Below are 111,764 nucleotides of genomic sequence, written 5' to 3' on the forward strand. Positions count from 1 at the left end.
ACTGATCAGAGAGGAAGCCGAGTGAAGGAGTGCTGCTGAGTGACAGGCCATGTGGGTCAGCACAGACAGGTGGGTGCCGAGCTGCACTTGTTTCTCGTGCTGGGATTGGTTCTCTCCTTGAGAGCACATAGATGCCCCAGTGGTACCCCGCCCTACCCACCGCACACCTCTCACATCCTCTCGGCGGACCAATGGGAGCGACCGAGAGCGCTCTCGGTCTGAGTTCCTGGTTTCCTGTCCCATCGCATCAGAGGAAGCTGAGAGGACTCAGAGGCGGAGGAGAGGCAGCCGCGCAGAGGGGCACTTTCTTCTAAGACATGGTGAGTGTTTCAGACTGTCACTCCTGGGCCAGGCCGCTCCCTCCCTGCTGTGAGACATCCCCACACTCTCATGGCTTCCCAGCATCTTTGTGCTCACTGCTGCGAGGAGTTCGTGTGAGACATCCTTGGTATCTGATGACTGTGAAAAATGTATGTGCTGCAAAGGGAGACTCTCCAGCACCAGTGGCGCAACGTAAAATGTTGGGGCACCCATGCTGAATGGGAAGAGGGGCCCTGAATCTCCCGTATCTCCCAGATATTCATTGGCCTTTGATTGAATGGGGCCACTCTCAAGGGTGGGAGGGCCCCTGAAGGGTTGGGCCCCTCTTGCGTCGCAGGGGCCCGTGTTCCACCCGTGTCCAGTTCTCTGAATTTCGTCAGACATATTCATGCTTTGATTACTGGGAGACAAACACCCCTCTAAGTGCGACATTCCATCTGCTGCGACGCTCCTGACTAAAGCCACTGCTCCAGGCGCTTCTGAGTTCTCACTGCGGTTCGATATCCCGGTCAGTGGTATCAGACTTTCTGCGGTTTCAATAGTTTGGGACATCCCTTTACTTCCCTCTGAAAATAGTGGGTAGACGGCTTGTACCTGCGTCTACCGTCGACTCGAGCCCTGCAATATAGCACTGTGGACTTTCTCGGACCTAAAAATATATTTGCTATAGTCTGGGCAACGTTTTCTTTTTTTGGTATTGTCCAAGTATCCAGTTGATGCTCCAACTATAAACCATGATACAACTCGAATTGACAATACCAAAAAGCTGGAAATCAAAGCCAGACCTATTGACTTTGCCAATGCCTGCTAGGCTCTGGCTCTAACAATGTAGCTAGATTAACAAGCATTGGCATAGCCAATAGGTCTCGCCTTTGGGACCTTATAAGTGTTTATTTATCCAGCACAATATCCTTGGTGCAACAACATCACCTGTTGCATGGGTAAACACTTATAAGGTCCCAAAGGCGAGACCTATTGGCTATGCGAGAGGGCAGAAATATAGACCTCACGTGAGTTCTAGTCAGAGTTTCGGGACAAGGTTAAATTTTAAACTTGTTTAATACATTTTACATCAGTTTTCTCTATACAAAGTTCCTCACTTCACCAGGTATCGCAACTTCAATCACAATTTTTCTCGATTTTAAACACATTTGATTTGGGAGTCCAACGAAAGGTGCAGTTTCATATGGAACTCTTTTGATAACACCCCAGCTGCGGCATTACCATGGATTGGTACTTTAGCTGTGAACATTACTTTGCTAACGAAGTCTCGCTGTGACACTGAACCGCACAGGGCCTATTCGGACGAATGTACACCGAACACGTGCCGTGCCTATTTCGTACAAACTAAAACATCACATTGTTGGGATGAAGTCAGAAGTAATGTGGAGACCGAAAATGAGCTATTTCTGTTTGCTAGATTAGTCTCCGAACTGCACCCAGAGGAAGAAGGAAGCAAACAGGTGCAGCAGGGCGCCGCAAATTATATTTCACCGACCATAAAATAGCCGACTTCACTATTCCGAATACATGGGGATTCCGCGGATTGCCTGCTGTTATTCATAGAAATAATTTGCCCAATTATACAACTACCCATATTCGTTCGTTTTTTTAAATTCTAAATTGTAGATTAAAATGAGCACGTCGGTCAGGTATTTCAATGACAAATGAGGTCCTAGGAATGAGAAGAGCTTGTATAAAGTCGGTCCCTGCAGCATTCTGAACCCCCTAGTGTGGACAGGCTCACAGCATCAATTGAATATTTCATAGAGCCCCCTTTAAGCAGATCAAATGATTTCAGTACAGAAGGTCAAAGCATTACTGTGCATGTGTAGATAGAATGTGTGTGTGTGTGTGTGTGTGTGTCCATATATCCTAGCTGCTGCGTGGAGGGAGGCCCAACACAATGCTGAAGCTTTGATCTTGCAGTCCTCGTGTGCGTGCTCTCTTCCTCCGAGGAGGTAGGGTGTTGTATGGGGACACAGACATAGACACACAGACACACACAGACACACAGACACACACACACACAGACACACACAGACACACACGCACACACACACAGACACACACACACGCACACACACACATACACACACACGCACGCGCGCGCAGTGGGAGGAGGGACGCGGGGAAACGTGGGAGGGTGAGCACAGGGGTTTAATAAAAAAGAAAATAAGACTTACCTGAAGTTGCCAGCCGCCATGCGCCTAGGTGTCCCTCTGCTTCCTGGTTTCCGCAGACATTGGGACAGCATCAGAGACTCCCAAAGCAATCCCCGCGCTGCTCTCATCGTGGGGATTAGCCTGAGCGGGTTGGTTTAGTGCTCGCTCAGGCACAGGGAGTCTGTGCTGTTTCTCCGGCTGTGCAATACAGCTGAGCTGGAGAAACCTAACTGCGCATGACTGTTTGACCGGTCTAAGAAGGCCGACCAAACAGACATAAGCACTTAGAAGTGCACATAACACTCCATTCCTTCTCCCTCCCATGGCCCAGCCTCTCCCCTTCCTACACACGCTGGCTCAGCCAGTAGCTGAAAAATAAAACAATAATAAAATATTGTTTTATATTTCAGCTGCTGGCTCAGAGCTAGTGGGGCACCGCCGCTGAAGGATGCTGTGGATGCAACGTGGTCAATGGGGGTCTCCCTTTAGGGATTCCTTGAACCACAAAGATGGTGAGGGGGTCCTGTATGCAAGGTCAATGTCCCACGAATCCCTCTCCTGTCTGGCCGAAGTCCAGTTGGCACTGGACTTCCAGTCACCCGTTTTAGTGGTCACAGGCCAATACTTCCTGGGTCAATAACTTCCCTTCTGAGGGTCCCGACAACTGTCCGAAACCACTGCTGGGCTCACCGAACACAGGCGCAACTTTGGTCTCACTGAACTTGGGTCTTGATCCTCAGTGCTGCACGGCGGCAGAGGTAGTGGTTTGAAGACTTTGGGTTACCAACTTGCCCCAGCAGGCTTCTACAGCTGTCCTTTGGAGTTCTCTTGGCTAGACTGGATTCTGGAGACAGCTGCTCCTTCAGCAGACCACAGCAGGCACAGTCCCCCTCTTCGCTAGCCACCAGGTGTCACAGGTACAGTCTTCGCCAGTGAAGCCTCTCTTTGCTGGTCCCTCGGTGCAGCAGGGCAGTCCTTCTTCAGGCCTTCTTCCAAGTTGATCGAGATCTGAGGTCCAGGTGCTAGGGGTGCCCTCTTTATGCTTGGAGAGTGCCTTAGGGCCGGATGTCGTTGGTAGCCCATGGGCTACCAGGTTCCCTCCCTCTGGTCACCACTTTTTGTGGAGTGTGGCATCCGGCTATCCCAGGATGCATCACTCTGCCCACTCGCAATATAGCGAGACCCCTCTCTTGGTGTTCAGACCTCACTAGCCCACCCCTGGGTGTGGCTACCCGAGGGCTACATGCTTCACGTGCCAGCCTGTCTACCTCAACAATGGGGCAGCCCTCTCTCCTAGTGTTACACATCTGCCCTTCAAAGGCAGGTTCACCTTTGGAACCCCGCCTTTTGGGTCTAACACCCAAGTGGGTTCCTGCAGGTGGGAGGTGACACCACCCTTGCCTGCAATCCCTCATGGTTCTCCTTCTTGAGAACCGTTGGCATGTCTCTCCAAGAGGGCAGAGAGCTGTCTTGTGCAGCAGGCTTCATGTGTGCCCTGGACGGCACAGGAGATTTAAAGGCAACAATGCGGCAGATTTGCTAAAGCAGCACACTGCAACAAGTTACATTAATATCAACTTGAAATACAATTTGGACTTAAACCAACACGTTATTTGATAGCTTGGAGTGCCTGCTTTGAACGTCAGAAGTTAGCACAGCAGAGGGGTCAGCGTGTAACCCTGTATTCACCAATTGGGCAACCAAGCCTTTCCACTGAAAAACAACAGTTTTGCATGTTTTACTGTCAGTACGTGCAAAGTACATGTCCTGCCTGTGTCAAATGTTCCACCATCCTGTCTTTAGGACTCTATAGGCCTGCTAGAGGGGCCACTTACACATGTCCAGTGGAAGGGGTGGCTTTGCCATCGCTCTCAATGGTAAAGTCAAGCTTGGAATGCACAACTGCTCAACCAGCCTGCAGTGGCAGACTGAGAGATGTTTTAAAATTGGGGGACCTCTAGGGTGGCACAATCAGTGCTGCGAGCCCTGGGCCAACCTTCTAACTTACTTACCCTGGGTATCAGGGTAGCCTTTACCAGGGACTTACAGGGAAATTAGCCATTTCCATTTGGGTACAGCCAATTCAACATACACACTTTAGGGTCGGAGCACTGGCACTGAGGACTGGTTAGCAGGCCTCAGTGCATTTTTAGAGTAAAAAAATCAGCAGAATCAGTCGAAAAACTTGAGTGACCATACAAAAAAAGGGGGCATTTCCTTACATCTGTCTTAAATACTGGATACAAAAATATTCTGCCATTAGGTGTAGATTTTCTATTATAAACTCCAGTGGAAATATATTTTAGTAAATTAAACTTAGGATTCAACATTTCTGTCTGACAATATTTTAGTTATGATATCCTGGTACCTTACTGCCTGAGTAAAACCCACCCATTCTCAGCTTCCAACACTATTGCTAATCTTCCAGGAATTGGCAGCAAATGGAGAATGTTGTAGATGTACAATCCACAAACCACCAGGACCAGTCAATACTGCTTTGACCTGTGGCACGTAGCTTTGTAGCCCACGAAAACTGAACAATGACTGAGAGATGCACTTTGGCCACTAGAGGAGGACAAAAACTTGAGCTATTATTTGGTGCATCATCTGTACCATGAGGAGGCCTGTACATCAGTACAGGAAAGGATATTCTACCTAGAACGTAGCCCTGCTGAGTTACTACGTTCGCTTCGGAGTGGACGAAGTATATAAATCCCATATGAAATTACTGCTGTGACTTGAGGAGAAAATGAGAGCTTATCTGCCTGCACTAGGATTGAGACTGTGCCTGTTAGGAGGAGCCAGCTTGATCTTGGGAATGCCTGCACATTTGCCAGCTGACTGGAGCATGTGCGTAGAAGACGTTCCAGTGGACTAAGGTCACTCAGTAGCCCAGCTGGCCAGGAGAAGATAAGAAAGAACTTTAATATATGGTTGCTGAGCTGAAATGTCACCTGCCTTCAACAAGTAGATAAGCCTGCTCCGTCCATGCACTATCTTGTAATTATAGTGGGCTATAGGAAGTGAGGAGGGATAAACACTGAGCCACAAGCACATGGGTTGTTACAATTCATTACACAATGGGACACATGAAAAACCTGACTTGGTTCTGCAAGTTACAAACAAACGTGACCAAAACTAATCTAAATGACCAGAAAGCAAAATGGCAAATGGACTTGGATAGGTACCTTGATGACAGAGAATTGGGACGCATATTACGATATACACACAAAGTATCAAGAAATGCTTGCTTTAAGTATAAATAATTTAATTTCCTACTTCATACGTACTTACCTTCCAAAAAACTATAAAGGAAAAGTGCAAAAATTCCCTTTACATGCTCTAGATGCTTATCGACACTGGGTTTTATCATATGGTATGGACCTGCCCTGAACGTAGACAATACTCAGAGGGCTTAACGGAATAGCTTGAGCCGTAAACAGGGATAGTGAACCTGGGCACACCTGTTCACTGCCTCCTGTGACCCACAGCTAAAAAACAGGCACCAGAGTTATAAAGCCGGCACTTCTATTTGGCAAACATTGCTGACCATGGCCTGGAAATCTTCCACAGAACTCCCTCCGAACCACTGGAGGTGATGGATGCAAAAACTGGCCAAAGTTGAAAGCGTGACACTGCGTAGGAAAGAAGTTCCAACCCTAAAGGAAAGAAACCAGTACACATCAGTGGGATGAAGTACCATTGGCATTCCACTCACAGCAGGATAGACCTGGAATCTTCTGCCACTAGCGATTAAAAACAGCACGCCACTCATTTCCTTTAGAAGATCATTAAAAACATGGCTATTCTCCAACTGACCGAGGAGACCTGCTAGCTAAGGCGTACCCGTTTTTACATATGTCCGGCCAAGTCCAGCGCCAAGACGCCCTCGGGCATTCGTTGCGCTATATAAATTGAAAAATCAAATCAAATCAAGCTTATGGGTACAAGCTGATACTGACTAAGATATGTCGGGTTATAAGTGCACAATATGAGGCGTGGGACAATCAAAGCAACACACTCAATTACCCTCCATAATGCAGACAGTCTGACCCAAAGGCATTAATAATGAAGGTAAAAGGCTGAAGCCTGTGCCCCTCAATTTCGTATGCTGAGGACTCCACAAATGGTGTATGACCCATGCTCCTATTGAAGTGCTTCACTACCGTGACCATGCACAACGTATCGGAGACAGTACATTTAAACAGATAAAGCGTACACGGTAATCGCCACATACGCTATAGAAGACGCACACAACGCTAGTGCAGAATGACCTAATAGTTCTGTAAGTTGATAAGTTGCAAATGTTATATGGCTGTGATCCCTAGCCTCATTCTTACCAGAGAAAAGTGTCACTCTTGATTTCTCAATAAAAAAAAAAAAAGACAAAGGTAAGATGACAACTGGAAATGCAGACGACCACTTTTGCATCAGTTTGCATCGAAATGGCTGAAGCCTGTGCCCCTCAATTTCGTATGCTGAGGACTCCACAAATGGTGTATGACCCATGCTCCTATTGAAGTGCTTCGCTACCGTGACCATGCACAATGTATTAGAGACATCAAATGTAAACAGATAAAGCGCACACGGTAATCGCCACATACGCTATAGAAGACGCACACAACGCTAGTGCAAAATGACCTAATAGTTCTGTAAGTTGATAAGTTGCAAAAGTTATATGGCTGTGATCCCTAACCTCATTCTTACCAGAGAAAAGCGGCACTCTTGATTTCTCAATTTAAAAAAAAAAAAAGACAAAGGTAAGATGATAACTGGAAATGCAGACGACCACTTTTGCATCAGTTTGCATCACTTTTGTGATGGAAACCAGAAGCAAAGTGTTGATTTTGGAATTTACTTTCCAGCGCAAAGCATGCTTTACGCTAGGAAAGTAGCCAAAAGTAACACAAAGCAGCCCATTGTACTACTTAGTGCCAGTTTGAGTCAATGGGGCACACAATGGGTGATACATGCATATTCCCATGCAGCCCATTGGTTTTGACGCAAACCCCTATCTATCCACATCAGCAGACAGGGATGAGCACCAAAAATATATGCCACCTCGAGGCAGACGTAACGTTACAGAAAAGTTTTCTCTCAAAACGTTTCTAAATGTGTCATGTATATGCTGTACTGCACTCATACAAAGTTGTAAAAGAGTTAAAGTACATCACAGCGTAGTGTTTTGTACTGGAAAGCTCCCATTCCATTACATATCTATGCTTGACATCACACAGACCCTTCATTCTGGTACAAGGGTATGTGAATTGGTGCAAGGCAGCCTACCATGAGCGCCAGTGTATGGAGACAGAAAAACAGTGGGATACCTTATTAGATGTGGTCCTGTACTGCGGTCTCCCTTTCACGAAAAGCAGGACAGTCATTTTTTTGATGCACTATGTTGAGGGCATTCTTTGTAAGTTTGACCTAGAGAGTTTTGAAATTACACAGCAAGTATGAGAAAGCTGTAGAAACGAATATGGGTTCAAGCTAAACAATTATAATAATTTGCGAAACAATTTTCATCGAATGACAACTTAAAATGCGTAATAAGGCGCTGTAATACAGCAACTTGTCAATAAAGTGGAGGTTAAAAAAGATATTATCTTCTTTGCAACCTTTTATGTTGATTACATATAGGATAGAGCATTCACTTTAAAATGTTTACTTACAGAAAGATACAGGTAATTGTCAAAAAATAGTAATCATTGCAGCTGCCAACCTAGTAATTCAAATAACAAGTGGGATTTCATCCTTCCTTTTGCGTTCTTTTTTAACGCGAATCATAAGGTTAGACGCATAGAGATTGTGCTGTCAGTTTCACAGCACACGTCCTTGACCTTTGCCACTGTGTCAACAGAATGCAAGGTTTCTGTGCTTTGGAAAATGGCAGGGGTTCAGCGTCACAACTAATTTTGCAGTTATTTTGCAGAATCGTGAAAAGGTGGATGGTTAAATGATACAGCACCAAGGGGCATAGTATCAAGCACGGCGTTAAAAGTATCACCGATTTAGCGTCAGAAAACTGCCGCTAAAGCGGCGATAATGGGCTTGATAATATGCCGCAGAGAATTCCCATAGAAGCCCATGTTGACACCAGAACATGGGCTTCGAAAGGAATTCTATAACGCATATTAGCAAGCCCATTATCGCCGCTTTTAGCGGCAGTTTCCTGGCGCTAAAGCGGCGATAATCTTAACGCCGTTTCTTGATAATATTCCCCCAAGGCTCTCTGACCCCTTTATGTGCATAACCCAGAGGTTAGTAGTAGTGATGGCGTTAATGTATGGCTCAAGGCCCTCGCTAGGGTTGGCCGACGGGACATTATGCACCAGGCCTCATGATTTTACGGCCCTGTAATACTACTGCAACTATTTGTAGATTTGTAGAGCAGTCCCGGACTGTTTATTAATGATGCTGAAGCTGCCATGTTTCTTCCTTCCCCAGGTATATACTCCCCAAGTATGCACCTTAATTTTATCTAATACTTAAAGGAATTGCCCAGAGGGGCCCCACTAGAGGTTTTTGACCCAGGTCCCTCAAATAGCATCTGAGACTCCTGGTCATGTGTGATGACTGGCGTGTGGGAGAGTTTGCCAAATTACAGCTGTGGGATAATTGCCTTTTTATTTGCACCTCGGAGTGGCGAGATTACCTACTGGTTTTACAAACCACATACTCTGTCATGACTGACCCCAAAGTAGTACTGCTGACTACCATCCCCAATCCAGGCCATGACAGGAGTAATGCGGCCTGGATATGAAGTGGTCGTCAGAAGTACCACTTTGGGCGAATCAGATTCTAAAAACGAGTGGGCTTATTTACAAGCCCCTTGTGCCACCCGTACTCACTTTTCCCATGTTAAAAATGACGCAAAAGTGGCGCAAGAGGCTTATAAATAACCCCAAGGAGAGCAACTACCTGGGGACTCGTCATATGAGCCTGGTTCACGGGATTGAGCAAAATGATGAAATGAGGAGCAGGATGGCCCTTGATGATCGCACCACGTACTGTTTCAACTAAACAGGCAGCTGAGAAAGTACATGGCGAGACATGCAGACAAAGGGCAGGGAGTTTCAACAAAGTACATCGACAGACATCTGATAAAAATACATCTGAGAACGAGACAATAGACTACACGGCTGCCAGGCTGTCTCTTGTCATAAGCAACACCGACAGGAAATGTACAAAGAATGAGAGAAGAGGAAACATAAGCGAGAAATTGACACCAATTAGGAAAGGAAAAGAAAGACCACAGAGAAAATAACTAGCAACAGGCAGCAAAAAAGTGCAAATTTAAAGGTGCAGGTAAAAAGGTACAAATTGAGAGACAGAGGGCACAGAAAGAAAGGGACTTCGCAGAGAAATGGTAGAAAGCAGAGAATGAACTTTGAAAATCTAAGACAGGAGAAAGAGGGGCAGCAGAGGAGCAATGAGAGGGACAGCGTAGGAAGGACAGAGACACCGCAGACAAAGTCATCAGAAAGGGAGCAGAGAGAGACAGCGTATTAAAGGCACGTACCACAGTTTACAAAGCAGACCGGCTCAAGGAAAGAGCATAAGGGCACAGGAAGTATGCAGAGCCAGGGGTCATAAAAGCAGCAGAGAAATTGTAGTTAGACAAAAAGAATCAGCATTCGGATAGCATTATAAAATTATTGGAACTGTGATGCTGCATGCAATGGGGAAAGGGGTCAGTGAACGTGGGGGCAGGGTCAAAGGTATGTCATAAAAAAAGAAGAAAGAAAAAAAGTATATATGTGTGTATTCTGTACTTTTTTGTGCGGACAGGTGGTTACCTTAGCTCGCCCTCCACGGTACTCTTTAGCGAGGCTGTGGAGGAGACATTTTTTCCTCTGGTCTCTGTTGTTAAGGATTTACCGAGTTAGCGGAGTCACCTTACCTTCTTTGACACAATGCTGTCGAATAGGAAAGTGCTTATTTTCTACGTATGTTCAAGCATTAGCGCTGGAAGGGATTCCGACAGTTTCCGCGCTGTTTCAACTAGCAAATCGCCTTTGACTCCTTGACAGCTCATTCTTGGCAGGTGAAACAAGGTCGCTACGCTGCTTTTGGGGGCCTTGGATCGCCAAAACAACGGGACTGCGAGGACCTTGGAGCATTGCGCTCCGCTAACTCTGCTCACCTACTCCTCTTCCCGCTGGCCTCTCCACCCACGCCACGCCTCGCGGCCCCCGCTGCGCGGGAGCCGCTCGCAGGCTCCTGCATTTAAAAACTTGGTTGGTGCACTTCACGCGGGGTTTCCTCATCGCTTTCTGTGCCCAGGTCGCTACGCTGCTTTTGGGGGCCTTGGATCGCCAAAACAACGGGACTGCGAGGACCTTGGAGCATTGCGCTCCGCTAACTCTGCTCACCTGCTCCTCTTCCTAAAGCCCCGCCCCCCTCATTATTTATTTCCGGTTACGTATTGCCGCAGCGCGGATCGCAGCGCGGGAGAAGCCCGGGACAAGGGCGGGACCGTTGTAGCCCGTTCGAGCCCGCAAGAGACCGGACCGGGCTACCTCCCTGTCATCCACGGACTTGTGTGTAGGTTCTAACTGGGCTCAATATTTATACTGATGCATTGTTTGCTGGTTGCCACAGTTTAGCGGGTACAGTGGGAGTTAGGCATTGCATGACACAGTTGTGGGTGCTCTAACGCTTTTTCTCCCTATATTCTGATTGTAGCGCAATGGCTACCAAAGTGGGCAGGAATCTTGCTCGTAATGACAACCTCACGGGCACCTTAGATAATTTCATAATCAGAGCTAACTCAGTGATAGATCAGGGCATAGTTCTTATGGAACGCAGAGTTTCGCAAGAACTTGCACAGGCCAGACGTTCTTCACTGGGTCCTTTAGCCTCTGTTTGTACCCCCCGAGCCATCGAGGGTACTCCCAACTGCCCAGGCGCCAAATCATCCATACTCCCATTGACCCAATTCATAGATGACACACCACAAAGTGACACTACGAGTTGTGATGAATTATTAACATCACCGAAAGCTAGATCCCCCCCCACCGCTGTGTTCAGGGCCCACCCTGCGAAATAAGAAGGATAAAACTTGCCTCCGAAAAACAAATCCAAAGCTCCTAGTGGGAAAAGAACCTATCCCGGGGGTACTAAAACTTCAAAGCGTCGGGATAATCCAACCACTGAAGCTCCCATTTTGTTAAGTGAAGATTCCGAGTCATGTACCCCGCACCTAGCTGCCCCTACTGTTACGGTTGATGCAAGTGTGTCTTCCAACATTTCGCTTCAAACTGAAGGGGTTGCAACAATGATGCAACTTAACTCATTGCTGCACACCCTACTCGATCCTATTATTAAAAGGTTAGATAGCATATCAACCCACTTGGCACAGCTTGAGACTCATATCAATGGTGCATTTGGAAACGTCCACAATACCACACATTTGCAATGCTCCTGCCAATGCACCCACAATAGTAGGACGGATGGGATAACACTAGCTGCACCTCCAAACCACACAAATACTCAGCTACTGTCTAACCACCCTGCAACAGATCAGGCAGCTTCTGACCATATTGCCAACCCAGCACCTTCCCTACTCGAAGACAGGCTCACTAACACCCAACTACCTGTTCCTACTATTCCAGCATCTGCTCTTGTGGCAAAAGGTAGTGATAGTGGAAGATCGTCAAGAAGGGGAGATTTGGGAGAGGTACTTGGGCCCACTTTGACAATTGATTTACCTCCCGAATCATGCCCCCTTGTGGTCGTTCTCACAGGCGTCCCTGAGATTAGTGAAGCTACCACAGAAGATTTTAATTCCCTAAAAAATAAGACGATGCAATGGTTGTGTATCCACAGGCCTTTGCCCCCCCACGCTAGCAGTGAGATTATTATGGTCAGAAGGGTGGGTTGGATAGGGCACACCCCTAAAACTATACAAGGTGACTGCGTCATAGTCAACTTTAGGGACCCCAGAACAGTGGAGTACATTTGCAGGTGGGGATCCTCCCACCCTGAAACCAAAATCGCAACCAAAATCGCAACCTGCCCACTTACCTTTTTTTACCCTAGTGAAGCTGCGATACGGCAAGAAACTGAATGGACCCTTGTACCCCATTCTCGATGGGGGCGTGTCGGGAAAACAAGGCGAGCAGCCCATACCTTGCCCCGCCCTTCTATCCCCCTCTACAACAGGTTCAGCCAGTTAGATCAGGTGGACTGACTGATTAGGCCGATAGATGGAACCCAGGTTTTCAATCAGATTGAGGTATCTTGCGAAGGCAATATGCTTCCCTGTATCAGGGAGGTTCCTTCTCCGCCTGGAGGGACCAGCTCTGGCCATCCCCTAGAGAGTATTGGCTGTAGCCTCAGTGAGCAACATCTCACAGAAAAATCAGCTAACGATAGTATTGCTCCCACGGACCCCATTGAATCTAATCCAACGGAGAGTTCATCCCACTCGCCTGTTCTCCTATCTTCACCCTTAAGCCACGTTCAGCACATGACTATAACATCCTGGAACGTGGCGGGAATAAGCACCAAACTCAAGTGCCCTGAATGGGGCACCTTTGTAGACACCTTCGATGTGATCCTATTTCAAGAGACTTGGGCCAGGGAGGGAGCCCACAGACTGGGGTTCGTGGCCTTTAACACCCTGGCGCGATGGGGAGGCATTGGGAGGCCGTCCGGTGGCCTGATCACGTGGGTTGGTATCCACCTGGGCTGCAAAGCAGAATCAATTCAGACCAACTCAGCTGACATCCTATGCGTCTTACTGACATGGCCATCCTCCTTCAAACTAGCACTAATCAATGTCTATTCCCGCCCTACAGCACTGGCAAGGGAATCCAACACCATCAGGGAACTTTCAGCTTTTCTCGATTCTTTGAATCGGGAAACTCAGTATATAATTGCAGGCGATTTCAACTGCCACTATGAGCCCTTATTAGGGATGAACGAGGGGGCCCTGATGGAAGAGGACGAGTTCTGGGGAATTCCTCCCTGCAACTCTGCTCCTGCTAAGGCTTGGTCTCCACTAGCCACACAGATTATGTCCCTTACCCTCCACAATTCAGTTAGGGCGGTTAATGGTAGGAAACCCTCGGACATCCCTTCTAGGTGCACGTACAATAAAAAAGATCACGAATCTCACCTAGACTATGTCATGGTCGAGACCAGGCTTTGGCCAAAGATCGTGGATCTGGAGGTACTGCCCAGGACTGACAGCGATCATAACGCTCTGGTGTTAAAGATGGTATCCCCCCCTGTTTCAAGGCGACTAACCGAAGTGCCAACTGACACTGGCCTTGTTTTATCCAATAATAGGCGGCGAGTCAAATGGGCGAAACTGCGAGAGAAGAGGGATGCACTCTCCAGTTTATATTCAACTATCCTCCCTTTCCTCACCATGGCAAGGGACATCCTGATCGCAGAAGAGCATCCTGTTCCTTCTGTGAACTTGCTTACTCTTCACCAGGATTTGGTGGACACGCTAGCCGATATTTTTAATCCAACTGTAACTACCAACAAACCCATGGTGCCCCGCCCTTCCTCCTGGTATAATGCTGCGTGCAGGAAGTCAAAAACCAAACTGGTAAATGCAATTAAGGATGGTACTGAGAGCTCAACTATTCGTGCTCTTAGACGCTCTTACAAGGAAGTAATGGAACAGGCAAAAATTGCCTGGGACTGGGAGCGCTGGCACAACCTTGCCTCTGCACTTACTAGTAAGGAATCGCGGAGATTCTGGGCAATTGTGAATAATGGGACTGCTGAACCCCGAAATGCAATAGAAGTAAATTTAGATCCTGGGGTTTGGGAATCCCACTTTAAGTCTCTCTATGCAGGATCCTCCGACCTAGACGTTCTGCATTCACATTCCTATATACCTGGAGACGATGAGGATGAGACCCTGGTTTTCACCCACGAGGATATCATCATTGCCCTGGGAAAACTGATGTGGGGCAAAGCGCCAGGCTTAGATAAACTTCCCGGTGACATGTTTAAGGATTAGCCCCTGATTTGGGCACCGTACCTGTGCGCTTTATTTAATACTATCCTGCGAGGCGCAGAAGTTCCAGGCTCATGGTTGGGAGCTGAAATTATTCCCATCTACAAAAAGGGATCACCCTTGCTCCCAGTAAATTACAGACCCATCAGTCTCATTGATGTCCCTCAAAAAATATTTGCGCGACTTATTCTAGATCGTTTGCAAGAGTGGATCAATGAGAATGAAATTCTGTCACCCTACCAGGCTGGCTTCAGGAGTAAAACATCCACTACGGATCAGTTATTCCGCCTAGCTATGTTGTACTGGAAGACTGTCACAATAGAGGGTGGCAGCCTCTATATGGTGTTTGTTGATCTCCGTTCAGCATTTGACACCGTGCCAAGGGGGAAATTGTGGGCTGTTCTCCGGGATTTGGGAGTACCCAATGCTCTGTTGAATATACTAGTGAGATTGCACACACAGAATTTTGCACAGGTCAGGTGTGCGAGGGGAGGAGTCTTGTCTGCGAGGTTCCCGGTAAACAAGGGAGTAAGGCAAGGGTGTGTCCTTGCCCCCACCTTGTTTTGCCTATACGTGAATGGGTTGATTTCCTGCCTGGATGCAGTACCAAACAACGACGCACCCAGGCTGGCAGGTAAGAAAATCGCGGCCATAATGTTTGCCGACGATACTCTGTTACTATCTAAGTCACCCATGGGGATACAGCGCATACTGGTTGGGTTCCATGAATTTTGTATTGCTCATGGTCTACAGATCAACGTAGACAAAACTAAATTCATGATTTTTAATCCCCCACGACGTACCAGACCCCCTCCTATCTTGGATACAGTCTCGCTTGAGAGAGTGCAGACCTTTCAATATCTAGGTGTCACACTGAGCGAAAACCTTTCCTGGGTGCCCCATCTCTTAAAATCTCAGCTCAAACTGACTCAAATAGCGGGCGGAATACTGAAAATGAATAATGCCTCAACATACAGGCCCATAAGCCCAGGGCTTGAAATCTATAAATCCAGGGCAAGAGCAGCGGCCTTGTATGGCGGGGAACTATGGGGGCACGTTGTGAGTCCTGAATTAACCAAAGCGGAGAATAGATTCTTGAGGCAGCTGCTAATGCTCCCACAAAGTACTCCCCTTATTCCTCTAAGGCTCGATCTGGGCTTATTCCCAATCCAGGAGGAATTATCTATAAAACCCCTTAGATTCTGGAGGAGATTATGGCTAACCCCTGAACTCATACAATATAGAACTGAACTGCAGGAAGTATTAAATTTGAGCAAAGCTGTGCACATTCCCTGGCTCTCCCATGTCAAACAGGAATTAATGTTAATAGGTCTTGCAGATATGTGGCACCAGCCAGCGATTGCCTGCAGTGAGATCTCAGGGAAACTGCTCACCCAGTCATATAGATCTAGATGCACTAGTGTATGGTTGCATGACTCATGTAATGGTCCTATGGTAAATTCATTCCTAGAGATAAAAACTGTATACTGTTTTGAGGACTATTTGAATGTAATTTACCCTGTACTGGCCAGAAAGTTATACATCCAATGGAGGTTTGGCTGCCTCCCTCTTGCATCCTTCACTAACAAGTGGTCTAGCACCGGGGTTTCCAAATGCCCAGGCTGTGGCACGGACATAGAGAATGATTGTCACATCCTTTTCTTCTGTCCCATGTACAGCAGAGCCCGGAAGTACTGGATTGTACCTGTATGCAGGAACCTGGGTTTCCGCAAATATGCAGATGCACTTAGAATCTTTAAATCGAACACAGCAGGTTATATTGTGTTTGCACTTTCTAAGTATCTTCATGCATTTTGGATAAAAAGGAGTTTTATAATTCAAAACAGTGCCTAGACAAACTTGGGTTGTTAGCTGTAAATTTTAGTATTGGTGTTTTTTACTGTGTATCTCAATGTACTGTGTTTTAAATGCTGCTTTTATGGCCGAAACTGGTCGAAATAAAGTATTATTGAATTGTACTTTTTTTGGTCTTTCACCATCAGGTTGCTACATGTACAATAATGCACAAGTGAAACGAAAAATAAAAGGCACTATAGTACATTATGAAACCTCTATTCGTTAATGCACTGCAGATGTCTGTGTGCTGTGTGTAACCAGAGAGCCACAGAATACAAATCTTGGTTGTTGCAGTGGAGAATAGTGACTTGTGTATTTTTGAGTGCTATGAGGGGACAGCCTGTGACAGAAAGCACTGTGAATATGTACGTCATTATTTTAAACTTCCATTACACACAGTATAAGATAAGTTGATACAAAATGCACAAAAAGGTTTATGATAAAATGGTGCCTCCAAAATTTAGATTTTTGTAATACCCAGACTGGACGTAATGCAATTTTCTTTTACATAACTGTCCCTTGAACGCCACCCGGCCTCTACAATACATTGTTGCTATCTCCACATCCCGAGGGTTGGGCACAGCCCAAGAGTATAAATATATGGAGGAGCGGACGCTCGCGGTCAGTCCTCGTAAGATAGTAATAGTACTAGTGTCTAAATTTCTTATACAGCCATTAGTAGTAAGGCCTGTTGTCACTGCGTGTCCCCCCAGCTTACATACCTGTCTGGGGTAGTAAGCGCTATATAAATACAATTAGAATTAAAAGCACATACTTCAGAGCTCAGTTGTTAACTCTGTGCACTACCACTCAAAAAGAATAAATCTTTGTCATCACCAAGCTTCCAGTGGTTCGATCAATTAAAGTCGTTATCGCGCCAAAGCTTCCTTTATATTTGAAGATTACCCTTTACATTTGCAGATTGATAAGTTTTGCACATTTGTATTTCTTCCAGGCAAACAGGCACCCTGTCAGGAAGGCTTGTTTATCTGTCTGCCCGACTTTGGTTTCACAGCACAGGAGACTCACTGAATGACACTTCAGCTGAAGCATTTAAACTATCGGAACTTACTGTCCTGGGACGGTTGTCTTTTTACAAATAGTAGGGTAACGATTTTTCATGAATCAAAAAAGTATGGGCACGCCGTGACCCTCTGATCCTGCCCACTTCAACCTCTTCCTGGAAATAGACAAGTGTGAAGACACAGAAAGGGACCGTTGGGGAAGGACAAAGTAAAGAAATTACAGAGGGTGCAGGGCCAGACTGGCCCTAGAGGGCATTGAGCATTTCCCCGGGAGGCTGGAAGGGTGGGGGCCGGTTTTGCAGTGGCGGTGGCCGGTTTTGTTACTGGGTGGAGGTTTTTCAATGGTGCTGCAAAATCGGCCCCCAGTTACAAAAGCAGCAGTGCTTCACTGCACCCACCCCTCCACTGGCCCCTGGGGGCTGGTCTGACAAAATTGTCAAGGCTGATTTGGGTTCCCAGTCTGGCCCTGAAAGGGAGCATGGACAAAATAGGAAAAGAGGAAGTAGAAAGATAGGGGGAAGAGCGAGTGGGGTATTTATGAGAGAGAAAATATAGAGAAAGGTAGTAGAGAGAAGGAGCTGAGAAATGGCTTATGGGGGCAAACTGGGAAGTGCAGAAAAGAAAGAAAGGAAAGAACAGGAGCTACAGAAAAGAAGACAGGAGGGTGTACAGGTAAAGCCCATTTTCATGCTGATTAAAAGTTATTCGGTCTTGGGTGCGTCTCTAGCCAACCACACTCTGAGTAACTATCTGATAAACCCAGACGGCCTCATTTATAAAAAGTGTTGCATCGCTGGGGAAAAACGGCGATGCAACTCTTTTCATTGCGCCATCCTTGCAATACCTTAGATGCACTGTATTTACACTACGGCGCTCCATGTCGCAAGGATTACACAGATACATCCGGAATCCGGACGTATCTGGGGGCGCAGTAATGACGCATTGGCGGAGTGCGTCGCTAATCTGACGTAACTCCAGCAATGTGTTATTACACATGGGCGAGGCCCATGTAAAATGCCCTGCGTCACTCCTTATGCCTGCTTGAAGCAGGCGTAAGGAATTTGATGGAGTTCTGTCGTTGGAGGGGCGCAGTGAAATCTCATAGATTTCACTGCGCCACTTCTACAAGGCTTGTTTACGTGGGAACGCCCATCCTGCATACATTATACCAGGTATAATATAGAGCGGGGCTTTACAAAGTGACGCATCTGCGTAGATGTGTCACTTTGTAAATAGGAAGCAGTGTGTCGCATTTGTATGCTGCTGTAGAATCACAAACAATTGATGCAACGGCGGCGCAAGCCCTCATGAATAAGGGGCCGAGTGTTTTGAAGAGTTAGTTCCAGACCCAAGCCTACCTCCTTGCATTGGGTGCCTTTATTAAGCAATTACAGGAGTGAAGAACAGCCAGAGCACAGTATTCCTTTTTAGTCTGGATTTGTCAAAATCATTAGATTTGACGAAAGTGACGTATATACTTACAGGGGCTTTCAGCTACCCCTCATCGGCCATTGGTTTGTTGTTTTTTCATTGACATTTTCTTCTGCTGACTACAGCACGGGGCAATGGGTCAGCCCACTTAGCAGCTGGATGTGAGTGACAGCATTTTGCTGGTTCAGAAGAACTAAATCCACTTCACTTCAATGCCAGGGATTAATGTAGCAGCAATGTGATTTTTTTTAAATTAAAAATATATTTGCTTTTAGCCACTTAGTATATTGGTGTAGGCCTGGCAGTTTCCCAAGAATATTTTATTGACAAAAGCAACAACAAAGCCAAACATTGCCCAGGCCAAGAGGCTGGCACCCAAAAGCCAGGCCCATTTGGCTTTACCAGTGCTTGTTTTCAAATCGGTATGCAACTCGGACGGCACAGAGGTCAAATGTGAAGGCTTGCGTTCCATCGAGCAGGCTTGTTCCTGACAAACAGGTTGTGTCATCCTCCGTCATTGGTGAGCTCTGAGCCTACAAATGAAAGATCCTTAAATCTCCCCTCCGAGGCTGAGATAAGAAAGCCCCTTTGTGGCCTTCACCTGGTTCCAGGGCTTGCCTCCCATTGCACAATCATCGGTTTCTGTCTTGTAATTAACCCATTAGTTAGGTAGTCAAACAGACTCGGTTTGCTACCCTGTCTGGTATCACAGGGTGTATTTCAGAGCATGAGATCCCATTGCTTCCAGTATTGAGTTGCTGTTTTCCTTGGGGTTAGTGTGTCCAAGTTGGATTTTGCTTGAGCGTGCATGCTGTGGCTGGAATGACCGTCATTTTAAGTCACTTCACGCCAGAATATTATTCTGCACAATTGGGAACTGGACTTTTAGGCTTTTAACATTCCTACGTCTGGGACAGATTTTATGGCCATATGGCTTTTGTGTAGCTAGACTATAGCGCCTGGATTTCGAAGTGGGACCATAAGTATTACCAATGCGCTAACTGTATGGGTGTTATTGATTTTGAATGTATAGCTTTGTTGTCACTACCCCGACCAATATGAGGTCCAAAGTTAGTGGTGATCACCTTTAAATTAGGGGTGGCCAAACGTTTGAACCCCATGAAAGCATATGGCGTTTCCAGACTTCGTGTGGTTTGCAGGTGTGAAGTTCTGCTCTCCGCTCCCTAAAAATCCCAAAGCAGCCCTCACCTTTCCACTTATTCATGGCAGGGTGCTGCAGGGAGGCACATAATATCGTATGATGAGTTCCTAATCCAGGATGTCAGGTGTTGGGACCTCCGGAGGCAGGGGTGGAACCATCAGCCTAGGGCCGGCTTTAGGGCAGTGCGACTGGTGCGACTGCACTGGGCACTAACCTGTGGATGGGGTCGCTGACCTCAGGGGGGCGCTGTGTTTAGTAATAACTTATGATTGGAGAGATGAGGGGGACTTTTCCCAGTGGTAGTGAGAGAATTCGAGGAGGCGGTCATGGGGTGTGTGGGACACCAAAAATGATTGTCGAATTGGCACCACCAGCACTAAAGCCGGACCGGCATCAGCCCGATTGTGTGGGAGGTGGATGGTTTTTGGGCCATCTAGACTTAGTAAAGAGACTTTGCCTTTGGTCAGTGGCAGTTAGACATGGGGTTCGCCAATTTTATGAAGTTTTTAAAAAAATCCTCGATTTTCAAGGGCACAATCTCAGCAACTTCCTATTTTGTACACTGCTTTGGATCAATTATGCTCCACATCTCAGATAACCTCTTCCCTTATAGTCTCTTTCTCTTTCCAGGACACCTATGTCGGATTCTCAACTCTTCCCAACCAGGTCCACCGCAAATCTGTCAAGAAAGGCTTCGACTTCACCCTCCTGGTCGCAGGTGAGATGGGGACAAGGGGAGTGGAGTCTGGGTCTGAGGACCTCAGGATGATAAAGCAGATATTTGGCGAGTAGGTCCACTGTCAGTGAGCCTATATGTCTATTGCTCAGGAGTAGATAACCTTTTCTCTTCACAGCTGGTAAATTAAGCCTTATGTTCAGTGTTAAAACAACCCTCCATGCAGGGCCATTACACCTCGCCTCCTGGACTCGATAAACTCTCCATAGGGGCCAATAAACCCCGACCTACAGAGCAGAGCAATCCCTCTGTGCAAAGCTCACACAATAGGGGCCTGATTACAAGTTTGGCGGACAGGTTACTTAATTCCAAACGTGATGGATATCCCGTCCGCCGTATTATGAGGTCCATTATATCCAATGGAACATAATGGAACTCATGATGTGGCAGACGGGATATCTGTAACGTTTGTGATGGAGTAACCCATCCACAAAACTCGTAATCAGACCCTAAGTTCAATTGTTTGCTGATAAAAACCCTTTCCCTAGAGTCGATATGTCACTCAGTCAAGAACAAATAACCCTCTCTGTATGGGCCAATGCATCCACAGTTCCAGATCTGCCAACCTCACTTGTCCAAAGCCAAAAGACGTCTCTGTCCTGAGCTGATTATGCTGTCCCCGAATGGTACGGCACGCCATCTGAAGTCAAAGATCCCATAATTGTGGTGCCAAAAAACCCACCTAGTTTTGCCCATGAAGCCCTTTGCCCGGGTCCAAATAACCCTTCCATTTCATGGTGTTTCAATTACTTCTGATCGTGCCATTTGATGTAACCCCTGGTTCAGGGATGGCTAAACCTCTCAGCATGAGGCCAATAATTCTTCTTGTATAGATTGAATACCCACCTGCCCTTCAGTTCAGGAAGGCAGTTCAATTGGGATTTCTAAGCAAATTCGATTCGAAAAGGTCAAGATATTCAGTCCAGATTTTCTTCTTCACACTAGGCCATTGGCCAGAGTTTGTTTCAGGAAGTCAAATTGAACATTCAGCCTAGATATTCCCTTAAACCCAAGTGTTCATTTTGGGGAGCAGAAACATTCAGCCCAGGTTCTACCCACTATCTAAATCCGCCAAAGTTCACTCCTTGGGAAGAGAAAACTACAGGTTTTGATCCTTCCTAAGACCTCCAACAACTGACGAAGAGCAAATAAACCTAGTTCTGCTTCTTACCTTTCCACAGACCTTCTACTGTAAATTCCAAACGAACACAGAATGCTGTCCATGTTTTTCAATATTTCTAAAAGGTCTAAGCAGTTCATCTGAAAGAAAACATGGAAATCCATTTTACAATCTGCATTCTTCCTCTTTTCACAAAGTCTCCAGAGTTCAATTCAAAATGCCAGGAAAATCAATGTAGGACAACTCTCTGCTCCAAACACATCCCCTTCCTTGTTCAGAGAATTCCAGTCCAGGTTCTTGAACTCCTCAATGATCCTTCAAGTTCAATCCAGGACCAGTGTTATTCAGTTGTAGTTCTTCACCTGTGCTCAGGGTCCCAGAAGACTTTCTGATAGGCTGAGAAAACCATTTCCAAAAGATGCTAAAGGTGATAATAATAATGAGGATGCCAATGATGTCCTCTTTCTACCTGTTACAGGAGAATCTGGCCTGGGGAAGTCCACTCTGGTGGACAGTCTCTTCCACACAGACCTGTACAAGGACCGGACCATACGTGATGCACAAGGTAAGTCTGGCTGTTTGTAGAAGAGGGCGGACAGGCCATCAGTGTACCCAGATGACAAATTGTAGGTTATTAGACTTGTCAACATGCTGGCACCTCAGGTTGTGCTTAGACAGGCAGTCACATGGCCGACAGTCGGCTTGTATCGCAACAGTGCCTCAAATGAAGCGAAACACCTTTGTGTGATCTTTTAGAAGCATCAGTCTGTTTGGAAAATATCGCAACTGCTCTATGATCTGCGGTAAAGAAAGTCAAAATTAGGGATCATCGCCTCGACCACTGCCTCAAAATGTGGAAAAACCTTGAAAACTCAATAAATCTGTACAATATTTAGTTAAGTTACAAATGGAATTGCACAAGCTTTGATTTTGCTAAATCATACATTTTTCAAATGACTTTTTGAAGAAGAATTCCAGCTTTTTAAACACTAAAATTATTTTTGTAAATTTCATCTAATAAGTTCTTCTAACTAAAATGTCCTAAAACTAGCATTTCCAAAATGTGTAAAGACTTGAAATAAGTGTTTTCATTTTGTTGTGAGAACTTAGTTTTTTAAAATCTATGATACAAAGTAAATCTTTTAACCAGTAAACACACAAGGTATTTTTCTGCGTTTTGGGGCAGTCTGAGGGTCTCACTCAGGGAGATTATGATCATGAACAAAGGGTGCCCAAGGGGCACATGGTTGAACTCTAAATTGAAATGAACAAGAAACTCCCTTTCAGCTCTAGACTTCCCCAAGCTAGTGCGGACGAGCAGTCTCAGTTTACTCTGGTTGGTAGGAGAATAGTTTAAAAACACAGAATGCAGTGTGACACAAACATAAATTAGTAAATTTCTTGTAAGCGCAATACTTTATTTTACACTTTAGTTGAAAGAAAAGTTCTTTAATAGCAGGTGAAAACAGAAGGTCCTTGTGTCTATCAATTGTCAATAGCACCTAAGCGTTACATAGGGGAATCTGGTTAGCGTAGAGCCCTGTGGCTAGTAATAACCAACTGGGTCAATCTTAGTGGGATTTTCTAAAGTTCAAAAGCTTTGATACTACAATTGATAGTCAATTAGCAGAGATGCCGACAGAAAAATACAATGCGTCAGAATTGTAACGTAAACATCGGACCTATGAGTCTACAGCTGAGATTACAGAAAATGGTTTCTTCTGAGGAGTCAGAAGAAGGCTAATAGTCCTCTCTACCCCAAAGCTCAGCTCAAAAAATATTAGGATCCCACACTTGAAAAGAGGCTTTCTGTGGGGGCTTCAAGGTCAATATTTTCTTTGTGTGGGATGACCCGGCGTTTGATCAGTGGAGGGTTACAAGTCCAATTTACTGGAGTCCAGAATATTGTCCTACGTGACTCTAAATGGGGGGGGGGGGGTTGGAGGGGTCTAGTGGGCCGGTATCCACGAGGTGGCTTTTACGTTGGTGGTTGGGATGGTAGCCCTGTATTCTGAAGTTTTGGACAAAGGGTTGTGGTTGCAGGAGCGGTGGGGTGGCTATTAGCCTATGAGCTGCTTGTTAACACAAGGGGACTTAACTTCAGTATAGCTGGCAGTATCTCTGTAACTGGAGCAGCTATGAAGCTCGTTCCAACCATTACAGAATCAGGGTGACTTCCTTCTACTGATGATATGGGACTTCAGACCCGGGTTTCAAATTCCACATTTCTTCAAACTTCAGAGGGTGGCAGAAGAAGTAGATGTGGGCATTCTATGGATGTGGCTAAAATCCCGGTCAAGGACCGAACAGTTCCCCCTCTCAATGTCTGGAAGTAATAGAGCAGCTCCCCAACTCACATGTCATTGCATTGTTTCTGAGAGGCAGTGATGAAGGCAACGGCGAAGAAAACAACTTTGTTTTGAGTGGTGCCAGGATTCCCATAATCCCAGATATCAGCCATGTGAATGATGTTCGGACAGGACCAGCAATAGGTCTTGCCTTTATAATGTGAGTGTCAAGCTGTCAGTTTTGCACATGTCTGTAAAGTATTGTTTCAAAGAAATTGGAAATACTTGAGGAAACACAAACACATATTTAATGGTTTATTTTTCAAATAGTTTTCACTCAGGAAACTGAATAGAATGTAGACTAAGACAGTGTCAGAATGTAAAGGAAAATGCTTTTCAATGCTAATTTACTTTCCGCAGGATTCAGCTATTTGCTCTTCTGAGGTACCTGTGGGTGAGGATTTAGGCGCCTCTAGGAGAAGCGTCATGCTAAGTATACTTTCAGCCCCAGGTGCCAGCTGAGTCAGTGCAGCAGATGGACCTTCCCCGGGCACACTAACAGCCTTTTTTCGTGAAAGATTGGAATGCAGGGGATAAAACTAAAACAATTCTTGATGTCTGCTCTTCAGTCAAACCCCCCAAAAAATATCCCTGTTGCTGTGCTTTTAAACACAAGCTGGAAGGGATGGGAATAAACACAGCATGTGCGGTATGGTTTGAGGGATGAAGCAGCGTACACGTGAGAGAGCTAGAAATCACATCCACTCTCTTGGGGTGCTGATTGAAATAGAAAATAGCAGTTCCTTAAATGCGAGCAGAGGAGAGATACAAGTCAGCCAATCAAAGGGATCGTATGTAGAGGCCATGCTCCAGGGGAGGGACATGCACCAGAGAGGAAGGCGAGTCATAGAATAAAAAGCAAGCAAAAGAGAGTGACACTAAAATCAAGCAATTGTAGGCAATGGGTGGGCTGTAAGCCCACTGTAAGCTCACAATAGGTCTTTTGCAACCAGACTGCTTGCTCTGTCTGCTAGGTTTGACATGAAAAGAGCTAGTCTCCCAAGAAGCGGGTGCTCCTCTGTGGTTTCTGGCCACATTAATCCAGAGGTGACAGAGGAACACCAAATTGCCAGACAGAAGAACAGACATCAATAAGAGGGTGGGGGGATCTTGACTGAAGAGCAAAGGGACTAGTTGGTGTACAATATCATTTGGAGATGAGACCTCGCTTGATTTTGGATTCCACAGATTGGTCGGAGAGGGATTACATTTTGAAGAGAGATATCGCGTGATGATATAACAGAGGTTGATGTTATGGTATTGAATTGATTTGAAATGTTTGTTGGGACTCGTTTCCTTCTCTCTTACCCCAATCCTTTTTCCCTTTCCCTTTTCACTGTTTTTCGACATTTCCACAGTGGCGTCACGCGGTGAAGGCTGCATCACCTGAGAATATATACACAATATCAGTTTAGCATGTGCTTCGCACGGAGGGTTTGGGGTGCAAGCTATACTGTGCCGATGCCTTTTTACCTCACTTACTGTGTTTACTGCTGTGGCTGCTAATCGAGAACCTTTCAATAAAAAGTTTTAAACCATAAAAACACTCTAAAATCATTGCAACCTTTTTCATTAATAACATAAACGTCTTGAATATTCCTTAACTTAGTTTCAAACTTCTAAACTAACACCACCACTTTAACAGAAGACAGTTTAAATAGAACTCAAACTCATAAATGACTCATAGACTTTGTGCCTCACTATCTCACCTTTTTAAAAACTCCTTTTAACTTTTTTGTTAGCATTTATGTGATCTAATGCATGTATGTTTTCACTTTGTAACTATGGTTTTCAAACTTACCTTTGGCAAGATAGTAAAACAGTAAAATGCTTAAACATGGTACAAGGCTGCAAATTTGCAGTGGATTAAAATCCAAACATATTCAATGGATTAACAATATTTTTCTAGGTTATTTAGGCTCTTCGCACAAAGCTGGTCTATGAATAAGAGCATTGCCCTATGAAACGTATAGCCACCCAATACCTTTCTTGCTGATTTTCTTGTGTTCCAATCAGTTTGGGAACCTGCTGAGAACAACACCGAATGTTCCTGTGTAAGTAATAAGTCCCTCTTGGATTAGCGCGACTGTCAGCATTAGGCTTCTATTGCTAGTGGTCTATCATGTGTTAAGTGGATCGAGAAGTTTAGTACTGTATCTAATTGTGTAACAATTTAATATATTTAGATAAAAAATGTGTTCGGTGAAGTGAGGTTGTATGATAGAAGCACAAATGGTTTTACCACTTGTGCCTCTACCACGCAGCCCAACCACGAATGCATCTTAACCACGCATTCCTTTACCACGAAATTTAGTGGTATAGGCATGAATGGTAAAGGGGTATGTGTGGCTAAGGTCGCCACTACCCCACTTCACCCGATGCCCCCGCGCTGTCCCTTAAACTACCTCAACCCCTTCCACTGCATCAACACTAAAAACTACCCCAACTACCCATTCCCCTCTCACTGCCCTAAGGCCTTAAACCCTACACTACCCCACACTGTCCCTTAAACTACCCCAACCCCTTCCACTGCCCTAAAGCCTACCCCGACCCCCCAGCCCCACTCACCTCACCACGTTTTACTGCTTCCTTCCATCTTCACTGTCTTCTGTCTCTGTAGCAACTAGACCGCACACTGCCTTGAGCATGGCATATGCATGTTTAAGACAAGCATGGTAAAGCTTACGTAGATTGTACGCGCGTGGTTCAGACCGCGGTGTTCGGACTGTTTCCCATGGAGTGTATTTTGATTGTAGGTAAAGTTCATAACCATTTACAGGTCCTCCCCAGACTTGTCCAAAATATATTAGCACATGTGTGTCAAAAACATACTAGAGGAAGTAACCCACTCAGAGTTCATGAATGATATAATATTTAGGGGTGGGTGAATTATCTCTTCAGTCCACTGGAAGCATACAAATCTGCATTTCCAGGATTCAATTCCACACCCAGTGTCATAGAATGAACTAGTGATATCTGGCAGAGTTCCATTAGCCACTGAGATACTGCCGGAAGATGGTACCATCAATGAAGGCAATTGCTTGAACTTGGCTTTTCAGATTGGCTTCCTGACAGGCATTCTGATTGGCTAACCACGGAGTACTGTTCTGATTAGTTCAGAGACAGGCAATTAGAATTGATTTATAAACCTCTGTTTCAGCAATTCTGACTTGCAGCCCTCAATCGGAATGGGTCTATGTGGTTAGACCATTCTGATTGGCTTCTAGGCTGCCATTCAGATTAGCCAATGCAGCTCTGACCTCACCTCCAACTCTCTTTTTGCAGTCCAGTGAGGTCCAGATAGACCAAACACAACCATTATTCCCATGTTCTGGAGAATTTACCTCTGGCAATTTTTATCCAAACTCTGCTTTGTGGGTTTAAATAAACCGGTTGATTCGGTCCTTTACGCTTTTTAACAATCTCAAATAATAATTAACATTATGCACATATGCAAATAACAGCTTCAATTCATCTTTTTAAAAGAGAGGATGCATCTTGACTCTTTGCCTGGTTTTCCATGTTCCGGAATGTGGACGCCATCTTAGTGCAGGTAGGCGCTGGGCACCATCTTGGTGGAGGTAGATAACCCTTTTGTCACATGCAAAATATCATCAGATAGTATGATTCGTGACAACTAATCCCTTTCTGATGACATTCCATTCCACACATGTATACTCTGAGAGTTTACATGGGTGAACACCCCAGGTAAGAATGTCAACACTCGGTCAGTCTTACCTCTAATCACCGTTCTCGCTCTGTCTTCCACCGTAGACCGCGTCCAGCAGACCCTTGAGATTCAAAAGCATGCTGTGGAGATTGAGGAGCAAGGCGTGAAGATGAAGCTGACCGTCGTGGACACCCCAGGCTTCGGGGATGCACTGGATAATTCAGAATGGTGCGACACAGGACAAGTTGTGGTGAAAGTGGTCTAAGGGTAAACGAGTGTGTGTGGTCAGAAGGGAAGAGCAGTATAGAAATTGTGAGGTCTTACTTCCATGGAAGACCTACACATTTGGAAAGCTTAGCTCTGTTGCGTGTTTTGCATAGCCATGTTTTAGTCTTATGGCTGGCGTACTGCTGGGCTCATCCTGTTTCTCATACCCTTTGCAGCTGGCAACCTGTACTGAACTACATCGACCAGCAATTTGAGCAGTACTTCCGCGATGAAAGTGGACTGAACCGTAAAAACATCCAGGACAACCGTGTACACTGCTGCCTGTATGTCATCTCGCCCTTCAGCCATGGGTAAGAGCTGTGGTGTAGCCAGGGCTTTCAGTGGGATACATAAACTAGGGGGAGTATCTGAAAGATCCATGGCCAATGTAATTAAGGGTGTGGCTTAAATCACTTAAGCTAAAAATCTGTGCTTAGCATAGTGTACCGCCCAACTGGTATTTTGCTGCTTCTGTTGACACATACAGATATATAATTCAACAAGTAACTTTACACCTACAACAAGCCAGGACTATTGGCTTTGTCAATGGTTGTTAGTTGCCTATGATAAATAAGCAACAACCATGGTTTTGTTGTATATAATATTGAAAATGCTTCAGTTCTAAAAGGAAGTCTCTTTGAAGTTACATCAAAGCAGTGAAGGGTGGTACCGCTGCAGAGTTGAGGACAAAAATGGAGAGCCCGATAGGCACCCGTCTCAGCACCTGCTTTTAAGAACTGCCGGTGCTGAGCACCGGAAGGCCCCAGTCCACTTAAAGCCCTGGGTGTAGCTACAGTGGGCATTCCATGTGCAAAGAATCACACTTTTTCAGTTCTAGAAAGGAGTATAAAGAAGAGAGGACGTGCTGCTCTATGAAATCTGCACTTGGCTATCCTATAACGAAAAGAATGTGCAGGGTTTTACTCAAAAATTGAATGTAACTTTGTTATTCAGTAATGGTAAGGCATGTGTACTGTTAATCTGTGGTGTGGTATCAAAATATCGCAGACAGAATATGGTCTGACATAGAAACTGTGTCCTAAATATTGTCTCCAAAAATATCACCCCATTTCAGATGATAGAAAACCTACACTCAATGGGACAATATTTTTGTAAACAAATTTAGGACGCAATATTCACGTGAGAAGATATTTCTTACTAAGGGGCATATTATCAAGGACGGCGTTAAAATTATCGCCGGTTTAGCGGCAGAAAACTGCCGCTAAAGCGGCGATAATGGGCTTGATAATATGCTGCAGAGAATTCCAATAGAAGCCCATGTTGACACCAGAACATGGGCTTCTATGGGAATTCTCAAGGGCATATCATCAAGCCCATTATCGCCGATTTAGCGGCAGTTTTCTGCCGCTAAACCAGTGGTCGAAGTGGGCGGGAACGGCAGGGCACGGCGTTTCCCTACTTCTTTAATTCTATAGAGTCCGTTCCCCTACTTTTTTTATTTTGAACATGCGTCCCGGGACGTAAGAAATATCCAAGGCCTGCAGAGAGGGCTCATCATTAGTGGCTGCTCGGGGACGGGCGGGAAGCAGGGAAGGAAAAGGTCTCCTCTTGCTTCCTGCCCAGACTAGACAAGGAAGGTGTCCGCTTCTGCTCAGTCGCTGGCAGCTGCCCCCCCACCCCACATCCCCCACTCTTTCTTCCTCTTAATCCCTCTCTGTCTAACTCCTCTTCACTTACCGAAAACCATGACTCAAGAAATGGTTCTCACCCTCTCTTTCTTCCTGTTGTTCATTTGTTACCCTGTGAAATGGATGCAAAAAAGAAAACCACTTTTGCTGGAAATGCAGTTTTGTCATTTTTCTATTCCAAAGTGCAGCCTCGGAAATAAAAGGTTCAAAATATGAAAAATCAATAAATAAAGCAAAACAGAGTGTTCTTAAAGTAGCCAGATTGGTTTTATTCAAACCCCAAAAACATTAGCGTCACTTTACCGAGTTTGCCAGTGAAGCGCTGTTTCCCCCGGTGGGAAAGTGCGCCAATCCTGGGATTGGTGGATTGGAAAACAAAATGTGTACGGCGGCTTTGTGTTCATGAATGTGGTCTTTTTAAACCATACTGCTTACGTTTTGTAAGCATATGGACATTGAAATGGGTCCTTTCTGGGCCTGTAGTTTTCAGGCAAAAATACTCGTTGATTTCTGCATAATGACTGTAAAAGCGTTACGTTCACCATGTTGTTCCTGCTTACATTTCACATGCTTTATTTAATCTTTCATTCCCTATGAGTGTTTGCTTTTTCCATGATGTTGTTACTTTTTCCTTTAGGCAGCATATTGCTCTTGCCTGGTGCGTAATTTGAATTGAGTTGCATCCAGTTGTTTATAGCAGGTCAAATTGGATTGTAGTTGAAGGCAGTGTGAATTTCTCTCAGTGGGGCAGTATGGTGTTCAGTGAGGGAGCGGATGTAGCACTGGGGGCAGAGCTGCCGAATTTAGAACTAGGGAACAAGGTTCAGCCTTCATGAACAGTCCCCCAGACCACTCTCCTGAGGGAGCACATTCCCATGCTAGACCTTAGAAGGCCCCGCAAAACCAGAGAGGCCCTGGTGTCTTAGCACCAGCAGGTGGACCCTAGCAGTGGCAAGTGTGGGTTCACCTTGAAGGGTTGCCCACCACAATCCAAACTGAAGTTCACCTCCAGTCTTGTGGGCAGGCCTACGAAGTAGCAGACCTTAGAGCAACAGTGACTCTGTCACTTAGGTCACAGGACCCCTGAGAAGAGCTGGCTCCAGGGCGGTGCGACCGGTGTGACTGCAACAGGTGCTGACTTTGAGTGGGGGCGTTGTAAATTATGGTTTTAAAATCACTTGCTGCCTCCTTCCTGGCCTACAGCAATTTTCGGCAATAATAAAAATGTCATGATAACTCCGGTGAATAAACTTCTTCCTAGAGCGAGATCGGAGTTTTGTTTAGTGGAAGTTTTGACTCATGGAAAGATAGCGCAGAGGGTTAATGTGCCTGCTGCAAAGAAAATGTACCATGCCCATCACAAAGTGCACATATTGTAAATAGGTCAGTCGGTTACTGCTTTTGTCAGTAAGATCCTTTTGCTAACTTGCAGTTTATAAGTTAAAATCCTAACAAAGAACAGTGAGCTATTAACTTTCATCTAAGAGCTGCATACAAACTGCAAGGTATAAACTAGAGCTTTATGTTTTTTTCCCCTAAGCCTTTAATTATCCTAATGTTGCAAAAACATTTCATTTGGATAGAAATCAATTCTGATTATTAAAGAGACCCCCCAATCATGGTATTAAGTTTTAAATTCTGAGTTTGTGTTTTTCCAGATCAATCACTATTAAACTATACTGCCAACTAATATGGTTGTCATGTGACTTCTACACCTTGTAGTCCTTTGTCTTGTGTAACATTTCCTATACAGTGATTTACACAATTCAATTCAATTCAATTTATTTATTATGTTTTGGCACTACAAAGAGGGCCACACAAACAAAATATACAAAATACATATACATATTCCATCATAAAAAGAAAAAATAAACAATTACAACATTCTCCATCGAAAAGGGCATACTATGACACAATCCTCCTCATTTCATCAATAAATATCTAAAAAACCTTTAAAAAAGTTAAAAATATTGAAGCAAAACATTTCATTGGGAGGGGTATATAAAGCTTTTAAAAAGGAATTCGCATCAAGCATTCCTAATTGTAGACAAATTGATTTTAACCACCTTAAACGAAGTAAACGTAATGCAGGACAAATAAACAATACATGAGTACGATCCTGTGCTGACATATTACAGAGATTACATAGGGGGGAAGACCCATACCATTTAGCCAAGAGGGAATTAAGCGGCAATAAATCTTGCCTCAAAAGAAACCAAAATCTCCGAATACCATGTGTTAAATTCCAAAATACATAAGGTTGAACAAACTTCCTAGAGTAAGTATTACACAGTAGGGCACTTCGCTTCTTAGCTATCATGGATTCTTTATCCCTCCTGAAGCAAAGAGACCAGGAAGCCTGCTTCAAAAGAGATTTTAGTTGGGAAGAAGAAATAATAAAAATAGAACTCTCATCTAATTCAAGAAGTGCCACTGCCTTTCTGAAATTCTTAACAATTTGAGAGTGCTCTTTAAAACTTCCCAATAATTCACTCTTGAGAAGGGATCTCAAAGTCCCCATTTCTCCTCTGGCAAGGCTGGCGACCCAACGTACTAATGCAGACAGGCCCTGTACCCAACTGCTACGCAGACCAAATTCTAGTCTAAGAGCAGCTGTAGAGCAAGCTGAATTCAGGGTGGTTAAAGACCTTAATAATTTTCCTTCAATCATATGAAGGAAGCCCCAGTGTTTTAAATCCATCAATTCTATTCCGTATAGGAGGGTTGAGGGGATTTTTGCCTTATAAACCTCTAATAAAAGAGCAAAATGTCTTCTCCCTGTAGCGGAATAAAGAGAACTCAAGCTTTTGCCTTGAGACAGGGCTTTACGAGAGTTGTTATCAATGTGTTGCCTCTCGCTCAGGTTTGCTGAAACAATTCTTCCTAAAAAGGTATATGATTTAACCACTTCTAATTTCTGCCCACCTACTGACCAACCATAATTCTCAGATTTGGATTTTTTCCTCCCTGTGATGCACATAATTTTACTTTTTGAGGCATTTATCTTCAAAAAGTGGGACTCAGCAAAATCATGTAAAGCCTGCAGACGATTAGCTAAGCCTTTAGGAGTTAAATCTAAAATTAAAATATCGTCAGCATATAAAAGGCAGGCTATAGTATAACCCCCCACTACCGGGGCTATACCAACACAAGATGCGAGCGAGTTTGGAAGATCAGCAATATACAGGGAGAACAACAGAGGAGCCAGAAGACAACCTTGTTTTAAACCATTAGTGGAGGGAATAGCACACGAGAGTCCCCTTTCTCCACCCTGTAACACTCGACACCAAGTGTCCGAATGTAGAGATCGTACTAGGTCTAATAGAAGGGGGGGCATACCTAATATAGCTAGCTTTCTCCACAGCAGAGGACGATCCACTTTGTCGAATGCTGTAGAGAAATCAATAAAAGCCGCATAGACTCCTCCACCCCGAACTCTTACGTATTTGTCCAGGATAACCTGCAGGGCTGTAAGGTTATCCAAAGTACTATGCCCTTTGCGGAAGCCCGTTTGTTCAAGAGGCAAAATCTGATTCACCTCAACCCAATCAGTGATTTACACACGTTTGATTGATTGATTGTCTCTGTGTATATTGCTGACGACAAACTCCATGGCTCGGAAAACAAATGGCTTGTGCTTCCACTTTTAAGCATATTTGGGACATTCTGTGATTAGAAACATATCTCACTTTGTGAATTTATTTTAATGTCAATAACCCATATTAATCATTAAATAATCATGTGTATCCATTGGGAGAATTAAATAACATAATAAGCTGTATCTGGTCAGTGAAAGGCCAAACAAATACTAAAGATTGGGATGTTTTGCGCATCATGGCCACACCTCTAACTCCGCCCACTGACCCCATCCTTGGGTTATTCCCGCCCTCTGATTATCCGCCCACAGTTCCCCCCTTTTTTTTCCCCCACTTCGACCACTGCGCTAAACCGTCCATAATTTTTAACGCCGTCCTTGATAATATGCCCCTAAAATATTCTGACAGACAAACTATTCTATAGTGAAGAGTGAAAGTGCACTCAAGAGGTGTGTTGGCACTGGCATTTGCTGATAGGGAACGGAAAGTGACAAATCTAGTGACGTGTGGAGATGACCCTTTGGTTGGTCATTGACACTGTTTTAAGAGACGCAGAAATGCATGTTTGGGAGTTAAGCTTCATTCATGCACTCAGAACAAACACAGCTCAGCTAATGATCAAATGGCCACTTACAGAAATCTCGTCAAAATGCAACATTCCATGTTATCGCGAGAGTGAACAGCAAAAAGGAAGGGATGAGAAAGCTGGAATGAAAATAAAAGAAAGCGGAATTGGTCAGTTGTACAGTACCAACAGCCGACGGTGAGTCCTTACGTTGGAGTAACGTGTGAATACACTTATAGGAAGGGCTACGTATCTGCACCAGGAAATTGAAACTTAAAAGAGTAACTGTTTCACTCGAGATCAAGATTTCTCAACATATCAAGTACTGATTAAAATGCCAGGATAATACCTAAACCTGCTGTAATTATGTGATTTTGCTGCTATGGCGTGTTCTGCATAATTATGGACTAGCTACACTTGCCAAATAATCCATCATCTTCAGCATAATTTGCAGATTTTAAAAAAAGAATGAGTTTTTAGCTCAGATGGATCCAAAACTACTCAAAATTATGCCTGTTGCCGCACAGTGGCAGGTCACCTTTTGAATTGCTGGTTACTGTATTCAGGTGTTAAACTAATGCCAATGAGATCAAATTTTTCCCTAGTGTTAACATGCATAAAAAAAGACAAAATATTAAAGTGATACTGCCACAAAATATGCCACATTACGCTGCATAGTCTGCCTTTTCTTGCTGCATAATTTAGTCGATCATGCCATATAATTTAGTCCACCCTGCTGTCTAATTCCAGTAACCCTGATAATGCCTGAGCACAAGGATGGGGGAATATTGTCTCTTGGCACCATCTAAGGTATACTAGTTACATGCATAATGCAACATTGTGGCCTTATGATCTAGCATATATTTTTTACTATGCAGTCCATGGAGTTATTTGGAAGGCTTCTGAATGACAGGTCTTCATTCATGGAAATTAAATTACACTCTTTGTCTCAGTAGAGCACTCTTCATTTTGTATTCATTTAGCAGCAAGTCCACATGGTGTGAGTGGCCATTTGACGATTATGAATCAGTGACAAATCTATCGGTTAAAATAAGCATATTGGAGGTCACATGATATCCAAAAATAGTATAATTAAATAGGAGCACCCTGTCATTCGAAAGTTACAACAGTTATAACTGTTTGGAATTGGGGGCTGATTGTTTATATATATATATATATCAGCAACAATCCATTTAAACCTCGAATCGCGAAGAATGGAGCACGGACCACAGTTAGATGCAGGAAACGATTCTTTATTGACAGCTCATGAAGCCTCAGCAGCCATTACGCGTTTCGACCCTACAAGGGTCTTGATCACATGACATGCTTGCAGGGAGGTAGGTTCCTGTTTATACAATTTTTTTCACTTTTTTTGCAGTTTTCTTAAAGTGCAAGGTGCCATAAGGTTCAAGCATAGGAATAAACAACAGACTTTATGGTACATATTTATCCTGGTGAACGGTAAATTTTACATGAACTAATATAAGTATAAATACCATACCTAAAATATGATGTTAAAAACTGTACACCAATATTATAAAAAAGAAGCCATAAACTCAAGCCATAAAATCAATACAGTACTCTTCAAAGGTTAAAAAAGTGCTTATTAAAAGAAACTCAAGTTTTCTTTAAATGCATATGTCACATGACGAATAATGTCAAATTCGTACGTCCAGGTATAAGTACTATTATGTGTCTATGCAATTTTCACTACTTGTATATTCACGAACTACAGCCAATAAATACACAAGATACAGTACAACATGATGTAAACAATTAGCATATAAACCTTATGACATAAAGTGACTAGTGCATGATTTGAATGTAGTAAGTGCAAAACATTCATAGTGTAAAATGAGTGTAAAAACCTAACTGCCCCCAGGTGAATTAAAAATTGAGGGGTTATGGCATGACGGTTATTTGTGGTGAAACCATAGTGATTTCATATTGATTTGCGTTTAACCCCTTGCGTGCTCATGACGGAACCACGCCGTCATGAGCCACGGGCGGCGTGTGCTCATGACGGCGTGGTTCCGTCATGCTGCGGCCGCTCCTCCCACGCGGCACTGATTCCCCGCCTGTGCGGGCGAAATAGAGAGTGGGCGGAGTCGTGACGGAACCACGCCGTCATGAGCACAGCTCGCCCGTGACTCATGACGGCGTGGTTCCGTCACGAGCATGGCGGCGCCGCGTTCACCCCGCACCCCCCAGCGCCGCGGCGGAATTCGCGCCGCAGCAAAGGGGTTAAATGATATAAAAGGATTTGTTATTTGGAATTCTTAAATTGTTTTCAGTTTGAAAACCACTCCTTTTATTGGATCTACAAGTACATATTTAACTCCTCTGTTGCATTTAAACCTTTCGGGTATTTGGAATCGAGGTTGAGAATGTACCACGTTTCCAACCATCTGAGGGCTTTCTCCCTGTCACCTCCTCTTTTGTGTGGGGGTCAGAGTCAATCAAAAAGTATTTTAGGTCTTTGGGGCCTGCATTATGGAATTCATCGAAGTGTCTGGCCACTGGATACGATGAGTCCCTGTTTTTTATTGCCCTTATGTGCTGGAGTACCCTCTTGTGTCCCTGTAGTATGGTACTACCTATATAACGCAGGCCACAAGGGCCTTCCAGCACATAAACCACAAAACTAGATTTGCATGTAAGGGCTTTATTGATAGGTCTTTCTTTGTCCTCAAAGGGTGTTACATAAGTTGTTTCGATTGGTTCCAAATTGACATGCCTTGCATGTCTTGCATTTAAAAAAAACCTTTTCTTTGAGATAGCCATATCCCGCTGGTTCGACCGCCAGGGTAATTTTGAACTAAGGCATACCTCATCGAGGGTGCCCTACTGTAGGTGATGGCCGGTCTTTTGGGAAGTAAGGGACCTATTGTGGGATCCCCTAATATCAGGGGCCAATTTCTTTTGATGATATTCCTGATCTGTTTTTCTTGTCTGCTATACCCCAAAATAAACCTAAAAGTGTCGGCATCTTGTTTTTTATCTTTTACTCCCTCTATGTTTTTGCTAAGGAGGGTTTCTCTGGGGACTGTATGGCCTTGTCAATACAGTGGGCTGTGTAACCTCTGTCTAGGAATCTGCTTCTACTGTTTGTTTGCGCTTGCCTGAGATCTTCCTCACAACTGCAGATTAGTTTTAGACGGAGCATTTCTCCATACGGAATGTTCTGGGTCAGATGTCGGGGGTGCGCACTCCTCCCATGTAATATTGCATTGCCGGCTGTTAGCTTTCTGTAAACTTTGGTTTCTAGTTTTCCTTCTTTAATGGAAACCTGAACATCTAAAATTCATACTTTCCTTGCTAACTGTTCCTGTAAAATGCAAATTTAGTTGGTTGATGTTAAGGCTGGAAATGAAATTTTCAGCATCCTCTTTGGTTCCCTGCCATATTAAGAAGAGATCATCAATAAATCTCCACCAAGCTTTGATGTTGTTTCTTATAATTGTCGTGCGTTCTTTTATTAGGACCAGCTCCTCCCACCATCCCATGTGTAGACAGGCATAACTGGGGGAGAAGCTGGCCCCTATTGCCACGCCTCGCAATTGCTGGTACAGATTATTTTGAAACAGAAATGTATTATTACACAAACAACATTCCACCATGTCTGACAGCATTGAATTGTGTTGTGCAAATTCTGTACCTCTGTGTGTTAGATAGTATCTCATGGCTCTTAATCCATCACAATGATTTATAGAAGTGTAAAGTGATGTCACATCAAGCGTAATGAGAAAAAAGTCATTCTACCAAGTGAAGTTCAACATCTTGAGAAGAAAATCCCCCGTATCGTTAATGTACGATGTGAGCTGCTGTACGTGCTCTTGCAGATAATAATCTGCATATCTTGATGTATTATCAATAAGGCTGTTTCGAGCGGAAATGATAGGCCTTCCCGGTGGTTGTTCTAGATTTTTAGGGATAAAGTACAAGATGGGAGTGACAGGGTTTTCATTTTTTAGGAATTTAAATTCATCAAGTGTTAACAAACCCGCATGTTTCCACGCTAAACGTTTCATTTTATAGTCATCATCTACAGTTCTTAATGTTATCTGATCACTGCGTCTATAACATTGTGTATCCCTCAGTTATCTCATGGCCTCCGTTATGTGATCTTCCTTTTTCCACAGGACCAAGTTGCCTCCTTTATCGGCATTTCTTATAACCATTTCATGATCTGCTTTAAGCTTGGCCATTGGAACATGATATTGTAGTTCCCGCTTATTGTTTCTGTGTTTGGTGATGTTGTTTATCTTTAGATTAAGTTGTTTGAGGCTGGTTGGAACTTGTTCATGGAACATGTCAATGTTGTCTTTTAGCATAATCGGGTTGAAAGTCGAGCGAGGTTTGAATGGTGTTGCCTGGACTGATTTATTGGCGGTTGCACTGTTGTTTGCATCTTCATTTGAACCTCTGATGGTGGATCTATTTTCACTGATCAAGTCCTGCATGTCTTGTAGCAATGGCAGGTCAGAAGGAGTTAGATTCAGCTGGGAGGACACATTCAGTTGTAATTCTTGTTGAGATATTGACTCATCTGGCTGTGTAATTTTTTGGTGCAATACATATTTTTTTAGTTTACGTTTTCTAATACTCTTATATATGTCCATTTGTGTAGCTGCATAGTTGAAGGAGCTTAATGGGCAATAGGATAGACCTAGGGACAGCAGTTGTTCTTCTGCCTTGTTGAGCACAACGTCCGTGAGATTAATTACTGTAGGGTTTACTGCTTGTTCATTTTGTATTACCACTTCCAATTCCGTCTTGGTTGCAGTTTTTGTTGTTTCTTGTTGCATGATTGATCGTCGTTTGGCCCTTTTCCTTTCCCGGCGATTTGCTGTTCTGTTCTTGTTTGTTTTGTTTGTTGACCTGGGCGCAGGGTTTGCCTGCGCTCGAGGGCTAAAAAATCAGCCCCCTCTGCCAAACTGATTTTTGCCGGTATTTGTGTTAGATCAGTGCTTAATTTGAGCTGGAGCTTTCCGGTGCTGAGCACCGGCACTTGATTGGTTTCCGGTGCTCAGCACTGGCACCTAATTGTCAACACCACACTTAGGGCAGTCTGCCACAAGGTGGCGCTGCTCATGTAATTTAGAGATGAACAGTATAACAGATGTTTAGGAAAACAATATACATTCAAAAAATTACTAATACCTGCCTCCCCAGGCATTCCTTTAGCTTTGGGGACCTTGCATAATCGGAACTGTCGCATTTACATACAAGAGATGGATAGTAGTTGTTTTGGCAGCGATGACAAGGGCGATAGGTGGTGCAAGCTGCAGTGGCCTCCTAGTCAGAGCACTGGCACTTAATATTTTACAAATTAAGCACTGTGTTAGATTTTCTCTGCGAGATTTCATCTCCACCTCGCTCTCAAGGGCTGAGCTGAATTCAGAATTTGACAATGTGCCAGCTTCCACTCTTGCCTCAATATGGGTTTGTTTGGCAATTTGTGCTCCCCCATACTTAGAAAGTAGACTGAGAGAGAGTCATATTTCTTTGCGAAAGTGAAAATCCTTCCACTTTCGTAATCCAGTCTATCTCGGTGGAATTTAAATGCTTTTGGCTCACGTATTTTGTCTTTTTTTTTAACCTTTTGGTCATTTCCTCTTTTAATTTCGTTAATTCATCTGTTTGCCCCATATATACGTACACACACACACACACACACACACACACACACACACACACACAGGCACACACATATATATTTGTAATCCCCTTGGAGAGTTATGCCATCATTATAGTCAACATATTATGCCAAATGGTCTGTAGCAGAGGTCCAGGAGGGCGTGATCTATCCCAGATTTTCTTTATAACCACAACTATGCAGGTTAGTTTCATTTGGATAAATTCTATGCAAATGTATCTTATGTAAATAGCCTGAAAATCTGGCCTGGAACCAGCCCTCCCGCACTTAGGGATAAGACCCCTTTAATCAGAGGCGCAACTAGATCCAAATTTCGGGGGGGCTAAGAAAACATTTCGGGGGGGCTAAGAAAACATTTCGGGGCGGGCTAAGAAAACATTTCAGGGCGGACTAAGAAAACATTTCAGGGCGGGCTAATTCTTCCAGAATGGAGATGTAGAGGCTCTTAGATGGGGTGAAAAACAACAAAGCCTCATTACCAAGTAAATGGTCTTTGAAAGACCTGTGAAGTACTCAGGTGCAGTTGTGTGTGCCTGGAAAGCTGTCTCAGCCCGGGATGCCAGACACGAAGGGCTATAATATTATTAGAACACTCCACCCTCTGCAGATAAATTGACCTAAACAAGGATAAACTAAAATACAATCCCTGGAGTGTTGGAGTACAAGGTTTGCACCAGCGATTATTGGCCCTGCGGCCCTCTGTTGTCCTCAGTGGAGCTGCCAATATTCCAATGTTCTAAAAGAAACTATACACTCAGGGGCAGGGAGGCTGAAAAGGTTGGTAAGACAGAAGAAGCTGAACTGAAAACAAACAATGGTAAGGTCAGAAATATCAGACTGATAAATTACACAGGCACCAGGAACTGGAGAAAGTTATTTTTGACCAATATTATGGAAGTAATGTGAGCGTATAAAGATGTCAGAAAGTGTAAGAGAATCCGTTTTTGTAATCCTTTCTGAGTGCTAAATCACCTGAAGTCATTTATGTCTCCCCTGGAGACGGGTGCTGGTGTGAATCCCATGACGGCCACTATGGTCTGACACCCCTCCTCATCAGTGACCTCTCTTGGTGTCTCGTCGCTGTTTTTACATCTTTGAGGGATGAGCGCCACTACAGACAAGTGCTCGCTTAAAAATTCCTAAACACTTCTTGTGCAGCATGGACTCCTTTCTCACACGTGCCCTGCACAATCAGCAAACCACAAAGGGCGATCCCTCTCCAACTTTTTTTCTGTCAGATTGTGGCCCATGCAGAGCATTATCCAGTGGTCTAGGCTCTCTGTAGAACTTTAGCCCATACTGAGTAGCAATGTCCTTATCCATGCAGAGGTCGCCTGGCTGTCATAACATGGCACAAGATCTGAGTGGGTCAGCAAAATGTGGGGTTGATGCAAGAGGAGAAGTTAGTTTGAATAGAAGTAGATCTCTTCTACCAATATTTCTGGGTAGTATGTGATTGCGTCTGTTTTAAAACGTTTTCTTTCATTTTTCAACGAGGGAGAACGTAGTGGTTGATTTCAAAATGTGGAATTCCAAACCTTGACAGGTAGTTTGCAAGAGCAGTGGTGGCGGCCATTTTGAAGGAGGAGAAAGAGAGAGTTACTAAGGGGTTTCCTTAGTGGCAGTGGCAGTGGCAGCCTATCTAGTAAATCGTTCTGAGATGGCAGACTACTATGCTGTATGGGAAGATGTCTCATTATGGGGCAGCCTCCATGAGTCATTCGGTAGTATTCTAAAATTCTGCTTTCTTCAAGAAATGAAGGAATGTGATTTGTAGAGATGATGGCTGGCTCTCTTTTATATGTAAGGTGCTTAAAAGTTTAGTGGCTGTCTCATTGTTTTTAGAAGGGCAACACTGCAGAAAATAGGTGAGGTGGGAGGATGGAAGGTGCCCTGATTAATGGATATACCTCTGTACCGGGCATGTTTAAACGTACAAGTCCTGAAGGCGCTAGACCACTGCTTCCAGTAGCATCCAATAGGAAGAGATCTCGGGCACAGATGTGAGGATGTTATTGGACATGAGGGAGAAAACACTCAACATAATTAATCCTATTGAGAGTATCTAAACGTTTGGAAAAGCAACCGGGAGGAGGAAAGTACTGGAGATATTAGAACTCTAAATGAAATGATCTACAAATAAAATACAATCTTTGGGAAAAATTGTTTTGAGTAACACGTATCAATGGATAATACACTGATTAGCAGCACCCCTCATTAAATGAGAACCTACTACAGACTCATCCTCTGATCTGCCCAACAAGTCTTGGGTATGTGCAGGTGTGATCTGACCAAGGCCATATATGGTGGAGCTAGCTGCTCCCTGTAAGGCTTCATTGGGGTGAAGGAATTGGTGCTATCCTCTCCAGCCATCTGCCCCAGCAACAAGAAGGGGAAAGAGTGAGGCCACCATCACATCTTTAAGGACTGAGTGGCTTCCCTCAAAGAAAAAAAGATCCATGGAAGTTATCAGCATCAAGGGAAGGGCGTGAAACGACATTTCGGTTTGTGATTTAGGTAAACTAGTGCCTTAGTTCTATTGTTTGTGTTTCGATGCCCTTTGGAAAAGTTTGGGTGCATCAGGGATTACTCAAGGGCTCGTCCACATCACCCCTTTGTCTCTTTTCCACAGATTGCGCCCGCTGGACATCGAGTTCATGAAAGCCCTCCACAACAAGGTGAACATTGTCCCCGTCATTGGAAAAGCAGACACCTTGACCCCAGCTGAAGTGCAGAAAAAGAAACAGAAGGTGAGGTGGAAGGGAGCATCTGAGGTGCATGAAACTGACTGCAATTAAATTGAACCAATAAAACTGACATTGAAACCTGTCTTTCTCATGAGTTGACTTTTAGCGACTGCTTCCAAGAATCCAGGTTTGGCTAGAGGTAACATCAGGGTAACATCCATAGCTCCCCTAAACTTTGTTTATTTCCACAGTTCTCCAAGGCAGGGCACAAAGCTGGTGCTAACCCAGCCCTACGGGCTTTGCAGGGGCATTAGCCTGAAACAAAATCCCAAGGATTCCTGTTGGGTAGGGTAGGGTGATGGAGATGGGTGGGCTGGAAGAACAGAATGGGTCTTTCCAAAGCATGTGGGGGTGGTTTGTGGAGCTACACAGAGAAACTTCTGACAGGAGTTTGAACTGTAACATTTAATCCCTCCCCATCCACAGATCCGGGACGAGATTGACGAATTCGAGATCAGCATCTACCAGTTCCCGGAATGCGACTCTGATGAGGATGAAGAGTTCAAGAAGCAGGACATGCAGCTCAAGGTGAGGCCGAGTCACTTCAGGACAAGTACCAAAAGGACAAAGCAAAGATCCAGGGATGGAGAGACTCACAGTCTTAACTTACTCACCACATAGGATCTCCATCAGTGTAGGCAGCATATGAGGCCATTTTGAAGGTGTGTACAATGGGATTGTGAATGAACTCTGTGACCACTGTCCAGCGATAGGGAATGTTTAAAGCTCGGTTGCAATAGCAGTCCTGAAGAACCTTTCTTGCAGCTGTCCAGCGGCTGCTTAGGAGAAGTGCTTCCTTCCTGCTTTGCTTCAACCAAGGGAGAAAATTAACATACCCTTGCAAACCGTATACTCCAGTTTACAGGGGCCTTTAATTAGATCAGCGCTCTTTTGTAAGCTATCTTGGCTGGTTGATGACACCAGTGGCCACTTTATAAAAGATGCACTCAAATAATCTTCTGATGAATTGAGTCCAGATTATTCTCTTCGAGTAGGAGTTTTTTTCTGAACACAGCTACTAGTGTAGTAACTCATTGCCTTGGAATGAGATAAGAATATAAGGTAGCTACTTGTCAGAAGAACAGCACGCTTTATTCTATGCGTTACTTTGCAATATTCATTCTCATCCTTAACATTGTGTTAGTCCCATTGGTTCAATTAAAGCACATAAAGACTACATCTCCTGGGTTATATTTTAGTAACAGTTCGCTTCTTCAGTCTACGCCCGTGGAGACTGAGATCCACACTGACTTGGTTGGTTCGCTTGGTAGGGCCAGTTGCAGCTGTACTGGAGCAGACTCTGGGCAGAGGAACCCACGTCAGATTAGATTTGGACTACTTCCTAGCCTGCATAGGAAAGTGAATCACCTACTGTGACCGTCTCCCTTTAGCCCCCAACTCATTTTCATTACCACACCAATCCTGTACCCTGGAGTACTCGCTACACTGTAAAAACGTCTGAAAAAGAAAATATGTTAACCCACTAAGATCAATAAGACTTCTCGGAAGAGCGCTTTGCACAGGTAACTGATCACTGCCTCTAACATCAATGGCCTCTGTAAGAAATTGGATTATGATTTGGGGAGGGTAACTACCTAACCCAAGTAATAACCACAACCCTTGTCAGAGTGAAACCTTAAAGTCCTTAAATTAACCTGAGCTCAGCCCCCTGGTAGCTACGGCACAGAACAGGCAGGCTTAATTTAGGGTAAAGTCTAAAATATTTGTGTAGTACCAAAACAGTAATAAAGTCGAAAAGCAAAACAACAAATATCCCAAGCTGAAGTGGAAAAATAGAGCAACATTTAATAAATAATATGATAAAAATCCAATAAGAGCAACTGGAGGTATGAATTTTTAAAAAAAACGTTTAAGCATGGATAGCAGCAAGAAGCATAAAGTGCTGATGATGGTCAAGGGTCAATGAAGCGTGGATCGGTTACACCAACCAGGTTGTCCTGGTCTAAGATTTTACCTTCTAAATTTAGACTGTTAAGTCCCAATCCACCAGAGGAGTATATGTCTAAAGCCACCAGAACCTCAGGGGAGGCACTTAGAGACTCACTGGGTGGAAGGCAGCGGACAACAATAGGGTCCAGTACAGGTCCAGTTGCCACTGTTTGGCTGGGGAGTTGCAAGAAAGGCTTCTTGTAGCTTGTTGTATTCCTGTAGTTTCCACAGGAGATCAGCCTTGTGACCCTTGGAGCATACTTTTTTGTCCTGGGTACAGGAGATAACAGGTCTAGTCATTCAGGCATCCTCTCATGTTGCAAACAGCACACCCAGTTCTCTTTTGTTCTTCCTCAGGTCCCGCAATGTTCTGAAGTGAGTGCCTGGAGATGCCACGTTTATGCCTGGTATGAGCTAGTTGGTGAAAATGACTCCTGGACATGCCCTGACCAATGGGGTGCATGTTCCTAGGGCCAACCCTACCTCTTTGGGTATTTTCAAGATGGCAAAAGTCTTTGGCCACACTAAACCTTGGCTCTGAGGGCTGGGAGTGTACTATAGTAATCCTAGTGTCTTCACACAACCAAGACCAAAATACAGTTTGAAGTAGCTACTGTACCCCCAATAAACTCATAGACAAAGCCTGGTAGGACAAAGCAGGGTTTTCCAGCAAACAGACAGTGGATACACAAGAATTGTTTTTGAATCCCATTTCCCTTCCTTTAAAGTGTGCCCCAGTGTTGTATTTGAAGATTGAGCGGACATGCCAAGCAGGATTTGGCATTCAAGCAAGATTGGACACTGTAGTGCCAAAAAGGATGCCCATTTCAACCACCCTGCATATTCTGGAAGGATCAGAAAGTCATCTCTGCTCATCCATGTCAGTTTATTGTTTGCTCCTGGGAGGCACTTCACATCTTTTCACACCATTTCAAATGCTAATTATTGGCTGGCAGAAGTGGGAGACCAAATGCAAATTAGCCTCTAGGCAGGCACGGTAAAGGTAATGTTCGAAAAGTTACTTTTCCTTAATATTGATTAAAAATTCAACTTCACAATTGAACTGGATTTTTAATACCTATGAAAATATTTCTTTAATTATTTTCTAGCTAGTCTCATTCGCAAGATACAGTATTAGGATTTGTACTAACCATCACCACCACAACTGTGAGAATTCAGACTATTCCAGGCCACCAAAGCTGTTAGAATGGCTTGGGTGGCGGGTATTAGTAATTGTCAATGTATTTTGAATTTATAAACAACTGTTGTTGTGCTCATCTGTAAATAAGATAAACAGCGCCACCATATGGCAGACTGCCATAGGTGCCGGTGTTGACAATTAAGTACCGTTGCCGAGCACCAGAAACCACAGGCTCAAAGTAAGCACTGGAGAGAAGTTACACTCCCAACTCCCAACCAGCTACTGACCCTAAGGTGCAATCGGCCATCTGACCCTCAATTAATATTGCTAATTGAACTACGGAATCATTAATAATTTACCTCTTATTGACTGCCTTCCTTCTCTTTCCAGAACAGCATCCCCTTCGCTGTCATTGGCAGTAACACAGTTGTCAAGGAGGTGAAAGGAACATCATTGAAAGGGCGCCTCTACCCCTGGGGCATAATAGAAGGTAGGATTGGATTCCAACTAACTGGTGTAAATGAAAGTAGGATAGGACTGCATGGGGTTGTATCCTTCATAGGGAAGGATTAGATTAAGATAAAGGTGTGAATAATTCCAGTGAGATTTTTCTTAACATATCCTCTAACAGTTGATTAGTTACAAGAAAAGTAAAATCCTTACACTCTTCATTTGCAGCTGTGCAAGCTTTCAATGCTCTCTTTCAGATTTAACATTTCAAATGGGTCAGCTGCATCAATAATACATATATCTAAAAAAGTAGAAATGTTCCTTGAGGAAAAGACTGTGGGGCATATTAACAAGCCCCTATCGCCACAGTAACGTCAAGAAAAAAGTGGTGTTCCTGTGCCGATAAACCCTTCGCCTTATGTACAACGGCTTAACACCACCTTGTAAATAAGGCCCTTTTTCTCCCTACACTTTGCGTGAAAGGGTTGGGCAATGGGTGTTGCGGTGGGCGTTCCTCGCGACACCCATTGATTTTGACGCTGCCCACTATTTACAAGGGTTGCGTAAAAGGAGTCAGCTGTAAAATTAAGACAAGGAAAAACCTGCTCTTAACATGGTGAAATGAGGAGAAATGCTTTATTTCTCCCCGTTTTTGCTGTTACAGTGTGTGCTGTATTGTGTTGCACACATAGAAACAGCAAATGGACATGAATGGTTGTTTATGTGCAGGAAGGTGTCCCTTCCTGCACATAAACTACCATTTGAAGAATGATGATTTGCTACTTCTATGTGTGTGGCTCAATGCAGCACACATGGAAGTTACAAATGACCACTCTGCATTGTTTATGTGCAGGAAGGGACACCTTCCTGCACATGAACACTCATTCCCTCAACGCAGGCACTCTTGCACTATGGCACAAGGGAGCCTGAGTTGGCGATAGGCAGCTGAATTTCGCACCAGCGCAGAGAGAAACGCAGGGATGCACTGTATTATTGTGAATATGGCGCATCCCTACATTTCTAAAGTAACGGAGCACGGCGTTAGCAATTTTTTGAGCTAACCCGTGCTCAGCCACTTTCTTATACATATGCCCCTGTTTTCCGTGGTCGTACATTGGGCCTTCCTCTGCTTCTACCAGGTTACTGTAAGAGTAATTAGAACTAAAGTAGTTACAGGTACTAACTGTATGGGTGGATTATAGATATAGACTTTAAAACAGATCTCTTCGTTCCGCGTTCGTTCACATATTCCCCAAACCAAGATGCCCATTCTTTTTTTGTTCGTTTTTCTTTCATTCATGTGCTGTGTACTCCCGGATCCAACAGTTAATTAATTCATTTTTTCTAATCTTATCATTGATTTTGCTTTTTCACGCTTTCCTTCTATACTTGTATTTTTATAACAGCTATCAATTTTTGTTAATGCATTATTTTTCTTTTTCATAATATATGTAATAAAAAAATAACTAAGTTGTAGTTGTAAAACAAAAAAAAGCTATTGTGGAGTGGGGCACGAGCCATCCAAAGTGCGATAATGTCATTACTGAGCTGCGAAGTATGTGATGACACTCAATGACTATCTCAGAGTCGAGAGAGTAGAGTTGTTTTGGAGATCAACAGGCACTTAGAACTCTTTGTGTGCGTAGCCCACACTCAGACTGACTTCAGAGAACAAGGGCAGCTCTGTGAGCATTGAAGGACGTCACCAATCCCAAAAGACCCCCCCTGTGACACAAGCTGAAACCTCCGAGGCCGGCTGTCCTCACACTAGTACCCTCCCACTGATGCCAGTGTGGACCACTCCTCTGGAAGAGACAGCAGAGGACTAAGGGATTTCTCTAGGAGACCACATGAGACCACTGAATCCAAATTGAACTGGATTTACGCTTTTACTCGAGTACCATTGCGATCGGTAACAATAAACATCTGTTATTCAGCGCCAAGATGCCCTTCTGGGTGAACCTGCGCTTTACAAATACACCTTATGTTCAATGTTACTTGCACCTGCGCTGGTTGCAGGGCAGAATATTCTATTCACATATATCCTCGGACATAAATATTGTGTCCTATTTATATATACATTACGGTATTTACTCCAGTGGGGGTAAATATGTATAGTCAGTATTTAAACCACAATATTTATCACAGGCTATATTCTGACACTGAACTCCTGGTACTACACCTCAATGCAAAAAATTACCTAATCACGTCAAAGCTAGATTGTTGTGGTACTCCTTCCTTTCCAATCTACAAACTCCTTCCATCACAAAAAACATCCAGTACTAAATCACTGTGGAGGTTCATCTATTACCCAAAGCAGGTCATTGAGGTGACAAGCCAGCACCCCTCACAACACTCACTGGCTATCTTTCTAGGAGGAATGCCAATTCCCAATCCCAATGCTGATTTACACATCACCAGTGGTGGCTTCTCGAATAAGGCAGAAGAGTGTCGCCTCACTGATCTCCGAGCAGTGTAAAAGCAAAAATAATCGGTGCTGGGCTCCCATGAAGTCAGGGAGGAGCATTGGTTGCTGCTCTCCAAAGTGCGCATGACTGCTTGGCTGGCCTCCTATTGCCGGCCAAACAGTCCTGCGCACTTCAAATGTTCCTCACCAGGCTGCATTACACAGCCTGGTGAGGAACATGCCCAGCCTCCCATTCCCCGTCTGAGCTCCGAGCCACGGCGCTCAGACTGATCACAACACTGCATTGCAGCGTTGTGATTGGCTTGAGGGAGGAAGCCTGTGTGCTTCCTGGTTCTGGCCACAGAGAGACGATGAGGGACGACGGAGAAGTGAAGATGAGGGGCGACGGAGGAGAGACGACTGAGAACTTGAGACACGGCGAGGTGGTAAGTGTTTCCTTTTATTTTGTACCCCCTCCCTCCGCAACCCCTTCACCCCTCCAATCTCGTTCCCTGCCAGCCGCTACTGCACATCACTATCCAAGAAGGCTCTCAAATACATCTCAGACCTCCAAACGTATCACGGTAATACCTCTTCACTCGGTGACCAAGTGCCTATTCAATCAACCCTTCCCAGATCCTTCTCCACCGGAGGAAGAACATATTCAGTCAGGCGATCCCAGCTCAACATGTTGGGCCTCACACATACACAAACAAAAGTAAACGAGGAGGCTGGCAAGTCCTTCATCACTGCCTGTTCAAACGTGCTTACGTCTGGGGGAATTATGTGAGGAGGAGAAACAAAAGTCGACCGTTTTTTTAGGCCTGTTTTATTCCCCAAATTTACATTCTCAATTGTTGTAATAAAAAGAATTTCAGTCTTAGTTTTGGAAGAAAAGTTCGCATATCCAGGGTATTGCCTTCAATGTTGACTTTTCTTTCTCCTCTTCGCATGATTCCCCCAGCAATAAGCACATTTGAACCGGCAGTGATTAAGGACCTGACAGGCTCCCTCACAGGATTATAAAAGCCCATTCCATAACTTATCTAATGAAGACATGGCGGTGATAAAATCACTAGCGACGGATTCAGACACAGTGATAAAACCAGCTGACAAAGGGGAGCTATTGCTTGCCTGTGCTCGACAGACCACTGGGCAGAATGATTGGGATTACATAATGATGCACAGAACTGCCAGACCCCACTACACGAGCAAAATCCAGAATTACTGTAAACAAGTTGTCAACATCAATATTCTGTGGTGTATGATATGGCGGTTGCCCTCAGTTAGAGGGGGCCAAGCTGTATGTGACCATTGACACAATAAAATCTGTTTATAAAGAAAAAAATATTAAGCATCTGGCAGAGAAAGGCCTTTAAAATAATATAACTAAACATGAAGCAGAATTCCTCCTGTGGGACAATCCCACCAGCCGCGGCCGCTGCAGGTAAGAGCGGTGGGGTGGTGGGGCTGGCTAGTGGGGATTTTGAGAGATGACCACAAGGGAAAATTAAATAAATAATTAATTTTCCCTCGTGGTCGTCTCTCGAAATCCCCCCCAGCCGGCCCCACCAACCCAATGCTCTTACCTGCAGCGGCCGTGGCTGATTCCCACTACCCCGTACTTTTATACTATACATACAATTCATTAACAGAGAACATCTCCACCAGGCAGACAGATAGTACTAGGCATTGGGGCTGTTCTAGAACCACTTTCCCAGTTTATAGACTTCTCTTTGAGACCAGGTGTAAAGTCCATGCCATCCTTTTTACAGGACACAAAATATGTCCTAAATCTGTTGGAAGTTGTACTTTTAACTCCAGTAACAATATCCTGATTGGTTTACACGTGGAGGCCCTCTATACTAGCATTTCACAATAGGAGGCCCTTAATACACTAGAAAACTAGAAATGACTCTTATCTCTCCAGTAAATTTCACAATGTATTGTGCCACCTTAGCTATTACAGAAAATTCCTTCCAGTTCAAAGACCAACTATACCTGCAGATTATGGGCACTTCTATGGTAAGCACTTTGCCACAAGCATGGCTAATCTCTACATGTACCATGCTGGATGTTTGCACATGTATCCTCAAACGAATCCTTATCATAATTACATCAAGGTTTGGAATGCTATACTGATGATATTTTCATAATTTAGACCGAAGCGGCTTACAAGAACAGAACCATATTGTACCCTGCTAGAACTACTCATAAATAGGATTTAGGTGTTTCTTCAAAAGAACCAGTTGTAATGCCATTTTACTAACTCCAGGGAATGGCCTGTTTCTAAAGACCATGTCACCGCCCCTCCAATTGTTGCTCTTGCCTTCTCACCCACAGTGGAGAACGAAGCGCACTGTGACTTCCAGAAGCTGCGGAACATGTTGATCCAGACGCACATGCAGGACCTGAAGGATGTGACCCAAGAGGTGCACTACGAGAACTACCGGGCGAAGTGCATCCAGAGCATGACCCGCATTGGGGCCAAGGAGCGCAGCAGCAGGAAGTGAGTGCCGGCCCACCACGGGCTGTATGGATGGACTTGAGGCACAATTGTGAACAGCTTCTATGCTGCAATGCCTAGCTATGTGTGGATGTATGACGTTACAACGCATGCTGTTACAACGAAATTTTTACAACGTGAGTGCATTGACAACGCAGGACATTACAACGCAAGTCTTTACATCGACTTGCACTAGATGGCGTGCTAACATGAAAAAAGTGTAATTTACTATTCCAACTCCAGTCCACGTAACAGTAGGGAAGGTGTTGGGATAGTAAACTACACTATTTTTAATGTTAGCACGACATCTAGTGCAAGTCGATGTAAAGACTTGCGTTGTAATGTCCTGCGTTGTCAATGCACTCACCTTGTAACAGTTTCGTTGTAATGGTAGTGCGTTGTAAAAGTTGCGTTGTAAAGGTTGTTCCCCGCTATGTGTTCTTATGGGGGCTTCACACTTCAATACAGGCAGCTTCTACAGGCCTTGCTAAGGGGAGCACTGGAGGGCTCCAGGCCCAGCAGCAGTAGTTTATCTAGTTTGAGGTGCAGTTACATGAGTAGTTGAGGCAGCCACTACTTCTACCTGGGAGACATCCTTAACAACGCGGTCTTTACATCGCAGTACGTTTACAACGTGGCCATTATGACGCAAGTCGTCAACGACTTGCGCTGGATGGCGCTATACATTAAGGAATAGTATGATTTACTATTCCAACACCTTCCCTACTGTAACGTAGGCTGGAGTTGGAATAGTAAATCATACTATTCCTAAGTCCAGCGCCCTCCAGCTCAAGTCATTTTAACGACTTGCGTTGTAATGACTGCGTTGTAGACGTATTGCGGTGTAAAGACCGCGATGTAACGTCATACATTCATCTACCCATCAACAGCTTCCACAAGCTCTCTACCAAGCTGTACGCCTTGTCTGTGGACACCAGACCCAGCTAGAGAAAGCTTCTGTAGGTCTCCATACCAGTGAAAGTCAGCTTCGGTGGGTTTCAGTCACTTCTGTAGAAAGCTTCAGCGGGTCCTAACTCTAGGGACAGACATTTAGAAACCTGGGCAGTTTGGTACCATCTCCAAAGGCGATCAGCCTCCAGATTGTTTACTTCTTCCCTCCAACTGAATTAAAGCCCACCTAGATCATTTTTCTTTGCGGCCTGTCCGAACAAGATAAAATCTTTCTTGGAACCTAAACTGCTTTTTATCAAATCAATGCTTACAGATTCTTGAAGTTTACTTCTTATCTTTTCTCTTCCTGCTTTGTGCCAGTAAACTCTCCCGTCAAAGTGCCACAGAGCTCTCTCTGCCCCTGATGCCTCTTGCCGACACCGAGAAGCTAATCCGTGAGAAGGACGAGGAGGTGAGTTGGAGTGGAACTGAAAACACTTAGGAGCTAATTTAATAAGATCTCACAAGACGCAGTACAGCAAGCATCGTTCCTGCCCTGTGTTGTGTGACAGGAAGAGAGCAGGACAGTGATATATCTACTAAGATATGGCATCATTGCTCTCTCTCTCTCCCCACACAAGTGCCCTCTAGGCTGCCTTTCAAAATAGTGCAAGGGTGTGTAAGTGATGTCTAGCATAGGTTTTGTATTGGAAGACTCCCCTTACAGTACAAAATTCTTAAACATAGTTTAAAAAAAATTCTAACTTTGTAGGTGACTGTAGATTACAGCACACAAACTTAGAACGTTTGAGAAAAGAGACATTTTCTCAAATGTTACGCCTGCCTCGAGGAGATGTAGTTTTTTGGTGGAAAGTCTTGTCTACCATTTTTAGTAGACAGGTCCTTCCATCAACAACCATGGGTGGCTGCATGGGAAAGCTTATTTACCAGTACGGGACGCCCCATTAATGCAGAGTGTTAATTTGCATTACTTTTGGGTTTCTTTTCAGGGCAAATCTTGAAGGAAATTCCAATACAAGCATTTGCGACGGTTAACGTCACTTTTTGTGAACCTGCACCAGTGCCAAGGCTTGATAAATCTGGCCCTGGAGTGAGAGCAGAATCCAGCCTTACACTGTCAGTTCCCTCCCTGCAGACAGAATAGGGGCCAGGAGAGAATGGCCTTACCTGCTCAGGAACTGATCATCTTCCCTTTATTCCACTCAAAATCCCTGGGAAACGTAGCAGTTATTCTCGTGTTTATATTACAAATATGTTTCTCTCGAATAGGCACATGGCATGAATGGCTTGGATACTAAGAAGTCATTGTCACAGACATTAAGTTTGAGAGTGGATGTTGTTCAGGGAAAGTATTTCATAGTAATGAGAATCACTCTGTTGACCAAGACTACCGTGCCTGTCAGGCCAGAGGGATAGAAAAGTCTGTACCCAGAAATTACCAAGGATAGTATGCAGTGGTGGCCGGTGTGGATCGCGGGTGGCGGGACGGGGGGCAAGGGATGTAAAAAAAGAAAAATAAACATACCTGATCTCTCCTCTGCGTCAGGCCAGAACAGGAAACACCCAGACTCCCTAATCCAATCGCAATGCACCTTTGTGATTGGTCTGAGTGTGGTCTGGCGCTCAGATGGGGACTGAGAGCCTGGGCATGTTCTCCACCCAGGCTGTAATGCAGCCTAGGTGGAGAACATGCAAAGTGCACATGACTGTTTTGCCGGCCCAAGACCGACCGCCAGACATTCATGTGCAGGAACAGAGTGCCCACCACTCCTCCCTCTCCTCTGTGAGCAGAGCAGCCCCGCCCTGCAAAGCTGCTGCAGCAGGAACAATTAAAATGATAATAACATCCAGTTTTTATAATTTTATTTTCCCTTTATTTACACTTCTGCAAAGCAGTGGGCTACGCTCCTCCGCCTTAGTGGAGGAGCCGCCACTGATTAGTATGTGTGTGAGAGAAGCTGGGCATCAGCCTAAAGGGCTTCTTAGGTGTGAGGAGGCATCGCCTGACAGTACTCCTGCTTATCTTCCGCAGCTCCGCCGCATGCAAGAAATGCTGCAGAAGATGCAGCAGCAGATGCAGCAGAATCAAGGCGAGCTTTCAGAGACGCTGTGAGCGCGCAACCAGAAGTCAGACATGTTTGAAGAGACCACCCGCCTCATCAGTCACTCATTCTCCCTACCCCAAACGCCTTTATTCGCACTGTATGATTATGACTTTTTTTATTAAAAATTGCAGCTGTGCAAAATGGTCATTCCCACTCTTCATAGTGATTTTCAGGTAAAGGCTGATGCTCCTAATGCTTTTCAACTAAATGCCAGTGTTTAACACCAATGAGTTGCCGCTGTCAAGTTATGTTATTATTATTGAGCTCTCCTATGACTAATTACTGTTACTCCAGATTGAGTCCTAAAAATATTTCAGCACTCCAGTCTATCTGTAACCCTTTATTTGTCCTGCTGGGGCACTATGAACACTCCTGTACACACTGTGGTGTATGTGTCAGGTATACTCAGTGATGCTGGAATTATGCAGCAGGGGAGGATCAAATTATGAGGCAGGTTTGACTAAATTTATATATCAAGAAAAGGCAAATTATGCAGCATAGTGCAGCACAATTGTGGCAGCATTTATTTATTTTGTCCTCTTTATACATTATAATATTATATGGGTATAACCTGCCCTTATTTCTATCCGGTTAACACCTAACTAGAGCAATCAGCATCTGGAAGATGACCAGTTAACCTTTGCAAAGGGTCTTCCACTGAGCCGGAACATGCATGTCAGCTTTTTTAAAGTAACTTTTGTTCTGTTTGAGCAACAAACATAATTTTTTCTTAAAATCTGCAAATGAAGCCGCAGTTGGGCGATTATATAGCAAGTGTGGCAAATCCATAATTATGCAGAAAATACCAAAGACGCCCATTTACATATAGTATATGAATGTGACATTTCTCACGCAAAACCTCTTCTAATCCTTCTGGTATCAGGTCCAAAAAATGCTCCCTTATACATCTCCAAAACAAACACCAGCTGGCTGATAGTATACTCCAAATGTTTATTTACAGCCCATAATGCATCAGGGCAACATGCAAGAAAATTCATATACATCTTTCTCGAAGGCCAGGCAAAAACATACAACCAGGGCTGTACTTATTTTCTGCCCCTCGCAAATTCAGCCCTACTGACTTACACCCAATACTGAGGTACCTTCTCGCTTTCCACTCCCTGCCTTGCAAGGGCACCTAAAGCCTCCTTGAGTAGAGGTAAAGTACCCCAGAAGTGTATTACATCACCTCTTTGTATTGGAAAACTAAACGGTGAGGTAAACGGCTGATTTTTAAAGTAGGTATGGGGATAGTTGACCCAAATGTTGATCCTGGGTCCACCAAAGGTAATGGCCTATGTTATTGTTCCCTCGGCTTAGATGCGTGAGGCTTGTGACAAGGAACATGTGTCAAAATCAGAGGTAAGTCGCCCCATTATGCATTCAAACTCCCACTGGATATGCAGTAAATCACCCATTGGATTGGTAGTACTTGATGGCAACTCCTTGCATGCCACCCACTTACTGCCTCTCTAGCAACTGCGGGCCCAGCAACTTCTCTTTTCTTGCGTGTCATGTATAGATTGACTGCACGCAGCGGACAGCATAAGGAGATGTGGCTGCCATTGCTTGGCGAGACATAGTGCCAGTATATTCAGCCTTGGGTGTGATGACAGGTCCCTGCCACCTAGTTAAGCTCAGTGGAGCAGACAGCTCGCAGATCTGCCCTACGGGCATCGTCCATATCCAGCATTCCGCTTGTCTTGGACACCAGCTGGAGGCTAAGCAATCCCAACACCTAGGAGGACTAAGGGCCCTGATTTAGATCTCTGCGGACGGGTTACTCCGTCACAACCGAGATGGATAGCCCATGCACGGAAATATAAATCCCATAGCATATAATGAGATTTATATTTCAGCGGACGGGATATCTGTTACCGTTGTGATGGAGTTACCCGTCCAACGAGATCTAAATCAGGCCCTAAGTGTGCACTCCCATGCACACGCAGTCATCCAATCAGACATCACCTCCACCCGCAGTCCTTTAACAACAAATTACCTCTTGCGCCCTTGCTTCTTCTATGAAATAGAATGTTAGCTTCCTCCCATGATTTGAAACACATTGGTTTCCTGGTGCTCAGCTCGACTGCCAGCAGGGTACCTGCTACAGTCTTGAAGACCCACCGTGCAGTCTCTCACATACCTGTAACTAAGGTGTTCCTACAAACACATATACACACACAGAAACGCTCAAATTTTCAATAGTCATGTAAAAACAAAGTGATTTTAAGTTGGCCGAAGAGATAAGGACAAAGTGTACCACAAAGTAGGAGCCACTATTGAGACGGCTAAACATGGCTAGCAAGAGCTCTGCAGTGGATCTCTGTGTTAGAGTATAAACAAAGCGGAATAAATTCATACCAATAAATGGGATTTGGATATGCCTTCACAAGTAACTGCACATGTAGACGAATGGTTTAGGTTAAGGGTTCGGTGATGCAGACGCGGCTGCTATGTTGGCCACTTTCAAGAGATTCTCCAATGTCTGAATGAACAACCATCATTACAGAACATCATGTGAGGTTGATATGAATACTTCTTCAACATCAATCTTCCCTAGAAGAGAAATGGAGAACCCCCACTATAACATCCTAACCCTAAGATAAATAAGGAACTAATTCATTAATTTGCTGTGGTTTTGAGAAGACGTATGCTAGGAATACAGCTGCTGACGCTCTTCTTCGACCAGTAGTGCAGAGGATTTCAAAATCAGCAAATGTTAGTGGGGCGTAGATGATTGAGTCATGGTTTTGAAGCCATCACAGAACTATAACAATATATAAAAATCCTCTGCACACGTTTAAAAGTAAATACATAAAGATTCAAAATAATTTTCCGGGTTGGAATTATCACCGGAACTAAGAGACTGACCTCAGCCCTGAAGAAGTCACGGGGTAATCCCCTGTAACAGCGACGTGTTGGCTAAGAAGGCTTAAGATCTTGAATTAGAGACATCTGAAAATACAAAGACAAGCATCATTGTGATATTTTATGAAACTTTATGTATTTACTTTTAAATATGTGCAGAGGATTTGTATATATAGTAGAGTGGTCTGCTGGCTACACACGTGTAGTGGTTTTTCCCTACCTTATGCACCATGCCAGATTACCTGCCATAACTTATTTGTACTTGTGATAGACCTTAGCGCGCCATTTTGCCTATTGCTGACCACCGACTGTATACCTAACAGAACTATAACAAACCTTTCCTTTCAACCGTTGCCTCCACCCTTTCAACCGTTGCCTCCACCTCCTCAGTTCGACTCATCTATAATGCAGACCAACAGTACTTGCCTGTCAGGTGAGAGAGAAAAGTCTGTACACAAATTACCAGGGATAGAATGTGTGAGAGGGAGAAACTGTGCATATGTCTTGAGGACTTCTGATGTGTGAGGAGGCATAACCTGACAGCACTCCCACTTATCTCCTGCAGCTCCGCCGCATGCAGGAAATGCTGCAGAAGATTCAGCAGCAGAATCAAGGCATCTTTCAAACACGCTGTAAATGCATGGCCGGCAGCTTGTCAGTAATTCCAACTTTGGGAAAAGGTGCCCCAGATAACTTCAAGTAGCTTGATGGGAAAGTCAAAGTGGCCATTCAGTTTTCGCAAAATTGCATTCTAGCACCACTGGGGCCCAACTGCTGACTCTATCGTCCAAGAAACTGACTAGTCTGCAGGAAGCTGCCGGATGCGTCTACAATCTGCCTTGTTGGAAAAAGAAATAAAACGTATTCAAAACAGACATAACCACCTGCTACCCATACACATTGGTAGCAGAGAACTACTTCTGTTCAAATTAATTTCTCCTTTTGCATCAACCCCACATTCTACTCACCTGGCACCCCAGGGCATATCTCGCGCCAGGTTATATTAATCTGGCTGCTAACACACAGATAACAACATTGTTACTCAATGTCCGCTAAAGTTCTAAATAGATCCTAGAAAGCATCATTTCACTTGACCATCTCCTGCAAGGGCCAAGAACTGGCAGAAAAAAATGTGCATTTGGAGAGGAGATCGCTCTTTGTGGTTTGGAAATTGGGCAGGGCGAGCCACGTGTGAGAAAGGAGTCCCTGCTGCACAAGGAGTCTTTAGGAATTCTTCAAGTGAGCACTTGTCTGCAGACGGTCATTCCTCAAAGAAGTAAGAACAGGGACGAGGCAACAGCAGAGGTATCTGCAGAGGAGGGGTGTTAGACCACAGTGAACGTCGTGGGATTCACCCTTACACCCATTTCTAGGGGAGACAAAAGGGACTTCAGGTGATTTAGCACTCAGAAATAATTACAAAACGTAATACCTGCTGTGCGTTTTATAACTAAAACTCATCCGGAATCCACAAAATGCCTACCACCCAGCATTATCCCACTTGTGCCGATAAAAACACTGCCCCACTTGTGTGGATGGGCCTAGTGACCGTGACAGTAAAGGGGACTCCTATTGACCCTGGTTAGATCTGTTTCTGTCACGGGCACTAGGCACAACCACACATGTGGTGCAGAGTTTTTATCAGCACAAGTGGGGTAATGCTGGGTGTTAGGAATTTTGTGGCTTCCTGTGGATTTGGGAAGTTTCCTTCATAGAAATGTAAGGAAAATGCGTAATTTCAGGCAAAGTTTGAGGTTTGCAGGGCATTGTGGGTAAGAAACCCTCATGGGATTCACACAAGGCACACCACCCTAGAATCTCCAATTTGTCTACTTTTAAAAAATGTCTGTGGTTGGTAGGTTTCTATGAGCGGCACTAAAGCACAGCACCAAAGCACGGCCCCAAATCCCACAGCTACCCCTATTGCTGATCTCTCCACATAGCACTTTAGGGCCTTTTGTGTCAAGGTCTTTAGGCCCACCCACACAGGTGAAGTACCATTTTTATAGGGAAAACTTGGAGAAATGCTGTGTGGTAGGAAATATGCGCCTCCCTGCAGATTCCAAAAGTTTTCCTGACAGAAATATGAGGAAAGTTTGTGTTTTTAGTCAACATTTGAGGTTTGCAGAGCATTGTGGGTAAAGAAATGGTGTGAAATGCATGCGAAGCACACTACCTTGGACTCCCCCAGATGTCTAGTTTTCAGAACTGTCTGAGTCTAGTAGGTTTTTCCAGGTGGCAGCCTACCCAAGCCCAAAAAGTTAAGTCGTTCAGCATAGCAAGAGGGACGATATTCTGAGTTAGCCACACTCTCCTGGTCCATACGTAAAAACAAAACCCAAAATAATCAAATGTACTCTTGCTTGCTATTGGGATGTGATGCTTAAATCTGCGGGGGAGCAGAAAGACTTTTGGGGTTTTAGGGGTGAGGGTGGGGCCTGAAATTAGGATACGAAAGACCCACCCCATTATTTTATTAAAAATATGTTGCTGACATACAGTGGGCAGATCGGGTATTTACCCCTATTTTCCCGCGGATGGGGCAGAAAGACTGTTGTCCCATTTACTTGAGAGGGGGCATGGCCATGCCCAAGGTAGACAGCCCCCACACTTATATTTACAAAAATAAATCTTTCCCTGCTGGAGTCTAGTGGGCTTTTGTGATTATCCCCATCTCTGGGGCATAGCAATGCCCATGCTGGGAAGCTCCTACCCCATATATTTAAAAAGAAAACACATTCCTTGGCTTCTAATGGGCTTTCTGCCCCCCCTGAGATCAGCACTAATTACCCCCATCTGCACTCTAAGGGGCAGAAAGATTGTCACAATGACGTTTGGGGGTGAGGGCATGGCCATAATGTGCAGCCCCACCCCTATAATTATTTTAAAAATCCACCCTAGTGTCTAGTGGACTTTCTGCCCCCCCCCACCAGGTAGGTTAGAAGAACACCTGGTTGATAAAACATCGCTGCCCAGCTGCTATGAGCGTTTCCCTTCGGTACCCACACAACTCGCTCCATAGATATTAATTTTGCTTGTTTTAGCAGCAGCTTCGAAGTTAAGGCTGCTGGGAGGTAACTTGCACAGATCTCTTGTGCGCACAGATCAATCAATTAGGTATTACAAATAACTATACCATCCTTAAAGTGGAGAATTTATTCTCTCCATATTGTATATTTTAATATGTCGTTTTTGTTTTATTGGCTTCTAGGCAATAGACTAAGAATGTAGCATTCATTATCAGATGTTGCACGGACTAGCACAATTCTAGATGAAATTGGGCATGTGTTGTACAATCCGGCAGGGAGAATATTCTTCTGTAACAGATGGCTTGTGCCCTATCCAGCCAATTTGTCATTGCCTCTAAATATCGGTGCCCCATACAAGATTATTGATAGTAGCTTACTAGCCATCACCTTTAAGAGGGGTCGGAGATCTGGATTCAACATCTATTTTTGAAGTTTGTAGAAAACCCAAGTTAGACCTGGCCATTTTTGCAGGTTTACCCCCAAACTGGTTGCCTTCCTCTACCAATTTTCTGACCTTCTTTATGTTGGCTTTCAGACTCCGGGCATTTTACCACTGCTAATCAGTGCTAAAGTGCATATGCTCTCTTCTCTAAAACATTAGAAGATTGCTTTTTACATGATTGGTATATTGTTCGTAGTACAGTGCTCTGTGTGTGCCAAGGGTCTGTAAATCAAATGCTACTAGTGGGCCTGCAGGACTGATTGTGCCCACGGCCGGACTAGGAACAGAAAGCAGCCCTGCTACTGAGAGAAGGGCGGGGGGGGGGGGGGGGGTAGTGTCAAACACCGCGTGTTAGAATATTGCAGCACTGTTGCAAAACCGTCAACCAGTAATATATTGGCCCCCACAGGTCAAAAAACAGCCCCCACCCTTACGGCCCACCGGGGGGGAAACCCCACTCGCTATGCCCAGGCCTTGATTGTGCCACCCAAATGAGTAGCCCTCAAACCTGTCTCAGGCCTGCCACTGCAGTGCCTGTGTGAGCAGTTTTAAACTGTCATTTCGACCTGGCAAGTTCACCTACTTGCCAGGCCCAAACCTTCCCTTTTATTACATATAATTCACCCCTAAGGTGGGCCCTAGGTAGCCCCATGGGCAGGACGCAGTGTAATTAAAAGGCAGGACAAGTACTTTGGTGTTTTACATGTCATGGTAGTGAAAAAATGCTAAATTTGTTTTTCACTACAGCAAGGCCTATCCATCCCATAGTTTAGCGTTGGAGCTGCCTTGTAACATCTTACAAGTGTATCTTCCAATTGGGAGCAGATAGAAAGTTGGAGTGTGGGAGTCTCTGGACTCACAATTTAAAAACACATCTTTTAGTGAAGGTGGTGTTTACATTGCAAGTCTGACAATGTCACTCTTAGAAAGTTGAGAGGAAAAAACAGCTGTGATGCACTCAAAAAGAATCAAATTACAAACAATACACAGAACTTTGACCAATAAATAGACTGATACAATCGTGTGTGCACCAGGTTGAGTGGCTCTGCGGACCACTGAATACAACAGTACAACTTAGTTGTACTCTTAGAAAGTTGGCATTTTCTTACATAACCATTCTGTACCTCTGCCTGCCCTATAATACACGTCTGGTTTGGATGACAGTTGGACTTTGTGAATTCACTCTAAACAGTCACACACAAAGGGAGGTGTGCCCAGCATATTGTGATGACCCATCACCTGGCTGATGAGCTTTCTTGAGCTAGAGTGGTGGGAGGAGCTGACACTTGTACCTGAATAGGGCTGTGCCTGTCCCCACAGAAAGAGCTGCATACCCCCCTGTAGTGTTTCTGAAGCCAGGGCAGGAAGGGCATGATCTTGTGTACTAAAAAGATCTTTCTTCGAGGTTTCCCTACTTCAAAGGCTAAAATAGGCACAAGTACTGAACATCTGACACCATATACTCAGAACACTTCTGGACTGTGGACATTTTGCCAGGAAGAAGAGCTGTTATGCTGCCAGGAGGGACTGCTACTTTGCTGCTTGCTTTGCTGTGTGGCCTGCTGCTTCTTGCCTGGGAGTCAGAGGCCTGGACTTTCACCCTACATCCTGCATCTAAAATTTCTCCAAGGGTTTGACTGAGCTTGCCTCCTGTTGCTGAAGCTTCAAGGACTATAAAGCCTTTCCCTGCATCTTGCTACCAGAACCTGGGCTCCTCTGTTATGAGTCCTGCTCTGCCAAGTGGTGCCAAATCCATTCCTGGGCCCTTGGAAGTGAGTTTTAGTGCTGCAACCAAGAAACCTACGCATTGATAACAAGCATTATTTTGGAACCAGTTCATCCCTATGAAATCAACGTTGTGGTTCTGCTCAGTGAGTGCGTGGTGCATCGACCACAGTTTACAACGTAGCCGTGTCTTTACCTCAGTGCCTCCAAAAAACTGCCCCTGCGTGAGTTTTGAAAACCGCCTCATCGAAGTCTGTGACACACCGTTCCAACTCTGATGCAGTCACTGCCATTGTATGGCTTCCAACCGTCGCAGTGCCTGCAGCTCGATATTGAAGCCGAAGAATCAATGCATCACACTCTTGACATCGGCGCATCACCAACACACATCATCTTCATAAACTGAGGTCTCACACTAGCAAATGACGCATCACCTCCTCTGCGGACTGCATCGTTCCGGAGCATTAAAGTCTCAACAACCCTGCACTGCCTTAAGGAACTGACGCATCACCTGCATCCGCAATGCCTCACCTCCTCTGCGCCTCTCATTGTCTTTTGATTTCTGACGCATCCAAAGTACTGTCAAAGGGGTCTGCATGACTCCTTTATCCAGTGTGTGCTCCATCACAGTCGGACTGAACTTTTGGATTTGTCCTGGTCAAGCGCGACCAGATAGCCCCAGTTGGAGCTATTGACTTCTTGATTTTTTATTTATTCTTGCAAGCTTGTGTATGCAGTTTTTTTTCGTTTTGGTCTTGTTTTGCTCAGACAAATATTGACTATTTTTCTAAACTGGTGTGGAGTACTTTTAGTATGAAATCTGTTTATTGAGTTATTAACAAATAAGATGCAGCAAGAGATGAGGCTCATGTCACAGGCCAGCGGCCACCATATTGCTTCACATAGCATCAGGAGAAACCCAAGCAAAAAACCCCTCCCTTTCCCCCTGCCGTACCCCCCTCCCACCTCCTCCCCCCGAGAGAAACGCTAGACAGCAGAAGAAAAAGGGAAAAAACGAACCCCACAGTCCGTTACATAGGACTATAATGCTTAACTCGCGCAGTGGTGTAGTTCGGGAAGGAGCAAGAGTCGCAAATACCTAAGGCAGGACAGCTCACGAGATTCAGTGCACAACAAGGTAACAAATTTATATAGCGCAACAAATGCCCAAAGGCATCAAGGCACTAATCGCTAATCCTTAGAGTGGACTCGGCCCAAGGAGAGAGCCTATAATGCAGTATTTAATCTTCTTACAGAGAGAAGAGCCAGGTTTTTAAGGTGTTCCTGAAAGAAGTATGCAGCTTCATGCAGGTCAAATGGAGGGGGGGGGGTTCCAGAGCCTGGCAGCCGCAACTGAAAAGGCTCTACCTCCGATCTCTTTATCCAAACTCTCGGAATAACAACTAAATTGTAGGCTGGCAAGCAAGATGTCTACTAGGGGAATACCATTGGAACGTGGTTTTGATTCCACCCTGGCTGGTGCTGTACAGTTCTTTGTGAACAATGCATATAGCTTTGAAAGTGACATGCTTCTATGCAGGAAGGCAGTGAAGTTCAAGCAATCCTCCTGAGACTGATAGATGCTTGGGGATATCTAATGTCAACTTTGTTGCTGCATTTTGCACAAGCTGCAGCTTGGCTAAAGTTTTCTTATTAGCACCAAGTTAGAGAGAATTGCAATAGTCAGTCTGGAAGAGATTACAGCTAAGGCAGCTTGTTTCCTTGTAGGGGAAGGGAGAAATGGAAAAATCTTCCACAGGGTCTGATAATTCAGAAACAGGTCACCACAGTACGATTGACCTGGAGGTCCAGAGACAGATCACAATCCAGGATAACTCCTAGATTTTTTTACTGAGTTCATTGGAGTGGGTAATGTCCCCAGGCTGTCTGACCACCAGTTCTGGTTCCATATTGATGATTGGCTCCCAAACATCAACACCTCAGTCTTCTTGCAGTTCAGCTTTAAGCAATTATTTCCCATCCACATGGCCACCGCCTTCATGTAGCTGTAGAAGTTGCCCACGATGCCATCCATGTCTTTTGAGATGAACACGATGATCTGTGTGTCATTGGCATACAGCACAGACTGTAGCCTGAAGGAGCCAATGAGTACAGCCAGGAGGGAGACATGTAAGTTAACAGCCTAGGGGTCATGGAAGATCCCTGAGGAAGGAGAAAGAGTCAGATTTAAACTAATTTATGATAACCATCTGGGATCTGTCTGTAAGGAATGAAGAAAGGCGTTTAAAGCCATATCTCCTATACTCAAAGCTTGTAAGCGTTCAGTGAGTAGGGTAGGAGAGATAGTGTCAAAGGCCGCAGACAGATCCAAAAGGAACAGGGTCGCAGCTGGCCTTCGTCAACTAGATGCCTAATGCTGTCTGTTGCAGACACCAGGGCAGTTTCTGTTCCATGATGGCATCTGAAACCAAAATGTGAGATATTCAACAATCTCTGTTCCTCTACGTGTGCCATCATATCATGGTTAAGATGTTTCTCCAAGATCTTAGCCATGATTAGAAGCAGGGAGATGGGTCGATAGTTCTTCAGGTCATTCGGGTCAAGATTAGCTTTCTTGATCAGAGGCCTGACCGCTGCCTCTTTCCACAAATGTTGATGGCACCCAGAATTAATCGCTCTGTTCATAATGGCGGTTAAAGGTTGAACTATTGTGATGGCTGCCATTTGGAGGATCTTAGGGGCACAAGTCTCAAACGGTGATCCCGATTTTTAGCTTGCAATTCTGTCTCGTTTGATCAATAGTCAGAGAAGAAAACCATGACAATTTTACTAGGGGTGTCGCTTCCACCTCAGTAGTAGCTAAGAGGCTCTGCTGCTGTGAGACAGTAAGGCCAGAGTCTGTGCGCTCATCTTAATTAGAAGATGCTAATTCTTCATAGATGTTGAAACCTTAGAGTGGAAGAATTCTGCCAACTTGATAAATAACTTAAAAGAGTTCTTTAGAGGAGTTTGCAGACTCAATTGTATTAGTATCAAAGAGAGATTTTTCTTCTCTAATGGCATTCCTAAATAAGATTTTCTCCTGCTCCTCATACTGTTTCCTCCAGCCACGTTCCTGCCGTCCACAGGCCTGCCTCATTAGTCATAACCTTTTGGTAAACCATGGTGCTGTAGGCATCTTCCTGCAAGTTCTAATTCCCCTAATGGGCGTGACCATATCTGAGGCCGAGCTCAGCCAAGCTGCAAATTCAGCAGCTCCCATGTCCACATCCTTGAACTCTGTGCAATGCTTGCTTCTAAGCACTAAATCAGGATTCCGCAGAGAACCCCTTCCAGGTCCTTTTACGTGTCATGGTGGTGTCAGGAGTGTCTTTGGTCTGAGTGCAAGAAATATCTAAAATAAAGGCTACTGCCTGGTGATCAAACCAATGGCTAGGTAAAACCTCTTTCAAAGACAGCCGGAAATCATTGGAAAAAATCCCATCTAGGTTGTGACCCGCTGTACGTGTGGGGGCCCTAACTAGTTATGGGAGTTCAAGAGAGGCTATAGTATCAATCAGTACTCTAGAATCACTACTCCTGGTCTCCTCTAGATGAAAATTAAAGTCACCCATAAGAGTGATTTTGTTTTTGTCTAGGTATTTTCTAATCAAATTTGCAAGTTCAGTCAGGAACATGGACCTAGGGCCCAGAGGTCTGTATAATAGAATGCTGGCAAATGAATTGGTGGGTGAGATTTTTATGGAGATGCGAAAAGTCTCACACACTAGTACACTTAAAAAGCTCCATGTAACTGATATAAGTTTATACACAATTGCTAGACCACCTCCAGGTCTGCCCACCCTATCCAGTCTAAGGATAGTATATCCTGTAGGAACTGCATCAAATAAGTCGAGAACGGACGACGCGTTCGCCCATGTCTCCGTGACAAAAACCGTATCAGGGTCTTGTGTTAGCATAAAAAAACAAGCATTTGCAATGCAATAGGTCTCGCATTTTCAAGAGTTAGAGCTATTGGCGTTGTAAATAACAAAGTGTTTTACCTATCCATAAAATGTCAGGTTTGGTTTTTGCGTAGAATAAAAAGTAAATGCTAAACGTATTTAACTATTAAGCAAATGTAAGATGAGGAAAACAGACCAAAGTGAATATATTATAATATGTTATCAGATGAGCCTGTGCCAGTTACCTTGCCATTGCCAACCGCTGTTCTTCCTGTAAGATAGCATTTGTGACCGGGTGGTATGTGTGTAATGTTGTTTGTGGTGAGCCACACAGAAGAAAACAAAAGCGCGGCTGCCATTTTAAATATGAAGAGCGGTGTGTAGAAAAGGAAGGCGTGACCGGTACTACGAAAGTGAAGGTGCGGCATGGCGCGCTGTTAAAAAGTAATAAATAAATGTTAGCAAAGTTGATTTTGGTGACCCGCGCATAAGAAAAGAAAAGTTTAGCCGCCATCGTACATATTAAGCACGGTGCGCAGAAAATGAAGGCCTCGGTGCTACTACAAAGCGAAAGTGCAGCATGGCACGCTTTCAAAAATATAAATAAAAAATAGTATTAGTAAATATGATGTGGGCGAGCTGCGCATAAGCAAACAAAAGCACGACCACCATGTTAAAGATGAAGCGCTGTGTGCAACACTTTTAAAAACAAAATATAAAATGTTCCATTATCTGCACTGTTACTAAGCAGCGCTCTAAGAGGGCAGGTTGCCGAAGCAGAGGAGCATAGGTCATCAGACTACTTCGGAGGAAAAGTATGAAGGATAGACACCACTTCCCACTACAGTACGAGTAGATTTTTCTTTGCATATTTATATAGCGTGAACTCGACCCGATGGTATTGGAGCGCTTTACATGAGCACCGGTTACGTTACACATTCAGGCACGGGGAGATTAAGTGATTTGCCCAGAATCACAGGATGTGGACGCGGCCCCGAGGCTTGAACCCTGGGTTCCAGCACCAAAGTCGGCAGTCTAGCCAACGGACCCCATCCTCTCCCCAATAGATACCCACTCGATTTACCCTACAGCAAATAAACTGGGTGCTCGGGATATGACCCTGCACCCATATTCAGAAACTTGAAGAACAGCTCACACATCCCTCTTTAAAACGTAAAAGATATTTTACGGAGTCTAAATTATTAGACTCCAGTGGCCTTTCGGAAACAACAATGCTCAATTTGCCCACTACACACTTGCTCCATGCCGGCAGAAAAAGGATCGATATTGCTGCACTGCGACATACCTAAGTGTATATTGTCCACGTCAATGAAATTGTTAGTGAATACACAACGAGAACACATCACTGAAGCCACGCCTGAAATTCACCTTTCCAAAGCAAATGTAATAACATGTCAGAGCCTTCCCAATCTTACCGAAATATATTCAGCAGGAAGACATAAGCACTGCATATGCTGTTTACGATAAACAGGTATTACCTTCACTTTCCTCCTTCTGTTTATTTGCTCCCCTTTGAAATGGATCCAAAAAAGAAAAAGCTGTCGGCATTGTGTAAGCGCACGCACTGAATAACGAGGCTAGGTCCAAGGGAGGTGGCAACAGAAGCACGCCGAGGACGCATTTTAAATAAGCTGTCGGCGTTGTGCGAGCACACGTGCATATCTCCTGTCCTGCGTGCGCGCAGAAAGGGTGGGAGAGAGGGAGCGAGTCGAGCCCTACGCACGTGAACATCTCCGGGCACATGCATCTCAGCAGCCCTGGCTTTGAAGCATGGAAGAAACAACTACAGCTCTTTAGGTTAACTTACCGGAAGAAGCAATACATGTGCAGCCTGCAGTCACCAGTTTAAATCCGAGAAGGTAGGACACAACCTTACATTTTACATTCCTTCTGTTTATTTGCTCCCCTGTAAAATGGACCCAAAAAAGAAAAAGCTGTCGGCATTGTGCGAGCGCGCACACTGAATAACGAGGCTTGGCCCGAGGGAGGTGGCAACAGGAGCACGCCGAGGCGCATTTTAAATAAGCGGTCGGTGTTGTGCGAGCGCGGCAAGCAGGAGGCGTGTTAACGCGGCATCAATAATACGCGTGCACATGTCCTGTAACTTCAGCTAACGCCGCCGTACGCATTCACAGCTGATGTCTTTTACGCGTGTGCACCTATTCTGTCCCGCATCGCTAAGCAAGTCGGCAACAATAGATCTCGCTTACGCGAGCAGCGCATGGTGCTGCATCGCTAGGGAAGACCTAATGACTACGCTTCTGACTTACAAATGGCATCTGTAAACAGACGACCAGGAAGTGGGCTGCACTTGCACCAGCTCTCCCTCTGCAACGAACAGCTACTATTCAGCCATGACAGACCATGGAAACGGTAAGCGATTTAAGTTTAACCCCTTCGCTGCGGCGCGAATTCCGCCGCAGCGCTGGGGGGGTGAGGGGTGAGCGCGGCACCGCCGTGCTCATGAAGGAACCACGCCGTCATCAGTCACGGGCGAGCTGTGCTCATGACGGCGTGGTTCCGTCACGACTCCGCCCACTCTCTATTTCGCCCGCACAGGCGGGGAATTAGTGCCGCGTGGGAGGAGCGGCCGCCAACGGCCGCGGCATGACGGAACCACGCCGTCATGAGCACACCCCGCCCGTGGCTCATGACGGCGTGGTTCCATCAAGAGCACAAAGCGCAAAGCAAAAGTAACTAATTGCCTAACAGAGGAGTTTTAAAAAACATACACTAAGTGTTCTCAGCACTTGCACCACTCTCCTTCCGCAAAAAACGACTACTATCCAGACCAAGAAAACGATAGGCGATTTAAGTTTTAAAAATAGTGCAGCACAAAGCAAAAATACAGTATAACTAACTTTTGGTCTGCATTCCTTCTGGGGAGCTCTTCTAAGAACTGGTCCACTAGTACTCCCAGTCCTTCTTGAACGTCCGTGTTCCATTTTATTTCTTTTGATGGGTCAATCAATCAAGGGTTGGTAAAGCACAACTACTCACCTGTGAGGTTCACAAGGTGCTGGGGGGAGGTGAGGAGCAGATCCGTCTAAATGCTGGGGTCATTCGAAGAGCCAGGTCTTGAGGTCCTTTCTGAACTGAGGTTGTGTAGGAGATAGTCTGAGGTGGTGGGGTAGGGTATTCTAGGTTTTGGCAGCAAGGAAGGAGAAGGACTTTCCTCCAGTTCTGGACTTGCAGATCCTTGAGGTGGTGGCCAGGGCAAGCTGGGCAGAGCGGAGGTGTCTCTTGGGTGCGTGAAAGGAGAAGTGGCTGTTCAGATATGCTGTTCTGGTGAGGCGTTTGAAGTTTATTCTTCTGTCTGCCGGGAGCCAGTGGAGTTTGTGCAGGTCTACATATAGCATATAGCTGTCGAGTATTTACTCTATGTCATACTTTAACACAAACGGACATTCAATGTGCAAACATGTAATAGAAATCACAATGAACAATCAGGAGTTTTTGTGTTCTCCTTTAATCCTGAACGGTTGCCCAGCCAACACGTGTTTCGTCTGGTCAAGTACCCCGAGACTTCTTCAGGGCTTTATGGCAATTAGAAGGAGATCAAAAATCTTTCTGCCGGTTGTACTTCCGTCCCGGCTGGCTATTAAAAGTAAGTATTTCTTAGCGGATCGGAGGGGTCATAAATAGGGACCAGTGTGGAGTAAATAAGGCGACGTCGGGTGAGGCGTCGTCGAGGAAGTCACAGATCTCTGTGGGGTGTTTTTGCAGGGATCGTACTTTGAGGAGGATGCAGTTGAGCGGTTTGGGTGCGGTGAGGGTCAGTTGGTTGGGTGATGGAGCTGAGGTACGGAGGTGGGTGAAGGTGCGACAGCAGTGAAGGCAGTAAAGGCAGAAGAGAGGGCTGTGGGTGTTGCTCAGTGTCGAGAGCTGGCAGTTGTTGTTGCGTACGGGGTTGAGATCGTGGCGGCTGCTGGTGTCACAGCGGAGGCAGTTCAGGAGGCCAGGGTTTCTGGCACTGGGCACGGTTGGGGCGCGGACAGGCTTTCCCTTGCCAGCAGCACAGCTGCGCAGTGTCCGTCATTAAGTAGGGTGAAGGGGGAAGGCGAGTTCCAAGCCCCCTTGCCTTCCATTGTGATTTACAGTGGGTCGGCGATTTCTTAGAACCAAAACATCACATTTCAGCATTGCATGGTCACTTGGCAGGGTTGGAAGCCCTTTGAACTTGCTTATGTACTGAAAGTGGGCTACAGACACCCATTTGTATTCAAGAGAAGCCATCCTGAAGCATGAGAAGTGAGTGTAGCCGACTGGTGTATCTGTTTCAAACCTGCCATTTAGAATGCCTAAACCTAGATGATCTAAGGTGTTGCCTAGGACCTTACACTGTTTGTCAGACCTTTGACACTGCTTGTGGAGTCTAGGAATGGCCCAGATTTCATCTTCAAGATCCTGGTACATATCCTTTGCCCTGTCAACATTAGGTTGGTATCAAAATCTCCCATAATTAACCACATTGATTCTGAATGGGATGATTTTAACCTTGATTTGATTGATTGATTTTATTATTTATAAAGTGCGGTGAATCACCCCCGGGGGGGTATCTCAGCGCTCGGATGCGGCAGTGAAGCATAGATCAAGGTACTCTGGCTGGGAACAGGACGGTTTTGAGAACTTTCCTAAATTTCCAGTAGTCGGGGCATTGTCTTAGGGCCAGCGGTAGCTGGTTCCAGATGCGCGGGAGAAATATCCACTCCAGTCCGGTGCACAGCCTTTAGCGTCATTCACCATATGTCTTCGTCTAAAACTCCAGATTTAACCAAATGATTGTTCCAGAATATTCCAAATGAATTTCAAGCGTGGTTTTTATTTCACCTTGACAAACACACGTGCGGTGCAGTGGCATTTACATTGCTTCTTATGCTGCAGATATACCCATCCGGGCCTTTTTCTGAGCACGTAATAAATACTCAATACATCCTCAGTCACAAAATTTCATGTACCCAATGCATTTCGGGCCGACTTTGGCCCTTCTTCAGGGGTTAACTATGAGTAAAAAGAACAATGTGTTAAAATGCCATCTTAAAAAAGAACTGTTTGTGTATATACCATATTATGTTCAGTTAACCCAATTCAGCGTTCTCCCTCTAGTAAAATACACTCCAACAACAAAACTGTCTGTGCCAACCTCATTATCACTATCTCATCCACAGGTAAAAGCCCAAGCATATGAACCCTCACTTTATCTTATACTCCTGTACTTATGGTACACATTACTAGATCAGAGCAAGCCTTAAACCACCCATTGTACCTTCGTGATTTCAAGCGATGTGGTCTGTTTCCCTGCAAGATCTTAACTGCTGAAAGCGGCGCTTCAAAAGCGTTACTCCTGCTTCCCATTAATTAAATTTAAACATCGCGACTCCACCCTTCTTCAACACCCAATCACATTGCTCACGATCGTACTATGTGTTTAGGGGTGTTTTTAGCTGTACTGAGTTGAAGGGCTATGTAAGATTTGCGGGTACGTTTAATATTTTTATGGTATAGAGACATTGCGGTTCTGTACTTCTCTTTGTTGGCTTCAAGACTGGTGCGACGCCATTTCCTTTCAAGATTTTTACAGCTGTTTTTTTCTATATGGAGTTCCGGGGAGAACCATGCTGCCTTGGGTGATGTGGGTTTGGAAGAGCCCTGTTTTATAGGAGCGATTTTGTCGATGGCTGCCAGGGTTGATTGATTAAGGTGTGTTAGGTTGTCTTCTAGTTTATCATGGGGAGAGTTTAGTGGTGCAATGAAAGTGGCGGCAAAAGTGTCAGGGTTGATCTTATACCATTGTCTGTATGAGGGTCGATTTTGTAGATAATAGAGCGTTGGGTCGCATTAAGTTCTTGTATCTGGAAATTGATGATGGCATGGTCAGACCAAGTGACTATCTTAGGGGTGTTGTATGTGAGAAGGGGGGAATTGGAGAAGATGATGTCCAATGTGTGTCCGGCTGAGTTGGTGGGCCATGGTTAATTTTATAAAGATTAAGGGTGGAGAGATCGTTGAGGAAAGATGCGGTATCTGTATTGGCTAGGATTTCACTATGGATGTTGAAATCACCCAACAGCATGAATTTGTTGGAGGAGATCACATGGGGGCAAGTAATTCCAGTAGCAAGAGAGAGAAATTGGCTAGGGGGCCCGGGGGACGGTAGACCAGAGCTCCCTTCCAGTTTATTTGAGGGGAGGGGTCGAGTTTGAATATCAAGATATCAATCGTGTTATTAGAGTGTTGTTCCAGTATGGATACATTTGCCCGATCATTGTAGATTATTGCAATCCCACAACCGGTTCTGGCCTGTCTGTCAAGGATTTTATACCCTTCTGGTAAGGCAATGGTGATTGCTGGAGTGCTTGAGGGTTTTAGCCATGTCTCGGTGATGAGGCCAATGTCGGGCGAGTCGTTGTCCAGAAGATCCCAAAGCTTTACGGCGTGTTTGGGGAGGGATCTGACATTTCCTAAGAAGCCTTTCCAGTTGCACCGAGTGGGTAGAGTATTCCCAGAGGGTTTGAGGGAAGGTGCCCACCTTATGTTCTCTTGGTGGTGTGTGGTGGGCGGGGAGGAAGAGAGGGGGGTGTTGCAGTGGTCTGTGGCGCAGTGTGTGCTTTGAAATTGACAATGGGGGCAGGAAAAGAAACCTTCCAGGGTAGGAGGTAGAGTTGACCCTTTGCTGCGGCAACGGAGGGGGGGGAGGAAGGAGCTGCTTCCGATCGATATCAGCTTTGCTCGAATAGATGAGTTTGGCGCAAGCGCCATGATCTATGTTGGATTGCTCAGGGTTACTGGCGGCAGGCGGCTGTCGGGCGCAGATGGGCTTGCCTTTGGTGCGCCTTCGGCGCACCGCCGGTGAGCCCGCTGCGCGCGTCCGCTGCGCGCTCCGTTGCCCATGAGTTTTGTAATGAGCAGTGAGGAAAAGCTGGTGCGCTGACCTCCTTCCACCGGAAGTACCTCCCTCCACACAACCGGGATTTCCCGTGGTGGACCGGGGAGACGGCTCAGGAGAGACAGCGAGGGGTGAGTGTGAGTTTTAAAAGATTTAAAAGCGCAAAATTCCGAATAGGATTAAAAGCCGTAGGCTACTTACAATCTGCCAGGCAAGCGCGAATTAGAGTTACCGCTAAGTAGTCTTTGATGATATATCTTTGGGAAGATCGTATGGAGTTTGTCAGCTAGCGCCTGCTGCCCTGTCTGAATGCAGTCAAAGCGTGTCCGCTGCGCTCTCCGCTGCCCAGGAGTTTTGTAATGAGCAGTGAGGAAAAGCTGGTGTGCTGACCTCCTTCCGCCGGAAGTACCTCCCTCCACACAACCGGGATTTCCCGTGGTGGACCGGGGAGACGGCTCAGGAGAGACAGCGAGGGGTGAGTGTGAGTTTTAAAAGATTTAAAAGCGCAAAATTCCGAATAGGATTAAAAGCCGTAGGCTACTTACAATCTGCCAGGCAAGCGCGAATTAGAGTTACCGCTAAGTAGTCTTTGATGATATATCTTTGGGAAGATCGTATGGAGTTTGTCAGCTAGCGCCTGCTGCCCTGTCTGAATGCAGTCAAAGCGTGTCCCTTCTTAATGCCGGAAGAAGTGGTGCTTATGTTAAATCCCTTTTGTCCTTAGCGGGGTGTAGATAGATGCTCTCTATAATAAGTGATAAAATAGTACTCTGGTTTCATTTAATGACTTGGGTTGCCAAAATAATAATAAAGTCGCCCTTACCTTTTGCGACAGCTGTTATTACAGCCAGTTTCTTTTTCACATACATTGAAGCTCCCCCTGAGGTTTGCCCTCCTGCCTGTGAGTCAATTGCGGGTGTTTCATAAGCTGTGAAGTCATGCCAGGGGGCGCATATTTCTTGGAGAGCGATGATGTCGGCACCACTCAGTTGCACTATTACTTCCTTCTTTATTTTAGAATCAATTGGGTCTCTTATGTTCCATGGGCATATGCTTAGAGTCAGTGCTTTAAATGGGCTGGAATTGTCCGGTACGGAGTACCGGCACTTTTTAGGTCTTGCCTACGCAGCGCGCATGCGTTGCTTAGGAGAGACCTTTAGTCATCGGCACAGCTTTGCGGCCAAAAACGTACACGCTTTCCATTGCCTTCAATGTCAACGCGTGCACGTGTGGCGATTCACTTGCGGGAGCGAGCGGCTGGCGCCATATGTTTTCAATTATCGTAGTGCCAGCCGCTCGCTCCCACAAGCGAATCGCGCAGGCCCCCTCCTCTCTCCCCCTGCTGACGCACAAGCTTGTTTTACTGGCGGCCTCCTGGGTCACAGCTGGGGCCCCTGCAGCAGCACAAGGTGAGCCCCGTGTGAGTGCTTTGCAGATAAAATGGATGGACAGAGAGGGAGTGGTCACTGACAGCTTCAAAAGACCGAATTAAAACTGGTCTCCTGATCTTACAGGTGACAACTAGCCCAATGGACAGGCTTCTCCATTAACATCGCTTCTTGAAATCTTATCACATCCTCTCGAAGTCAACAAGATGGCTGGCTGGCTCGGTGAGTTTACGATCCCTGCTGACATTTGTGGTGAGTTGAAATTCACAAGTAGGAATCCTGGTAAAACTGACTCAGCATTCCATCCTTGGGGTTCGTAAATTGAATACCATTACGTTGTTTGATCGTATCAACAATTAGCAGCATTTCCGCCCCTCACTCAGCCCTGATGACAATGCCGTTAGTGACTAAGAGGCAATTCAGGTGTCATCTGTACCCTAAGCCTACATTTTTATTATACAAGGAGCAAAATTACAGTCTATTAAATTAAAAACCAGGTTTTTGTACAGCACTCACGCATTTGAAGGTGCTCTCATCTTTGATCATGAAGTAAAGGGTGCTCGGTGAAATAAAATATTTACCTAGGAACACACAATCTGCAAGCATTGAAGCCGGGATTAATCACTGGTTTGTTGTTTCACTTTGTGCAGTTCAACCACTAAGAGGGAATTTTTCTGGCATCACAATCACATCAAAAGTTAATGCTTTGTCCGTAGTCCGTGCTGCCTGAGGTTAGAGGGTGGTGGCAGGCAGTAACCACTTGAAAGCTCGGCTTGAGCTTTCAGTGGCTCGCCCACCACCACTGCTGACGTATAATGTATGAGTCATAATTTATTGACAGAAAGACATGCACAACACGCTGTAAACCAAACTCGACCTAAATTATAAATCCTCATTGGCACAAATCCTTTTGCTGGGCATGTTTTTTTGTTTTTTTTTAAATCATGGAGGGCATACATTTGTTGTTAATGAGAAGAGTGAAGGTATCACATAAGCATGTCAAATAGGACACTGTGGCAACTCTTATGTGCCTTCTTCCACGTTGACAACAGCATCTTTGAACAGATTTAATATATAGGATTCACTTTCTCTGTTACCCTTTTTCTATGGGTTTAACTCGTCTGTCTTATTGAAACAAAACCACTTTACTTCCATCTGATACGATTCATGCTTGTGTCTCATTTTACAGCATCCACTAGGTGGCAATATAGGAAAAGCCACACCATTGCAAACAACATATAAGATGTTAAATGTGCACACACTTGGCCGGGTTCTTCCTATGATCAAATTACAACATTTGAATTGAGCTTTCTACTTTGTCCAATGTTCTTTTCCTGTGCTTGTGTAAAACACACAGAAGAATAGTTTTTACATTTCCTTGATACTCAAGCTACAATTATGTCACAGTAGCTGTTTAGATGCAACAACACTTAATATGTACTTGCCATTCCAGTGGTATGTACATCTATCACTCCCAGGTAGCCAATATAGAATCACAATTATGAGTGTCGTTTCTGGAAAGCTGCATATTTTACAGCGTTGCCTCTCCACCACTCCTGGGTGGAGCTCATAGAAGCCTATCTTTCTTGGTAGTTTTGTAACTATGACATCCAGTGGGTGACATCTTCGCTGATGGTCGGTGGATCCCACAGACCCTTAATTCACACCATGTCTTCCACCTGCTCTGGGTGGTCCCCATTGACATATTAATCTTGTTTTGGATGGAAATGCACCCTTCGGTTGGTAGCTCGACTGTTGGGGGAATTCCAAACGGGCTGCAGCGTCCCATGCATGAAATCCCCCCCCCCCCCACACTTAGACCAGATCACAAATCCAAGCCCTGCCAACAAAGCACAAACAACCGGAGAGCAGAAGATGACAAGTGTGTTAGGTACACACAAACCTGGCTCTATGAGTCGTATCACTCTCTGCTTCACATCATGATAAAGCAGAGACACAAGTTGACCGGGATACTATTGGAGCACCGATTCGAGAGTCAGATACAACAGACGCACATTCTACCGAACATATGGAAAACTTTATGGTTCGATTAATTAAAATCTTTACAATAAGAAACACTCTGATAATTAAAAAAGGTTCAAACAAAAAGAGATTCAGCAATACAAAAGTAGAAAGGTTTGACAGAGCATAATTACATAGAGCCGAGAGGGTAACGGATTTAATTTTTCATAATTTTCCTGACGACATGTGATTTCTGTAAAAGAAAATGTACCATGAGGGGCAGAATAACTTTGTTGCTATAAAGGAGCCATACCATTAAAACACAGAAAAAGAGACGGACAAAGCACAAGTCCAGAAAAGTCCAACTGTCCGATCACTAACATCAGCAACAGCTGATGTTGTTGCACCAAAGATATTGTGCTGCATAACTAAATACTTATAAGGTCCCAAAAAGCGAGACCTATTGGCTATGCTAATGCTTGTTTTTTTTGACAGGGAGAGTACCGGTACTTCTCAAAAGAAATTATATACTTTTAATTGGAGAGTACCGGCACTTCTCAGAAACAAGCTAGTAATGCTGTCGGTACTGGATGAGCTAAGGTGCATGGCTGACGGTAAAAAGCCATGCGCGCTGATATTATTAGATCTTTCAGCAGCGTTTGATACTGTCAGCCATGCACTGCTCCTGGGTAGGCTGGCCGGGTTCGGGATAGGGGGACAGGCGCTAAAATGGTTCACAGCCTTTCTAACAGGAAGGACGCAGAGGATCCAATTGGCAGACCAGGTCTCAGAGGTGGGCAGGTTAGTTTGTGGGGTTCCGCAGGGGTCAGCGCTTTCGCCACTGCTATTCAACCTCTACTTGCAACCACTGGTAGAGTCGCTGGCTAAGATGAAGTGCAAAGTATTTAACTATGCCGACGATACGCAGCTACTGCTGAGCATCGACAACACTTCATCGGCACAATCAGAGGCCAAAGACATCCTACGCTTCACAGTGAATTGGATGTCGTCTAATCTGTTGAAAATCAATCCGGATAAAACAGAAGTCCTGGTTGTCTCAACTGCTGTGTCCCCTTGGAGTGATCTATACTGGCCCCAAGAGCTAGGCCCTGCCCCTAAATCCTGCCCCAATGTCAAGAGTCTTGGGATGAAAATCGATCAAGATCTCTCAATGGCTAATCAAGTCTCTGCTGTAGTTGGCTGCTGCACTAACTTAATCAGGCAACTACGCAAACTTGCCCCCCTGCTCTCGAGAAATATGCTGCAAACCATCGTGTCAGCCACAATAGTGTCTAGAATTGACTATGGAAATGTGCTGTACCTCGGCCTTCCGAAGTATTCCATCAGCCGTCTCCAGGTCATTCTAAACGACGCAGCACGCCTGGTCTTTGGAGTTCCAAGGAGGACCCATGCCTCCCCCTTGCTCCATCGATTACATTGGCTACCCATGCAGCAGAGAGTGGAGTTCAAAAGCATGTGCATCTGCCATAAAGCATTACATGGACAGGCGCCAACCTATATAAAGGAAAGGCTCGAGCTCCACGAACCCAAACGCGTCTTGCGATCGTCGGGCTCTTTCGTATTGTCTCAACCACGCTTTAAGCTGACGACCAAAGGAGGCAGATCGTTCTCAGTACAGGCCCCCATCAACTGGAATAAGCTGCCAGAGGCTCTTCGTAGAGAGCCCAATCTCCTCCGCTTCCGGAAGGCCTTGAAGACTCTACTCTTCAAGAACGCGTTCCCACTTCATTAACAAATTGCTAGACCCGTTACCTTCTATCTCCTCCATCTTTGTTCTGTACTTGGTCAGTAGCGCTTTGAGACCTGTCGGTGAGTTGGCGCGATACAAAACCCAGATACAAATACAAATACAAATACAAGCAAGTACTCTGTTACAGAGTACCTGCACTTCTATTTACCATTTTAAGCACTGCTTAGAGTGGTCCGGAGGGTGTGGTTCCGTGTGCTCAGGCCTGGTAAGCATGCCCCGGCCGTGATTTTTGTTTGCTGGACGACACAGGAGCGGCCTTTCCCTGGGCGGCTGGTGCTTATTATTAGCTCGCTTTCTGAGACCGCAGGGGATCTGCTTGCAGTTCTGGCGCCCTTGAATACTAATTCCTATGTGTTCTCTCCTCTATTGAAACCATCTGCTGCTCTGCCTGATCTTTCCACAGTTGTAGACTCCTTGGGGCATATTATCAACGAACAGCGATAAATATCGCAGAACGCGCTTAGCGCGTTTTTTGCTATCGCTGGATTTCATCGCCGAGTTAGCGTGTTATTATTAACGCTTATCTCAGAGGCAATGCAAAATCCAGCGATAGCGGCGGAAACCAGCTATAGCGCGAGAAAACCAGCACTATTTTCACTGCGCTATTCTAAAGCTTGCTAATAGGCAAGTGCGGACTCAGCCTGACAATCCACCTCCCATTGACAAGCTGGGTAAGTCAGGTTTTAATCAGGCGTTAGAAACCAGCGACATAATCAATTACAAAGCAAATTACTATTTTAACCCCGCTGGGGTGTTACTTTGGGGAATGCGTTGTAATGGCATGCGTTGTAATGAAAGGAGTTGTAATGGATTTTGCGTTGTAAAAAATGTGTTGTAATGGCACGCGTTGTAAGATGGACCTTGTAAAGATGTCTCCCCTGAATGAATAGGACACGTTACAATGCACACATTTACAACGCAAAATCCATTACAACGAATTTTACAACGCATGTCATTACAACGCATAATCAATTACAACGCATATTACTATTTTAACTCCGCTGGGGTGTTACTTTGGGGAATGCGTTGTAATGGCATGCGTTGTAATGAAATGCGTTGTAATGGATTTTGCGTTGTAAAAATGTGTTGTAAGGGCACGTGTTGTCACACTTACGTTGTAAAGATGTCTCCCCTGAATGAATAGGACACATTACAATGCATGCATTTACAACGCGTGCCATTACAATGCATTTTTTACAACGCAATATCATTACTACAAATTTTGCAGCGCATGCCATTACAACGCATAATCAATTACAACGCAAATTACTATTTTAACTCCACCAGGGTGTTACTGTGGGGAATGCGTTGTAATAGTGTACGTTGTAAAGATGTCTCCCCTGAATCAATAGTCTTTGGGGGATTCTGCTGGATTAGCTTGGGTGCCCCTTTCTTTATCTTCAGTTTTAGGCTCCCAAGTTACTTTAGTCTTTCGGATCTCCTGCATCTCTTGCTGCTGCCACGCTAAAGTATTTATTCCTTTGCTTTTATTCACTTTTTGGTCTTTTTTGTTATTTTTCGTGGAAAGCGGTGCCCCCTGTGCCTCGAATGCACAGGCGTCCCTCTGGCGTGGCTCGTTTAGGTGGAGGGCAAGGTATGAGACCGAGGCTCTGGAGCTTGATGAGTTTGCATGTCCTTATCAGCCAGCCTTGGTACCTTATCTTTTGCGGGTAGACTTGCTGCTCCTTCCCCCTCGGATTCCACGCCCTCTGGATTGGTCAAGGCTGTTGCTTCAGGGGCTCCTGAAGGTCCCGGAACTTGTGGAGCCTCCTTATTTACCACTGACGGTGAAAGCCCCCCCGCCCCCACAATTGTTTAGTTTACCTACTGTTTTTTACAGATCTTCAATCAAGATGGTCATTATTTCTGGCAGGCCTGCAAGCTTTTCTATTAAGGGGCTGCATGAGCACGGTTTTCTTTTTTCTTCTTCTTTTTTCCATTTTATTAGCATTTATCGTTATGCACATTACAACACAACAATAATGTCTGTATCAGTATGGATGGAGGGTGAATCAGGTTGGTTGGAAGCGGGAGGGAGTGGAAAGATTGACAAGGGGGGTACAAAGGGACATTGCCACATTGAGCACATACAAAGGTAAAACATAGTGCATTGTCAGTCACTTACACATCCTTAAGTTTGAACTTTGTAGCAGCCATATTCCACACAATGGCGTCAGTGTAAACATATATCCTGTGCTTAATTTGAAAAACAATAAGTGCCAGGGCCCTCATCAGGAGGGTACCGCAGGTCGCACTACCCGTTGCCCCTACAAGTGCTGCCAACTACAGTACCAACACAATTTCTAATAATCACACTCCAACAAGTGGGGCAATTCAGACTCTCAAAAACAAAGAGAGGGTGAGGGACTATCACTCTTGTTCCCCCAGATTAAATCAATTAAACAACAAAAGAGTGACAAGGGGATAGGGAGCAAAAAAGAGGCACGGGCAAAAACCAAAAATATTTGTTAAAAGAACCCTCACTCACCAACCTAGTTGGTGACATGCTTCATCATCGGGTTCCCACCAGAGAGGCCGAATGCCTCTCTGGTGTGCTGCGACGCCTGTGTTACAGCGGAGCGGGTTTCTGGTTGTGAAGGGAAGTGAGATTAAAAGGTAAATGATTTTAACCAATGACAAGTTTATTCTTGGCAAATCAAAAACCAATAAAAACGTGAATTGGGCAAGGTCTGGCCAGTGATGTTGACCAGGGCTTGACCAATTTTTAGGTCGACATGTTTCTGCTTATGGTGCCTAATCGGCTAAGCTTTCATCAGGACCAATGGAGTCCCCACGGCGGTATGCACACTCTAAGGCGCACCCTAACCTGTGGAGATCAAATGGTAAAACTCACGGTTTTACCCGGGAGCCTCCTAATTATCCGGGGCTCAGAATGTTTATGCTGTTGTTGTTACTAACATCATGGGTCCGGGAGGGGGGTTAAAATCATTTACCTTTTAATCTCACTTCCCTTCACAACCAGAAACCCGCTCCGCTGTAACACAGGCGTCGCAGCACACCAGAGAGGCATTCGGCCTCTCTGGTGGGAACCCGATGATGAAGCATGTCACCAACTAGGTTGGTGAGTGAGGGTTCTTTTAACAAATATTTTTGGTTTTTGCCCGTGCCTCTTTTTTGCTCCCTATCCCCTTGTCACTCTTTTGTTGTTTAAATGCAATTCAGACTCTTCCAGGACCCAAAGCTATAAGAGTAGCTTGAACGCAAGGTATTAGTAATTTGTAATGGATTTTAAATTAATAAACAACTGTTGTTGTGCTCGTATCTAAATCAAATGAACAGGGTCACCATGTGGCAGATAGCTATAAATGCCGGTGCTGAGCACTGGAAACCACCGGCACAAATTAAGCACTGCATATATTGCTGCAGGAGGTGGCTTGGAACTCAAGTATGACATTGGCACAAGGGGACAGGTCCCCAACTCGCAGGCCCTTAGGAGGGGTACACTCTGCTGTACAGATCAGGTGGTCATGGGGCAGGGGCCGACATGGGAGGCGTTGACTCTCTCTGTCGGACCAGAGTGTGAATCACTCCCATATGTCTTTGGGACGGGAGCAGAGTGGCATAAGGTCCCACAAGGTAGCTAGTTGTTCTTGGCAGAGCTTAACATCTTGTATCCATGCCTTGATAGTGGGTGCGGGTTTCCTACTACAGTGCACTACCACCCTATGCTTGGCGAGTAACAGCAGCATAGCGATGAGTCGTCTGTGTGTGACAAGGATATCTTTGACATACCCCAATAGGCCAATAAAAGGAGAGTGAGCCATTTTGTGACCAGTGATAATTTTCACATGCGTTAGCACCTCCCCCCAAAAAGAAGCCACCTTTGGGCACTAGTGTCATGCAAGGTGAAGAAAGGAAGTTGTGCTGGGTTACAGCGTAAACATCTTGGATCGTAAACTAGACCCATTCAGAACAGTGGTTGGCGGGTGCAGTATATGTGAGAGGTGGGGTCGTGTTGGACTGGAAAGGTGAGAAGAACTGACCATCAGGGTAGAGGACCGGAGAATAATTTAAGCTTGTATCCGTGAGCACGTGTAGCAGCTCCTTTATTCATCAACAGCGGCAATGGGGGGTTGTCACTCAGAGGCATGGAGGGAGCACAGAGAAGCGGGAGCGGCCTCCTGTAGAAAACGTTCCTGCTCGCACCATTACAATCTTCGGGCTGAGAGGGATTGTATTATAGCCTTATAGCCCACCGTAGCGGGCTATAAGGCTATATTAAAGGCCTGATCCCGCGTTAAAAGCCCGAGCCAAAGGCGAGGGACTTTAACAAGGGACCGGGACTTTAATTGCCGGTATAGCCCTGCTACGAAGGGCTATAAGGCTATTAGAACATTCTGCCACTAGAGGGCAGAATGTTCTAACAAATAAAACAAAGGCCTCCCGAAGCTCGATGGGATTTAAATCCCCTCAAGAGCTCCAAGAGGCCTTTGTAAAACATTGGAATGTTGCTCTGTAGGTCTTTACCGGTCCGTAGAAGCAGAGAGCACTCCATTGTCTTCAATGGAGCTCCCAACATTCCAATGTTCTAATAAGCCTTAGTTGACAAATATCTTTTATACTCTCTCCTTCTATTGGCTTCACACAGTAGCCAATTGTACGTGGTCCTATTGTTGCCTGAGTGACTTAATGTAGGGGACTTGGTGCTCCAGTTGAGCTGGTTATATAATTCTCACTCAGCGTCCAAGCTTTTCCAGTTCCTTGTCTTTGTCTGGGCTCACTCTGGACTATGCATGATAATGGCTGATACTGGTTTTTATGTATGACGCAAAGTACCCCCCAATAACATTCTTCAGATTAACGGGGGAATAGAGATGCTTCCTCTATGGGGGACTTCCTCTACCGAGGTGACTCCCTCGTTGGTGAAGTCCAAGATATGGCCGGCATTGCTATCAAGCATCTTCTGAGTTTGTACATTCCCCCTGCTTACTATTATGGGTCTTTTTATATTTCTGTCTCTTTGCTGATTTATGTGGCCGCTGCTGCGCTTGAAGAACCAGTGCGCTCTGTGCCCTCATTCTCCGCTGACAATTTCAGTGTAAATAGTGGTGTCAAGGCCCGCTGTTTTGGGTGTTTAGGGCTCAAGCACCAATTCAAGGGTGTAATAATCCACGTAAAGATGTTGGTAATATTAAGTTTATTAGTATTACAAGTTCCCACTGACAGCCGGGCGTGCAAGCCGCTCCCAAGATGGCAAACAGTAACGGACAAATACCAACTTTTGATACTTTATACCTCGCGTGCCAACGGGAAGCGCGAGACAGGAACAACACAATGTCCGCGCGCGGACGCCGCGCGGGGAGAGAACATTACATATATCTCCTTTCCTGAGAGGAAGAAGAAAAAGACGAAAAGGAAGAGAGAGAAAGATAGAAAAACTAGGGGGGGGAGAGAGAGAGAGAGAGATAGAGAAATAAATAAGAGAGATAAAGGCAGGGTGAAGGTAAAGAAAGACCATCACCTGTACCTTGCCGAAAGTCTGACCACTCTGGAACTCCTCCTGGGTACGGCAAGAGGGTTACTCAAATCATGAACATTGCGATTTCCTAATACAGAAGTACGTGACAAAGCAACATCAACATTAAAATCATTCATTTTTCCAACAGCATCATTTACTTTTACGATTTTGTTCATGTTCCACCAGTTGCGCCCATTAACGCGGACAGCACTGCCACATACTTTGTCCACAATGACAGGTTCACTGAACTTGGACACCCCTTTCTTCACAAAGCCTTGTTTCTTAATTTTTACCTTGTCACCAACTGCAAACTTCCTACTGGAGACATGTTTCCTGTCATCAAAGTATTTTTTTTGTTTATCTTGTACATCACTGATTTTTTTTCTAACCCTTTCATCCAGCTCCTGGGGTGTAGTGTTGGATTTGAACCATTTAGACATCCATGCAGGTCTAAACTCCTTGCATGGCATCCTACCTCTAAGTAGCTCGAAAGGGGAGATGCCGGTAGATGAGTGGGGAGTGGTCCTGTAGAACCACAACATGGTTCTTACAGTAGGGGGTATGACTTTGTTGTGTTCAATGGCCCATTTGACACAATCCCCAATGACTCTGTTTAGTCTCTCTACAAGCCCATTAGTTTGTGGATGATAAAGTGAGCTTCTGAGATGAATGATTGAAGATTCTTTAAGAAATTCTTCAACCTCAGTTGACACAAATTGTACCCCATTGTCTGAGATAATGGTTTTTGGGAAACCCTCCCTCGTGAAAATCTCTTTCATAAAATCAATGATCTCCTTAGAGTCAGCTCTGGATACAAATCTGACCTCAGGCCACTTTGAGTAGTAATCTATAAGTACAATGGCGAATCTGCTCTGATGAGGCAAGGTGTAGAATGGTCCTAAAACATCAATGCCTAACTTTTCCCAAGGAGATTCAGGAAGGGGAATGGGAGTGAGGGGGGGATTGGTCGTACGGAGACTCTTGTCACTACTAGCACAAATGGTGCACTCCAGTACTAGGGCATCGATGTCCCTATCCATTTGAGGCCACCAAAAGTATTCCCGAATCCTACGTTTAGTGAGAGTGGCTCCCAGGTGTCCCTCATGTGCCTTGGTAAGGAGAGTATTTCTAATGTTGACTGGGGGAACTATTTTATAAAGTCTGAAGACAAGGCCATCTTCTAATGATAGCTCATCACAGATCATTACAAACGGTTGGATCTCAACATCAACGTTCTTTTCTTTGGGCCACCCCTGGATAATATATTGTTTAACAGTTTTTAAAGTGTTATCGTTGTCCATAGCAGTATACCAGCTCTTTTCCACCACAGAACACACATTTTGTAACTCTACCCCCGCTATTATGCAATCCTCCTCTTCATCATCATCAATGTACGCATCACCATGGAAGATTCATTAGGAGCGGAGGGCAAACGTGACAGGGCATCCACCCTTACATTTTTCCCTCCAGCAATGTGTGTGACCTCAAAGTTGAATTGTAAAAGTTTGGATGCAAGACGGGCTATGCGTGGTGTGGTGTTGCGGTGGTTGGTGTTCCCCAAAATAGCAACTAAGGGTTTGTGGTCTGTTTGTAACGTAAATTTCTTGCCCCATAAGTAACTCTTGAACTTTTCAATGCCCCACCAACATGCCAGAAGTTCTTTTTCAATGACTGAGTAGTGTGATCTGAGTCCCTCAGTACCCTTGATGCAAAACCAATGGTATGTTCCTGATGTTTAACTTCCTGGGTCAATATTGCACCCAGACCATAACTGCTAGCATCTACAGTCAACGTGCATGGTACAGATGGTTCAAATGGTTTCAATGCTTTAACAGTGCTTAATTGTTCTTTTAGCCAGGAAAATGCTTGTTCACAATCATCGTCCCACACAAATTCATTTTGGTGTTTAAGTAATTTAGAAATGGGTCGTACCCTTGTAGCATAGTCTGGAATAAAGCGAGCATAAAACTCAGACAGCCCTAGTAGAGATTTAACTCATGCTTTGTCTTTTGGAGCAGTGGCGTCCATATGGCCTGTACGAGACTTGGTTTAGGTGTGATTCCCGCACTGGAGATGGTGTGACCCAGATATTCTACTGAGTCTTTTGAGAACACACACTTGTCACGTTTCAGGACTACACCATGCTCTTGAAAGATGGAGAGAATCTGATTCAAGATCTTGTCATGTTCTGCTTGATCTTTTGCATATATAAGGATATCATCCTGAAAGACAGCAACATTTTTTATCCCTTTTAGCAAATTGACCATGACTCGATGAAAGACCGAGGCTGCCGAGGCCAGGCTAAACGGCATGCGGCAGAATTGGAACATGCCAAACGGTGAGTTGAAAGCAGTGAAATGACGCGAGTTCTTATCTAGTTCTATCTGGTGGTATGCAGAGGCCAAGTCTAAATTCGAAAACACTTGAGCCCCGCTACCACTCCTAGTGTTTCTGTGATGTTGGGTAAGGGGTGTGCGTCAACCCAAATCACTTTATTTAGACTGTGTAAGTCAATGCAGATTCTCAATTCATTCTTTTTTTTTCGTGCTACAACTAGGGATGAAGACCAGTCAGATGACTCAATCGGCTCAATTACACCTCTTTTGTGCAGAGTCAGGAGTTCTTTTTCTAGGTCCTCCCTTATGCTGAAGGGTACGTTTCTGATCTTGTGTCAGGAACAGCATCATTTCTAACCTTTATTTCATGTTTGAATCCTTTTATTCTGCCTAACTCGCCAGAAAATACTTTGGGATATTTATTGAGCAGATCTTCGACATGTGCAACATCACGGATGGCCAAAACTTGTTCCTTAGCGCCTGGACATAACATCATGTTAAATAATCCTTGGTGGAACCACCCTAATATGTTCAAACCATGTACTGCAACATATATCTTACCATGAATGTGCCTATTTTTGAATTTCATAACATCCTCAAAGTATCCTTGAAGATCGATTTTGCGACCTTCGTAAGACACGGGTGCACGATCCGGAGGAAGAAGCGCTCTTTCACCCCAGTTTGCTCTAAAGAGAGATTCAGTGATCATGGTGATGCGCGCACCAGAGTCCACTAGGAGACGCAAAATCTTTTCTCCAACACCTATGTTAACATATGGATCAACACTATCATTTGGATCACCAGTTTTAACCTCTCCATCTTCCACAACCAGTACCATGTCTTTTAATTCACTTAGCGTATCCTCATTCTCGCTGTCACTGGATTCTTTGATACATCCTATACGTACTTTTCCTCCCTTGTTACTCTGACACACTTTATCAAAGTGGCCAACTTTTCCACATGAATGACATACTACATTTTAAGCCGGGCACGGTCTTCCATTTTTCATGTGAAACGGGTTGCCACACCGAAAACAAATGTCAGTTCTCTTAAAGAAACTATTTTGTGGTGTGTCTCTCTTTTTGTTTTTTAAAGTGGAAGATGCACATGAGTGACCACTTCAATGTTCTTTCTTTCAAGTTCTTTGATGGATGTTTGTGATGTTTCTAAACCTTTTGCGACCCTTATAGATTCATCAAGAGATGGGTTTTCTAAAGAAAGTAGTTTTTGTCTGATAGACTTTTCTGAGCATTTGCTTATAAATTGGTCACGGACCAGCTGTTCGCTCAAATTCTCAAATTAACATTCTGCGACCATTTTCCTGAGGGCAGTGATGTAAGTGTCAACGTCTTCATCACTCTTTTGTTCTCTATTGAAGAATTTGTGTCGCAAAACAACTACGCTAGGTTGTTTATCGTATCTCTTTGCTAATTTCCTGACAGTGCTTTTATACTCATCTGGTTCCTCCCCTTCTACACTTTCAGCTTCAGGTAGATGCTTGAGCGTGTCCCTACCTTCAAACCCTAAGGAATGTAGCAGTAAAACCTTTTCCCTTCAGGTCTAAATCTGTGTGCACCTGTTAGAAATGGGATTTCTGGTTGGCTAGGGCTTACACCAAAGCCAGGAAGAAACCACCACTCTAGTCAGGGCAAGTAAGTTACACGCCAAAGATAACCCCTGCTCACCCCCTTGGTAGTTTGGCACGAGCAGACAGGCTTATCCCGGAGGCAATGTGTAAAGCGTTTGCGCGCGCACCCAGCAACAACACCCAAGGCCCACCACAAAAGAAACTCCACACAAGGTTATATATAAAAATAGCCTTTGTATTATAATAAACACATTAGATAATGTTCACACAATTTACACTGTGCCACTGGCACTGGGCGGAATTTACAGGGGACTATTTACACAAGGCAGGGCCACATGGACCACTGTCAGAATTAGCACGAATCACCAATTGTAACTGTAGAAATGTAGAACAAATAATAAATGTAGCGCACAACCAGTAACCACTGGTAAAAGGTAAGTACACCCTACGCAATCCTAAACACCTTAGGCATATATCACGCAGGGAACCATGAACTCACTAGCATAACCTATACCAGGAAAACAGTCTCCTACGCATAGACACATTTAAAAATAGAAATACGCATAAAGGCAATACACATGGCGCAAAAGTACACATGTAAACACAACCATGTACCCTAGGTGAGGGCACAACACAGGAAAACTGTCCCCAGGCCAACTTGGCCTCTCAGGGGCTCAAACGCCCTTTGTCCCAAATGTCAGGGCTGGGCTGCGCAGGCAGCCAAGGCAAAAGGCGCAAAGGATCAGGCCTAAACGTTGCAGCTGCCCACAAAGTGCTGGGCAGCTGAGAATCAGATAAGGCCGGGCACCACTGTGCCTTTAGAACAATTGGCCACTGTTGCAGCTGCCCGCGCCGGTGCGGCGCAGCTGTGAGTAGGGGAAGAGGCTTTTAAATCACACTGGCCCCCTTGCTGGAGCACACAGGCTCACCAAACAGGTCCCCAAAAGTGTGGCAGCTGCCCTCTTAGCAACACGGGGCAGCTGTACATCAAAAGACGGCCCTAGCGTGCGGTGCCCTTTGGCCCCCTCCCCGGGGCCTTTAAACAAATATGTCCCATCTTGTAGCCACCCGGCTCTGGAAGAAGAGTATGCCAATCGTAGGAGCGCACTGGCGCTCTAGATAGACCATGCCCCCAAAAGAACTTGCCCCCTCGGTGCAGCTGCCCTCTACAAGTGGGGCAGCTGAAAGAACAAACGTGAAGGGTAGGGAGGCAGGATACGGAGGAGCTCTACGGGAGCTCCTAACTCAGCCCCCACTCACCGGACTGAAGCGGAGGCTCCTCAAGGCGGGGGACGCCTCCTCCGATGTAGGCGCGGGGCTCTCCCTTGGTGGCGTCTCGCTCCCAGGTGGCGGCTGGCACAAGGGAACTCCCGCTCCTGGGGGGCTCTCTCTCTTCCTCTCAAAGGCCTCCTTCAGCTCACCGAAGCGCGGGGTGGGCTCCCGTCGGCTCCCGGCTTGGTCTCCTTCACCCAGGCAGACGCGGTGATTCACGAGGTCACTTCCTTCTTCTCTCCGTCACAGGAGCACGGGGTAGGCTCCCGTCCGCTTCCTGTTTTAAGTCCCGCCCACGTCCTCAAACAGGTTGCCTGGCTTCCAGTCCGGACCGGGCTGCGGCGGTGATTTTTTTCTTCATCCCTCACCGAAGCGCGGGGTGGGCTCCCGCCTTCGTTTTAACGTTAAAGAGAATGAAATAAGCGGGGTGGGCACCCGCCAACGAGAACCACAATGCGAGGTGGGCACCCGCTATAAATCAAGGGCAAAAAGCAGGGGGATCCCTACGTCGGGGTTCCCTCGTAAATTCTCGCAGCTCAGCGCTGCTGCTCACAACGAAGGCGCTCCTTAGTCCAAACCACAGCGCTTCTTGGCCATGGGAGACACAGCGTTACCCCAGATAAGGCAAGGCTTTAGGAGCAAAGTCTTTCAGGAGGCAGGGGGGCAAGGGCTGGACCCAGGGGCCAGCTCACAGGGCCTTCCAGGCAGGGAGGCAGTCCCCAGTGGCAGTCTCTCCTGGCGCCCAGCAGTAGCAGCAGGCAGTCCCCTCTAGTTAGGATCAGAAGAAGAACATTTTACTTGGGGTCACAGCCCCTTTATATACACAGGTTTCCTTTGTCTCAAGGTGCAGGGAAGGGCCGAACCAGATGCAACTGGTTCCTGCGCCCTTTGTTTTGCTCAGCCCCTCTCCCTATTCACAGAACAGGCCAGGGTCATCAGTCGCACCACAGGGGGCGGAGCCAGCATTGTGTGGGGAAAGCCCAGCCCTATTCAGGTCCCAGGTGTACTCCTCCCACCCATCTGGATGTAAATCTCCCTATCCGCCACTGGGGCAGACCCATCCTGACTCCTGGAGCCAGGCACACCAGCCAATCACAAGCCAGACAGTCCCTTCACATTTACTACACAGACATGCCCGCTTCTAGAAGTGGCACTTCCACACTAGACACAGTAATGCCGCACACATCATCACGCAGCATTCAATCTCACGAGTTCGCACATACCAAACTCGACCCGGCACTCTCCACGCACCAGAAACTACCATGGACACACACATTCCATATGCATTCCTATGGGAGGGCAGGTCAGTCTCACTAAAGACATACACAGCGCACACACACTCTCCACTGGGACACAGTGTAAAAGCGCCTAGGGGCCTAAAACCACTCACAGAACATAGGGAAAAAGCTAAGATAATCGCAAAAAGTTTAGGGGTGAACCTGCCAGAAGGGCCAAGTCCAACACAACCCTCTTCCAGCCAAAACGCAGGGTAGACCAATCACCACCGTGATGGTCTTCCCTGCTTGGGGCGATAAAACACGGACGCAGGCCCGCAACGGCAGGGACACTCTCCGGTTTTACGCCACTGTGAACCCACGTGGTTCCCTCTGTAAAAGCTCTGCGGACCAACTGGGCTACCCCACTGGTACTCCTCAGCTGTCCGCGGCCAGGACCAGGCCCTAGGCTATCCAGGTGCCACTGGTCCTTGCCTAACCACAGAGTGGGGGGTAGTAACCCCTGGCACATAGCAACCATTCTCCACTCTATCCCTCATCAGGGCAGTGCTAAACTGCCACTGATCCTCCAGCCCAGGGTCTGTACCCTCAAGCTGACCAACAGTCACGGACGAGGCTCTCCTCCCCCTACCTCTTCTTCTAGGGTTCCGCCCTCTCTTCCTCTGAGAGGTGACCTTGTAACACAATTCACCCACCAGCTCAGGACCTCTCCCTGAGAACTGGTCTCCCAACCCAGGGTTTAACCCCTCAGGTTGCACCGGGGTCAGAGGTGAGGACTCCCTCCCTCTGCACTCCTTCCAGAGTCCGGCACCCTCCCAACTGGAGTGGTGCCCCTAGCAGCTACATCGGTCAGGACACTGCTTACAGTCTTCCTTCCCTCCAGGTCAGGCTGATCCTGAACCTGGCCTTCCAAACAGGGGTCTAAACCCTGTGGCTGAGTACTTGCCTGGCACTCCAGGACTTCTGGGGACTTACACACCATCCCCCCGAGGGTAACATATGCCTCACATGTTGCATGACAGTCTGCCTGGCGCAGATCTCCTGTCCCCTGTCCACCTGACAGTGCGTGAAGATCCCCCAGGACAGACGTGTGGTCGCCATGGTCACCTCTAGGAGACTCAGCCCTCCCGGCTGGTCCCTGACCCACTGGCTCCTCCACCGGGGAACACAGCCCCATGCCACCCCTCTCGCTGGACTTCTGTACCCTCCCTACTGGAGCGGCACTGCCAGACACCAGAACCACTGGAGCTCTACTTACAGATGCTCCAGGTTCTCCATACACTAGGCGATCCTCCTCAAATGGACTAACAGGACAGCCTAGGCCCCCAACCTGGTGTTCCCTGAAGAAACCATCCAGGCTCTGAGACTGGGTTTCGGGCATCTGGGGACTCGAAGTCACACACTCACTCACTCCTACTCCACTAAGATAGGTCGTGAGCCCCTACACCCCTCTCACTACTCTGGGACCTAGCTGGGCTACTCTGAACCTCTTCCCCAATACAGGACGGGAAGATACCCGAGCCACTACTGTTGGAAGTACTCTCCCATACCTCATCAGAACTTTGGGCACTTTCCCAACGGTCCGCTTCCTCTGCAAGTGCCCAAGGACAAAAGGAGTTATACCTCAACAGGTGTTGGCGCAACCCGGAATAACAACTACTGAGCATCTGCTCTTTGGTAATCATATCGAGCGCTCCCTCCAAATCCTGTTCCGGGTTAAACGCCAGCCATTCCACCAGTGCATCATGACAATGATCCACAAAATACCCCCACGACTGGTGAGACAGCTGCTTCTTACTGTCCCTGAACTTCAACCTGTACTCCTCCTCTCGGGAACAAGGTACCATACTCTGGGAACTAGGAATGGGACTTCCTGCACTGAAGTCTATATCGCTACCACCACTGGACTCTACCCTCCCTGGGGAATCCAGACAACTACAACTGCGCTCAGGGGACAAACTACCCTCCAGAGCTAATTTCTCCCTGGCGAAGGCCCTCTCTGCCTCTGCCATCCTCTCCTGCGCTAGGACCCTCTCGGTCTCCCGCTTGGCATGCTCTATCCTGAGCTTCTCCATGGCCAGCTGATGCTCCCTCTCTTCCCTCCTATCTACCCACTCCTCTGGGGACAGGAAAAGGGATGGGGTGCTGCTCCTGACACTGGACCCAGCAAGGGACTCCCTATCTATGGGGTCTTCACTAGCTACTGGCGTCCCTGTCCTGTCACTTTCTTCCTCCTCTTCAGACTCCTCAGGGCTCCCCTCAGACCCACCACCCTCTTGCCGTGTGGCCCGGGCCCTCTCCTCCTCACTGCGCTCACCTTCCCATTCATCCTTTTGCCATAGGATCAGGTTGTCCCTCAGTTTCGACTGGGTGTCTGACTCACCCACCTCTATGTCTCTCTCTTCACAGAATCTGACCAACTCCAACATACTAGTAAATCTAAACAGACCACAGAAATTAAAAGCAGGCTCCATTTTGGCGGACGTTCTCGTGAAAAGTTCAACACAAGGAACCTAGGTGTCTGAGCTAAAACAGGAGTACACAATTCACAAAGGACACCTTTAGGAGAAGAAATAATGGAACTCAAAACAATAATCCCCAAATACGTGATTATCTAAAATGCAGAGTTTTGTAGTGCAGCCAGTCGTCGCTGTGGTACTGCGCAAACGCAAGTCCTAATCCCACCGCTGATCACCAATGTTAGAAATGGGATTTCTGGTTGGCTAGGGCTTGCGCCAAAGCCAGGCAGAAACCACCACTCTAGTCAGGGCAAGGAAGTTACACGCCAAAGATAACCCCTGCTCATCCCCTTGGTAGCTTGGCACGAGCAGTCAGGCTTATCCCGGAGGCAATGTGTAAAGCGTTTGCACGCGCACCCAGCAACCACACCCAAGGCCCACCACAAAAGAAACTCCACACAAGGTTATATATAAAAATAGCCTTTGTATTATAATAAACACATTAGATAATATTCACACAATTTACACTGTGCCACTGGCACTGGGCGGAATTTACAGGGGAATATTTACACAAGACAGGGCCACATGGACCACTGTCAGAATTAGCACGAATCACCAATTGTAACTGTAGAAATGTAGAACAAATAATAAATGTAGCTCACAACCAGTAACCACTGGTAAAAGGTAAGTACACCCTACGCAATCCTAAACACCTTAGGCATATATCACGCAGGGAACCATGAACACACTAGCATAACCTATACTAGGAAAACAGTCTCCTACGCATAGACACATTTAAAAATAGAAATACGCATAAAGGCAATACACATGGCGCAAAAGTACACATGTAAACACAACCATGTACCCTAGGTGAGGGCACAACACAGGAAAACTGTCCCCAGGCCAACTTGGCCTCTCAGGGGCTCAAACGCCCTTTGTCCCAAATGTCAGGGCTGGGCTGCGCAGGCAGCCAAGGCAGAAGGCCCAAAGGATCAGGCCTAAACTTTGCAGCTGCCCACAAAGTGCTTGGCAGCTGGGAATCAGATAAGGCCGGGCACCACTGTGCCTTTAGAACAATTGGCCACTGTTGCAGCTGCCCGCGCTGGTGCGGCGCAGCTGTGAGTAGAGGAAGAGGCTTTTAAATCACACTGGCCCCCTTGATGGAGCACACAGGCTCACCAAACAGGGCCCCAAAAGTGTGGAAGCTGCCCTCTTAGCAAGACGGGGCAGCTGTACATCAAAAGAGGGACCTAGCGTGCGGTGCCCTTTGGCCCCCTCCACGGTGCCTTTAAACAAATATGTCCCATCTTGTAGCCACCCGGCTCTGGAAGAACAGTATGCCAATCGTTGGAGCGCACTGGCGCTCTAGATAGACCATGCCCCCAAAAGAACTTGCCCCCTCGGTGCAGCTGCCCTCTGCAAGTGGGGCAGCTGAAAGAACAAACGTGAAGGGTAGGGAGGCAGGATACGGAGGAGCTCTACGGGAGCTCCTAACTCAGCCCCCACTCACTGGACTGAAGCGGAGGCTCCGCAAGGCGGGGGACGCCTCCTCCGATGTAGGCGCGGGGCTCTCCCTCGGTGGCGTCTCGCTCCCAGGTGGCGGCCGGCACAAGAGAGCTCCCGCTCCTCGGGGGCTCTCTCTCTTCCTCTCAACCGCCTCCTTCAGCTCACCGGAGCGCGGGGTGGGCTTCCGTCGGCTCCCGGCTTGGTCTCCTTCACCCGGGCCGACGCGGTGATTCACGAGGTCGCTTCCTCCTTCTCTCCGTCACAAGAGCACGGGGTAGGCTCCCGTCCGCTTCCTGTTTTAAGTCCCGCCCACGTCCTCACACAGGTGGCCTGGCTTCCTGTCCAGACCGGGCTGCGGCGGTGATTTTTTTCTTCTTCCCTCACCGAAGCGCGGGGTGGGGTGGGGTGGGCTCCCGCCTTCGTTTTAACGTTAAAGAGAATTAAATAAGCGGGGTGGGCACCCGCCAACGAGCACCGCAATGCGGGGTGGGCACCTGCTATAAATCAAGGGCAAAAAGCGGGGGAATACCTACGTCTGGGTTCCCTCGTAAATTCTCGCAGCTCAGCGCAGCTGTTCACAACGAAGGCGCTCCTTAGTCCAAACCACAGCGCTTCTTGGCCATGGGAGACACAGCGCTCCCCCAGATAAGGCAAGGCTTTAGGAGCAAAGTCAGTTCAGTTCAGTTCAAATTCTTTATTTCGATGGTTAAAAAATCATCATAAAAAGTACATATTATAAAATACAGTAACACATATAATTATACATTTCATTAATATAATAACAACCATCGGCCGAACTGTTATAATTCATATAAAGTGCAATTTGGTTTTTTTTAAAAATGAATTAATCTCTAGTGTTCCTTAATCTTACTGCAGCTTTCAAAAAGCTTATTATTGAGCATAAAGTGTGCATGTCGTTTGCTTTTTGAAGGAACAACAGGACTACTTTCACATGACGAAATTTTCCATGTTTTAAAATGTCAACTAAAAACATACGCCTAGGGAAACGATAAAATGGGCACAATAATACAAAATGAAGGGTGTCCTGCGGAGACAAATTGTCGCAGCCGCAGGCACCCTTCTGCTCAATGGTTGCAGTAAAACCAGATGGGTAAGATAAAATATTATGCAACGAATTGAGCCTAAAACGACACATTAAAAACCTATCCTGTTGATTATGCAGCAAGAATAGATAGGGTTCTAATCCCACTGTCTCTTTAACTAGACAATGCTCTACCACTGAGCGTTTTAATGTTAAGGCTTTAGTCTCCCTGAGCGTCTCCAATTTATCCAGCAACAATCTTTTAATTTGTAATTTACTATTTCTTGAAATTAAAGCAGGGGTACTAAAAAGTGTATGCTGGCCTACAGATTCTAAGGTTACTTTAACATATTTCAGCCATGGGATTAACATTCCTTTGTCCCTTTGTAAACAATCAGTAAGAATTTCCTTGCTTAGTTCAGCATCCGGGTTAACCCAGATGCTGAGCCAGGCCAAAACTAGGCTAATCTTCACCTGATCAGCAATATATGGAATGCCGAGTTCAGAGTGTGCAATTTCAGCTGGTATTGTGTGCGGGATCTTCAGGATTCTAAGAATAAATTTGTCTTCTTCTAGTTGGAGCTGTTTAACATCCCTGAAGCCCCACACCTCTGCTCCATATACTGCTTTGGCTACACTTATTGAACTATATAAGCTCATTACTTGCTCGGGGGAACCAACAACCTAATCTTTGGGCAAAATTCATGATTGCACCACATGACGAAACTAATTTGGTACAGTGTTCCTCCAACAATTTGTCAAATTGAATTTTGCCATCAAAAAGTAGGCCTAAATACGGGAAGGTGGTTACAATACCCATAGTGTGGGTCCCAATATTGAACACCGGTTTTTTAATCGTTTTTTTGCCTGCGATCAGCGCAAAGGATTTTGTCAGATTTACGGAAAGATCTAGTTTTTCCATAAAATCTACAAATCCATTGATCAATATTTGAAGGCTTCGCGGTGTCCGGGCAAGGAGAACCGCGTCATCCGCATACAAAAGAACTGGTATTTGACGCTTTCCTACCCTAGGGCAATCAGCTGCCTGGGCTATGAGGGTTGCCTCCAGGTCATTGATATATAGTGAGAATAGGAAGGGGGCAAGAATGCACCCCTGCCTTACTCCACTGGAACATGGGAAGGAATCAGTTTGCCCCCCCTCCATACTATAGCGAACCCTCGCTGTGGTGTTCCAGTGCAGCTCTCTCAAGATGTTTATCAATCCCCGGTCAATCCCCAAAGAAGTTAACCTTTCCCAGAGTTTGCTTCTGTTCACATTGTCAAAAGCCGCTGCCAGGTCCATAAATCCCATATAAATGGTACCATTACTTGCTCTAGTATATTTGGCGACCAGTAAGTATAAATTTAAACATTGGTCGCTGGTCGATTTTCCTGCTCTAAAACCGTACTGGGTATCAACTATTGTGTGATGCTCTTCTGTCCAAGCCATTACACGATTTAAAACCACCCTTCCCAATATTTTGGCCGAAACATCAATCAATGATATGGGTCTGTAGCATTGCGGGTTATCCTTATTACCTTTTTTAAAAATGGGTACAATTAAGGCAGTGGACCACGACCTCGAGAGTCCTGTTTTGATAGCTGCATTTAGGACTCTCGTTAAAATTGGTGCCCACAAATCGACATTACTTTTGTACAAATCTGGGGTAGTGCCATCAGGCCCAGGTGCTTTATTTGGTGTTAGCCCTTTAATTGCCTGCGTAATCTCAGTGAGTGTGAAATCCTGCACCTCATTCCTATTGCCAACCCATTCCCCTTCTTGTATAGGGTCTTTAGAGTGATTATAGAGATTCTCAAAATGGGCTACCCATTGCTGTGGGAGGATATTTGTGCTGAGGACCGGTGTATTACAGTCATGAAAACAGGGCCTATTTATAATCCTCCAGAATTCAGTGAAGTCCCTGTTTTCTCCAGCCTCTCTTAAATCAGCCCATAATTCTACTTTTAGGGTGGTCTTTCTTTCTCTGATCTTGGTTTTATAGATTTTTCTATGCTTTGCCACTTCCACTGCGTCCCTCGGATTTCCCTTGAGACTTGATTTTAAATTTCTTAGTGCTGGTGCACAATTTGCATCAAACCATCTTGGGTGAGTCACTGATTTTCTAGGGCCTTTTGTCTCTAATAGTTTTTCTACGGATTTGGTTAGTTCCCTAAAAGCGGCAACTAGGTCAACTCCCTCAATTTGAAAGTCTAAACATTCTTCAAGCCACTTTCTCCCCTTTGACACAAGTGCAATGTAAAAATCAGGGGCATTAATTTTTGCCCATTTTAACCGCCTTCCCTGGTCTGTAGGTAGTAGAATGATGTCCAACTGCTTGTTCATTTTGGTATAACCCTTGTACAATATTTCTATGGACAAAGGATTATGATCACTAAAGGCACTCCATTTAGTGCTTACCTTCCCGATCCACTGTTTAGCAAAGGTAGATATCAGAATATAGTCTATAATAGACGAACATCCCCTTCCTTTAAAAGTCGGTATCAGAGTGCCCTCTGGTTCTGGAGTTACCAGATCAATAGTGTGTGCTAGTGAGTAACTACCTATTAGTTTTGTTAATAATATACCCTCGGATGTATGCTCAAAGTGTGGCCCCTTTCTAAGTGGGCAGAGATCCCAGTGTATAGTTACCGGTATCAGGCGTGAGCAAAGGTGGCAATTTAGATCCCCCATTAAAAGGACGAATAACTTTTCCCCGCCTTTTCTTAGGTCAGTTTCCTGTTTTAATCTTACATCTAGTTCCTCTAGCACGGCATTAGTGCCGTTTCCTGAGCCAGGGTTGTAGATGTTAAATAATTGTACCCTCAACCCCTGTCCCTGAAAAGTTACTGCTTGCAAATTGTCTGAGGTCCAGGATGATACAGTCCATCTCCCCTTTAAGTTAACATCAGCATATATTATTAAGCCTCCTTTTGCTCTACCGGCCCTACTCTCCTGTGCTGGGACAAAAAAGGACTTATAGCCCTCCAAATGATGGATATCGGGCTCAACTGCCCAAGTCTCCTGTAAAACTATTATATGGGAGTCCCTTAGTTCATTCCTCCAATCTGTATTGGCTATTTTTCCCGCTAAGCCTGCAATATTCCAAGATGTTATTTTCACCTTCCCCCCCTGTGTCCCAATCAGGCTTAGACCGTGAGTATCTAATTCATGTGCCTCCCTCACTTCTGGCAGGGGGTATTGCCTCTCCCCAGTCTGACTTTGCGGGCAAATTTCCGAGTGGTTCAATGTATACCTTCCCTCAGATATAAATTTGTTTATTTTCATGGGCGTCCTTATTTCCTTTCCTGCCAAACATGTCTCTAAATTAGTTAGTCAGTCATTTTCATCTAGCGATTGGAGGGGACTAAATCTGTTCTTCCACTGCGGGCCATCCAAATTTAATATTGGTAGATGTCTGTATTCATAATTCCTTATCCCACATCCATCTGTTCCTCCTCCCTTCCTACCTAAATTGTGAGCCAGGGGGTACATAATTTCCTGTCTAGGATAAAAATAACCCAGTGGCATAGTTCGGATAGTACTGGTTGTATTTTTGTTATGATTACCCAGTATATACTCCACTAGATTTGGATTCCTGAAATTTGCAATGATGCAATCCCCTTCAATGTCCTTTCCTCTGCTACCCAACCATGGTACTCTTCTCACATGGATGATTTCTCCCCTTTCCCTCCCTTGGAGGGGACTGTGTATGTTTAGCCAATATATGATCTTATTTTTTAACTCTGGGTATGACTCCCTTTGACCCACCCTGAGTTCAGGCACCCCGGCAAAAACCACAACATAGGGGCTTGCTTCGGGGGGTAAATTTATTCCGGGGGGGGGGGGGGGAAATGAGTTTTTCCCTTGCTATCAGGGGCTTTCTGCTGTACATCAACCTGGGCATGGGGCGCAGCCTGTCCTGGCTGCATCTGAACTCTCGTGAGCTGGTCATGATTTTTTGTGTGACAATCTTTCATGTTTCCAGAGGGACATCTATCCTGTGGGTGGTCTGCAGTTGTGGGCGGGGCGTGAACCTGCGCAGTGATACATAGCTCATTTCTTGTGTCAATATTATTCATGGTAAGTGGCCTTGGAGGGAGAGTCACAGTTGATGTTAAAATTCCACTAGGGATAGAGTTAGTAGTTTCCTTCATCTTTGCCTGTCTTGAAGCTCATTAGTAACTTTGTCTAATTTGCTAATTAATGGTTTTATTTGGGCGGTAATGAAGGTTTCCAGGTGTTTTTGCAAATCAGTTATAACTGGTTGCAGCCATCCTGGCAGGCTTAATGAACTTGGTGTATCTATTTCTATAATCTCATCCTCTATTGGTTGTCTCTTCCCACCCTTATTGGTGGATTTTAGCTTTCTTGCTTGCGTAATCTTTGGGCCTCTTTTGGATAACCTGGGCTTAATTAAATTTGGTCTATTTATAATCTTGCAAACAGGTGGGTCGGCCTCTGTTGGTTGCTGGCCACAAGGTAAATTTCCGAATGAAATGTCCAGGCTATTCTCCTGCGAGTTTTCACAAAGGTTTGCTTCTGGAGCTTGCAAAGGGCTACTTTGCATTTGTGTATGGGGGTTGTGTGTAGGGGTCATTGATAGGCGTCTCTGGGTACGTTCAATTTCACCATTTACTGCCCCAATGACCTTCCGTAACATTAAATCTATGGCCGTTGGGGGTGCAGAATACCCAACTACAATATCTGTGTTAGATTGGCTATTTGTCGTGATCAACGGGGTACTTGCTTTCCGCTTAGTTGATCTTGTTTTGGGTTTGGTAGCCATTGCGCCCTTTCAATTAACTGCCCCCTTTTCTCCCAATATAGTCGAGGCAGAATGGTCCAATATAAGTCAGTGTTTGTTATTAAACATTCACCTACTCAGGAAATCAGGGCACATTATCTATATCAATTACAATATCACCTAATATACAACACAACCTCCACAGTCTCCAACCTATAGGTGCTATGCAAACTGGCCACCGCTAACACTTTAACAGTGTCAAGGCCGTTGATTCTCCACAGAGGCAGAAGATGCTTATTCCCAATTCCTTCCTCTCAGAACACACTGCGTTTAGCAGCTGCTCTAAGCAGGGGGAAAGGGGAGTTGGACAGAGAAGAGAAAGACACTCGAGCTGGTCCTGAAATCCCTGGTCTTCTGTTTTCCTGTCTTCGGGGATTCTAATGCACATAAGGGGAAATAAGCATTCAAGTACACTCAACAGTTCAGCTCATTACATATCTAACATTTCTTAACTGTCCTACCAGGTATTGCTAGAGTGTAGGCTCCTCTTCTGTAATGAGGTCTCTTAGTTCCTACTGTTCTGGAACTGGAGCTTCCTAGCACACATGGAAGACACTACATTAGGATCACAACTCTACTTTCAACCTTTCCTCTATTAACTGAGAAAGGGACTTCTCCTACCTTACTGGTAGCTCGACCTATCACTTAGGTTTTCTCATAAAAGTTCGGAATATTTGTCTAATAAATTGAAGTTTCACATAAGTCTCTCTTCTCTGAAATCTGGAACAGTTCTCGTTGAATTAGTGAAGGTAAATGGCATCAGGGAAGTACGCGCAAGAAGGATCAAGGAAGGATAGAGAGGAAGGAAAGGAGAAGGGAAGAACGCTAGGAAGGTAGGGTACAATGGTTAACGCGCTACTCCAAAGTTGCAGTCTCCTTAGCGCTGTAGCAGAGCAAATTCTTGGCTTACTTGACTATGAAGATTCTTGGGCTCACCAACGCTGTACTCTTGGAACTCCTGGAAGGCTGGAACAACTGGCCTCTGAAGAAACGAATTATTAATATCCCAACTAAGGATTGGACACTAGAATACTAAACCCTTGAATGGGAAAGAATTCCCTCTGAGAAATAATGTCTTTGAATAAGCGCCGCTTCCACTGAATTACTTGAAAGGAAGCGCGCTTCGAATTCGAACTTCTCTACCTCAGATTCAAATTGAAGTGCGCCGTTGAGCGCGCTCGCGAGCCGCTTCATTCCGAAGCGCCTTCAAGACTAGAACGTCTCTTCTGGGGCCTCTGATGCTTCGCGGGCAACGCGGCGGCCATCTTGAAAGGGTCTTTTTCACCGGGTTAACATTAACCCAATAATTTACAGTAGCCGGTTTAATTACCACTCTACGTTTCTTGGGATAACACTGCCCTATGGTAAGGGCACTCACCAGGTTCCTGACAGTACCCCCTCTCAATGACCGATTCATCGGTCTAGGTTTGAGAGGATTTTGCAAATGAAAGCGTTGAATTAAGTGGGAAGCATGCACATTTAAGGCCGGTTCCCAAGATCTCTCTTCAGGTCCATACCCCTTCCAGTCCACCAAGTAATATAGTTTCCCTCGAATCCTTCTTGAGTCTAAGATTTCTTTGACTTCATACTCAGTGTGTCCTTTGATTCTCACTGCAGGGGGAGGGGTACCCTTGCGAAGATAGGGGACTGCTGGCTTAAGGAGGGAAACATGAAATACACGGTGAATCTTTAATTGTGAAGGCAATTTTAGCTTAACTGTCACTGGCCCTAACACCTGTTCTATAGGGAAGGGACCAATATACCGTGGTTGAAATTTTCTATTCCCCTTCAATCGCAGGTGTCGAGAGGATAACCACACTGAATCTCCTACCTGATACTGAGGGGCCTTCTTTCTGTGTTTATCTGCTTGTCGCTTATAACTCTCCTTAGCCTTTAGAATATTAGACTCTGCAGATTTGTGAGCTCGGGATAGTTCTTTCAAATACTGATCTGCTGCCGGGACCCCAAACTCTTCTCTACAACTGAAGGGATTTGGATGTCTTCCAAAATTGAGGTAAAATGGAGTAAATCCAGTGGAGACATTCTTCGCATTGTTGTGCGCGAATTCTGCCATCCACAGCAGGTCTGACCACTCACCATCCCGAGCCAAAAGGAACAGGCGTAGGTATTGTTCCAATTCTTGATTGACTCGTTCCGTTTGACCATCAGTCTCGGGATGATAACTGGTAGAATGCCTGACTTCTGTCCCTAATCCCAGCATGAAAGCCTTCCAGAATCGAGAGACAAACTGAGGACCCCTGTCAGAAATCAAGATCTTAGGCACCCCATGAATCTTAACTATGTGTTCACTGAAAAGTTTGGCTATTTCTCTAGCTGTGGGAACCCCTTTTATAGGAATGAAGTGACTCATTTTAGTAAAGGTGTCCACTACTACTAAAACGGTATCATACCCCCTACTCACTGGAAGGTCTACGATTAAATCTAATGTGACTGTGTGCCAGGGTTCTGTGGGAGTAGGTAGGGGTTGTAAAAATCCTTGGGGCGCTTGCCTACTGGTTTTCCCTCGAGCACAGATGTGACAGGATTCCACATAGCGTTTCACATGAGCCTTCATATTCGGCCACCAGAAGTATCGCTGGACTAAGTCAAGTGTCTTGGCCATGCCTTTATGCCCTGCTAATGGTTGATCATGACAGTCTTTCAAGGCTTGTTCTTGGATTGCTTTGGCTGGCAAATATAACGCACCTCGATGGTAAGGCAAGGAGTTGACAATCTCTCGGTCTGTTTCTTGATCTGCCCATTCGGACATTTCCTCTGTAGTCATTTGTCTTCCAATTTCTTCCTTATAGTTCGTGAAACTAAGAGTGCATACAATCTTGGATTCAGGAATAATTGGGCGTGATTCCACTGGATGTTCTGAGGCCTCTGTTTGAATTCGAGACAGAGCGTCCGCCTTGCCATTCTTACTGCCTGGGCGATAAGTAATCACAAAATCAAAGTCGGCAAAGTAAAGGGACCAGCGTAGTTGACGAGGAGTCAAGGTTCTGGCTGATTTCAAAAACTGAAGGTTTTTATGATCGGTGAAAACTGTGACCTTATGCTGGGCTCCTAATAAATAATGCCTCCATTCCACAAAAGCATCCTTTACAGCCAGCAGCTCTTTCTCCGCAATAGTGTAATTCTGCTCTGCTGCATTCAACTTTCTAGACCTGAAAGCTACTGGATGTAGTTGTCCTGTAGATCGGTGTCTCTGAGACAGGATTCCACCTATGGCTTGGTCTGAGGCATCCGCTTCTACAAAGAAAGGTTCAGAAGGATCTGCATGAAGGAGAATTGGGGCCGATGTAAAACTGGTCTTGAGATAGACAAAGGCCTGTTCCGCCTCTTCTGTCCATTGAAATTTTTCTCCCTTTTTTAACAATTTTGTGATGGGGAGAATCTTTTGAGAAAAACCTTGAATGAATCGACGATAGAAGTTGGCAAACCCCAAAAATCGCTGGACCTCCTTGACATCTGTGGGAGATGGCCATTCGACCACAGCCTGCACCTTCCTGGTGTCCATGGTAATTCCGTCTGGTGACAGTACAAACCCCAAAAACTCAACAGTGCGAACACTGAACGCACACTTCTCTAGTTTCACATAGAGCTGATGTTGTCGAAGTCTTTCGAGGACCAACTTCACATGCCTCACATGTTCTTGTGGAGTCTTAGAAAAAATCAAAATGTCATCCAAATAGATCACCGCTACCTTATCCAACAAATCTCCCATGGCATCATTAATAAAATGTTGAAAGGCTGCGGGAGCATTGCACAGCCCGAAGGGCATCACCTGATATTCGAAGAGCCCGTACTTGGTTCTGAAGGCTGTCTTCCACTCGTGACCCTCCTTCATTCGAATAAGATGGTAAGCTCCCCGAAGATCTAGTTTCGTGAATATCTGAGCCTCTTTGATCTGATCCAAAAGGACGGAAATCAAAGGTAACGGATAGCGGTTTTTAATCGTTGCTCTGTTGATGGCTCGATAATCGATGCAAGTCCTCAAAGACCCTTCTTTCTTTGGAATGAAAAACAATGGTGAGGAGACCGGAGACTGGGATGGTCTAATGAACCCGTTAGCTAAGTAACGATCCAAATAATCTTTCAAATACAAGTTCTCGGCCTCCGTTAATGCATAAATCCGACTGCAGGGCAAAACGGCCCCAGGTTCAAGGTCAATGGCACAATCGTAAGAGCGATGGGGGGGCAATCGTTCCGCTTCACATTCACTGAACACATCTCCAAATTCCTTGTATTCCTCCGGAACAAGTATGGACTCGACCACCCCAATGGGATCTCCTGTGTAAGACAACAAGGTGGCTGTGGAAGGTTCTAGATTCTCTTCATCTGAGGAGAAACAATGTTCGGCACAAAACACAGAAGTCATCTCAACAGTCCGATTCTCCCAGTCAATTGTCGGGTTGTGTGTGGTGAGCCACGGGATTCCCAGAATGATCTGAAACTGTGGGGCATCAATCAAGTTAAACTGAAGATGTTCTCGATGTCCATTTGATTTGACCAATTCTAACAACTCAGTGTGATGGGTGATGGGACCCGATGAAAGATTGGTCCCATCTACAGCTCGAACCAACTCCTTCTTTTCCTTTAACCTCGCTTGGATTCCCATCCTCTTCGCATACTTGATGTCACAGAAGTTCCCCGTAGCTCCGGAATCAATCATGATGGCTACTCCTGTGATTTCTTGTTCACGGAACTTCAACGTCATCTGTAGGATCAAATGCGGTGCTTGAGTTTGAAGGGTGTTCATTATGCAATGAGATTCTGGAACCTTCTCTTCACATTTCGCCATCTGAGCGGCTCCTCCTACAGATGGTTTTGAGAGTTTCCCGACACAACAGGTTTAGGTCTCTTTGGGCACTCTTTCACAAAATGTCCTGCAGCTCCACAGTACATACATAACTTCTTTGCTCTCCTCGACTCCTTTTCCTCTTTACTTAAGGGACCCCTCACTGTTCCTATCTGCATTGGTTCACTCTCTGATGTGGATCCATTAGTTTTACTCCCTTCAACTCTAGGTCTGTCAAAACGTGAAAAATTCCATTTGATATCTCTAGACTTCCTTTCTCCTTTTCTCTCCGTACAGCGAAAGTCGATTTCTAACACTAAGTCTACTAATTCTGTAAAATCTGTAGGTCGGTTTGGAATTTGTGCAAGTGTATCCTTTATCTCATCCCGTAAGCCTCTATAAAACAGTGCAGCCCTCTTCTCTGGTGGCCAATTAGTTTCCATTAACAATTTGTTAAATTGCGTTAAGTACGTGAGGAGATCTTTGGATCCTTGACGCAGTTCCAAAAGTTCATTGTCAGTGGCCTGGGAAATTCTTCTCCTGTCAAAGATACGAAGAAACTCTGTCTTGAAGCGTTCAAAATCATATAAAAAAGGATCATCTCGGGAAACCAGAGGCATAGCCCAATTGGCGGCATCCCCACTAAGGTAAGACAAAATGAAAGCCACTCGGGATTGAGCATCTGGAAATAGGGTTGAGCGACACATGAAATGAAGGGAACATTGCGTGAGGAACAATTGGCCTTTTGAGGATCCCCACTAAACCTTTCAGGTGGTGCTAAAGGAATAAGGGGTGAAACTGAATGAACAACTTGGGCCACTGTTCGAGGGTTAGTTTCTGGCAAGGAACCCTTTAAATCTGCTACAGAAGGAGGAGAGCCTGAAGGCATCATCTCACTAACTCTTTGGGATAGCATCATTGTTTCCTGTCGTGAAGCTACCATTTCTTGTTTAAGACTCTTATTCTCTGCACTAAGGTGTCCCACATCCCGCTGAATTCTCTCTAACATGTCCCCTAACGCCTTCAAACTAAAACCCTCTGCCATTCTGCCTGGGTGGAGTGAAATCGTGGGCACTTCAATCTGTCAAGGCCGTTGATTCTCCACAGAGGCAGAAGATGCTTATTCCCAATTCCTTCCTCTCAGAACACACTGCGTTTAGCAGCTGCTCTAAGCAGGGGGAAAGGGGAGTTGGACAGAGAAGAGAAAGACACTCGAGCTGGTCCTGAAATCCCTGGTCTTCTGTTTTCCTGTCTTCGGGGATTCTAATGCACATAAGGGGAAATAAGCATTCAAGTACACTCAACAGTTCAGCTCATTACATATCTAACATTTCTTAACTGTCCTACCAGGTATTGCTAGAGTGTAGGCTCCTCTTCTGTAATGAGGTCTCTTAGTTCCTACTGTTCTGGAACTGGAGCTTCCTAGCACACATGGAAGACACTACATTAGGATCACAACTCTACTTTCAACCTTTCCTCTATTAACTGAGAAAGGGACTTCTCCTACCTTACTGGTAGCTCGACCTATCACTTAGGTTTTCTCATAAAAGTTCGGAATATTTGTCTAATAAATTGAAGTTTCACATAAGTCTCTCTTCTCTGAAATCTGGAACAGTTCTCGTTGAATTAGTGAAGGTAAATGGCATCAGGGAAGTACGCGCAAGAAGGATCAAGGAAGGATAGAGAGGAAGGAAAGGAGAAGGGAAGAACGCTAGGAAGGTAGGGTACAATGGTTAACGCGCTACTCCAAAGTTGCAGTCTCCTTAGCGCTGTAGCAGAGCAAATTCTTGGCTTACTTGACTATGAAGATTCTTGGGCTCACCAACGCTGTACTCTTGGAACTCCTGGAAGGCTGGAACAACTGGCCTCTGAAGAAACGAATTATTAATATCCCAACTAAGGATTGGACTCTAGAATACTAAACCCTTGAATGGGAAAGAATTCCCTCTGAGAAATAATGTCTTTGAATAAGCGCCGCTTCCACTGAATTACTTGAAAGGAAGCGCGCTTCGAATTCGAACTTCTCTACCTCAGATTCAAATTGAAGTGCGCCGTTGAGCGCGCTCGCGAGCCGCTTCATTCCGAAGCGCCTTCAAGACTAGAACGTCTCTTCTGGGGCCTCTGATGCTTCGCGGGCAACGCGGCGGCCATCTTGAAAGGGTCTTTTTCACCGGGTTAACATTAACCCAATAATTTACAGTAGCCGGTTTAATTACCACTCTACGTTTCTTGGGATAACACTGCCCTATGGTAAGGGCACTCACCAGGTTCCTGACAAACAGGTGGACTACAAAAAAAAAATAAGTCTTGTATGTGTGGCAACCCCAATACCTATTTTTTATGCCAATAGATATAGCCCAGCCCGGCCTCCTTGTGCCTCTGAGGGCCACAGAGGGCCCGCCCTTTGCCCGGGCTTAGCCCGGCGCTGCCCGCGCGCGGTCCCGCGACGCGGGGGAAGGGTTATTTATGTAGCGCCTGCGGGCGCGAAATCCGTCGCTTCCGCTTCCGGGCAAGGGATCTTGGGAGGTGTAGTCCGTGTCTCCCCCCACACAGCGGCCGCGATGTCCAGCGGCGGCGGGAGGGAGAAAGAAAGAACAGCAGGGAATTCAGCAGCCCCCACCGGACTCAGCAGAGCACAGGTAGGTTCAGGGAAGCTAGCGCAGTTGATCCGTTTATGCCAGGAACAGTTCATTAAATGCCCTTATTTGAATATTTTACTTGACAGATATTTCGATACTGCAGCTGAAGCTTTAGCTCCTAGTTTATGACCTTATCTTTTGTTGGGCTCTGTCTCAGCTCTCACTATGAACTTGGGTTGCGGTGCATGCTCAGAATACTACCCTATGTTGTTTGTAGGCATTCTTACCTTTTCCTTTAATCAGTCTTGGAAGGGTAATTGCGAACAGGAAATTGTGAAAGAAGAGGGTGCAGGCAAATGGTTCGATCCCCAGGCTAGTGTTCCGCAGAAAGTCCCTTCACACAGAGCACTTGCGAAGCTTACACCTTTTCCTGCTTCTTCAGTTTGAATATCGCGGCTGTGTGTTCAGACGTCACTTCCGAGGAGCAAAGTCTTTCAGGAGGCAGGGGGGCAAGGGCTGGGCCCAGGGGCCAACTCACAGGGCCCTCCAGGCAGGGAGGCAGTCCCCAGTGGCGGTCTCTCCTGGCACCCAGCAGTAGCAGCAGGCCCCCCCTCTAGATTTGATCAGAAGAAGAACATTTTACTTGGGGGCACAGCCCCTTTTTATACACAGGTTTCCTTTGTCTCAAGGTGCAGGGAAGGGGCAAACCAGATGCAACTGGTTCCTGAGCACTTTGTTTTGCTCAGCCCCTCTTCCTATTCACAGAACAGGCCAGGGTCATCAGTCGCACCACAGGGGGCGGAGCCAGCATTGTGTGGGGGAAATCCCAGCCCTATTCAGGTCCCAGGTGTACTCCTCCCACCCATCTGGATGTAAATCTCCCTATCCACCACTGGGGCAGACCCATCCTGACTCCTGGAGCCAGGCACACCAGCCAATCACAAGCCAGACAGTCCCTTCACATTTACTACACAGACATGCCCGCTTCTAGAAGTGGCACTTCCACACTAGACACAGTAATGCCACACACATCATCGCGCAGCATTCAATCTCACGAGTTCGCACATACCAAACTCGACCCGGCGCTCCCCACGCACCAGGAACTACCATGGACACACACATTCCCCATGCATTCCTATGGGAGGGCAGGTCAGTCTCACTAAAGACATACACAGCGCACACGCACTCTCCACTGGGACACAGTGTAAAAGCGCCTAGGGGCCTAAAACCACTCACACAACATAAGGAAAAAGCTAAGATAATCGCAAAAAGTTTAGGGGTGAACCTGCCAGAAGGGCCAAGTCCAACAGCACCTATTGCCCCTAAATAATTTTCAAAGGCATCAAACAATTTTCTCCAAATTATGGGTGGTTCGCCTGGTGCGGCGAGAAATGGAGGAGGAGGATGAACCAATTGCATTGTGAATACCACAGAAAGTGCTGACACAAAAAACAAATCAGCAGAGAGGATTTAACATGACCATAGGTTCCAACAATAAAAAAAACTATTTTTCAAGAGGTTACAACAATACTGGTGTGCGTGTCACCGAATTATCCATTACACGCTTCTTTATTTTTGTGTAGAGTTGGTTTGCCAGTCTTATTTTTTTTTTTTAATTATCTAAGACGCTTTATTGTTTTCAAAACAATTAATAGGTGTGCGTGTCACCGTGTATTCCGTTGCACGCAGATAATATACCAAATGCTCCTTATGGGGGCAGCTAGGATAGCGATGTGGAGCAAATTCAGAAAGAAAGTACCTTATTTCCAGCGTTGCACATTGCGAGAGAGGTTAGTCACCAGATGAACAGAAACCCTCTTTCCGTTGTCCTAATGTCAGTTACCTCAAGTCTCCGATGCTTCTTTCCTACAGCACATGCGGAGGGAGGATGAGGCAAAGACTGACAACAGAAAAGAAGGAACCCAACCATAGCAGACGGCGTTGGCAGCGGGCGGAGATTGCGAGTTCATCCGCAAGTCGTCTTCCGGAGGCCGGCGCTAGTTCCCAGCTCTCACGTCACCTTGTGCAGGCTGTGAAAGTGTAATCGGGATCTTTGTCTCACCGCGCAGTTTTTTCTTCACGTAAATTCGAAGAGCACAATCTTAAGGTAACGATTGCTTTTCACCTTTCTGTCGTGCTTCTTCTTCTTTACCGTGGGTTCTTTGTGGGAACTCTCTGCTTCCTCGTCGCCAGATAAATGTGTAATAATCCACGTAAAGATGTTGGTAATATTAAGTTTATTAGTATTACAAGTTCCCACAGACAGCCGGGCGTGCAAGCCACTCCCAAGATGGCAAACAGTAACGGACAAATACCAACTGTCTGTACTTTATACCTCGCGTGCCAACGGGCAGCGCAAGACAGGAACAACACAATGTCCGCACGTGGACGGCGCGCGGGGAGAGAACATTACAAAGGGTCAAATAGCACTTGGCGCCTGTTTCTTCTACTCCCTCAACCGCTACTTAAGGAATAGCGCAGTCGGCCTAGTAGGTGGATTTTAACACCCCCAGCTGACCCGACTGAAGGAGAAAGAAGGACAGGAGGAGCGGTCTTCTACTTCAGTACGCTGTCTGGGCTGACGGCTAGGAATTAAACAGAGTCCTGCTAAATGCATTGTCGAGAAGCTGTTGTGTGTCATTGGACCAGCCACTCTGAAGGATGGCTTGGAGCCCAATGTCAAGTTTAAATGAGTCCCAAGAAGCCCTAAGAGCACCAGGGGGGAATGAAAGCAGGGTCTTGGGCTGGGGACACCCCGACTAATGGGAGGCCTGCACCCCTGAGCCTTACGGCACCACAGATGCCTACTGTTGTCCACAAGTGTCCACTGGCGTACATGAGCCTACAAGAGCAAAGGAGGCGGATTAGAGGTAACCACAAGCTGAACCGAGTCCTAGCCTGGCTGCCTCTGCCGAAAACTGCTACCACCTACAGCAACTCCTGCAGCTAAGCTGCGAGGGGGCCTCACTCATGCAGGAGCTCTCACCGCCTGCACCCCACGACTCACCTGATCCAACTCCACAGCTGCTTCATTCCTCTGCTTGGCAGCCAGCATGGATCGGGGTGGCACAGCGGAGGAGGAGGAAGGGAAATGATAAAAAAAAAAAAAAACTTACCTTATTGCTGTCTCCCACATCCCTGCTCCTTTTCTCCTTCGTCAGACTTGGGGCGAATAGCAACAAGGAAGCACCCCCAGGCTCCCCTGGTCAATTGTAACGCTGCAGCGTTGTGATTGGTAAGCTCCCAGGTTCCCCTGACCAATCACAAAGCTGCAATACAGCATTGTGATTGGTCTGAGCGCTGTGGTTCGGTGCTCAGACAGAGACTGGGGACCTGGACATGTTCTCTACGCAGGCTGTAATGCAGCCTGCGAAGAGAACAAGCAAAGTGCACAAGCATTCATCTGTACTTGGAGTGGGCAAACCACTCCTCCCCTGATAATAACAACAAGTTATAATCACTTTATTTTTCCTTTGTCACACTGCTTAAAAGCAGTGGGGCGATGCGCCTCTGCCTTAGCGAAAGAGCTGCCATTGCTGCTTGGTCGTCTGACCGCATGCCGTTCTGACACTGATGCCGGGTGCTAAAAACTACAGCAGTGCTGGCAGCCCTCAGTGCAGGCAGGAGGCAACTGAGGTGCAGACGGACACTAGGGGAGAGGCCAGCACCAGGGACGAGGTCAGTACTGGGAGCTGATCGCAGCAGCCGCAAGAATAAGACTGGGTGGGTGCGGGAGGAAACAGAGTTGGATGAGAGTTGGAGGCCACAGAGAGAGCCGGCGAGGAGCCGAGGGGGAGGAGGGAGAGCAATGGCGTCTTGAGCTCCCCCACTCAGTGTCTCACACTCCCCTGCACCAGCTCTCGATGTTTGATGGCCCAAAGTGTCGCTGTCCGCTTTTGTGCACCACCAAGCTCCCAGTTGCGGCTTATCCACGAAGGCGTAGGAGCATCGTTCCACTGCTCAAAAGGAAAACGAAAATTATAATAATGTATCGTTATTCTCATTTTAGTTTTCCTATTGCAGTCAGTGGCTCTCAAGACGGGGCGTGGCAGGGCTGGCCAGAAAAGGGAAAGGAGTGGTTTGCCAAACAGTCATGCGCCCTTTGCATCTTCCCCACCAGGCTGTAATGCACAGCCTGGTGAGGAACGTGCCCAGCCTCCCATTCCCCATCTGAGCGCCGAAACACAGTGCTCAGGCCAATCACAACGCTGCATTGCCGCATTGTGATTGGCTATGGGGAGCCCGGGTGCTTCCTGCTGCTTCCTGCTTTGGGACTGGAGACAAGAAGAGGACAGAGGAGAGGTTGCGGCTGGCCATTTTAAGGTAAGTGTTTTTTTTTCATTTTTCGTACCCCGCCCACCACCCGGGTCTGGTAGCAGCCGCTACAGCAAGCTCCTCTTTTCCACTCCACCCACTCGCATCAGGAATGTTCAACATAACTGCAAGCTCACCTAGCCAAATTATTGGCACTTCTCAGCAACAAATATGGACTGTGTAATATCAGTTGTGCAGGAGGGGGTACAAAACATGCCCTGCCAATTAGGCCCTACGTTCCACTTGGAGACCAACAATTACATAAATACACTGTCAGCCCAACCTTGTCTAGCTTCAACTAAATTGACAGAGAGAATGAAAAATCACAAACACATAGTTGAGTTTCAAACCAGCTGCAATGAGATATATATTTCCTACCCATCAGATGCTAAATTATTTAATTTTATGCAGGGGCAAAACTAGAAATACACTGGGCCCTATTCACAAAAGTAAATTTACAAGGGTAGATTGCCTCATGTGTAACATTACCTCTAGATGCAGATTCACATGTTTCAAACCCTGCAAAAAACAGGCGGTGAAACCTGCTAGAACAGGATTTATGAGTGTAAAGTTACT

The 111,764-nt window shown here is 45.6% G+C and overlaps 1 protein-coding gene across 1 annotated transcript; it reads left to right on the top strand.

Annotated features, from left to right (window-relative positions):
- The first annotated feature begins 233 nt into the window (after positions 1-233).
- Positions 234-53,919, top strand: SEPTIN1 (septin 1). The gene is made up of 11 exons (XM_085618463.1): positions 234-320; positions 20,575-20,662; positions 22,279-22,365; positions 27,923-28,046; positions 28,262-28,396; positions 42,187-42,304; positions 42,728-42,829; positions 45,783-45,882; positions 50,593-50,758; positions 52,028-52,118; positions 53,700-53,919. Exons 1-11 carry the CDS (start codon positions 318-320, stop codon positions 53,778-53,780), a joined length of 1,095 nt encoding a protein of 364 aa, XP_085474589.1. The 5' UTR covers positions 234-317; the 3' UTR covers positions 53,781-53,919.
- Positions 53,920-111,764: the final 57,845 nt, after the last annotated feature.

Source organism: Triturus cristatus, chromosome 7 (assembly GCF_964204655.1).
Source record: "Triturus cristatus chromosome 7, aTriCri1.1, whole genome shotgun sequence".
Classification (NCBI taxonomy): Eukaryota; Metazoa; Chordata; class Amphibia; order Caudata; family Salamandridae; genus Triturus; species Triturus cristatus.

Coding starts and splice junctions, on each gene's coding strand:
- SEPTIN1 (XM_085618463.1), top strand. Junction 28,047..28,261: donor GCACTGGATAATTCAGAATG/GTGCGACACAGG, acceptor TACCCTTTGCAG/CTGGCAACCTGTACTGAACT. Junction 42,830..45,782: donor AGCAGGACATGCAGCTCAAG/GTGAGGCCGAGT, acceptor TTCTCTTTCCAG/AACAGCATCCCCTTCGCTGT.